At 36.6% G+C, this 144179-nt stretch overlaps 1 protein-coding gene across 7 annotated transcripts; it reads right to left on the bottom strand.

Moving 5' to 3' along the window:
* Positions 1–45709: 45709 nt before the first annotated feature.
* IL15 (interleukin 15) lies at positions 45710–133844 on the bottom strand. Of its 7 annotated transcripts, none has more exons than XM_015139230.3 (9): positions 133510–133844; positions 112436–112557; positions 58627–58737; positions 57510–57607; positions 56899–57017; positions 56066–56150; positions 51636–51680; positions 49660–49797; positions 45710–46923 (listed from the first exon to the last, which is right to left on the bottom strand). In XM_015139230.3, exons 5-9 carry the CDS (start codon positions 56925–56927, stop codon positions 46813–46815), a joined length of 408 nt encoding a protein of 135 aa, XP_014994716.1. In that variant the 5' UTR covers positions 56928–57017; positions 57510–57607; positions 58627–58737; positions 112436–112557; positions 133510–133844; the 3' UTR covers positions 45710–46812.
* Between the last annotated feature and the right edge of the window lie 10335 nt (positions 133845–144179).

The following is a 144179-nucleotide window of genomic DNA, read 5'->3' as shown; positions in this document are numbered from 1 at the left end:
AATAATGTTGATAATAACAATTAAAATGTTCCCAGTTTAACTACCAGTTTCTTGTGTCAGAGCTTCAAGATATTAAATATTATAGAAGTTAAAGGCCCATACAAAAATGTTTCCTGTGTTTTTCATATGGGTTGGCTCTGTCCCCACTCAAATCTCATCTTGAGTTGTAGTTCTTATAATCTCTGTATGTCCCGGGCAGGACAGAGTGGGAGGTAATTTAATCATGGGGGCAGTTACCCTCATGCTGTTCTCTTGAGAGTGAGTGAGTTCTCATGAGATCTGATGGCTTATAAAAGACTTTCCCCGCTTTTGCTGAGCACTTCTCCTTGCTGCTGCCATGTGAAAAAGGACATATTTGCTTCCCCTTCTGCCATGACTGTAAATTTCCTGAGGCCTCTCCAGCCATGCAGAACTGTGACTCAATTAAACCTGTTTCCTTTATAAATTATGCAGTCTTGGGTATGTCTTTATTAGCAGCAGGAGAACAGACTAATACAGTAAATTGGTACCAAGAGTGGGATGCTGTTGTTAAGATACCCAAAAATGTGGAAGTGACTTTGGAACTGGGTAACAGGCAGAGGTTGAAACAGTTTAGAGGGCTCAGAAGAAGATAGGAAAGTGTGGGAAAGTTTGGAACTTCCTAGAGACTTGGTAGGCTCAGAAAACAGGAGGATGTGGGAAAACTTGGAACTTCCCTGAGATTTGCTGAATGGCTTTGACCAAAATGCTGATAGTGATATGGACAATAAAGTCCAGGCTGAGGTGGTCTCAGATGGAGATGAGGAACTTGTTGGTAACCGGAATAAAGGTGACTCTTGCTATGCTTTAGAAAAAAAGGCTGGTGGCATTTTGCTCTTTCTCTAGAGATCTGTTAAACTTTGAACTTGAGAGAGATGATTTAGGGTATCTGGCAGAAGAAATTTCTAAGTGACAAAACATTCAAGAAGAGGCAGAGCATAAAAGTTTGAAAAATTTGCAGCCTGACAATGAAATAGAAAAGAAAATCACATTTTCTGGGGAGAAATTCAAGCCAATTGCAGAAATATGCACAAGTAATGAGGAGCTGAATGTTAACCACCAAGACAATGGGGAAAATATCTCCAGGGCATGTCAGGGAGCTTCATGGCAGCCCATCCTATCACAGGCCCAGATGCCTAGGAGGAAAAAATGGTTTCCTGGGTTGGGCCCAGGACCCTACCTGCTATGCACCCTGGGTACATGGTGCCCTGAGTTCAAGCCGCTTCAACTCTGGTTGTGGTTAAAATGGGCTGCCATTTTGCCAAGCTGATTTTTAAATTTTAAGTTTTTTTGTAGAGACAGGGTCTCTCTATGTTGCCCAGGCTGGTCTCGACCTCCTAGCAGTCCTCTCACCTCAGCCTGCCAAAGTGCTGGGATTATGGACATGAGCCACTATGTCAGGCCATGTTTTATTTTTAAACAATTTATTTTTTTTTAATTTGGAAATACATAGTTTAATACATAATTTTAAATAATAGTTTAAAATAAATGTACTTTATTTTAAACCAGTTATTTTAAGCAATTACCACATTAATAAAATAATAATTAAGTGATCATTTTTCTTTCACACCATCTTCCTAAGCTTTCTTTACTTCCTTTCTGAAGTGCTTCTCAGTCAGGCTTTCTACTCACCAGGCCTATGGAGATAAACTCAAGCTGGTGTCCTGCCATTGTTTGGTGGCTTTATACTCCTTGTGGACAGGGTAAAAGAGCTTAGAGTCAGTGACAGTTAACTTCCTTCTTCTACAGGAAATCTACAAGCATTATATTTATTGAAATCTCTGGTTGGCAAAATGCTTAATGTTTTTTCCTCAGAAAATAATAGTGTAGTTTTTCAACGTTTCAACCAATGGAAAGGATATAGTCTGCTTATTCAAAATTTTCATTTTCCATCCAATGACTGTGTTTTCAGTCTAATCTTTGTTAATTATTACTGGTTACTACTTATATCTGTTTGTTTGTTTGTTTGTTTGTTTGAGTCAGAGTCTCACTCTGTTCCCCAGGCTGGAGGCTGGAATACAGTGGTTTGATCATGGTTCACTACAGCCTCAACCTCCTGGGCTCAAGCAATCCTCCCTCCTCAGCCTCCCAAGTAGCTGGGACCACAGACATGTACTACCACACCCAGCTAATGTTTATATTTTTTTGTAAAGAAATGGAGTTAGATATGGGGTTTCACCATTGTGCCCTGGCTGGTCTCAAACTCCTGAGCTCAAACAATCTGCCCATCTCAGACTACCAAAGTGCTATGATTATAGACTTGGGCCACCGCACTTGGCCTCAGATTTTAAGGCCATATCTTTATATTTTCTTTTAAGGTATTTTCTTTAATCAAGGAAAGCATGCAAATGCTCTTCGACTAAACTAGATATTCATTTTGCAATTTGTGGAAAATTACTAAGAATACAGTCTCCTTTTAGAATTTTTTTTAAAAATGTGAGTTTTATCTCTAAAATCTACTTCTGTAAGTCTAGGGTGTATATCTGTTCTGAGTGAAATCATATAGTGACTATAATTTAAATTAATTCCAGTAAACAAGAAAAAAGATTACTATATATTGAAATCAGCAAATCTAGCTGTCTCCTACAGCCACTCCCTCCAGAATAGCTCACTTTTCAGCATTATAATTCTGGGTGTGGTGTTCTAATTTCACTATTACCTCTTATAGCATTGGGCTCCAGGGATGCAGAAAAACGTTTTCCCAAATGATTTTCAAACTCAATCCATCCTTCAGTAATTACATTTGTAGATAATGGAAAAGAAACCATTAATGCAGAGTGCTTTTAAATCATAATTAATTGCACATGCTAATGCACTGCTAAATTTGGATGCTCAATTAGACAGTTAATTACATTGAAAATGAAAGTGTGCCCTTAAATTGACGGCCATGGGCCCTGGCCCACCTGTGTGCATCCTCTCACTTAAACAAGCAATATTCTCATTTCTTGATGCAATTGTAAGTAAGGAAAGATAAAGAAGTACCACCTGCAGAGAGTGGGAGATGTGGCCAATCATAACTGTCACACAATTTACATCTCTAATACGGATGGTCTATTTTAAACAAGATGCTCTGAAAATGAGGCACCCTGGGGATTCCAGGAGTTTTAGCTCCTTGTAAAAGCACTTTACTTATGGAAGAAATGCTGTGTTTATGCAATTGTTCATTTTTTTGAATACTGTATTAGTCTGTTCTCTTGCTTCTAATAAAGACATACCCAAGACTGGGTAATTTATAAAGGAAACAGGTTTAATTGACTCACAGTCCTACATGGCTGGGGTGGCCTGAGGAAACTTACAATCATGCCAGAAGGGGAAGCAAACATGTCCTTCTTCACATGGTGACTGCAAGGAGAAGTACCAAAAGGGGAAAAAGACCCTTATAAAACCATTAGGTCTCGTTAGAACTCACTCACTATCACAAGATCAGCTTGAGGTTAACCACCCCTATAGTTAAATTATTTTTCACCTGGTCCCTCCCACGACATGTGAGGATTATGGGAACTATAATTCAAGATGAGATTTGGGTGGGGACACAACCAAACCATATCATTCTGCCTCTGGCCCCTCCCAAATCTTATGTCCTCACAATTTAAAACACAATCATGCTCTTTCAACAGTAACCCAAAGTCTTAACTCACTCATTAAAGCACTAATTCAAAACTCCAAGTCCAAAGTCTCATCTGAGACAAGGCAGGTTTCTTCCACCTATGAGCCTGTAAAACCAAAAGCAAGTTTGTTACTTCCTAGATAGAATGCGGGTACAGGCCTTGGGTAAATACACCCATTCCAAATGGGAGAAATTGGCTAAAACGAGGGGTTATAAGCCCCATGCAAATCTGAAATCCAATAGGGCAGTCATTAAACCTTACAGTTCCAAAATGATCTCCTTTGACTCCATGGCTCACATCCAGGTCACGCTAATGCAAAAGGTAGGCTCTCAGAGCCTTGGGCAGCTCCATCCCTGTGACTTTATGGCCACTTCTGGCTGCTTTCATGGGCTGGTGTTGGGTGTCTGCAGCTTTTCCAGGTGCATGGTGCAAGCTGTTTGTTCTGAGGTCTGGAGGACAATGGCCCTCTTCTCATAGCTCCACTAGACAGTGCCCCGGTGGGGACTCTGGGTGGGGACTCTGACCCCACATTTCCCTTCTGCACTGCCCTAGCAGAGGTTCTCCATGAGGGCTCTGCCCCTGCAGCAGACTTTTGCTTGCACATACAGGCATTTCCATACATCCTCTGAAATCTAGACAGAGGTTCCCAAACCTCAACTCTTGACTTCTGCCCACCAGCAGGCCCAGCACCACATGGAAGCCGCCGAGGCTTGGGGCTTGCACCTTTTGAAGCAATGGCCTGAGCTGTACCTTGTGGATCTGCAATCACAGCTACTTGAGAGGCTGAGGGAGGAAGATAAATAGAGCCCAGGAGTCTGAGGCTGCATGAGCTATGCTTCCACCACTGAACTCTAGCCTGGGTGACAGAGCAAGACCCTGTCTCTAAAAAGAGTATAAAATAAATCTTATGTGTGGGGGGTGTGTGTGTGTGTGTGTGTGTGTGTGTGTATGCTCAATATATACATTTTTAAAAGAATGAAAACCAAATAGAGCAATGTAAAACCATAGGTGAAAGTTTTCTCTCCCCCTCAGACTCCTGGTTCTTCTCTCCAAAGTTGATTACAGTTAGCATCTTTCACGTATTTATGTAGACAAAAAATACATATGCTATAGCTTAAAATCATAGACAAATTTTTGTATCATATTACAACCAGTCTCTATTTTGAGCCTCAATTTTTTTCTAACAGTAAAATAGCTTGGGGTTTCCTGTATATCAAGACATCCAGGTCTACCTCACTCTTTCTGAATGGTTGCTCAGAATACTATTGAACAGATATATTTGAGTATTCTCTTACTGAGGAACATCTGGATTTTTCTAGTTTTCTATTTTATATGCAATAATGTTAATAACATTTATATAATTAAATTGCATACTTTGGTGTAAATATATAGAGAATAAAATTTTAAACATGAAGTTGCTAGGTCAGTCGCAGTGACTCACGCCAGTAATTCCAGCACTTTTAGAGGCTGAGGCATGTGGAACACTTGAGGCCAAGAGATGGAGACCAGCCTGGCCAACATGGTGAAAACCCATCTCTACTAAAAATACAAAAATCAGCTGGGCAAGATGCCGGGTGCCTGTCATCAGTTACTGAGTCAGACTATATGTGCATATATCCATTTTAAATTTTAATAAGCGGTACCAAATGCACTTAAGAACACACCAGGCCAGGCGCAGTGTCTCACGCCTGTAATCCTAGCACTTTGGGAGGCCAAGGTGGGTGAATCACAAGGTCAGGAGTTCGAGACCAGCCTGGCCAGCATGGTGAAACCTTGTCTCTACTAAAAATACAAAAAATTATCTGGACATGGTGGCATATGCCTGCAGTTCCATCTACTTGGGAGGCTGAGGCAGGAGAATTGCTTGAACCCAGCAGGCGGAGGTTGCAGTGAGCCGAGGTCGTGCGCCACTGCACTCCAGCCTGGGCAACAGAGCCACTCTGTCTCAAAAAAAAAAAGGAAAGAACACACCAATATTCATCATCACCAACATGTATGAGAATGATAAATTTTTCCAACACTTTTAAAAATCTATTACCAATATTTTAAAACTTTCCCCAAGCTAATGAAAATATATATTGTGTTTTAATTTTCATAATTACTCTGGATGTTGCATATTTTTTACCTGCTTATTTTGGCGGTTTGGCATCCTTTGTTGTGATTGGCTCATTTGTATTCTTTTTTTATTTTTCTTCCTTTAAAAAAAAACTTAAGCAATTGATTCATAATTACTTATATTCTGGAATTTAATCTGTTATCAGTTCTATAAGCAACAAATATTTTCCATTCTCTTTTTTTCCCCAGTGCTTCTTGCTGATGTCTTGTGCTCTGGGTGCTGAGATATCCTCACTTTGTGCTACTCATTGCACTTAAAAATTATTTGGAAAAATTATTTGAGGTCTAGGGAAAGGAGACTTTATACAAAGAGGATTTACATATGTGTTACAATGTGATCCAAAGGTGCTACTAGCACAAGACAATCTCAAACCAAGTTCAAGGCTTAAGTTTCCCATACCCCACAGAACGTGACCATTGGCTACTGTTGCTGTGTGTGTGTGTGTGTGTGTGTGTGTGTGTGTGTGTGTGTGTGTTTTGAGTAAGAATTTATGGTGGAGAAAGTCTCCACTAGCATGTACATTACACCTCTTATCTTGTTCAAACCTTGGGTTTTGTCATTTGTTTCACCTTTCTTATCTTTCACAGATCTGAAAACAAAGTTCCTCTTTCTGGAATGTCAAAAGTTCTTAAGGCTAAATGACATCTCAGTCTACTTCTTTCTCTGGAATCCCTGCTTTGTTTTTCCTTCCACTGTCCTGGTAATGGCTTACTAGGTTGTCAAGTGCTTGATACTTTTCAAGAAGATTGTTAAAATAATGTATTCAGCATTTTTAAAATTGTAAGCAGTGTTAAGATTTGCTTGAACAACTTAATTTTTTATGACCTTACCTGAAAGTCCTCTGCTTTTATCTTTATTAGGCCTACTCTTCTATTCAGAAGAATATGGTGATTTTTCTGCTCTTTTTCAAGTTTCCTAAAATTAAAATAAAATAAAATTATTCTCAGTTTTGTGTTTTTTTCCTAGTGAATGTTTAATGTGTATGATTTTTTTTTCTCTGAAAACTACTTTGGCTACATCCACTGGTTTTGATATGCAGTTAATTTTAAATAGCAATTTAGTAATAGTAATTTCTTTTTAACCTAAGAATTATTAAATAGATTTCGTTTTTAAGATGTCATTGCTTACCTTTATGGCCACTTCCATCTTACTAATTTTTTATTTATATTATTTTGTGTTACTAATTATAAACTAAGTGATTTATGTTTTTTGGAAGTATAAATATTTACTTTTTGGCCTAATACTTAATTTTTGTAACTGACACTTAAAAGGATTGTGTATATTTAAAAAGTTTCCTTTTTCCAGGGTTGGAGGTGAGTTTGTATTTCTCTGTATTTGTTTATTATGTAAATATTTATTTAGTGCTATTATATGCTAAGCTCTGCCCTGGACTGTAAGGAAAGAATAATCTATAAAACTGATAATACATCTGCCCTCAATATAATTGACATTCTAATGGAGGAGACTACCAATAAATAAATAAATAAAATGTATTTTTAGTAATAATGTCTATGAAGAAAAACAAGGCAGTGTGAGGAAACGGAGACTGACAGTGGTGCTAGTCTTAGTAGGGTAGCTAGGAAAAGTGTCCTTCACGTCAGATGTTGACAAGAGCCCTGAAGGCATTTAGAGAAGGTGCCTGTGGAAATCAGAGAAGAACATTCTGGAATGAAGGAACAGCAAGTTATTAGATACAGCTCATTAGTTATGTTATTCCAATCTTCTATTTCTTTACTCATTTTTTTTTTACTGTTTTCAGTTTCCCAGGAAGAGATTTTGAAGATGTTCTTAAGATGGCTATTCTAACCAGATTTTGTTAATATCACATATGTTTCAAAACAAAAATAAATTGAAAATCTAGCTATAAAATAATTGTATAAATAGTCTGCTGGTCCTCAAAGTGTTTACCTCAAATAAATGGGCCTGAGTGGATGTCGACTTCTGGTATTAATGAAATTCTCTTCAGCATAAAGCTCTTCTAATTCTAGTCAACAGTTAAATCATTTTCCAAGTACCCCAAAGTGAAGTCAACTAGTTGACAAGACCAGACACACAGTCTCCCAAGGATGCTTCTCATTTAAGGGAAAGACAAAATAAAGGAATTACACCACCCAAACAACAGGGAAAAAAGCCCCAAATAGCTACCCCCAAAATAGAATTAGCCCACAATTCTTGAGTATAATAGGATAACCAAGCATAACCAGGCATATAAGGAAAACAGTGTCATAAATCAGAAGACCAAGATATACAAAGAGAAGAAACAAGCCTTAAGTAATACAGGAAAGGCAAAAGAATTTAAATCCTCTAATTATTATCCTCAGAGAAATCTGTGGAGATATAACAAAGTACATAAAAGTAAAAAATACAATTACTGGCTGGGTGTGGTGGCTTATTCCTGTAATCCCAGCACTTTAGGAGGCTGAGGCAGGCAGATTACTTGAGGTCGGGAGTTTGAGACCAGCCTGATCAGCATGGTGAAACTCCGTCTCTATTAAAAATACAAAAATTAGCTGGCTTGGTGGTGCACGCCTGTAATCCCAGCTACTCGGGTGCTGATACATGAGAATAACGTGAATGCAGGAGTCAGAGATTGCAGTGAGCCGAGATCTTGCCACTGCACTCCAGCCTGGGCAACAGAGGAGGCTCTGTCTCAAAAAAATGTAACTGTTAAAATTCAAATGTTAATAGAAGAGCTAGGAAACACTAGATTAGCTAGAAAAAGTCAGACATTCTGGAGAAATAGAGGGAAAAGTTCAATACACAATATTATATGTATGAAAAAGAACTTTAGAGACAGAGAACATGTTTTACCAATATCCAACTAATAAATATTCCAGAAGAAAAAACAGCAAAAAATAGAGGAAATAAATATATCAAACTGAAGAAAATTTCCTTAGATAAACACATTTATCTAATTATGTTATAGAGCCTCATATACTATGCTAAAGAATTTGGAATTAATTATATAGAATTATAGAAATTAGAGTCTATAGGCTATAATATATATAACCAAGGAAAAGTTTTAAGCATGTGGCATAATATTTCTTAGCAAAAGATTTCTTATTGGCAATGTGGATTATTGACAGGTTTTAAAAAGTAGGTAAATGTTTTGGGAGTTTTTTTTTTTTTTTAACCGTGTTCCTTCATATATATTCTCTTCTTACAACAATTATGTAGAGCATAGTAACAATAATGTATTATTTCCATTTGACAGTTTAGATCTGGAGAGATGCTGTAGCCCATACATTGCAGATCTGAAACTAAATCTCCGTTTTTCTGATTCCAGTATCGTGTTCTCTTCCCTCTCAAGTATTCTTTGTCCTTGTTGACATTTCATGTCTATATGGCACCATTTCTGTAATAATACTTCATCTTAAGTCAAGTAGAAAATTTATCTTCGCTAAATCTAAGGATATGTCAGAGACTCGCTTGCTGTTCAATTAACCTGTTTTCTGTTATTCCTGGGAACACAGATAGATGACATTTTCTAGATCCCTTGCAGTTAAATGTTGCTATGAAATGATTTCTAGCCAAGAGAATGTGAAAGGAAATTGTATACACCTCTTCCAAGCTTGGCACCTAAAAACCTCTTGTGCTCCTTCCCCTTCTGCCATCTTGAAGCATCCGGGGAACACCTTGGAAGCCAAATGCTAAAGATAGTAAAGCAGTAAGACAGAAGGAGCCTGACTGAGTCATCCCTAGGAGGCCATCTCAAAATTCAACTACCTCTTATGGGTTTCACATGAGAAATAACTCTCATTTGGGGGAAGTTATAATTATGCTTATTATAAATATATACATAAATGTCAACTAAAACAAAAAGAAATCTGGAATCCATATGTCAATATATTTAATCCTTCCATTGTTGAACAAGTGCCTAGAGTAAAAAAGTCCAATATTTTCCAAAATCTATAGTGAATGACAAATATATCTCTATTAGTTCACTGTAGTTCATTATCTTATCTTGCCTAAATTGATGAAAACTTTAATTTTCTAAAACAAATGAAGTATAAACCTGCAAATTGAAAAAAATCCATACCTTAATAAAGTACATTTCATTTGGATGTTCTTTCATTTCCCATTTACTCCTCAGGGCCTCTTAGAGTATTGCCAAGTTGGAATCCTTAATTGTAAGTAGCCATTTGGAATTGCTTAATCAATGCTGACTTACAACCAAATGCATAGAAAAACCTCATTATCACAGCTACTTTCTAAATGAATTCCTAAGTATGTACATCTCAATGTATCATGTAATTTTTTATTTCTCTAGATAATGTCAATTAAACTGATTAGAAATAGATCTAAGTATGCAAAGTATACAGACACATTTTCTTTTCAGGAGTAGAGGATTTATTTCTAATGAAATATTTACCCTACATGTGTCCAAGCTCTTCACAATCTCTTTAGAGCTTCATCTAGCCCTGGAAGTGAAGGCTGCAAGAGTACAAATGTGCCAGTATCATAGTGTTACGATTTTAAGCAACTACATATACTTTTTAAAAACTTAAACGAATTTGGTAATGAAATGATCTAGAAAATTTTCTACCCAAGCAACAGTGGAGAAAATGTAAGTGTGGTTTCATCATGGCTTCTATGTATTGCCAGGTTATTGCCTCTACACAGAGTTATGTGTAGATGTTCAACAGCACTGTCTTAGCTGGGTGAGGCTCCCCTAGGAATGTTTACCTGATTAGAAAATAATACTGCATTTTATTTCACTCAGTAAGGATTTCCTTTACAAAAATAAAAACATATATTTAGTACTGTTTAAATTAGGACAAACAAGATTATTAGGATGTGCTTATTTGACAATTAGAGAGCTCATTTATTTAACTTATACCCCTGTACTTGAGAAAAACCACACCCCCTATATCTTTTAGTGTGTTATCAAAAGTTTTAAAAGCATATGTATCGTTACACATTTCTTGGTTACTTCAGAGCAGTCCCATAATTACAGTCCTTTCAGGTACTGTCTTCATAATTTTTCATTGAATTACATTGATCAGTGACACAAATATCTACTCTGTAGATATTAATAGTTGTTTAAAACGGCAGTGTGCATGACCCAAACAAAGGTTAAAGGCTGTATTCAGCTGATAAGCATCCGGGAGTCCCTGAAGACAGATACTTCTCTGAATGGAGGCAGGTTGGAGTTTTAGAAGGTGAGGAGAGTTTTGGCTCAAGTGGCAGTTTTTATCTTTGACTGCTGTGAAACTCACAGTTGAAGGCGTTTTCTGTTTTTGTTGTTGTTGTTGTTGTTGTTTGTGCCTCTCACTCAGGATTGTTTGTGCAATTCTGCCCCCATTCCTGTCAAAACAGTACTTACCAAGAATGGTTCTTGCAAACCCTGTGGTTTGTTGGTTAAACAAAATGTGTGTGTCTGTGTCTGGAGGTGGGGGGAGGGGGCGTGTATGAAGGTAGCAAATAAACAAAACAAAACATAAAAACAAGAAAAAAAAAAGAGAAAATTAAAAACAAAAGGAGACAAGGGGAAAATTGAAGATATCCTATTGTATCTATTTCAGTCCTTTTAGATAGTGTGCAAAAGAACTATGCCTCCTATTCCATATGCTTTTTCATTCATACTTTCCCTTCTGTTTTGATGCACAGCATCAGGAGAAAAACATCCTCACCATGTAACATGTCTACGTTTTTACAGGTGAAAAACCACGGTGACTTCCTATTTAGAGTAGCACAATTTTCTATTTTATTTTTACTGTAAACAAACCACCTTTTGTTTGCTTTTTAAGTTTCTTTTCTGCCTCATAGGTGGAGTTACTGCTCTAGTTTGCATTTCATGCTTGTTTACCCATTCACTTCTTCCCTTACCAACATTGCTAGTACCTTGAAACATTTTCATAATCTCCCTTTTGACCCACAAGACTTTCTTAAAGATTCTCGAATTAGAAAATCTTGGTAATATTTAGAGCATGACTTTAAAATGCTCATTTAAAGACGCATACATTTTTAAACAGAAAACATTGCATTCCCTATACATAGTAATAACTGAAAAATCTACATTGGTAATAATAGGGCTATTAGTGTTAGAGTAGTAGTCCTTTCAAGTTTTTAGCCATGATTGGGCCCTCTATATTTGGAATTTAATTTTTTTTAACATAACATACTTTGCCTAAAAATGAAACAGTCACAGCCTTATAGGAGTTCAAATATATAAATGCTATCTTGAAACTACTGGTTAGTTTATATCTCTCCTTATTTCATTGCCCTTCCCAGAAAAATATGACTTACATACATGGAATAAAATATGAATGAAACTCAGTAAGTCTAAGTATTAGTCCTCTTCTTAGAATTTACAATTTATTGGAATTTTCTGCACTTTTTAAAAGCAAAAATTTCTGACAAAAGATGCTCTGGTAATTTTTAAGTTTCTTATAGCAACTTAATAACTTAATAACCTTAATAACTTGAGATGCACATGTTATTAAACGTTGATTCATGATTAGTTTATAGTACAAACTATTAAAGTATCTTATCATAGTATTAATTTAGACATAAGGCATTTTATTCTACACTCCAGAACAGGCATGTCTGACCATCAAGCAGATGGACTAACACTTTGCTAAAATCCAGTAACTATTAGATCAATCTGTTTGCTCTCTTGATGGCTTAACCTGCCCAGGAAAGCTGTGCAATATATATTAGGTTGAAGTAGAAGTAAATGTGGTTTTTGGCAAAAACCACAATTGCTTTTGCACCAAGCTAATGTATTTTATTTCCTTAAGGTCATTCACAAGAGACTAACCATTTATATGTCCTACATCAAGAGGGTGCCGTGGCATTTACCTGCCTGAAGTTAAGAGAGAAGCGTACTTTTGGTAACTGGATAGTCACCTCAGTAGCATAAAATAAAACTATTTGTTAGGTCAGCAATATGCATCAGACTCAGGCCAGGAAAGTCTATTATCTGCAGAGTTTTTTTTTTTTTTTCTCTCTCTCTCTCTCTCTCTTTCTTCCATTATTTATGGCATGAACTTCTCGTGCTGCCATCCGTTGAATTTTCATAAACAGAACTGAACCACGCTGTTATTCCATCAAGGACTGGTGTGGATAACCTGAAAAATGCAAGTGGTTGATGCGTGTGTAGAATGGAGGGTATATGTTCTCAGGGAAAATAAAACTGTCTGCTTTTAGTTCATTCCTAAGTACTCATGATAATTAAATAGTGTTTTGTGACCATTTCAGTTTTAGCCAATGTTTTCCACTCTCCAACTTAGATTTGCACCTTCTTTCTACTTAAATATGTTCCTGAGCCCCAGTTATTTGGGGTCCTGTTATTTTGAATTATGATACTGAACAGTGAATAAAGAAGAATTTTCTATTTCATTAGAGGGCACTGGTTATATGACAACTGACATAAAAATAAACTACTTCTCAATACTTCAGAACTAGAACATAGTAAATAATGCCATCAATGTGATTTATGTCTAGACTTTCAAAGATGGGGATTTCTACTAGAAGCCTTAAAGGGTTGAGGTTTATCTTGGTTTTAGCGAGAAACTGAATTTTTGGATTATTAGCTTGAAATTGTTCTAAAGGCCTCAATGATTTGCTGAGCATCATCAAGTGAAAGAAGGACACCTTAATGTTCTCTAACCACTCAGGAAGGAAGCACAGACAGAAGGACTAATAGACAAAAGGAAAGGAGGGAGGGAGGGAGGGAAGGAGGAAGAAAGGAAAGAAGGAAGGAAGAGAGGGAAGGAGAGGGGAGGGACGGAGGGAGGGAAAGAAAAAGGGAGAGAGGACAGGTGGAAAGCAGAGGAAGGAGGGTATACATGGTTAAGACAGCTCCATTCTCTAACCCATGATTTTAATATGGAACTTGCATAAATTCTTAGAGAATAAGCTTCTATAAGTTTACATCTTAAAGGACAAAACTTTTTTCTCTCCCCTCTGCTTTCTCAAGTTGGAATAGGGTAGGTCATCCTGAAACTGCTCAAATCCAGTCCCAAGGAATATGAAGACACTCCTTTTAGTTGTCCCTAAGGCAAAGACAGAACTTCTGGAATCTAAAAACCATCCCAGTTCCAAAGAACTTATTCTCTGTTCTTGTACTTCTTCCCTTATTCTTCATGTTAGTTTAGTGATTGAGAGAGCCAAAAAGACCTCATCCACATCAGATTGACTCCTATAAGATTCAGATGGGAAGATGAGATCAATTCATTCCATTCATTTTCATGAAACTTAATTCATTTTGAATTTCTTTGGGGGATGGGAGATGGCTAAAATATGGAAGTAAACAAGATGATCATTCAGGGAAAGAAAATGTGTACTGAACATAATTGGTAAGAGTGATCAAAGGAAACTCAATATTAACCTGCGGAGCTCATGTGGGCTTTTGGGGGTCAATGAGGAGTGGAGTTTATTGAAAATTTTTGTGAAATAAAATTGCCCTTCCAAAATTTCATTATATTTGAAAGTTAACAACCTAAAACTGTTGCACATTTCAAGCTGTTTGGTGAGTCTGGAAGCTTTGTGATTCAGATTAATCCCGTGGTGGCTGCCTACACCCCCATTGTTTTCTTTATTAGGAAGCAAAGATTCCCATATGTTTCTGTGTAAGACAGAATGACTCAGCCATTTTATATTTAATGCACCCTTGGATAGCTGCTTTAGATTTTATATGCCGGTACAAGAGCACAGCAATCGACTGTGACACTGTCTGTTGAAAAAAAAGAGAATGGCCTTGGAAACAAGAGAGCTTTATGTTCTGGTTGAAAAAATGCAGAAAATATGAATTCGTTCAATGCTATTATTTGCCAATATCTCTAAAATGGACTCTTGGTTCCAGAATTAAGTTTAATTGTATAATAAAAGTGTTGAGATTGCCTTGATCAATATGGAGGTCACGTGCAAGGTGCTTATCCCCTAATACTCCTCAGCAACCAGTAGTATATTTACAAGAATTCATGGTGGGTACTGAAAGAAAGAACTATGTGAGAGGACTTCCATTTATCTCAAGATGAGGTCTGCCAACATTACTTACTACTACATTCTTTTCCTTGCTTGAGGTATGTAGTTTGTAGGGATCTTCAAACATCAACCCAGAAAGTTGGAATAAGAAAAATATGCTTACCTCTGTTTCATTCAATAATTTTTTATTCACTTTATCAGGAGATTTACCACAATTCATTCAGTCAAAAGGCTTGATCCTTGCCAAAAACCTAAATAACACTCTACAATCTTATTTTTAAAAATCCGTGGTCACCAAGTCCCATAGATTCTACCTTCTTGATATTTCTTAGTTCTGCCTCTTCCTACACGAAGTTCTTAATTTATTCCCAATAGCTGTGCCCGCATTATAGCAATAGATTCATAATTAATCATCTGCACCCAGTGCCCCTCCCTCTTACTTATAAAACCATTGTCCAAAAGGTTGTCATTGTAAAAAATTACACTGGACAAAGCAAAATATGCTTTAATAAATTCTATTTATTGAAGACTGTTTAAGAGTAATCAGATTATCATTTATTCAAGACAATTGCAAGAGGGAAAAGAGACTAAACTCAAATCCACGGAAACAAAAGGTCAGAAAGTTTTTAAGAGCTGGAGTGGGGGGAATTGTATGTCATCTGTGTTTGCTAATTGGCCTAACCCAAAGAGAAAGTAAGCTTTCTCCTATCTTCAGGGCAGGTGGTAGTTTTACAACTTGGAGCAAGGAGCCACTGACATTAAGTTTCTACCTTACCATGGAGGCTGAGAAAAAGGGGTGCTATTTTCTTGGATGATTACACTTCAAAGAAATGACTCCAAGGTCCTTAAGGAAGACATGCCCTGGGTTGTAAACCTAGCGATAGGCTTTTAAGGAGATTTACATTCATTCCAAAGTGGCAGAGAAAGAATGTGTCATTAATAGTTTTCTAAAGTAAATGCTATAAGAGAAGAAAGCTCGGGGTCCTATAGTCAGAAAGAAATCTATGGGAGTGAGCAGAAGTTGCATATTTTTCACATTATCTTCCTGCACCCATCATACTGTTACTTTGAAAGTTCTCCTTTAATATTTTTCAACTAAATTAAAGATGTAGTTGTTTGAAAAATATAAGGGCTTACAAATGGAGTTCTTAAATTTCTCAGTGGTAGTAAATCATCAACTTTTGGGTTAATTTTAAAAATAATGTAATTTGGAAGTATTTCTGAATAAAGAATAAACCAATACTTTAAAAACCTGTAAAAATTATTCTTTCATTTAAAGTTTAAAATTAGCTCTGAAAGTTTTATGCAAAAAGCATATCACTTAAGTAAAAGCCTAGTTCTAAGAACTTTCAAGGTCAATGCTCATTTATATAAAAGACATTGAATATGTATGTTAACAAATTAGTCTCAATATTCTAGGGTGTTTGGAAAGCACCTCTGAGTAGGGTTATGTCTCTGTGAGTTCATAATAATTATATATTGACTAAATATTTTGGAATATTCTCATTGTTTAAGGCACCATAACAAAACAGAGTTTAAGTCCCCTGACTTAACCAGTTTAACACATTCACAGTACTGTAAAATCATGCTCCACTGTGATAATGAATCTATTAGTCAGGCTTCTTGTAATGTTCAGACACTTCCCTGCTAAACAGCTGCTTTACTGCTTTACACCTGCTAGTGAATGAACTGCATTCACTGAGTTTGCTTAGTTCAATTTAAATTTAGGGATCATAACTGAAAACATGAATTATTTAAATCTCCCAAGTCTTTGGTGGAAAAAAAGAGATTCTTTAAAAATTCTTTCAAAGATAACTGAAATCTGGCTACATTAAGCTAATGCCATGGAGGGGGAAACATGTCAGGTCATGACTATTTGATAAAAAATAAAACTAGAAAACTTTAAAACATATTTTTGTCGAATATAATTTACATACTGTGAAATACGGAAATCTAAAGTGTATATGCCAAAAATTTTAACAAATACATACATTAGTATAATCTTGATCTCTATCATTTTTCAGAATTTTTTTTTTTTTTTTTTTTCGAGACAGAGTTTCACTCTGTGGCCCAGGCTGGAGTGCAGTGGTGCAATCTCTGTTCACTGCAACCTCCACCTCTCAGGTTCAAGCAACTCTCCTGCCTCAGCCTCCCTAGTAGCTGGGATTATAGGCGCCCACCACCATGCCCAGTTAATTTTTGTACTTTTAGTAGAGACGGGGTTTCACCATGTTGGCCAGGTTGGTGTTGAACTCCTGACCTCAAGTGATCTGCCCACTTCAGCCTCCCAAAGTGCTTGGATTACAGGCGTGAGCCACTGCACCCGGGCCAGAATATTTCTATCACCACAGAAATTTTCCTCATACCCTTTCTCAGTTAAAAGTCCACCTAAAGCAAACATCCTAGATGTGTTATGCTTATTCTAGAAATTCGTAGAAATGGAATATTATATAAGTAGTTCGTTGGTTCTATTTACTTTCACTTAGCATAGTGGTTTTGGTGCGTTTTCTAATAGGAAATTTCAAATTCACCCACTTTTATGTTTTTCTTTTTATTACTGATGAGTATTTAATTGTATGACTATATCACATTTTGTTAGTCTGTTCTCTTGTCGGTGAACACCTGAGATGTCACTAATTTGGGGTTATTGTAAATAAAGTTGCCATAAAAAATCATTGTTTCTGTATGCCCAGTAATGGGAATGCTGGGTCAAATGGTAGTTCTGTTTTTAACTCTTGGAGGAACCGCCACACTACTTTCCACAATGTTGAACTAATTTACATAGTTTATATGTATAAGCATTCCCTTTCCTTCTCAACCTTGCCAGCATCTGCTGTTTTTCTGACTTTTTGGCAATAGTCATTCAGACTGGTGTGAGATGGCATCTTATTGTGGTTTTGATCTAATAATCAGTGATATTGAACTTTTCTTTAAATTGTTCTTCCATAAAGACACATGCATGTGTATGTTCATTGCAGCACTACTCACAATATGAGAAACATGAAATTAACTAAATGCCCATTAATCATAGACTAGATAAAGAAAATGTGGTGCATATATGCCATGGAATACTATGCAGCCATAAAAAAGAATGAGATAATATCCTTTGTAAGAACATGGATGAAGCTGGAGACCATCATCCTTAGCAAACTAGCACAGGAACAAGAAACCAAATACTGCACGTTCCCACTTATAAGTGGGAACTAAATGATGAGGATATATGGACACAAAGATGAGAACAACAGACATTGGGGCCTATTTGAGGATGAAGAGCAGGAGGAGGGAGAGGATCAGAAAAAACAAGGTACTAAGCTTAGTACCTGGGTGATGAAATAATCTGTACAACAAAGCCCCGTGACACGAGTTTACCTATATTACAAACCTATGCATGTGCTCCTGAACCTAAAAGTTAAAAAAAAAGAATAAAATAAATCTTAAAAGTCATTGTATCTAAAATGAAAATTGCTGAGTTGTATGGTAAGTATATGCTTAACTTCACAAGAAATTGCCAAAATCTTTCCCAAAGTTGTTCTACTATTTGATGCACCCCAAATCAATGAATAAAAATTCTAATTGCTCCATATATCTTCCAACACTTGGTGTTATAAATCTTTGTCATTGTAACCATTCTAGATGGTGTACAGTAGGTTCTTGCAATGGTTTTGATTTGCATTTTTCTGATGGATAATGATGTTCAGCACCTTTTAATATGTGAATTGGCCATTTGTGTATCTTCTCAATACCTGTCAAGTCTTTACCCACTGGGTTGTTTGTCTTTTTATTACTGAGTTGTAATAGTCAGATATTAATGATATTTTCTCCAGTTGCAGCCTTGCCTATTTCCTTTCTTAATGGTGAAATTTTGTGAGTGGAAGTTTTAGTTTTGATGAAGTTCAGTTTATCAATGATTTTCTTTTCTGGTTAATGTCATGTGACTCTACTCTAAGAAATCTTTGCCTAAACCAACGTAGTGAAGATTCTCCTATGTTATCTTCCAGAAAAGGGGTCCCCAACTTGCTCTGGTACTAGACCGGGGCCTGTTAGGAACCAGACCACAGAGCAGGAGGTGAGCAGTTGGAGAGCAAGCAAAGCTTCATGGTTTGTTTGTTTGTTTGTTTTTTTGAGACAGAGTTTCACTCCTTGTTGCCCAGGCTGGAGTGCAGTGGTGAGATCCTGGCTCACTGCAGCCTCTGCCATCCCAGCTCAAGCGATTCTCCTGCCTCAGTCTCCCAAGTAGCTGGAATTACAGGCACTTACTACCACAGCCGGCTCATTTTTTTGTATTTATAGTAGAGACGGGTTTTCGCCATGTTGGCCAGACTGGTCTTGAACTCCTGGCCTCAGGTGACCTGCCCACCTTGGCCTCGGTGGCTGAAGCCTGTTATCCCAGCTTCATGTGTATTTACAGCCACTCCCCATCACTTGGATTAGTGCCTGAGCTCCACCTTCTGTCAGATAAGCCTCAGCATTAGATTCTCAAAGGTCATGAACCCTATTGTGAACTGTGTATGCAAGGGATCTAGGTTACGTGCACCACCCATTCCCTGCCACCTGGCCCCAACATCTGTGGAAAAATAGTCTTCCACAAAACCACTCCCTAGTGGCAAAAAGGTTGAGGACAGTTGTTCTAGAAGTTTTACAGTTTTAGCTTTAATTCTAAGTCTATAATCCATCTCTTTTCATGTGGATTCAAAAGTAATCCACATTACTTTTCATTTATGATGTATTTTTTTTTCCTATTTGAATATACAATTCTCTAAGCACTATCTGTTGAAAAGATTTTGATTTCTCCACTGAATTGCTTTGGTATCCTTGTTTAAAGCCATTCAGTTTTATATGTTACAGTCCATTTCTGTACTCTTCAGGTGGTAGAAAGCTATTGCCTGGTCTGCAGTGTCAGCCTGGTTGCCTGTAAGGGATTCCCTCAGTATTTTTTTCCTTATCTCAGTACCTCTGCACCTATGTGGGCAGTTTCTCTCAGTTCTTCTGGTCCTCTTTTGATGGCTGACTCCTATCACTGAGGATCAAGGTAAAGCTTGTAGTTCCTGTGAAGTTCTTCTCAGTTCTCCTTCCTGCCATCATACTTAGGCAGGCCCCATATGCGTATGCCTCAGAAGGGTCCTGCCTCATCCCCAGTCATAGAGTGCTGCTGTCTGATATTCAGCATAAGGCCTGGAATATGGGAGGGGTTCTCCTTTTTTTTTTTTTTTCTTGAGATGGAATCTCGCTGTCACCCAGGTTGGAGTGCAGTGGCATGATCTCGGCTCATTGCAATCCCTGCCTCCCGGGTTCAAGTGGTTCTCCTGCTTCAGCCTCCCTAGTAGCTGGGACTACAGGAACCCGCCACCTCCCAGCTAATTTTTGTATTTTTAGTAGAGATGGGGTTTCACCATGTTGGCGGGGATGGTCTTGATCTCTTGACCTCGTGATCCACCTGCCTCGGCCTCCCAAAGTGCTGGGATTACAGGTGTGAGCAACTGCACCCGGCCAGGAGGGTTTCTCTTAGTTCTTTGCTCTGCCCTCAGACTACAGCAGACTGGTGGCACTTGCACGTTGGAAGGGTCTCGGTTCTCCTTCCTTGCCAGCTGTCTTTCCGGTGACAGTTCAATGAAGGCCTGTGTTAAAAAGTTGGCAGGCAGCATAGGTTCTGCTTGTCTACAGGACCCTCAAGGTCTCTAAACTCTTATACCAGCCTGTACTCAGCCTGTAAAAATCCTTAAAAGTTCACCTGTTTTCTTCCTGCTGTGTCTATGGAAATTTCCTCTTCTCCCTGCTACTCTACCAAAGATGAAAACATCCATAGCCTCCATATCTCCTAAGAGGACTGGGCATTTCTCATGCTTTAATTCATTATGTTACTTTAAGACTTCAAGTATTTGATGGGTTTTGAATATTTTCTTTTAGGTTATCTAGCTTGTCTTTACTTTGTGAGTGGCTGATTTCATCAAAATTAAAACTGATACAGGGATGGTCTTTTCCATCAACAAATGTTTTAATGTCGGAGGAGATGTCTTCTGCACTTATTTTCCCAAAATATTTAAGATAGTAGAGGTTGTAGCATTTCTTGCAGTCACTAAATCAGCAACTTCTTGCTCTAAAGAAAGGCATTTTATAGTATTTTCAGCAGTTTTGTAATGTACATATATATATTGCTAAGGCTTTCTTTTACCTGTAAAATCACTTATCCTTGATGACTTCAAAATATTAACATATCATGCAAAATGTCATATAACATAATATGACTTCCGAGTTGTACTGATCATTCCACTGTTACTGATGTTATTTGAGGTAATTCCTATTAAAACAAAAAACAACAACATGGTCTTTAGCAGAATAAATTGCACAATTGGCTTGGCAGTAGACAGAATTTACTTAGTCACAATAATTAAATGTTGAGTATCAATGTTTATTTTGATATATTGACATGAGGCAAAGTGTATGGTGGGAACCAGGGTAAATGAAAGTGTAAAATTCTCATCTGCCAGAGAAGAGAGTCTGTAGGTAATGCCTAGAGCTGAAAAATCAAGAAATAAGAGGATAAACTTAGCAAAGTAAAAACTTGAGAAAAGTATTTGAGAGAAGTCAAGTGCTCATTGAGCCATCACTTTAAACTAGATTGTTTCAAGAAGAAAAGGAACAGATTTGCAATAAATTTCCTTTTTTCTCACTTCCTCCCACTTGATGGGTGGAGAACTGCTAAGCAATTAAATCCACTTGTTGGGTTTTCAAGATTTGGAAAACAAATTAAACAGAATTTTCCACATATCGACTCCAATTTTTCTTTGTCTGAGTGGTCCACTCATTTTTACTTAAATGTGGGGCACTCTTGTGGTTGCTGCAATGCCTATGGTCATAATCACATAAGTTTTCTTGGAATTTCTTTCTAAGAGAGGTTAATACATTTCTAACAAGTATGCTTTCTTAGAGATAAATAATAAATATATATAAGCTTATACCTTAAATCTTCTTTAAAATAATTTGGCATTATTAAATTCAGGTCCTAGATATCCTGTCCTTTTCACCTTTAAAATGCAAAAAAAAAAAAAAAAAAGTGAAAATTCTAATCTACAGATGTGTAGAGAAATTGTGCTTTTAGGTATCTAAATTGTTTGGTTCACTTGAGACAAAAGCTGATGTCTGATTCTTACATAAATGCTGTTAGCTGTGCTCAGAGAAAAACTATGCTAGAATTATTGTGCTGCTTCTGTATGCATAGACACAAATCTCAGTGACACCAGCATAAACAGGCTGACAGGAGGATACAGTTTAAGAATTTACAAGATTTCTAACTGCCAATAGGCCAGGCATCCTCAGGCAACTATCTTCTCTCCCTGTAGGTAAGGTAAGTAAGAAGCCAGCTTTTATTTGGCGATTTAATTGTTGAGGAGCAAATCAGAGCAAAGGGAGCAAGTAAAATTCAAATGGTTCATCAAGTTCAGGCTCTGAGAGGCTGGTGTATGTGTCTCTATGAGAGGAATATAGCCATTCTTGGCAATGAGCAGTCAAATCTTCCACCAAGGGACCCTTTTCCGGAGAAGCAAATGCATGAGCTTTCCTGAAGTTTGCTTGCTTCTCCAACTCTCCTTTATCTTTTCGTTAGTTATATTAAACTCTTCCAAAAAACTTTGCAAAACCCTAATTCACCATTTTATGCAGAATAATATTTTCCCTTAAATTTTTGTCCCAATCTAATATTTAATATTATTTTTCCACATATTTACTTGTTAGTATTGCTAATAACAGCAGAATGCTCTTGATCTGCTCAAATAATAAGAATAATAAGCAGATCAAAAAACCAAAAAAGGATTGAGAGAGTCCAGGAAGGTATCTAAGTATATATGTGGAAAAATAATCACATAATAAAATACAATTTATTAACCTTTGGGGGAGAAAATTAACTGAGATTCCCTGTTTCATACCTCAAACCAAAGTAATGAGTCAAATTATTTCAAAACCCAAAATGAAACCAAAAACCTACCTGGAGGAAAAATACATGGATTTAAATTTAAATTTAGGCTGAGAAAAACCTTTCCAAGTAAGATGTCAGGGCTGGAACCATAAATAAAACATTTGATAGATTTGACCACCACTACTGCATGGACATTAAAACATTTCCTATCAAAATATGACAAATGCACTTGATAATATCCTGTGAGTCATTTTCATGTTCACAGCCCTTTTTGAAGGAAGTAGCTGTGTGTGTGTACATGCACACACACACACACGTAAAATTCATCCATCCTCTAGGTTTCACGAACTGGTAAGAGAGGATGCACAAAAGATATGATGAAAAAGTAAAAATAAAGTGCTGGTCTGTTTAATATTGGCCAGTGCTTAATATTCTTCCTGCTTCCATCGTCCTATGTAAACACTGACACACTGGAACCAGGCTGAGAATAGGCCAGGAGTCTTAGGTAAGACTTCTTATCTCCTATTCTCTAATCTTTGAATGTGAGTTGGCTTACCCACCCAACCACAAGAACTTGGAGCCAAGAAACAGATTTGTGCTTTCAACTTACCCATGTACTCAGTCACAGCCAGAACAAAGAATGCTAGGAGTATGGCTAGTCTGGAGAAAGCTAGATGGAAGGCTATCTTTCAAGTCAGGTCAGACTGAAATACAGAACCCTGAATGTGTAAGACAAGGCAGGAGGCCAGGATGCACGTAGATCCAACTTTTAAATTAAAGACCTTAACTACTAATGAACAGAAGCCCTGCTAATGTGCTCTGTGGCCACTTCAATCAGCCACTCTCTCCTAGAATAGGATAGAGAATGGGATCTAGAAAATTCAGATGTATCTGCCCCAACACTTCCCTAAATGTAGAAGCTTGGGGTGTGTTTAGTCTTTCCTGTGGGTGAAGCAGAAATGTGAAAGGAGATAAAAGACCTACTCAACAATAATGTGTCCTTAAAAATATCCATATCCTTTAATTTAGAGGCATCTATCTTACAGGATCAATTGGACATAAACAAAATGATTTATCTTGAGGATACTCATTGAAGAGAGTTTATAACAATGGAAGTGTAAAATGACTGAGGTGCAACAATAGAAAAAAAGACTTAGAAACTATATTATATTAATATGATAGACTGCTATATGGCCATTAAAATGAGGTTCATGATAAGTTAGGTAAAAATTTATAAAATAGTATATACAATAGAAACTCTTTTTATGTATAAAAATGCACATGCAAAAGAATGGAAGGTTATTAAAAAGAGTTCACAGTGGTTACCGCTAAGTGGTAGCACTCTATGTGATTTTAATTATTTTATTATTAAAATATGAATTATCCAATTTTTCTATAAAAACACGTAAGGTTTATACAAGTTGAGCAAAAACATTAATGAAAGAAAACAATTGATTTGGTCAATTGTGATGAGAGGCACATCTCTGTCAGAAGCCAGGGAACAATACCGGTACCTGGATTGTGCAGGAACTACTTCCCTGCAACTCAATAACTGGCTCAGTAGGCTTATTTGAGGCTGCCTCTTATTAGGAATTATTATGGTCTTTCAAAAATGGGTTTCTTCTAAAGTAAATGTTCTCTGGCTTTACTTTTCCCTTTTTGACCCTACATTATTCGCTATCACCTTCAAACGATCTGCTTTTGGAGATCCGTAGATTCATTCATCTATTCATCTAGTCACAAACATTTGCAAGTGGAATGAATATATGATTTACTAGTGCCCTGGGAAGGCAAAAAAGAAAACAGATTTCTCCTGAGACAAATTTGCTGCAAACTTGATGCCTATTTTGGGAAACAAATCATCCCTACTTGAAATAACTTGATCACACTTGCAAGATAATATTCTAGCATGGCATCATGCATAGATTTTTGCTGAGGACTGGAAAGAGTGGAACAGATTTGAATGTCCTAGAGAGCCATGGTAAAAAGGTTTTTGGAGAAGGTGTGGCTTACCCCTAGCCTTGCTGGGGAAAATGGCATTTGGCTTTGCAAAAAAGATATGACTAGCATAGCTGATGAGGTTAGGAGAGGAGAAACTTTTAGTAAAATAGAGAGACATGACGCTGGAAATTGAAGTGTGGTCATTTGATGAAAAGTTTCAGAACCCCGATTGAGGAAGTGATTATTTGATTTCAAAGACAATAAGAATTTTTTTTTGAACTTGTTTTCATTATCCAAGTCTTTTTATTTCTTCCATGATTTTTTTTCTATGGAACTCATTGTTGGGGGCTAAGGGGGGTCAAGAGTGCTTCTTTTACAATTTTACCATTTCCAAGTAATATCATCCCCAAACAAGACCCCCTCCAGGACCACTGATTAGAGCTGTGCAAGTTGGACTCGAAACATCTGCCCCCAGCCTCACAGAAACACCCTGTAACCCCCAAGATGCACCACGGTTAGGCTCAAAGATGTTCTGTTGGATCCTTATGCTAAAAAGGACTAATAGGTTCATGTAATGGGGAAGGAATTAGAGGTCTGAGTCAGTGTGTGTGTGTGTGTGTGTGTGTGTGTGTGTGTGTGTTGTCACGGGTGGGATTGACTCTCCTTTTCTCTTGGGGCTTTCCTCTTCTCCTGGAGTTGGTAATACAAGCAACCCTAGGAATGCTTGGGCGGGGTAGTGAAGTAAAATTTTCTCTATCTAAGGATTAAGGAAATGTTCCATTCTTTGTTTTTCCCCACTAATGTGTTTTCTTATCCTGTTGGCCTTGGAGCTGAGCATTGAGATTCAAAGAATATGCTTACAGCATAAAAGACAAGAGGAACCATAGTGCTATCATCCAGTATAGCTCACAAGAATTCCCTACTGAGGCATGGAGGAGCCAAAACCCAAGCCAGTGATAGCTATTTACGTTTATGCAAGTACCTCTGTCTATTTCTTCTTTTGTACGTATATCTTTCTCAGAAACTGCACTGGAAGAAGTGGCAATTGCAGCTAGGTTTTGGCCTTTCAGCAGTTGTGCAATAAAATGGTTGCAGGGACCAGCGAGTTACACAAATGTGAAAACCAAGCTGGTGTGGTGAAGCCTGTGACAACAGAAGGCCTGTCCCATTGATAAAAACACTGGGCTAAGATGAGTATTTTATAGAACCATAAAGTGACATCAGAAAGTCATCAGGATCTCTCAGAAATATCTGAAAATGTCACAAACACAAAAGATTCCAAGTCACCTTTAAAGACTACCAGAAAAGCTAGGGGTTATTCATCTTGATAATTCTTCCCAGGGTATAGCAGCCTCCAGGTGAAGTGAAGCAGCAGAATTCCCTGGCAGATTGTTCAAAACTAGTCTCTTTGTGGACTCTGCCTTCTTTTTCAAATACCAATCATCCTTTCTGTTTGATTAATTTCCCAGTGTGTGATTGCTAAGACATTAAAGCAAAATCATCTGAAGTAACAATTTTGTTCTTAAGTTATTTAGGGAAACAGCTGTACGGAAAAGATCAAATTATTAGTCCTTGAGAAAAGTGATGATGGGAAGAAAATGAAAAATAATTTTGCCCTTGCTTTAACAGAACAATCTGTGCAGCACTTAGGGTAAAATAAATAAATAAATAAAAATCTTTACTCCAATCTGAGTCCAGAATGGGAGATTTATGCACTGAACAAGGTGTTTGACTTCTACCACTGTTCTGAAAGAGGGAGGATGATTGAGACAGTCACAGGGGCAGAGAGACAGCACCCAAGAGGTGAAAGTAATGAGAACAAAGTGGCAACAGCAAAAAATTCAGAGGTCAGAGTAAAGGTATTGGAGTATTCTTTTCCATGTACTTTTTTGGGTAAACTTTTACTCATCCTTTAACTTTTTGGTTTCACCTTCTCACCTCCTTCAAGAAACGTTCTTTAACCTCTATCAGGCTGCTTTCAAGAGTCAGCTCCTATAACACTCCCAAGAATAGATCTAATGGTGCACTTCCATTCAGTGCTCTATTGAATTAGAGAGAGACATTAGTTCAAATTCTTAACCTGCCACTTAATACATATGACCTTGGAGAGATTGGAGTTTTGTTCTCTTGAAATGGAAGCTCTAATTGGGCAAGGAGTAAAAATATTGAGCAGGGCAGATATGACAACAAAGTAATGAGTGTTCAAAAGGAAAGTGTTCCAGAGGAGACAGAATAGTAATTCTTGGTAGCAGTATCAACATCATTTTATTAGAAATGCAAATTACTGTTCCTTTCCCTACTTCAGACACTCTAAAGCAGAATTTCTGGGCTTGTGATCCAGGAATCTGTGTTCTAATCATCCCTCCAACTGAAATGAATGCATGCTAAAGTTTGAGAACCACTGCAATACACAAAAGGAATCATATAAAGGAGGTAGCCAAGATAGGGTATGATGCCTAAAGGGAGTAGAAAAAAATGGAGCAGGGCCCATTACAAGCCTGCCTACTGTTGGAGTCCTCAGACCCTTTATCAGGTGGGCCCTTGAAGTGTGACTCTGCCTCCTTTACCCCCAACCCTGTCCTCCCCTGAGCTCTGACCAATTTAGACTTGAAAAGTGGAAAATTCCATCATACTAAAAGGCTGCTGTAGTTGTGCATTTTGCAAAGTGTTCTCAATGGCAGGTTACCTATAGACAGTAAATTTGTTGTAGAAATTTGCTGGCCACCCAGCAAATCCACTTAGTCATCCCAACAATGGTTTCCATAAATCTCAGTTACTTACTTCTAAAATTAAAGGTTATTCCACAGTCCCAATTTATGGCAAATTAAAAATCATCAGGTTCATTCTTGTCATTGAATGGCATAGTCAACCTTTATATTCTTGCTTTATCAAAGCAATAATTGAGTTACTAAAAATGGTATAATTTTTCTATAAGAAGTTACATTCCTAGATATTTGTTCTTCAAAAGGTCGTTTTGAAGTCCTATCAATGATTTTAATTCTGTTGTACTTTCTTCTCTGTAGCTGCCAATAGCCAAATACATCAGGTCCAGTGTAATGCAGATTTCTTCAATTATCACTGAGTAGTTAAGCATTTGGGGAGCTCTTCTCATGGGGATACGCTACTCCAGAAGTCAGCCATAGGCCTCGTCAGACATCAGAACACCCTGTAGGCAGAACTAAAACTTAGAGGTTGAGTAGATAAGTCTAATCCTTCCTTTTCAGACAGAGACACTATAGCGCCAGAAACCAGAAACATTTTATTTCCTGGATCAGCACCCAGAACTCCCTTCAGAAAGGGAAAGGGGAACACTCTAATTGATGTCTCCGAAAAAAAAGTCACCTTCCTCTTAGATGATATCCACCAAGTAATGGCTATGGCTTCCAGAGAGAGTTCAGAGGCCACATACATTGTCCCTGATGCACTTACTAACTCAAGGGACCCTGTAGAAAGGGTATTCATTTTGTCGCTAATGTAAATTACAGCACCTGTCTGTATTTCAGTGATTTCAAGTGACATTCTATTAAAGTTATTCCTGACATAAACAAGATGAGGAGATAATGGGAGAGTTAAACAAGAATTATGCTTGGCTGGTGTCCTTGAGCCTCCTAGTCTTCAAGTATAACACAACAGTCTTCTCTCCATTTTTATTCTGGGATCTATTCATACCAGTGGCAACTTCAAGAACTGAAAAATTATCAATTAGTACCTTTGTTTTCCACCACATTTGTTTACTACCATCTGCTTTGAGTCTTTCTCTATGATGAGACTCTGATAGTCGGTCACATTAATATAAGTTCCATGTTAATCATGACCTTGGTACTTTTCTAATAAAATAAAGTAGTGATCAAATTGTTCTGCCTTTGTAGCTTAATGAGAACATTAAATTATTCATTAGCAACAGCAGTGACCTAGACTACAAGAAGGAATAACTGTGACATGTTCCAAAGCATTTAGGCCCCCAGCTCCATGTGACACTTCAGTGTTGTGATGCAATTCAAACCTATACATATTTGATTCTTGAAAATCTGAGAAGGGCAAAGTGAGAAGATGAGTAACCAAGGTCATATATCATATCAATAATTAATATAAATAATTTAAGCAGTTACATTCAGCAGTGGTAATTAGATAAGCATTGAAGTTTTGTTGTAGTGAGGTAAGTGAAATCTGGCAGACAGAATTGCTTGAAAATTAAGTTGGGGATAGAAAATAGAAATATGGGAATATTGCAGTATTCACTATAGAAGATGACAACCAATGTAACTGGTACAAATAAGTGTTGAAGTTGGAATAAGAGTGAGAGAATGCAGTGGTCATATTGGCTTAAAGGCAGCATTCCCCAAAACAGTGAGCAGTTAAACCAAAAAGAGCAGTAAACAGCCAACTTGTATTGGCAGACTACTGGTGAAAGTTGATGGGTAGAAAAGGCTGGAACTCGAATTCTGCTTGGAAGCAGGAGTTATTAAGTGGCAACTTTCCTAAGGAAACCCTTGGCATATGTCATACTTTACTCATTTTAAACCTGGGACCATTCTCAGTTATGCTGATTGTAATTCCTAAGTAATCACCTCATTAGAGGCAAAGAAAATCAGAAAGTGCTTCAGAGAATGAAATTGGGAAAAAAGTTTAGTAGTTACTCTGTACCAAGAAATGCAGTTGACATCTAACTTGTAACAATCCTGCTAGTCAATAATATAATTACTGCCTTTTTAGACTCAAGAAAATAAGCTTAGAGTGACTTGCCCATGATCAGATAACTAAGACCACATCTAGTCCCATGTCTCTCTGGATGGTATCCTTCCAGTAATCGTTGTGGCTTACTGGAACAGTTTACAGGCAAAAGCTCTCTAACGTCAAACTTTAAAAGTTTTGCACCTATGATGCTCAAAGTGTGAGCCCTGGATCAACAGCATCATGTCTCCTGGGAGCTACTGAGTCAGAATCTGCATTTAACAAGACCCTAAGATGCACCATCAAGTACATATACATAATTTACAAGATCCAACACTCCTTAACCCCTTGACTTAACAGGAAAAGTGAAGATTATTAAAGAGGCATTCTTAAACCTTTTTTGGTTCATGGAACACTCTTAAAATCTGATTAAAACTATGAACCTTCTCCTGAATAAAGTAAGCACATTATTACACAAACTTTTATTTATTTTCTGAGGGTTATAAACTCCCTGAGACCTATGTATGGACAAACTAGTTATCTGTAGACTCCAGGTTAAAAGTGCCTTTGGGAGGTGATTATGGTAGTGGAGAAATACAAAATCTGTATAAAAAGTTTGGAAAGTGTAAAACCTTAGTGAAAGAAAAAAAGTGAACTCTTTCCATTAGCAGCACCATAGAGTCATGCATCACGTAACATTACCGTCAAAGATGAACCACATACATGGTGGTGGCTCCATGAGATTATAACGGAGCTGCCCTTTAAAAGTGTACCATTTTTAAATCCTGTAGGCCATAGTTTTACTATGTCTTTTCTATTTTTAGATAGATACACAAATCCTTACCATTGTGTTACATTTGCCTACAGTGTTCCGTATAGTAACACGCTGTACAAGTTTCTAGCCTCGGAGCGATAGGCTATATAATGTAAGCACAAGGACAAAATTGTCTAAGGATGCATTTCTTAGAAAGTATCCCCATAGTTGGAAAGGATTATCTATTTAATAAATGGTGCTGGGAAAACTGGCTAGCCATATGTAGGAAGCTGAAACTGGATCCCTTCCTTACACCTTATACAAAAATTAACTTAAGATGGATTAAAGACTTAAATTTAAGACCTAAAACCATAAAAACCCTAGAAGAAAACCTAGACAATACCATTCAGGACATAGGCATGGGCAAAGACTTCATGTCTAAAACACCAAAAGCAACGGCAGCAAAAGCCAAAATTGACAAATGGGATCTCATTAAACTAAAGAGCTCTGCACAGCAAAAGAAACTACCATCAGAGTGAACAGGCAACCTACAGAATGGGAGAAAATTTTTGTAATCTACTCATCTGACAAAGGGCTAATATCCAGAACCTACAAAGAACTCAAACAAATTTACAAGAAAAAAACAAACAGCCCCATCAAAAAGTGGGCAAAGGATATGAACAGACATTTCTCAAAAGAAGACATTCATACAGCCAACAGACACATGAAAAAATGCTCATCATCACTGGCCATCAGAGAAATGCAAATCAAAACCACAATGAGATACCATCTCACACCAGTTAGAATGGCGATCATGAAAAAGTCAGGAAACAACAGGTGCTGGAGAGGATGTGGAGAAATAGGAACACTTTTACACTGTTGGTAGGATTGTAAACTAGTTCAACCATTATGGAAAACAGTATGGCGATTCCTCAAGTATCTAGAACTAGATGTACCATATGACCCAGCCATCCCATTACTGGGTATATACCCAAAGGATTATAAATCATGCTGCTATAAAGACACATGCACACGTATGTTTATTGCAGCACTATTCACAATAGCAAAGACTTGGAATCAACCCAAATGTCCATCAGTGACAGACTGGATTAAGCAAATGTGGCACATATACACCACAGAATAGTATGCAGCCATAAAAAGGATGAGTTTATGTCCTTTGCAGGGACACATGGCTGAAACTGGAAACCATCATTCTCAGCAAGCTATCACAAGGACAGAAAACCAAACCTCATGTTCTCACTCATAAGTGGGAGTTGAACAATGAGAACACATGGACACAGGGAGATAAACATCACACACTGGACCTGTTGGGGGGTCGGGGGCTGGGGGAAGGATAGCATTAGGAGAAACACCTAGTGTAAATGATGAGTTGATGGGTGCAGCAAACCAACATGGCACATGTATACCTATGTAACAAACCTGCATGTTATGCACATGTACCCCAGAACTTAAAGTATAATAATAATAAAAAAAGAAAATATCCCCATCGTTAAGCAAACGTGACTATAATTATACAAGCTCAGCCACATATGCATCCTTAGAAAATAGCAGAACATTTTTTTATGTGGATACACTATATGGACTTATGTGGATATAATACATTTCCCTAGAAATTTTCTCTCTTTTTATTTCTCTACTTATTACTTCTCCATGGACTTTATCGATAGTTATTTGGAGTTTCGGTCCCAATTCCAATATTTTCCTCACTGATAAATATTTTTTTCTAAAATAATGTTTGGATACCTCATTTTTAGGGACATTGAGATATATTTTCAACTATGTTTTCAAAGACTATTTCAATAACTATAACTATTCAGCTAGTTGTAAAGCTGTGCATTTCAATTTTTACCTTATGAACTGTAAAGTCTGAAGCAAAAGGAAAATTAAAAAAAATGGATTTTGAATAAAATACCCACGTTCTCAACCCTTTTCACCATTCAGTAAAATTTTTAACATTGTAACATCATCAATACTGACTGCTTCCTTTGCCCCCTTTTCCCTCTCCTTGGATTTTGAAGGAAGGTCTATCTTTATTGAGAAGAGATTCATTTTTTTCCTAATTAGATTAATTCCCAAGTTACCTGGAAGCAGTTGTGGACAATTAGTGATAGAAAAATTGATTAAATTATCACTCGTCTACTCTTCTTTAATAAAGTCTTGGTCTTGCCCAAGTCTATTAGCGCTTTGGTCTAATCTTACTTGGTCTTTAGTAGTGTCTTTCTCTTTTCCATTATTTAAAAATATTGTTGATATATTTTTTTAGTTTATTTTTATTTCTATAATTTTTTTAAATTTTAAAAATCTTTAATTATAGGTTCAGGGGTACATGTGAAGTTTGTTAATTAGGTAAATGTATGACTCAGGGGTCTGGTGTACAGATTACTTTGTCACCCGTGTACTAAGACTAGAACCCAACAGTTTTTTGCTTTTTGTTTGTTTGTTTTTTTCCTGAACCTCTCCCTTCTCCCATCCTCCACCCTCAAGTAGGCCTCCGTGTCTGTTGTTCCCTTCTTACTGTCCATGTGTTCTCATTATTTAGCTTACTTATCAGTAAGAACATGCAGTATTTGGCTTTTTGTTCCTGCTTTAGTTTGCTAATGAAGATGGCCTCCAGTTCCATCCATGTTCCTGCAAATGACATGACCTTATTCTTTTTTATGGCTGCATATTACATGGTGTATATGTACCAAATTTTCTTTAACCAGTATACTGTTGATGGGCATTTAGGTTGCCCATCGCATGTCTTTGATATTGTGACTAGTTCTGCGATGAACATATGTGTGCATGTATCTTTATGGTAGAATGATTTATATTCCTCTAGGTATATAGAGGGTTAGAAACTCCCTGAGGGTCAGTAGTAGAATTGCTGAGTTGAAGGGTAGTTCTGCTTTTAGCTCTTTGAGGATTCATCATACTGCTTTCTACAATGTTGAACTCTCACCAACAGTGTATAAAGTGTTCCCTTTTCTCTACAACTTTGCCAACATGTGTTATTTTTTGACTTTTTAATCATAGCCATTCTGACTGGTATGAAACAGTATCTCATTGTGCTTTTGATTTGCATTTCTCTAAGATTACTGATGTTGATATGCTTGTTGGCAGCATGTATGTCTTCTTTTGAAAAGTGTCTCTTCATGTGCTTTGCTCACTTTTTAATGGAATTGTTTTTTGTTTTTTTGTTTGTTTGTTTTTTCTTATAAACTTGTTTAAGTTCCTTGTAGATTCTGGATATTAGATATTTGTCTGATGTATAGTTTCCAAATATTTCCTCTCATTCTGTAGGTTTCCCATTTATTGATAGGGTTGTTTGTTGTTGTTGTTCATTTGTTTGTTTGTTTTTTTCTCTGCAGAAGCTCTTTAGTTTAATTAAATTCCATTAGTCCAATTTTTTGCCTTTGTGGCAATTGCTTTTGGCATTTTCATCATGAAATTGTTGCCAGTTCCTATGTCCAAATGGTATTAATATTTCCTAGGTTACCTTCGAGGGCTTTTATAGTTTTAGATTTTATATTTAAGTCTTTAATCCATCTTGAGTTAAATTTTGTATATGGTATAAGGAAGGGGTCCAGTTTCAATCTTCTGCATATAGCTAGTCAGTTATCCCAGCACCATTTATTGAATAGAGAATCCTTTCTCCATTCTTACTTTTGTCAGCTTTGTCAAAGATCAGATGATGGTAGGTGTGTAGCTTTATTTGTGGGCTCTCTATTCAGTTCTATTTGTCTACTTGTCTGCTTTTGAACCAGTACCAGGCTATTTTGGTTACTGTAGCCTTGTACTACAGTTTGAAGTCAGGCAATGTGATTACTCCAGCTTCATTCTTTTTGCTTAGGATTGCCTAGGCTATTCAGGCTCTTATTTGGTTCTGTATGAATTATAGAATAGTTTTTTTTCCAGCTCTGTGAAGAATGTCATTGGTAGTTTGACAAGAATAGCATTGAGTCTCTAAATTGCTTTGGGCACTATGGTCATTTTAATGATATTTCTTCTTCCTATTCGTGAGCATAGAATGTTCTTTCATTTGTTTATGTCATCTCTGATTTCTCTAAGCAATGTTTTGTAATTCGTATTGTAGAGATGTTTCACCTCCTGGCTAGTATTCCTAAATATTTTATTCTTTTCATGGCAACTGTGAATGGGACTGCATTGCTGATTTGGCTCTTGGCTTGGGTGCTATTAGCATGTAGGAATGCTACAGATGTTTGTACATTAATTTTGTATCCTGACACTTTGTTGAAGTTGCTTACCATTTCCAGGAGCTTTTGGGCAGAGACGATGGGATTTTCTAGATACAGAATCATGTCATCTGCAAACAGGGATACTTTTACTTTCTCTCTTCCTATTTGGATTCCTTTTATTTCTTTCCCTTGCATGTCTGCTCTGGCCAAGACTTCCAATACTATGTTGAATAAGAGTGATGAGAGTGGATATCCTTGTCTTGTTCCACTTTTACCTTTTGCCCGTTCAGTGTGATGTTGGCTGTGGGTTTGTCATAGATGGCTCTTATTATTTTGAAGTATGTTCCTTCAATGCCTAGTTTATTGAGGGTTTTTAACATGAAGGGATGTTGAATTTTACCTAAAACTTTTTCTGCATCTACTGAGATAATCACGTGGTTTTGTCTTTAGTTCTGTTTATGTGATGAATCATATTTATTGATTTGCTTATGTTGAACCAATCTTGCATCCCAGGGATAAAGCCTACTTGATCGTGGTGGACTAGCTTTTAGATGTGCTGCTAGATTTGTCTTGCTAGTATTTTGTTGAGGATTTTTGCACCCATGTTCATTAAGGATACTGGCCTGAAGTTTTCTTTTTCTTTTTCTCTTTTTTTTTTTTTTTTTTTTTTTTTTTTTTTTTTTGCTGTGTCTCTGTCAGGTTTTGGCATCAGGATGATGCTAGCCTCATAGAATGATTTGGGGAGGAATCCATCAGTTTTTTGTAATAGCTTCAGTAGGAATGGTATCAGCTCCTTTTTGGTTCTACCAGATTTGTACATCTGGAAGAATTCAGCTGTGAATTGGTCTGGTCCTGGGCTTTTTTGGTTGGTAGGCTATTAATTACTGATTCAATTTTGGATCTTTGTTATTGGTCTGTTAAGGGATTCAATTTCTTCCTGGTTCAGTCTTGGGAGGATGTATGTATCCAAGAATTTATGATTCTTAATTTTGCTAACACCTCCCTCTTCCCTTATCTTTTCCTCACCATCAATATAGCTGCATGTTGATATGGATTCCGCATGTAAATTTCTTTACAAAATTCAGAATAATTATGAATCAGTTGTACTATTTAGTTTTACAAAACTAGTACAAAAATTGTGAGTTCTTACAAGTTTATGGAGGACAGAAAGCACAACTTTTTAAATTATTTATATCACCATAACAGTTTAGACTTTTATCCTTTAGTAGCAATCTGATAAAATAACATTTCATGTAAATAACTTACCAGTAACTAGTAAATAAATTTAGTAACACTAAAACATCTGCAAAAGATGCAATTTAGATAACTAATAAACTGTACCACTGATGTAACATTTTATATTCTTTCTTTTTAATTTTAAAGCAAGCAACAATTTAAAAAGAACAAATTTCAAAGTCGAAGATACTAATTATATTCAATAAACTATTTTGGGGGTAAAATAAAGTTTGAGCATGCTAAACCATTGCACATCAAAGTTTAGCAAAAATACACAAATTGGATGACATGAGCTAAAAAAAAAAAAAAAAAAAAATCACCAGAGTAAAGAAGAAATATTTGCAAACCACATATATCATAAGGAAGTAATATGAAAAATATGTAAAAACTCGGACAACTCAATAGCAAGTAAACAAATAGTTTGATTATACAATGGGCAAATACCTGCATAGATATCTTTAAAAGGAAAACATAAATGTACAACAGATATATGAGAAAATGTCCAACATCACTAATAGTCAGAGAGATGCAAATTAAACCATAAAGAAAGAGAAAAGATAACAAGAATTGGAGAGGATGCAGAGAAAAAGGAATATGCATTGTTGGTAGGAATGTAAATTAGTATATCCATTATGGAAAACTTTTTGGAGGTTCCTGCCAAAAATAAATAAATGAATAAATAAAACTACCACATGATCCAGCCATCCCATTTGAGGATATATAGTCAAAGGAAATGAACTCAGTATGTCAAAGAAATATTTGCACCCCTATGTTTATTGCAGTATTATTCACAACAGCCAAGATATAGAATCAACCTAACAGTCCATCAACAGAGAAATGGATAAGGCAAATATGGTATATCTACACAATGGAACATTATTCAGCCATAAAAAAGGAAGATCTTGTCATCTGCAACAACATGGGTGAACTTGGAAGACATTATGTTATGTGAAATAAGTCAGGCATGTAAAAACAAATACTTCATGATCTCATTCATATATGTAATGTAAAAAAGTTGATCTTAAAAGTAGAAAGTAAAACGGTGATCATGAGATAAGGTAGTGGTTGGGGAGCAGATTGGGGAGATGTTGGTCAAAGTTTGCAAAATTTCAATTAATAGTAAAAACAAATTCAAGGGATAGATCGTAAAACATGGAGACCATAATGCTGTGTTTTATTCTTGAAAAATAATAAGAGAGTATATTTTATGTGTTCTCACAACAACTGCGTGAGGAAATGTAATGTTGGTTGGTTTGGTTTCGTCATTCTGATAGATGTGTTTTGGAATGTTATGTTGTGCATGATAAATATATATAATTTTATTTGTCAATTAAAAAAGCAAAACAAAAACAAAAAACTTATCACTGAAAAGTAATCTAGAAAGTCCTTTTTTCAAGAAGCCATCCCTATGTTAAGGTTTTGACGACAGATAAATTCTGTCAGTCTTCAGAATTCAATGCTGGATTTATTTATTTTTAAATATTTATTCAAATTGATGTATTAAATTTTATGTATTTATTGTGTACAATATGATGTTTTGAAATACATATACATTGTGGAATGGATAAATCTAGGTAATTAACAAATACACTACCTTACTTGGGTGTCATTTCTGTGATGGGAACACCTAATATCCATTCTCTTAGCATTTGCCAAGAGTACAATATATTGCCATTAACCATAGTCACCATACGGTACAATAAATGTCTTGAAATCATTCCTCTCACCTAACTATAAATACATATCGTTTGACCAACATCTCTCTAACCTTCCCTCCCTGCATAAATGCCCCAGCCTCTGGTAACCACTACTGTATTCACTACTTCCTGCGATCAACTTATTAATATCCCACATATGAGTGAAATCATGCAGTATTTGCCTTTATGTGACTGGCTTATTTCACTTAACTTAATGTCTTCCAGGTTCATCCATGTTGTAGTGAATGACAAGAAATTCTTTATTATGGCTAAATAATGTTGTATTTTGTATATACACCACATTTCTTTATCTGTTCATCTGCTGATGGACTGATTCCGTATCTTGGCTATCGTGAATAATGCTGTGATAGATATCAGAGTGCAGACATTTCTTTCACTGATTTTATTTCCTTTGGGTATATATTCAAAGCAATGGGATTGTTATATCAAAAGGTAATTCTACTTTTAATTTTCTGAGAAACCTCCATAAAGTTTTACATAATGGTTATAACTAATTTACATTCTCACCTACAGAGTGGCAGGGTTCCCCTTTCTTTACATCTTTGCAACTTTTGTTAACTTTTAAAAAAATAATACTCATTCTAACAGATGTGAGAGTATAACTCGTTGAGATTTTGATTAGTGATGTTGAGCATTTTTTTTCATATATCTCTTGGTCATTTGTATATCTTCCTTTAAGAAACAGACCTCTGGCCGGGCACGGTGGCTCACGCCTGTAATCCCAGCACTTTCAGAGGCCAAAGTGGGCGGATCAGCTGAGGTCAGGAACCAGAGACCAGCCTGACCAACATAGAGGAACCCCATCCCTACTAAAAATACAAAAATTAGTTGGGCATGGTGGTGCATGCCTGTAATCATAGCTACTCAGGAGGCTGAAGCAGGAGAATCGCTGGAACCCAGGAGGCGGAGGTTGCCATGAGCTGAGATCACGCCATTGCACTCCAGCCTTGGCAACAAGAATGAAACTCTGTCTACAAAAAAAAAAAAAAAAAAAAAAAAGAAAGAAAGAAAGGAAAGAAAAGAAAGAAATAGATCTCTGTTCAGGTCTTTTGTTCATTTATTAATTGGGTTACTTGATTTCTTGTGATTGAATTGAGTTTCCTATATATTTTGGATATTATTCCCTTATCAGACATATAGTTTGTAAATAATTTCTACTATTATGTAGGAGTTCTCAAACTCTGTTGATTGTTTTGCTGAACAGCTTTTAAATCCCATTTGTCTACTTTTTATTTTGTTGCCTGTCCTTTTTGAGATCATATCCAGAAAATAAAATAATTTCCCAGACCAAATGTCATGGAGTTTTCACTCTGTGTTTTCTTTTGGCAGTTTCATAGTTTTGATTCTCACATTTAAGTCTGTAGTCTGTAATCCATTTTCAGTTGATTTTTTGATGTGATGTGGGATAAAAGTCTATTTTTTTGCGTGTGGGTATTCATTTTCTCAACACCATTTTTTACAGAAATCATCCTTTCCCATTGTGTGTTTGTGGCACTATTGATCTTGATTCTTCTGTTCCATTAATTTCTGTGTCTGTTTTTTTTTTTAATTATACCATGCTGTTTTGGTACTGTCAGAAAGCTGTACTGTTATTGGTTATTGTATTTGGTACTATTATAGCTTTTTAGTGAATTTTGAAGACAGGTAGAGTAGTGCCTCCAGCTTTGTTCTTTTTGCACAAGACTTCTTTGGCTATTCAAGGTCTTTTGGCATTCCTTATGAATTTGGAATTCTGTTTCTGTAAAGAATAACATTTCTATTTCACTGGACATTGCATTAAATCTGTAGATCACTTTGGATAGTATAGACATTTAACTATATCAATTCTTTCACTCCGTGAACCTGGGATATCTTTCCATTTATTTTTGTCTTTTTCAATTTCTTTCATCAATGTTTTCTATCATTTAGTGTAGCACTTTCATTTCTTTGGTTAAGGTATTTCTAAGCATTTCATTTTTACTTTTGAGCTATTATAAATGAGACTGCTTGATTTCTTTTTCAGATAGTTTGCTTTCATGTATAAAAATGTTAATTGTTTTTGCATGTTGATTTTGTATTGTGCGATTCTACTGAATTTGTTTATTAGTCGTAATAGTGTTTTGGTGGAGTCTTTAGGATTCTCTACATATAAAATTACACCTTCTACAAGAATAGAGAATTTAACTTCTTCCTTTTCAATTTGGATGCCTTTTATCCCTTTTATCTCTTTCTCTGGCCTAACTGCTCTGGCTAGAATTTCCAGTATTATGTTGAATGGAAGAGGCAGGTTGGAGGTCCTTTTCTTGTTTCTAACCTTAGAGAAAAACATTTCAACTTCCCCCTTTTAGTGTAATATTAGATGTAGATTTTTCACATATGGTGTTTATTGTGTTGTGGTACATTCCTTTAATACCTAACTTTTTGAGATTTTTTTTAAGTGAAGGAATGTTGAATTTTGTCAAATGTTTTTTTCTACATCAATGGAAATCATATGGTTTTTGTCCTTATTTCCATTAATGTGATGTACCATGTCTTTCAATTTGCTTAAGTTGAACCATCCTTTCATCCTTAGAATGAATCCCACTTGATCATGATGAATAATCTTTTTAATGTGCTGGTGTTTTGTTGAGGATTTTGCATCTATATTCATCAGAGATATTGACCTATGGTTTGTTGTTGTTGTTGTTGTTCTGTTTTTGTCTGGTTTTAGAATCAAGGTAATGTTTACCTTATAAAATGAGTTTGGAAGGATTCTCTCTTCTTCAGTTTTTTTGAAGAGTTTGGGAAGGATTGGTGTTAGTTATTGTTTTAATGTTTGGCAGAATTCAGCAGTGAAGAGTGGACTTTTCTGTTATGGGAGGCTTTTTACAGGTGTTTCAATCTCCTTACTCATTATTGATCTGTTGAGATTTTCTTTCTTCATAACATAGTCTTGCTAGGTGGTATATGTGCAAGAATTTATCCATTTCTTCTAGATTACCCAATCTGTTGGTAATTGTTCACAATAATGTCCTATGATCCTTTTTATTTCTGTGGTATCAGTTGTAATGTCTCCTTTTTCATCTCTGATTCTGAGCGTTCTCTCTTTTTTCCTTTGGTCTAGTGAAAGGCTTGTTGAATTTGCTTATCCTTTTAAAAAATCAACTCTTTACTTTATTCATCTTTTCTACTGTTTTTTTTTCTAGTTTCCATTATTTTTAATTTCTCCTCTGTCTTTATTATTTCCTTCCTTTGAGTAATTTTGAGTTAGTTCTTGTTTCTCTAGTTTCTTAAGTTGCAACATAGTTTATTTGAAATCTTTCTCTTTTTTGATATTGATATTTATTGATAAAAAACTTTTTATCAATAAAAAGTGTCTCATAAGTTTTTGCTGTGTCTCATAAGTTTCCATTTATATTTGTCTTCAGAAATTTTTAATTTTTTTATTGACTCATCGGTTGTTCAAGAACATGTTGTTTAATTTCTGTGAATTTGTAAATTTTGCCAATTTCTCATTATTGATTTCTTGTTGTATACTGTTGTGATCAGAAAAGATACTTGATATTATATAAACCTTGTTAAATTTGACAAGACTTGTTTTATGGCCTAACATATTATCTAATCTATTTTGGAGAATGTTCTATGTTCCGTTGAGAAGAAGGTGTATTCTACAACTGTTGGGTAGGATGTTCTTTTTTATGTCTGATAGGTCCAGTTGGTCTAGAGTGTAGTCTAAATCCAATGTTTCCTTTTGGATTTTCTGTCTGGATGCTCCATCCACACTGAAAGTGAAGTGTTGAAGTTCCTTATTATTGTTGTATTGTAGTCTATCTCTTCCTTCAAAGCTATTAATATTTGCTTTATATATTTAGCTGCTCTGATGTTGGGTACATATATATTTACAATTGTTGTATCTTCTTGTTGAATCCTTTATCATTATATAGTGACTTTCTTGGCACGTTTTACAGTTTTTGTCTTAATGTCTATTTTATCTGATGTAAGTATAATAACTTTTACTTTCTTTTAGTTTCCATTTGTGAAGAATATTTTTTAAGATCTCTTCACTGTGTGTCCTTATAAGTGAAGTGAATGTCTTTTAGGTAGCATATAATTGGGTTTTGGTTTTGTATCATTTATCCATTCTGTGTCTTTTGATTGTAGAATTTAATCAATTCACATTCAAGGTAATTATTGAGTTAGGACTTATCATTAGGACTAATTATTGGGTTAGGACTTATTATTTCCATTTTGTTAATTGCCTTTCTTTTTGTATATCTTTTTTTCCTCTCTTACTATCTTTCTTTGTGATTAAGTGATTTTTTTTTGCTAGTAGTATGTTCTGATTCCTTTAATTCTATTTTTAATTTCTCTATTATGGGTTTTTGTCTTGTGGTTCCCAAAAGGTTGACCAAAAATCTTATGAAGGTTATTTTAAGCTAACAACTTACCTTTGATCACAAACACACAGACACAAAACTCTACACTTTCACTCCATCCCCTTTGATTTTGAATTTTTGATGTTACAGTTTACATCTTTTTATATTCCATATCCCTTAGTTAATATTGTAGCTGTTATTTTTACTACTTTTATCTTTTAACCTTCATACTATAGATATAAATTATTTGCACACCACCATTATAGTATTAGAGTATGCTAAATTTGACTGCGTACTTACTTTTACCAGTAAGTTTTATACTTTCAGATATTTTTGTGTTACTCATTAATATCCTTTTCTTTCAGCTTGATGAACTCATTTTATCATTTCTTATAAGACAGGTCTGGTGGTGATGAACTCATTCGTTTTTCTTTGGTTGGGAGTTTTTATATTGTCTTCATTTCCGAAGGGCAGCTTTTCTGGATACAATATTCTTGGTTAATAATATTTTTTCTTTCAGTATTTTGAATCATTCCACTTCTCCCTGACCTGTAAGTTTTATGCTGAGAAGTCTGCTGCTAGGTGTACTGAAACTTCTTTACATGTTATTTGTTCCTTTTCTCTTGATTTCAGGATCCTCTCTTTGTCTTTGCTCTTTAACAGTTTGATTATAGTATGTATTGGGATAGTCTTGTTTGGATTGACTCTGATGTTAGGTATCAGTGAAAAATTATATGCTCATTTATTTCTCTTTCTCACAAGCAGATGGTATCTCCCTGTGCTATGTGCCTAGGGTTGGTGAGGGTGTGTGGGTAATGCAAATAATATAAAATCATTCTTTCTACTCTCTTTGATGCATCTTTTCTTATTATTATGCTATAATCAGGCACTGTAATCTCTCACCTTGTTTCCTTAGCCATTTTGAAGGTACTTTCATGCATGGATAGTTGTTCAAATTGATCTTTCTGTGGACAGAGGCAATCCCTGAAGAGAGCTATTCCATCATCTTCCTCAGCTCTCCTCCCCAATTATGGATTCATATGTTAATTGTCCTGACTTCAGCCTCTCAAATTATATACACTACTAAAAGGCTTGTTGTTTTAGACAGTGAGCAGGTAATTACTTGCTGAAGTTTATACCCATTAAGTTGAAAATAATTCATTAAATGAGTGCGATGATGAGGCCCATGTAAGACGTTGTTATTAGAAATTGTTTTACTAACTTGGAATTTAGTGGTAAGGGAATTTTGACTTCACCTCTTTTCTTGACAGTAGAATAATACATTCTGTATGTTTTATGCATGTCAGAGTAAGTCTCATTTCTTTTGTTCAGACAGCAAATTCTTACTAAAGTCTAACCAGTTGATACTTTTATCAGCTTCCTCTTTTAGTTCTTTCATTTAGCCTTGCTGTACTGTCATTCCTTCCACTCTATGAAAATGCCATGATCCTTCCTGACTGAAGGTTTTGGTAGGCTGTTTTGCTGATGGACTCTTCCCACTTCACCCCAGATAAGTCCTAATCATAATTCATAGTTGACCTCAGATATCACTTTCTCAAAGAAATTCTGATTCCTTTAATGAATCAGATCCTCCCATTATATGTTCTTCTGGTGGTGTTCATTAGAAATGATGGTAAGTGAATAAGTTCTCAAGTTATTAGTTTAATAATATGGCTCTTCTGCTGAAATACAATCTCTATGAGGGCTGAGACTATGGCTTTCTATTCACGGCTAGAACTGTAGCATCTAACATAATGTTCACATACAGTAGGTTTTCAATAAAGATGCTTTCAATATGATTAAAGGAGAGAATTTGTTAATTAAAAAAAAGTGATGATGACAATGAAGACAAATAACCTGTTGGGTGACCCTGGATTCTCTGATGACAATATTCTGAAAGTGTTGACACATTTGTATAAATTACATGTAGAATTTTCAATTCTACTGTCTAACAATTTCCTCTTCAGTTCCTCTAATTGTCATTTTGAAGTACAGGATTGAAGAAGTAAAATATAGAATAAAATAATTAGCCTTTATTAATAATTCTTTAATTTTTCTTCTGTGTGTCATCTGATAGATTATACAATCACCATTAGGATACTGTTTAATTAAGCTAAAGTTTACCTTGCATACTCAATTTCTTACTAAGGACACAATTCAGTCATCAGACATATTCAGAAACATTGAACCAAACCTCTATGAAAATGAGATATTCTCTGTGCAAAATATTTATATATGGCATGCATACATTAACCATGGCTCACAAGGAATGCAAAGAGCTTAAGCTAAGCCTGACATAACAAGATGAAGGAACTAAAATGCATTCTCTAGTATTTTTGTGCTAAGTTGGGGGAGAAGGGAGGGAACAACCACACTACTTGATTTTCATATTGTATATGTTGGTTGACGTTATGAGTTATTGAATTTGATGGCCATAAACAGTAGCACATCAAAACACGTGATCCCCTCTCACAACAACAGTAGCAAAAGAAGAAAAGTAATTCTGTGACTTACTCTTCCAAGATAAAAAAAATGAGAGTATATAATACTAGCTTTGTGATTAGGTTTTAAAATTCTCTGGGCTCAACAATTATTTTATTTTATTTTATTTTATTTCATTTCATTTCATTTCATTTCATTTCATTTTGAGATGGAGTCTGGAGCTGTCCCCCAGGCTGGAGTGCAGTGGCACAATCTCGGCTTACTGCAAGCTCCACCTTCCGGGTTCATGCCATTCTCCTGCCTCAGCATCCCCAGTAGCTGGGACTACAGGCCCCCGCCACCACGACTGGCTAGTTTTTTGTACTTTTAGTAGAGACGAGGTTTCACCATGTTAGCCAGGATGGTCTTGACCTCCTGACCTCGTGATCCACCCCTCTCGGCCTCCCAAAGTGCTGGGATTACAGGTGTGAGCCACCGTGCCTGGCCTGGGATCAACAATTATATATTGGTTCTGTTTACATTTCCAAGTCCTCTGCCTTCTAGCCCTTTTGTTCATTGTCAGGGAGAATGTGGAGATAATATTCTTTCATATGTCTTTTTCTTTCCCGAAATTAAGAAAAGATAAAAACAAAATTCATCAATATAACTTTGGACTGTATGTCATATTGTTATGCTTATCTTTACTATTTGAGTTTCTAAGTATATGTTTCTGTGCTTTCTTTATTATATGTTCCATATGGAAGATATTTTCAGCATTTAAGGCAGTAAATGAGACATAAACACAGTATCCTATAGGCACATGACATTGGGTTGGTTAATTAAGGAAGATAGTTCAAACAGGCAGATTTTGAATCCAAAGGAAAGACTGATTTTGTAAAGAATATAAACATGAAAAATAAAATTTAGATTGTTTTACACTATTATTTTGTTTCTTCAGTTAACTAATAGTATTTTAAAGTAGTTGCAGATCTATGCTTTGAGTTTTCTAAGATCAACTGAAGTGATCCATATCGAGTAACTAATGTAAGAATTTTAATTTTGAGCCCTGGTGAATTCCAAGTTTTAAGCCCACTTGTATGCCTATGTAACCAAAATGAACTATTGATCACTATAAAATATTATTTGTAACATGACTGACATTATGATTTTCCTTCCCCCATCTCAGGAAGACTAACATTCCCCTAAAGACTGAACTGGAAACTTAGAGATGAAAATGGTACACTTTTCCTCCTCTCCCTCCTTCTTTCCTCCTCTTTTTCTATGTAATAGAAAAAGAAACATAAAGCAAAACAGAAATACAGGTATATTAAAAATACTATCTCAATTGAAATAAAAAAATAAATAAACTTCCACAATCCAAGACTTTTAAGAATGGCTGCCAAATACTATTTTTTCTACACTGAGATTAGGTAAGAAGCTGAGAGCCAATACATGATTATTGAAAGTCAAATAGGATACAGATTTCTTCTAAAGTTTCTCACAAGATATTTATAAGCACCATTGACTAGAGCAATAAGACCCATGTACATGGATAGGGCACTGGGGTGATAGAAGAATGTTTCAACAGAGAACCAGTTTTTACTGTGGAATGGAGAGAAATCGAATTCTTAAGAGATAATTTACCTGATGTAAATGACGAGTTGATGGGTGCTGACGAGTTGATGGGTGCAGCACACCAACATGGCACAAGTATACATATGTAACAAACCTGCACGTTATGCACATGTACCCTAGAACTTGAAGTATAATAATAATAAATAAATTTAAAAAAAAAAATTTCCCACCCCACAGTCACTCAGTATTACCAGAATTGAATTAAGATGAAATAAATGTATAATAAAACAAAAATATTCCATCTTTATTATAGTTCCATTAGAAGAGAGCTTGCTAATTTTAGACAGTGTAGTCCAAAAAATATAAACAATTATTTTCTGTCAGATAACAATGGCTCCAACAAATCAACAGGGCTTTTTAAAAATTATACAAACATGGCAAAAAGAATGTGAAAATAAAATACCTGTATTTGGGAAAGCATGAAATATAAACACTGTCACTATTAGTTTTCTATATCAGGCGCATCCAATCTTTTGATTTCCCTGGGCCACAATGGAATAAGAAGAATTGTCTTGGGCTACACTTTAAATACACTACCACTAATGACAGCTGATGAGCTAAAAATGAAATTTATGAATTTGTGTTGGGCCACATTCAAAGTTGTCCTGGGCCGCATATGGCCTGCAATCCATGGGTTGGACAAGCTTGCACACCATTCTGCCTATCAGTAGAAGTTTATTATTGCCACCACCACCAAGATTTACTGATGGACATTATATGCCGGTTATTGCAATTTCTTTATTTCATAACAGTTGCTTTATAGATCAATAACTAAATTACAGTGTAAAGAAGAGGATTCACGTATAGTTCTTCTTTTTCTTATTGAGAACAAATTCTTCCTCTGTTTGCAATGCTTAGTAAGAAGTCAATAAGAGTTAGTAGTCAGTGGTTCCACACTGGCAGGAATATACCAACATAGCTGTTGACCTGCAGCATTGGTACCCATCCCCGCCACTACATAATTTGACCCTTAAATGCTATTTTGCGATAATAGGTAAAATATCAGTGCGACTTCAAATAACAACATTTGCACACGTTTTTATTCAACATTTTACATTATTCCACAAATATGTACAATTTCCATAATAAATTAAAAACAAATGAGTAAAGTAAGTCTGAGAGAAGTTCATAGTCACTATATTACTCAATGACATTTTTCTGCCTTCATTTCTAAGAGTTCATCTGATCCAAATACTGATCATCTTCTTGACAGAAAAACTTGTTTTGACAGCACATTTGAAATGCCGAGTGTTTTGTTATGTCTAAGCAGCAGAGTGATGTTCGTTAGTAACAGAAACACTTTATAAAGAATCAGTTGCAATCAAGAAGTGTTGATGAACATTTGGACAATATGTACAAAACTCTGCAAAAATTCTTTAATATTTTTTTCCTCTAGTTCCTCACATTCTTTGCATCCAGATTCTGTTATATTCTGCAAAATATAAAGAAAGATTAAATTGGCAATTTATAATTAAATTAAATATACATTCATGGGAATGGGAATATCATATCATTTGAACCATATGGTGAGGTCTTGAGATATGAAAACTTTAGCAAATAAATAGCATACTAGGAAGAATTATGAGAAAAGAGAACTGGGAGATTTGATATATGTTTATTTTTCCACTAATGGGTTAAGGACATTGAGAAAAATAAGCTGTGTCTGTCAGACCATGGAGTTCCTGCTTTGAGCCCTTCAATGGTTTCCTATCATCTGCTTCTAGCATAAAGACCATGCCTCCCTGCATAGCACACAGGCTCTTCATGAGCTGTTCCTTACCTATTTATCTCACATATACCCTGTGCCTCAATGTTATGCTCTAGGAACACTGAGTGAGCATCTGGCTTTCCTTGCCATGCACAGCTTACTATTAGATGCCTCTCTGCCTTTGCTTTTCTCTCTGTTACATTCTTTCCTATTTTAGCTGCTGCTAGTCACACTTAAGATTATTCATGTACTCTTTTAGGGAGGCTTCTCTGAACCCCTGGGTTCCCAGGGCTGGACTCAATGTCCCATCTTTTCATCTCAGAACCTCTTATTTAGACCTCTCTCACAACATCTCATGTATTCTATTCATATTATGAAGTTTTACTCTTTTTATACTATAATACTATTCTCTAAGCTCTCTACCAGAAGGGCAAAGCCAGTACGTTTGTTTACCTAGCATTCAGCACAGGGCCTGATGCACCGTAATCACCCACTGGTTGAATTGAGCCATTTAGGTGAATACCACAAATTGTTGTAATTCAAACACAGTTTTATGGATAACTAGAATGTTCCAAATGTAGCAATTAAGAATAAACTTTGTAGAGACCATCTGAACCATGAAGGCTGTGCCAGCAAAAATAAAAATTAGATTTTATATCCATTAACTATTTGGAATTCAGCATCACTAACATTTATCAAGCACATCCTCTATGCCAAGCACTGTCATGTTTCATATAATGCTGTCCGATTTGATCCTGAAAATAATCATGTCAGCTAGGAAGACAGAGATATTGACTCATCTCAACTGACATAATCAACTGAAATTCTTCACATCCAGGTCTTCTGACTGCGCAGTCCTGTCCATGCATTCCAGCATGTATATCACACTCTGCCATGATGAGGGTGACTATCAACATTCACATTAAAGAGCTCATCATTTATTTCGCCATGAGTTATCTGTTGCATGGCTCACTCCACCAATAAGATGGAGATAACATCATAAGAGTATTATAAACCTTAATAAATTCATTTCATACATATATAAAGTATTTAATATATGAGAGACACTGTTCTGGGAATTTGGATATAGTACTAACAAAAAACAAAAACACTTGTCCCTTTTAAGCTGACATTCTTATAGGGAAAAACAGACAATACCCATTACATAAAATATATCGTATTCCAGATATGGGACCTGCAGACAAGGGGACAGGGAGTGCTCAAATAAGGAAGGGATTGCAATTGTAAACAGGTAAATCACTGAGAAGGTGACACTGAAGCAAAGACATAAAGCAGCATTGCATTTTTAGAGAAAAGTCAAGGTGTCTACCCACACAAGTTCAGGGTCTTTGCACTTTCAGTTGTGTCTGCCTGAACATATGTCCCTAGATACCCTTAAGGCTCATTCCCTCACATCTTTGCCAAATGGCAGCTTATTAGTTCAGCCTACCCTAACTGGAGCCCCAGTCCCCCTTCCCTGCCTCCTTTTTCACCACTGGACTTCATAACTAACTAACTTATTACTCATTTGCTGAGTGGTTGGTTTATTTCTGTTTCCTCCCTCTTTAACAGCAGGGATTATGGGTATTTTTTCATACTGTCTCCTGAGGGCTAAAAAGTCTTTATGAAATGAACTAATTTGATTATGCCTCTTTGTCACAAAACTGCTTTCTCTCTACCTTGCTTTGGCCACTGGTGTTTTGCCATGAAAGTCATAATTATTTGCACTTCAGGGCCTTTGCACAGCTGATGCCCCAGCCTATCAAATGAGTACCTAGAATTTGCTCTCCTGGAACCCTCTACTGCTCAAGTTGCCTGGAATGTCCCAGATTATACTCAAATTATTAATATTTTCATTGTTATCCTTTTAAAGCATTTATCTTCTCATGAGATAACAGACTCTGCAGACAGACTGCTCAGGTAAGAATTGTGGCTCCTCATTTTACTGGAGCAAGTGATCCAAGCTCTCAGTGCTACAATTTCTTCATCATTCAAATAGAAATAAAGATAACTATCGCACAGATTTGTCATGAGGATTAAATGAATTAACAATTTAAAGCTCAAAGAACAGTGTCTGCCACACTGTAATAACTCAATAAATGTGAGTTACTATTATTGATGTTAGACACTTGAGTATGTAATTAGATTAATGTCTATCCACTGCACCTGACAATAAACACCTTGAGGTCAGTGACCTGTCTGTCTGGTTTGCAACTATAATTCTAGCACTGAAGCACACTACCTGGCATGATTCTGTAAATGTTTGTCTACTGAATAAATCATTGAACAGTTTAGCATTGTGTGCATGCTGGAGTTGGTGTCACTTTTGGATGCCATTCCACTGGAAAAGGACTCCTCCTCCTAAGTGCCCCTTAGGAGGATCTGCTTGTCCATGAACGACTTCTTCAAATCAGGCCCAAAACACAAGATGCAACTCTCAGCAACTGTTGGAAAACTCACCCCATTAGAAGACAAGATGTTGTTTGCTAGGATGATAAGATTTTCTACTGTATCATGAATATCTGTATCTCCGGACTCATGTGAAATAACTTGCAACTCCAAGAGAAAGCACTTCATTGCTGTTACCTTGCAACTGGGCTAAAAATAAAAGTTATAAAGAACAATTAATTTTTTGTGATTATTAATTTTCATACTGATGTAATTTTGATTTTCAAAAAGTTAATCCAAATATTTTATAAAGATACACAATATCCTTAAGAAATTTTACATAGGAGGCAGTTTAATTTTTTTTTCTTTTCGCTTTAAAATAAAAACCAAAACAAACCAATAAAACACAATCAAGAAGGATGGCAATATTGTACAGAACATGAAACTAGAAAATGTAGAAATAGTGGCCAGTTTTTCTCACTGAGCACATTTCCCCTGTGGAAAGGGTAATAATACTGGCCTTAGACTCTGAAAATATCAATATAGACAGTGCATTTGTAAGAAGTTTTAGGATCAAATTGTGTTGTTAATATTTTAAATAGTGGTAGCTGCTAATTATACTATTCTTTCAATTTCCAAAGTTCCAGAGGGAGAGAAGCAATTCCAAGAAATTTATTAGAAAAATCAAAGCAGGACTAATGTCCACTCACAGGCTGGCCAAATCAGAAAAGGCTCTTAGGTGCCACAAAAATATGTTTTCCACAACATTTACTTTACCAAGAACTTAAAGAAAGGAAACAAGGAATATCTAGGGATTTGACCATTATTTGACTTTGTGTTCTCAATACCTTGCACAGTGCCTGGGAGCCTGCAGGCACTTCACAAATGCTTACTGAATGGATGAAAAAATGAAGAAATACACCCATGTGCCCAGCACTGGTAATATTCCTTAACCCCGACAGTCACTGCTTAGGATTGAAAGACAAATACTGTCACCGTATCAGCAATAATAAAACTGAGCTTCAGAAATGTTTAGTAATTTCCAAGGTAACACAAGTAAAAAGTGGTGGAGTCAGTTTTAAAATCTAAACTTCAGTCTAAGGTTGTTTCTATAACCCATGGGTTGCAAAGTTATCTTATTGCAAAAAAGCAATCTCAGGATGCTGAATTTGATGGTTAATTGACTACTTTCCATTTTACAAAAAATGCAGAGCAAAACAATACATGATGAAGCCAGAGGAGGGAGAAAATTTCTTTGTGCAGCAGCATGACCCAATTGGTTGGTGAATATCTCTTTTTTCTAGTTTCTGGCTATGGTTTCTTTCCAATGCTTAGAAAGTCATCTATATAAGAGAAGTTCCAATTGAAGAATAATGGAGAGGGACATAGAGTTTGTTTTCCCTGAGGTGAAGTTGGGGATTCATTTCTTGGTTTTAGTAACAATCCCGAAGGGAAGGATCACCACCAAAATGACAAATCCTACATGCCTTAGTAAATGTCAATGTATTAATGAAACAAGTTCAAAATCACTTTTCAATTCTAATACATTTCATGGGTTATGTTTCTTTTCTCACATAAAGAATAATTGGTCAGAACCTTTTTCTGACAAATGTAGAGAACCATGTAAAATGCAGAACATGGACGACTTTAAGCAATTTATGGAAAATATTGCAGATGGTGATACATTACAGCGTTGGAAATAACTGATATGTTGGCTACTCTTAAATTGAATAAGTTAATCTGATTTTTGCATCTAATTGCATCATGATGCAACTGCATCACAAAAACGTATAATGTATCTTGTTTGACATTGAGGGAAAAGACTTTTTTAATATTTTGATTTGGCACCATTACAAAAATAGCGTTTATGGAGCTATCTGCCCCCAAGTCCCATCTCAACAATCACTAGTAAAACTCATTGATCATATATTATAGAAACACACCAAAAGTTAGATTTTAAAACTACACATATTTTAGTTGTTACAAAAATATACTTTTAAAAACTTTGATAACGAGACAAATAGCAATTTTGAAAAAAGTATACTCACGTGAACATCACTTTCTGTATATAAAGTAGCATCAATATGCATAGACTGGAAGGAAACAAATTTAGACAATATTGAAAACTATGCCCTGCTTTAAATATTATGAGCACAACCTACTGAAAACATTAAATTGTTTTTAATTCATTTATTTATTTTGAGATAATTTAAAATTCATATGAAACTGTAAGAGTAAATACAGAGAGATCTTGTGTACTCTTCAACAAGCTTCCCCCAGTGGTAATATCTTCTATAACCACAGTACAGAATTACAATCAGAAAATTGACATTAATACAATGCAGTCACCTTGTTCAGATTTCACAAGTTTTATGTGTCACAGCATGTGTGCATGCATATGTGTGAAGTTTTATTCAATTTTATCACTTGCATAGATTCACATCACCACCACCACAGTTAAGACACAAAATAGTTCCATCACCACAAGGATTATACTGCTATTCTTTCATAACCAAAGTCACCTTTCTCCCTATACATACCTCATCATCACCCAATCTCTCTAAATTCTGGGAAGCACTTCTCTGCTCTCCATTCCTATAATTTTGTCATTTCAAGAATGTTACGTAAAGGGACTCATATAGTATATAACCTTCTGAAATTAGCTTTTAAAAGAATTGATAGACATTTTTATGAGTCATTTAGGTTTACAGAAAAACTAGCAGAAAGTACAAAGACTTATACACCCCTTTGTCCTCCACCCCAATTTCCCTATTGTTAATATCTTGCATTAGTGTGGTGTGTTTGTTATAATCGGTGAGTCACTATTATGATCTTAGCTATATAGAATATTAGGGCTCATTATTTGTGTTGTATGTTCTACAGGTTGTGACAAATGTATAATGCCACCCATCATCATATATTAACATTTTCACTGCTTTAAAAGTAGCCTGTGCTCTGCCTAGCCATTTCTCCCTCCCTCCGAACCCCTGGCAACCACTGATCTTTTTATTGTCTCCATAGCTTTGCCTTTTTCAAAATGTCATAGTTGGGATCATATAGTGTGAAGCCTTTTCAGATTGGCATCCCCATCTTTCACTTAACAATATGGCTTTGAAGGTTTCTCCATTTATTTTCAAGGCCTGATAGCTTATTTCTTTTTATCAATGGATAATATTCTGTTTTATAAATGTACCCCAGTTTCTTTATGAAGATTGGCTTTTTTCACTCATCATAATACCCTGGAGATCCACCCACCTTGTGGGTATCACTAGTTTGTTCCTTTTTATTACTCTGTAGTATTCCCTGACATAATATGCCACAGTTTTTACAACTAAAGCACATTTGTTTCCAGTTTTTGGCAGTCATGAAAAAATCTCTATGAACATTCATGTACATATTTTTGTGTGCATATAAGTTTTCATTTATTAAGGATGAATGTCTAAGAGTACAATTGTTGGACTGTAAGGCAAATGCATGTTTTGTTTGTAGTTGTCTTTTTTAGTAATGTCTCTATTTGGTTTTAGCATCAGAGCAATACTGCCCTCCTAAAATCAACTGGAAAATGCTCCTTCCTCTTCTATTTTCTAGAAGAAACTGTACAATTGTTGTTAGTGCTTCTCTAAATATTTGATAGAATGTTTCAGTGTAACAAGCAGACTTGGAGATCCCTTTTTGGGAGCTTGTGTATGATGAATTCAATGTATATAGTGATTACAGGAGTGCTTGGATTGTCCATTTCATCTTCACATGTTTTGATAGTTTGTGGTTTCTGAAGAATTGGTCCGTTTCCTCTAAGTTGTCAGATCTGTGAGCATAAAACTGTTCATAGTTTTTCTTATTATCCTTCTAATGACTGCAGATTCTGTAGTGACAGCCTCACATTTCATTCCTGAGATCTGTGTCTTCTCTCTTTTTATTTCTGTCAGTCTTATTAAAGATTAATTGTATTGATTTTCCAAATAACCAGTTTTATGTTTCATTACTTTTTTCTATTGTTTTCTTAATTTCAATTTCATTAATTTTGGCTCTTACATTTAAATATTTTCTTTGTTCTGCTTGTATTGAATTTGTTTTGCTCTGCTTCTTCTAGTTTCTTGAAGTGGTAACATAGATTTTTGATTTGATAATTCTCCTTTTTTTCTCATGTATTCATTTGATTTTAAAAAATATCCCTGTCAGTATTGCTTTAGCTGCATTGCATATACCTTGATATGCTGTATTTCATTTTTTTCATTGTATGTATTATGAATATCCTTTGAGATTTACTCTTTGACCCATGTATTATACAGAGGTATAGTATTTAATTTCCAAGCATTTGGAGATTTGCCCATTGTATTTAATTTCCTGATTTCTGGTTTGATTCCACTGTGGTTTGAGAACAAATTCTGCATGATTTAAGTTCTGAAAAAATTTTTAAAGTTTCTTTTATGGCTCAGTATATATTCAGTCTTGATAAAAGAAAGTATATTCTGCTGTTGTTGGGTGTAGTGGTCTATGTGTTAAATTAGATCCTGTTGGTTGGTTATGCTGTATTTTTATGCCCTTGCTGATTTTCTGTCTAGTACTTCCATTAGTTACAGAGGAGGAGGTGGTGAAATTCTCAAGAATAATTGTGGATTTGTCTGTTTCTCTTTTAGCCCTATTATTTTTTGCTTCACAAAGTTTGAGGCTTTGTTGTTTGATGTGTATACATTTAAGAACATTATGTTTTCCTCATGGATTTGTTTTTTATCATTATGTAGTGTCCCTTTGGATTCTAGTAACCTTATTTTCTGTGAAGTCTACTTTATTTGATGTTAATCTAGCCACTTCTGCTTTTTATAATTAATGTATGCATGTGTATCAGTCTAGAGCTGCTGTAATAAACTACCACAAGGTGGGTGGTTTAAAACAACAGAAATTTATTCATTTACAGTTCTGGAGACTGGAAGTCCAAAGTCAAGATGTTGGTAGGGCCATGTTCCTTCTGAGGGGTCTAGAGAAAAATCCTTTCTTGATTTTCCCAAGGTTCTGGTGGATCCTGGCAATCCCTGGCCTTCCTTGGCTTATAGGGGCATCACTCTGATCTCTTCCTCTATGTCTTCACATGGCTTTCTTCCCAGTGAGTTCCTCTGTGTCCTTTCCTTTTCCAATAAAGACACTAGTCACTGGATTTAGGGCCCACCCCACTCTAGTATGATCTCATCTTAATTTCATTAATTATATTTGCAAAGACATTATTTTGAAATAAGATCACATTTTAAGGTTCCAAGTAGATGTGAAATTTGGGGGGACACTATTCAACCCATTATAGTATGGTATATCTTTTTCTGTCTTTTAAAATTTCAACCAATGTATGTCATTGTACCAGAACTGAACTGCTTATAGATAGTATAGATGGGTGGTGTTTTGTTATCAACTCAGCCAATCTCTTTCTTTTACTTGGTGTATTCTCATACTCTCCTATGATACTAACCACAGGAATGCTGGATCTTTTGTCACTGTTCTCAAGATCAGTGATGTTTTTTCTTTTTTTTAAGTCAATTGTCTTTGTAGTATTCTGTTGTCAAATTAACTATCATTCCTCTGTTATTCATTCTGCTAATGAGCCTTTACAGTTTGCTTTATATTTCAGTTGTATTTTCAGTTCTATAATTTCTATATGGTTCCTTTCATATCTTCTATTTCTTTGTTAAGGCATTTAGTTTTTCATTTGCTTCAAGGGCATTTGTAATTGGTTTTTGAAGCACTTTATATAATGTCTGCTTTCAAGTCCATGTCAGAGAATTCCAACATCTGATCCCCTTCAATTTTGTAGTCTGTTGACTATATTTTCTCATTCAAGTTGTAACTTTCCTATTTCTTGGTACAATGGGTGATTTTCAATTGTATCTTGGCTTCATGTCTATTATGTTAGGACACTCTGGTCCTATTTAAATCTTCTATTTTAGCATGCAGTCAGCCTGTTTGGATTTAGCATGCAAGTTCTAACCTACTTTTTAATGCTGTGAATCCAATGACAATTTAGTTTTCAGAACTTTGTGGTGCTATTTTGGTATGCTTGGTGCCATTGAGACTTCCACTGAAGCTGATATTACCTTCTATGGCAGGAAGCACTTCCTTAGGTCAGGCAATCTATTTTCTCAAGGTGGGAGAAGAGGGCCTTTAGTCCACAAACAACAACAGCTCTTCTCTGGGTCAAGCCATTCTCCCTGCAGGTGCCACCAAGATATCTGGCTTCTCTAGATACAGGAAGATAATACCTCACCTGTGCAGACTAGAACTCATCAGGCTGGGCCACTTATAAATTAAGATTTAAAGATAATTAGATTATAAAACAGTAAGGAAAAGATTTCTTTTTGAGCTTTATAAGATCATAAATTTCTACAAAAATCTTATTGTTTCAAGTGTGGTTTCTTTAAGACAGATAGAAAAACACAGAGAGAAACAAACTCCATAGCAGTTCTACCAGGCATTATATGGAAAAATGAGTACTCACTTGAATAAGATCTTCAATTTTTTTCAAATCACTTATTACATTCACCCAGTTGGCTTCTGTTTTAGGGAGCCCTGCACTGAAACAGCTGAAAGAAAAACCATGAGCAAAGCATTTTGAAGGAGCCTATTCATCTTGATGAATACTATAAGCAAAAGAGCAATCAATAATTTTTTTATTCTGACCAGTGAAAAAAATCAGTGTTATCCTTGCCTCTGTGCATTCAACAGCCTTGTAGCTGATCATAAACATTGAGCATATAGTACAACTTTGACATTTTATGATAACTTGAGGCTTCACCAACCTGATTAGAGAAAAGCCTAATTGTAGGCATACTTTATAAATAAACTGGCTCAATTTATCACAATGAAATAGAAACAGTGCCAGATGTGTGGCGAGGCTCAGTAAATGATTTTGAATGAATTACTAGTTTCCTTTACGTAGAGATTTACTGAGACTTTGAAGTCTAATAAATAGGTAAAATTCTTAAAATAAGTAATAATTATTTTCATGTAATGATTTTGACAGTAAATGTTTTTTTACAAAACATTAAACACGCCCCTTTCATGTTGCTCATGCGCTTACTATGCTTGCAGCAGCTTTCTCCATAAACATTACAGACTTCATCCCAGTGTAGGCTGAATGACCATATACTTACTCACTTTCATAAATTTCATAAAAATTAAAATTTAATATCCAGACAAAATACACTTATACTGACCAAGTAACATTGGAATGATTCTTACAGCTTGAGGAAAAATAATCCCTCACTTCCTGATGGATCTTACACAGAAGCATGATAGTCAACACTAATCTGTCTTACGATGAAGAATTACCTGCACAAATCTATGGTTCCCAATACCATGAAGGCATTAGTAGAGTAAAACTGAACTGAGAGTCAGATTATATAACTATAGGTTAGGTGCTTTGGGCCAACTGGGTATATTAGCTGCATCTAAGAGAGAAGAAAAAAGTTAATAGTCATGGAAACATAAGAATTTTATTAGAAGGAAACAACAAAAGGCTTAAATAAAGAAAGAAATGTTTTCAACTGAACTAGGATACCGATGAAGGGATAGGAGAAGTCAGTGTCAGGGACAGATAAGAAGTAACATAAGCAAACTCTAAATATCTACTTTTAATTGCCGTGAAAAATATGTAGTCTATCAATAAGTGGTACATTTCCAAGCTCAGTTAAATATCAAAAGGCCCAATTTATTTGAGGGCTATAATGCTCATTTGTACTATTACCACAATGTAGAAAAACGCTCAGTTAGGTGTTTACCCAACCTCCTCTGAATCTCTATAGTCTGCCTTCTATCCCCCAGATACTGAGTACCTAGAGATATAAGCAAACTGAACATAAACTAACTTAATGGAAAAGATATCCGAGGACAGTCATCATGACCATGAACATAATATTATTTATGCCTAAAGATAAAATTACCCCAAAATGAAGACATGAATGCCAGCTTCAGTTAGAAAATGACTGTTTAGAAGTAAACACAAGTAGCACTGGATGGAAACACTTCTCAAATGTGGTTTCTGAAAAATATAATCATAGACAAATGGTTACATTTTTTTAGTTAAAAAGTGAGGTTTAAAATAACATGTCAACATATTTTTAGGTCTAAAGATGTAATTTTTTCATATTTTCATAATTAATGCTCCTTATCAAAAAACAATAAAACTATAATTTATTTTTTTTGCTTTCTCTCCTACCTCCAACTCTGTCTCTTATGCACAAAATTCCTTAACAGATATTTCTGCAGATGCATGTCAGAGATAATTTAACAAAGTTGACATATTTGTTAATTTACATACATACCAATGTCACCACTTAATGTTTTTATATTATCTTTGACCTCCTCCTCATCCTTCTCTCTGTTTTAGCAGGCCAAAATAATTTATAAAGCACAGGTTAATAACATGCATTAATAACAGAGATGCACTAGTTATATTAACTTCACGTAAAATATTGATACAATGAATTATATCAATATTATTTGGTGAAAAATTGGATAAAATGGAACCAACTACAGATACTATATTCCATCTCGAGAGTGACTATCTAATAATTTTTCTTGATGATTTAGGAAAATCATTTATCCTAGAACTTACCAGAGTTTTGATACTTTCACCTGCCTCTTTTATGTTGTCAAAGCTTTTATAGTTTCAGAAAGCAGTGTTACCTGCCACCTTAACCACTGATTGTTCATGCTTCCTTCTGTTTACACTGAAAAGATGAATGATAACCACACCCTGCCCTCTAAGACTACACAATTTAGTGTGTACAAAGACATTTAGAGAACACAAAAGAGTGGGGTAAGTGAAATAACACATTTATAATGACAAGAAGAGCCTTAAGATGGTCAATAGAGTTTTTAAAAACCTATTTAATTTATTTTCAAAATAAGAACAATCCAAATGTGAACATACATCTATGACATCCCAAGATCTTTAGAGAATAACCATGTAACTTATTGCAAAGACTCTGAGATTCAAACGACCTTTTAGGGAAATTCCATATGCTATTTTCATCTTTTTTTTTTTTTTTTTCTTACCGAAATTCTCATTACTCAAAGCCACGGTAAATCCTTAAGTATTGAAGAAGAGTTGGCTATGGCAGGGGGTTTCCAGCAGCCATCCATCCACGATGCTTCCTACAATACAATCTAGGGTAAAGTATGATCCATTAAAAACACAAGTGGACTAGTGAGAAAAAGAAAGGGAGGGAATTAATACTTATTGAACACCTACCTTTTAATAAGCACTCTATTAGTTACTTAACAGATGCATCACCTTTAATCTTTATAATAATCCTATGGAGGAAGGTTAGTAGCATTTGGGTAAGCTGCTCTAGGTCCACAGCAAGTACATGACAGCCAGCATTTGAGACCAGGTCTGTCTAATTACAAAGCCTTTGCAAAACTTATCTATTATATTATGTCCCTGAATTGAAAAATTCCAGAGTCATACTAGTAAAAAGAAAAAACAAATACTTAGATTTATAGAAGTACTGATTGTTAATCAGTTTACAACAGCAGTAGTCATTTCTACAGTCACTGAATATGTATCTTCAGTCTTTTAAATAAACCACTGTTAATCATTTGAGAATTTTGTAACCAAGAAAATTTTATTTTTCTCACTCAAATCAAGTGAAGAATGTGAAGATTAAACATTCCTAAATTCAACTCTATGTCATTAAAAGCAGTTTATAACCAAAATATACAAAAATACAAACATTTTCTGCCCTTTAAAATAGTATATATGTGGTGACCTCTTCCACAAAAAATCAAAATCTTCCACAACCCATGACACAAATATTCACTGAATTAAGTTCTATAAACTCAAATAATTAAATTATTATACTTTTCAGATGTTTCTGAAATATAAAAATGGCTGCTTTAAAATATATTATGTATAACTCACAGAAAGAAAAAGCTAACACTTATTTAAGTATTAAGCAAGATATAAAGGTGTATCCAATAGAAATACCTTTTTGTCCACAAGAACGTATCAAATCTAATCTTCCTGTTACACATGATCTAAATCACTCATTGATTGGTTTATTTAAAGCAAACCTTCCTTATCACTCTCATTTTATAATTATTCCCTTTGTCTATATTATCTCAGTGCTTCAAATTTTTTATAGAACTTTACAGTTATCTTCATCATTTCATCCAAAGTCTCTTACATTCCCTACCTCCCTTTTAGTTGTGGTATCCTCAAATCCACATTTTTCAAACAGCAATAATATTGACTTGGGACTGAGCAATGCCGTGGGTGATATAATTTTTAATTAGGGCTTACTAAGCTACTTTTGTAAACAATTTCATTCCTGGCCTCTTATAGCAGTGAGGCTTTTCAATATCACAATGGATTTTCACTACCCTGCTCAACTACATCCTGCTGGCATAAGTAAAAAAAACCTAAGTGTTTAGCCAGAATACTCCACAATAGAGTGTGATTGCCAAACATGGAGGAATGCAATAGAAAATGTCCTCAAAGGTATCTAATCAAATAATGATATTGGAAGCCAGTGTAGATGAAAAGAAGTATTGGCCGGGCGCGGTGGCTCATGACTGTAATCCCAGCACTTTGGGAAGCCAAAGCAGGCGGATCGCCTAACGTCTGGAGTTCGAGATCAGCCTGACCAGCATGGAGAAACCCCATTTCTACTAAAAAAATATGAAACTAGCCAGGTGTGATGGTGCATTCCTGTAGTCCCAGCTACTCGGGAGGCTGAGGCCAGAGAATTGCTTGAACCCAGGAAGCGGAGGTTGTGGTGAGGCGAGATCATGCCATTGCACTACAGCCTGGGCAACAAAAGTGAAACTCCATCTCAAAAAAAAAAAAAAAAAAAAAAAAAAAAAAAAAGTATTTTATAGCTCTGCTTGCTGCCTGAATCCATTTTCTGCTGCTAGAAGAGAACACCACAGACTTAATTCATAAGGGATACAAGCTCATTTGGCTCACAGTTCTGCAGGATGGGAAGTACATGAGCATGGCACTGACATCTGCTAAAGGTCATCCTGTGGCGGAAGGGTACAAGGTGAAAGCAAGCACACAAGACAGAGAGGAAACTGAGCCAAAATCACCCTTTAATAAGGAGCCCACTCATGCAATAACAAACTCACTCCCTCCATAACTGCATTAATCCATTTGTGAGGGCCCTGTCTAGTGAAAGTGCCTAAAGAGGTACCTAATTACCTGTTAAAGATCCCACTTCTTAACACTGTCACAATCACAGTTAAATGTCAACATGAGTTTTGGTGGAGGCATTCAAACCATAGCATTCTGCCCCTACCCTCCCCTCTCTGCTAAATTCACGCCCTTCATAAAACGCAAAGTATATTCATTCCATCTTAGTAGGCTCAAAATCACTCCAGTATTAATTCTAAAGTTAATACTGTTACTTAATACTTATCTAAATCTAGTTAATCTAGTTATCTAGTTAATCTAGTCATCTAGCTAATACTTATCTAAATCAAATATGGGTGAGATTTCATCCTGAAGGCAAATGTTCTGTAACCACGAGCCTGTGAAATTAAGTTATCTGCTTCCAAAATACAACGTGCGAAGGTATAGAATAGACATTCCCATTCTAAAATAGGGAAATAAGCAAGAAAAGAGGGATAACTCATCTGAAACAAGTCCAAAACCCAACAAGGAGAACAATATTAAATCTTAAAGTTGGAGAATAATTTCCTTTCACTTCATACTCTGCATCCTGGGCACTGAGCGGGGGTTGGACGCCTAAAGCCTCAGGCAGGTCAGATCCCACGGCTTTCCTAGGCTCAGCCTGTGCTTCAGTTGTCATGGGTTGGAGTCTCGTGCCTGAAACTTTTCCAGACTACAACTCTACATTGTTAACCATAGTTCTGGTATTTTGGTGGCAACCCCATTTTCTTGGCTCCGCGAGGCACTGCCCTGTCGGGGGTTCTCTGTGGTGGTTCTGCCCCTGTGCAAAGTCTCTGTCTGTGTCCCAAAGAAGTCAGCATCATCTTTTGAAGTCAAGGTGGAGGAAGCCATGCCCCCTGAGTTCTTGTATTCTGTGAGACTACAGACTTAACACCACATGAATTTCACCAAGGCTTAACACCTGTATCTCATGAAGCAGTGGGTCAAGCTGTAGCTGGGGCCACTTAAGCCATAGTTGGAGTGGCCGAAGAGTGTTGCACCAGAAAGTAGGGAGCCAAGTCCCAAGGCAGACCTGGGCAGTAAGCCCACGGAGAGCAACCAGGTGGGGCCTGGCACTGGAAACCATTCTGCCATCCTAGAACTCTGGGCCTGTGAAATAAAAGAGACTAAATCCCAGCCCTGTCCTCAAGGAGCTCACAGGGTAGGAACTGTTTGGAATCTTGTGACTAGGTCTCACTGCAGGGTGACTGGTGACTCACGGCAACACTGAAATCGCAGCAGGATGGTATTGCCCAGGGAAAGTACATCGTGAGGTGAGCAAGTTCACACAGCCAGGCATCTCTGTAGTGTTCATTCTGAAGTGAAAACTGTCCCTTAGACTCGTAGTCACACAGTTGCCTCTGCTCTAGTTTTTCCTTCTGCTTCAAATATTCTTCACTCAGATACTGTTGGGGCTCACGCCGTTGCTATTTCCCAAGCAAATAAATGCTTGTGAAAATAACTGTAAACATCTTACATTCTATACCAATATTATAGTTCTTCCCAGTGAGGAAAGATGATCCGACATACTTGATGTTTTGTTTTATTCTGCTTATTAACTTGTCTAATCACACATTTAAAATTAATTAAACATACAAGAATGAAAGATTTACAAGTATTGGTTTATTGAGTTAAATACATCATCCATTCATTCAAACCACTAGAAAAGACACGACAAGACTGAATAGAATATAGAGATTATAAGACAGCATCACTTTCCTTGATTCATCTAGTAACTATTCACTGAACATTTACTACAGGCTAGGCATTTTTTATGACCTTGGAGTACATCAATGATGGCAGAACACAATTTTGATTTCAGAAAGAAAGATGGACTATATAGAAAATGCACAAATAAATTATTATAATTTTGTATTTTATTAGAGAGTGAAAAATTATCTAGGAAAAAGGAAAAAAAGGAAAGAAGGGTGAGGTTGAAATTTTGGGTGGTCAGGGTGAAGATAGCAAGGGTGTGAACCCCGGTAGTATCTCTGTGAAGATTATTTGAAGCGGAGGGAATAGATAGGGCAGAGGCAACTGTGTGGCTATGAGTCTAACGGACAGAAAAGAAGCCAGTGGAGTGAGCAAGGGCAAGAGTAGTCTGAGATGAGGTCAGAAAGGTGGAGGAGAGGAGGACCTGAATCTGCTTTGGGTGGCAGTGGAGGTAGAGACATGTGGTTAGAGTCTGGAAACATTTTTTACGACAGGACTAGTAGAATTTCCTGACAGATTGTAGGGTACAGGAGGAAACAAGGGAATGAGAATGACTCTGAGTCTTTTCCTCTGAACACTGGAGATGATGGAGCTGCCATCAACTGAAACAAGCAAGCCTTGGACAGAGCTGATGCCTTGAGGAGAGGGGACAGGTCAGGAGTTTCAGTTCTGGACATGCTGAGTTTGAAAGGCTCATTAGATATGCACAAGGAAATGTCAAATACGCCATGGGATACGTAAATCTGGAGTTCAGGAATGTTACTGAACTGGAAATAGATATGCGACTCATGAGAGTGCTCATGAGGGAGTGGTGTAGGTAAAGAAAAGGACCAAAACCTAAGCATGGGATACTTCAGTATTAATTAGGTTAGGGATTATAAAAGAAGGACCAGGAAAGAAAAATCAAAAGGAATGACTACTGAAGAAGGGGAAAACGCAGTCAAGGGAAGTATATCCCACAAAAAAGAATGATGGACACATCCAATGCACTGACAGGCCAAGCAAGACACAGTTTCAGCACTGACCAGTGGGCTTGGCAACCCAGAGGTCATGTCAGATGACTCTGACAATAGCATGTTTAGGGGTATGATGGAGGGGGAAGCCTGCCTGGGATGGTTGACAAGAAAGTGGCAAGAAAAGATTTTGTAAATGCTAGTGCAGGAAATGTTGTTAAGAATCCTGCTCCAAAAGGGTGGAAGGAAAGGGGGTTGTAGCAGGTGGTAGAAAGTGGTGGAAATAACAACACGTTTGCATGCTAATGGGAATGACTTATTAGAGAGGGGGAGTTAAGGATGTTGGTGGGGGTAGGAAGTGCCAGAGCAATGTTCTCTAACAAGCAAGTGAGGATGAGGATGTTAGCTCACCTCCGAGAGGGGGTGAGGGCTGAGTCATCTACTGTCACAGGAAGGAATGCTGAGTTATAAAGGGGGTGGGGCTGGTAGCTAGGTGTAAGTTTTCTACTATTGCTTCCATTTTCTCAGCGAATTAAGATAAAATGTCATGAGCAGAAAGTGAAGATTGGAGGAGGATGGGGAAAGGAGGAGGATGACAGGGAAGAGGACACACAAAATAGCCATTTAGGTAACTGGGAGAATAGTATGAGAGCCTGGCCTATTGAAGGATCAATGTTGTGAATGGCTGTAGAGTGAGATTAGTCATTAAGGTTGTATGTGTTTTCTCCAGCCACACTAAACTGAAAGGGAAAGAAAGCCTGGAATAGGTAAGATTACTGGATTTAAACCTGTTGTGTGTATACCAAGATAGTACAAGGAAAAGAGGGGCAAGGGATTTCAGATTATATGTAAGGGAGTGATTGGGAGATTTGTCCAGGAAATTTTACTTCATATCTTTGTTACAGGACTTCATAAAGGTAGTGTTACTTGAATCATACCATGAAGGTCGGATATATTCTAGCCATGAGTGAAAGGAGAAAAACAGCATTGAGGCAGAGGCAGAACCCAAGCCAGGCCATATGCAAACAAGTATAGCGTGTTTGCAGATGACTGTGAGCCATTTTCCTAACAGTGTGAAAATAGTGGTCGGCAGGACTCCACAAAACTGTCACCATTGTTTAATGCAGCAACTGTTAACACTTTGTGTAGAGGGACGGATAATGTTTCATGCTTTGCAAGTCTTGCAGACTTTGTCGCCAGTGATTAACTCATCCACTCTAGTGTAAGAGCAGCTATAGACAACACATAAACAAATGGGTATGGCTGTGTTCCAATACAACTTTATTTATAAAAACAGGTGGTTGATGGATTTGAATCACCAACCACCTGCTTTGACAAATAAGTAGTTGGTTTTGATAAATAAACAGTTGGTTTGCCAGCTCTTGACCGCTACAGCTCTCTTAATCAGTCCTAATTTAAGCACAGCTGAGAAAGTGATATCTTTAAACATTTCCAGTCTTCCTATCATTAATTGCATTAAGACATTTTCAGTAATTGCTTTCAAGCTGTTTTAAATTGACACCAATGTGAGATTTTCAAATAAGAAATTTCCTCAAACTTAATCTGTGTTCAATATCAAGGCTAAATAAACCCCAATACAAACTATAGTAACTTGGATTACTATAATGATTTTTAAAAATTCATTCATACAAATGTAAGACCTGAGGTTGGTATTAATTCTCCTATAAGACTACCAAACATGTTTATAAGGCCTATAAATTTCAGTTTATCAAAACCAAAAAAAAAGATTAGGTAACTACTTCATACAAAGGTATACAAATATATGTATCTTTTTAAATGAAATACCTTTAAGTCCTTTGGAATGCTTAAAATAAGACAAATTTGTTAATTATATTGAAATGTTTCCAAAGCAAACAATAATCTATATAAATATTCTTTGAACTGCCACGGACAGAGGTAGCAGTAAGATTTGGACATCTTAGTTTTAATCACTCTCAAAAAGCATTAATTAAACAAATAGTGGGTAAATATAGAAACACTATATTTAAACAATATATTTATATATAGAAATATATATTTAAACAATATTTAATATATATTTAAAAAATATATTTATTTATAGAAATATATAAAATAAATACAGGAACACCTCAGGTAGTTTATCATTTAAGGTAAACAAGGGATATTCATTTATGTGGCTGGAGGGGATATATGATAGATTCTCTTACCACTCTCTGATCATAGTTTTCTGTAGCACTATGTTCATGGGCTATTGTCATTTGGTGCAAATGTTTTGGAAAATGTTTGGTATAAATGTTTTTGAAAAATCCCAGCTCGTATAATTCTCTAGGGCAGGAACAATGGACAGCTTCCTCGGGGCAGCAAAGATCTATTTAATGTACTCTCCAGAAACAATCAATGATATATGTTCCTCTGGTCAGTTTCCCAAAGCACTTCATTCAAACACTTGCTAAAGTGAAGAAATTATCCCAAGCCATAGTACAAAAGAATAAAAAGTTGGAAATTATGAGATAGATAGGTCTAGAAATTCCAACATAGTATCCAAAAGGAGTTCCATAAACAGATAGCAAAGAGACAACAGACAGAATGAAATAATCAAAACAGTCATAAAATAAAAGTTTACAGAGCTGAAGTAGAACACAAGCTTTCACACTGACGGGGCATAAAAGGGATAATTGAAAAACACAGCAATTTGAATTGAATTTCCTGATTCCAGGATAACGAAATATATGCTAATAGAAAGCTATTTAAGGACAAAAATCAGAATGAATCTGATCATGGTACTTACAAGACAAGAGAATTCATCTTCAAGGTTCTAAGTGAGTATGAGTTTGAACCTAGAAAGCTATTAGTATTTGAAAAAGAGGGCAAACACATTCCTTCATAGCACGTCTTAGAAAATATAAGACCCACAGAATGTCCATCAAATAATTACGTAAAAAATGCATTCCAGAAAAATTAAAAAGTTATCCAGAAAAGATGTGGGATATAAGAAAGAATGCAGAATTAGTAACATTTATATTTGAGTCTAAATCACTAATGGCAATTCATTAAAGTACATTTTTGACATCATTCATTTTGCAAAAATGTGAAATTCTTGTGGTCAGAAACCTTGTGTATCTTACTAATTACTGTACCTGCAGTACCTACAACACCTATAAGCATGCTAAGCATATAATAAACACATATGACGTATTTACTGGATTTGATTTTTGATTTGTTTATATTATAAATAGATTGTCCTTATTCTCACAACTATCAGCATCTTAGCTGCACTAGCTTCCCTAACCAGAAGGTGGCCCAGCCAGTCACTGTAATAAATACTATCCTAAATAGCACACTAACTTTACCCCATATTTCATCTCTTTCTACTACATCCATCTCACCAATTTCAAGTTCCAAAGTGCTAAGTATTTCTGGAAAAACCATGCCAGTATAATTTCATGAGATGTAACTTGCAATGGGCTTTCTCCACATCCTGCTAATTCTTTCCTACTCTCTCTGACATTCTGTACCATACTTTTAAATAAACTTTATTGAGATACAGTTTTAAGATAATAAAATATACACTTTTTTTAAGCATACAGTTTGCAGTTTTGATGACAGTATACACTCATGAAGTCACTACCACAACCATGATATAGAAAATATTTGTAATTATAAAAAATTATCTCATCCTCCTTTTCGGTCACTGTATCATCAGTCCCAATGCTAGGCAACTACTGATTTAGCCATGTACTTTTCCAAGTAGCAATGTGCCAAGAAAATCATGGATAATTTCCCTGGGGGAAATGGTGTAGGAAAAGGAAGAAGAGGAAGTAAACTCATACTGTGATGATTATTTTATTTGTGGAATCTGAAATACACTTATGCTGATTAATTGCAAAAAATCAAGAGAAAATTTAACTACGAAAAAAAAAACCCCAAGCCAGACATGTATAATTTCCAAACCAAAACAAAATAAAATGAACAAACAAAATTCAAAGAATCTAACAGAAGGTTGTAATAGCAGTAGAGGTAGTGGGGACAGGCAGAAAGAAAGAAGAAAAAAAGCAAGTGCAGTAAAAATATACAGAAAAAGCAATGTGGCACTAGTAGGTCTAAACATACCAGTAATCATTCACTCACGCAAGCAAAGATGTAAATAAACTATATTTGACTACTAAGAGATGGATACTAACATTAGTTAAAAAGTAAACACAGATAAATTTTAAAATATGAGTTTATAAGAAATGAAACAAAAATAAAATGATACGAAATGCTTAAAAATTACAAAAAAAAAGGATATGCCAAGTAAATGTGACTGTAGTAACAAGAATAGAGAAAAAGTAGAATTCAAGTGAGAAGTACTAAACAATATAATGGATAATGCACATGGATAAAAGTTAAAACTCTCTGAGAATGTTCATTAACACTGGCTCTTGAACACCTCCCACTCCTAAGACCTAAGATGATACAGCTCAATGTTTTCTTGATATCAGACCCACTAATAGAGGGTATCCTGCCCCAGAGGCCAATAACTGTCTCCATCGCTGAGGCCCTGCTGTCATTCCACATTAACAGTGGACTGAATTTTTTAAAATGTGGTACATATACACCTTGGAATACTATGCAGTTATAAAAAGAAGGAAATCACATCCTTTGCAGCAGCATGGATGCAGCTGGAAGCCATTATCATAGGCAAAATAATGATTTTTAATGATTTTCTGTTGAAAATCAAATACTGCATCTTCTCACTTATAAGTGGGGTAAATAGAAACTGGGCACTGAGTTAGTGTGGGGGGAGGGTGGGAGGAGAACAAGGGTTGAAATACTACTCATTGATTACTGTGCTCACTACCTGGGTGATGGCATCATTCATACACCAAACTGCAGCAACACACAATTCACCCATGTAACTAACCTGCACATATACGCCCTGAACCTAAAATAAAAGTTGAGAAAATAAATAAACAAAACCCTCTGAGAAGATATAATAGTTATGCATGTTTATGTGCCTAATAGTATAGCTTCAAATTATACAGAGAAAAATGAATAGGAAAAATAAGTTAAAAATATTTTAACCTAGTTTTTTAGAAATTTAAACATATACAGAAATCAGTGAAGCTAGCATTGATATGCCAATAAACGAGCTCTCAAAAAAAAATCGTTACTTTGTAGCATTTGCCAATTTTTGTTGTATAAAAACCTCACTATACTGACTTTGGGAGGTTGAGGCAGGTGGATCACCTGAGGTCAGGAGCTTGAGACCAGCCTGGCCAACATGGTGACACCCTATCTCTATTAAAAATGCAAAAATTAGCCAGGCATGTTGGTGGGTGCTTGTAATCCCAGTAACTCAGGAGACTGAGGCAAGAGAATCGCCCGAACCTGGGAGGTGGGGATTGCAGTGAACCAAGAACGCACCATTGCACCTCAACCTGGATGACAAGGGGGAAACTCCATCTCAAAATAAATAAATAATTCTCATAGAGTATATAAAACAATAACACAATAAAAGCAAAGTATCTAGGAAACAACTAACATGATGAATAGAACACTACTTCACATCTCAATATTAATGTTGAATGTAAATGGCCTAAATGCTCCACCTAAAAGATACAGAATAGCAGAATGGATAAAAGAGCCAATAACCAAATATCTGCTGTCTTCAAGAGATGCAGCTAACACATAAGGACTCAAATAAACTTAAGGGAAAGAGGTAGAAAAAGATATTCCATGCAAGTGGAAACACAAAACAAGAGTAGTTATTTTTACATCAGACAAAACAGACTTTAAAGCAACAACAGTAAAACAAGACAAAGAAGGACATTATATAATGATAAAAGATTGGTCCAACAGAAAGATATTACAATTCTAAATTTATATGCACCTAACACTAGAGCTCCCAAATTTATAAAACAATAGCTACTAGACCTCAGAAATGAGTTATACAGCAACATAATAATAGTGGGGCACTTTAATACTCCTCTGACAGCACCAGATAGATCATGAAGGTAGAAAGTCAACAAAGTATAATAGACTTAAACTATACCATAGAACAAATAGACTTAACAGATATTTACAGAAAATTCTTCCTAACAACTATAGAACATACATTCTTCTCATCAGCACATGGAGCATTCTACAAGATAGACCATATGATAAACCACAAAACAATTCTCATTAAATTTAAGAAAATCAAAATCATATCAAATATCTTCTCAAACCACAGTAGAATAAAACTGGAAATCAACTCCAAAAGGAACCCTCGAGACTTTATAAATACATGGAAATTAAATAATCTGCTCTTGAATGATTTTTGGCTTAACAATGAAATCAAGATGGAAATTTTAAAATCCTTTGAAAAGAATTATAATAGTGGCACAACTTATCAAAACCTCTGGGATACAGCAAAAGCAGTGTTAAGAAGAAAGTTAATAGCATTAAATGCCTACACGAAAAAGTGAAAAAGCACAAATAAACAACCTAATATCACACCTCAAGGAATTTAAGAGACAGGAACAAACTAAACCCAAACATAGCAGAAGAAAAAAAAAATAACAAAGATCAGAGCAGAACTAAATGAAAATGAAACAACAACAACAACAACAAATACAAAAGATAAATGAAACAAAAAGCTGGTTCTTTGAAAAAATAAACAGAATGGATAGACCATTGGTATGATTAAGCAAGAAGAGAGAAGATCAAATTAAGCTCAATTAGAAATGAAACAAGATATTTTACAACCCAAACCACAGAAATACAAAAGATCATTCAGGGCCACTATCAACGACTTTATGCATACAAACAAGAAAACCTACAGGAAATAGATAAATTCCTGAAAATATACAACCCTCCTAGATTAAATCAGGGTGAAATAGAAACCCTGAGCAGACCAATAACAAGCAGCCAGGTTGAATCACTAATAAAAAAGTTGCCAACAAAAAAAAAGTCTGGGACCAGGTGGATTCACAGCTGAATTTTATCAGACATTCAAAGAAGAATTGGTACCAATCCTACTAAAACTATTCCAAAAGATAAAGAGAGAATCCTCCTTCAATCATTCTATAAAGCCAGTATCACCCTAATACCAAAACCAGAAAGAACAAAACAAAAAAAGAAAACTGCAGGTCAATATCCCTGATGAACACAGATGCAAAAATCCTTAATAAAATACTAGCTAACCAAATTGAACAGCCTATCAAAAAGATAATACATCATGATCGAGTGAGTTTCATACCAGGGTTGCAGGGACAGTTTAACACATGCAAGTCAATAAATATGATACATCATATAAACATAATTGAAAACAAAAACCATATGATCATCTCAATAGACACAGAAAAAGCATTTGATATAATCCAGCATCCTTTTATAATTAAAACCCTCAACAAAATAGGCATAAAAGGAACTTACTTCAAAGTAATAAAAGCCATATATGACAAACCCACAGGCAATATAGTACTGAAATGGGCAAGAGTTGAGAGCATTCCCCCTGAGAATTGGAACAAGACAAGGATGCTCACTTGCTCACTTTCACCATTTCTATTCAACATAGTACTGGAAGTCCTGACCAGAGCAATCAGACAAGAGAAAGAAATAAAGGGCGTCCATATCGGTAAAGTAGAAATTGATTGAACTGTCATTCAATCCCTTTTTATAATAGCTGAAAAAAAAGAAATAAAGGAATATACCTAACTAAGGAGGCGAAAGACCTCTCTACAAGAAAAACTACAAAACACTGCTGAAAGAAATCATAGATGATACAAACAAATGGAAACAGGTCCCATTCTCATGGATGGGTAGAATCAATATTGTGAAAGTGACCGTATTGCCAAAAGCAATCTGGTCATTCAATGCAATTCCCATCAAAATACCATCATCATTCTTCACAGAACTAGAAAAAACAATCCTAAAATTCATATGGAACCAAAAAGGAACCCACATAGCGAAAGCAAGACTAAGCAAAAAGAACAAATCTGGAGGCATCACATTATCTGACTTCAAATTACACTTCAAGGATATAGTTACCAAAACAGCATAGTACTGGTATGAAAATAGGCATGTAGATCAATGGAACAGAATAGAGAACCCAGAAATAAAGCCAGATAGTTAAAGCAATCTGATCTTTGTCAAAGTATACAAAAACATAAACTGGGGAAAGAGCATCCTACTCAATAAATAGTGCTGGGAAAACTGGCAAACTACATATAGAAGGATGAAACTGGATCCTCGTCTCTCACCTTATACAAAAATCAACTCAAGATGGATCAAAGAGTTAAATCTAAGAGCTGAAACCATAAAAATTCTAGAAGATAACATTGGGAAAACTCCTCTAGACATTGGCTTAGGCAAAGAATTTATGACTAAGACCCCAAAAGCAAATGCAACAGAAACAAAAATAAATAAATGGAACCTCATTAAAAAGTTTCTACAGCAAGAGAAATAATCAGCAGAGTAAATGCACACCTCACAAATTGAGAGAAAATATTTGCAAACTGTGTACTGACAAAAGACTAATATCCATAATGTACAAGGACCTCAAATAAATCAGCAAGAAAAAAACAAATAATCACATCAAAAAGTGGGCAAAGGACATAAATAAATAATTCTCAAAAGAAGATATACAAATGGCCAACAAACATGAAAAAAATCTCAATATCACTAATCGTCAGGGAAATGTAAATTAAAACCACAATGAGATACCACCTTACTCCTGCAAGAATGGCCATAATTAAAAGGTCAAAAAACAATAGATGCTGGTGTGGATGTGGTGAAAAGGAACACTTTTACATTGCTGGTGGGAATGTAAGCTAGTACAACCACTATGGAAAGCAGGTACAGTGACTCCTTAAAGAACTAAAAGTAGAACTGCCCAAAGGAAAATAAGTCATTATATTTAAAAAACACATGTACACGCATGTTTATAGCAACACAATTCACAGTTGCAAAGATATGGCACCAACCTAAATACCCATCAATCGAGTGGATTAAAAAAAATCTCATATATATACAGCATGGAATACTACTCAACCATAAAAAGAAATGAAATAATGTATTTTGCAACAACTTGGATGGAGCTGGAGGCCATTATTGTAAGTGACCTAACTCAAGAATGGAAAACCAAATGTTATATATTCTCACTTGTAAATGAGAGCGAAGCTATGAGGACATAAAAGCATAAAAATTATATAATCAACTTTGGGGACTCAGGGAGAAAGGTTGGGAGGAGAGTGAGGAATAAAAGACCACATATTGGGTACAGTGTATGCTACTCGAGTAATGGGTACAATAAAATCTCAGAAATCACCACTAATGAACTTATCATTGTAACCAAAAACCACAGTTACCTAAACTCTATTTAAATAAAAATGAAAAGTAATAAAATTCCATACACTAAGAACTATAAACCTTTTCTGAATGAATGTGAAGACGTTGAAAAAAATGGAAAGCTATCCAGTGTTCATGAAGTAGAATAACTCATATTGTTAAAATGACCACACTACCCACAGCAATCTACAGATTTAATGGAATACCTATCAAAATACTAATGACGTTTTTCACATAAATATAAAAGAAATCCTAAAATTCATGTGGAACTACTAAACACCCCAAATAGCCAAAAAATTCAGAGCAAAAAGAATAATGTAGGAGGCATCATATTACCTGAAATATGCTACAAAGTTCTAGTCACCAAAACAGCATGATACTGGCATAAAAAACAGACACATAGACCAGTTGAACAGCAAAGAAAACCCAGAAATAAGTTCACACACCTACAGTGGACATTCAACAAGTGTGCCAAGAATATATATTGGGTAAAAGACAGTCTTTAGATAAATTTTGCTGGAATATTGCATCATCACATGCAGAAAATTAGACTATATGCAAAAGTCAAATCAAAATGAATTAAATACTTAAATGTAAAGCCTAAAATGGCAAAGCTACTAGAAGAAAATATAGGGGAAATGTTTCATGACATTTGGCTTGGCAAAGATAATTTTTAAATAACTTCAAAATCATAAGCAGCAAAAATAGAAAAATGAGATTATATCAAATTAAAAAGTTTTTGAACAGCAAAGGAAACTATTAACAGAGTGAAGAGATAACATACAGAATAGGAGAAAATATTAATATTTGCAAACTATCCATCTGAATATATAGTGTATATATCCTGAATATACAGTGAATTTAAACAACTCAACTTTGAAGAAACAATAGAACTTGAAAAATGGACAAAAATCTCGAATTATCAAAAATACAAAACAAGTGTTAGTGAGGATGTGAAGAGAGGCCACAGCTTATGCATTGTTGGTTAGATTGTTAACTAGCACAACCATTACAGAAAACAGTATAGAGGTTCCTCAAACAATTGAAAACAGAACTACCATTGGATCCAGCAATCCAACTAATGGGTATACATGCAAAGAAAAAGAAATAAATATATCAAAGAGATATCTGAAGTCCCATGTTTATTGCAGCACTATTTCCAAAACCCAAAATGTGGAAACAACCTTAAGTATCCAACAACAAATGAATGGATAAATATAATGTGGTATATATTCACAATGGAATACTATTCAGTCATAAAAAGAATGAAGTGTTGTCTTTTATGAGAACATGTGAACTTGTAGGACATCGTGTTAAGTGAAATAAGCCACACACAGAAAGACAAGTACTACATAATCTCACTCATATGTGGAATCTTAAAAAAAAAAAAAAAAAAGGTATCATAGAAGCAGAGCAGAAGAGAGACTAGGGATGAGAAGAGGCTTAGAAGGATTGGGAGAAGTTGGGCAAAGAGTATAAAGTTAAAATTAGCTAGGGGTGGCAGGAGGTATGCCATCAGGTAAGAAGCTGGGATTTAATTGGGAAACCAATTTGAAGCATGTTGAGTGTGGGGAGAATGTAGATTGTGTTAAATTTTAAAAGGCACACCAGGGCTACCATATTGAGGAAGTTTTTGTGTGGACAAGCATGGGCACAGGGAGACAAATGGGAAGGTGCTACAGTAATCCAAAATAAATAGCAATGGACACGGAGAGAGGTGTATATTCTGATGGTATAGGATTTGCTGATGAATTGGACATCACATTTGAAATGGAAGCCTCAAGGATGGCTCCAAAGGTTTTGGCTTGAGATACCAATAGAGCAGGGCTGCCATCTATTAAGATGGGTGAAACCGTGGAAGTACCAGGTCTGTGGGAAAAGTCTAGAGTTTTTTGAAAGTTTCATGCCTCTTAGATGACCAATTTTTTCAAGATGTTGAGAAGAGGGCTGTGTTTCAGGATAGAGGTCCAGGCTGGAGATATAAATTTGGAATAGACCTGCTTATTGATGATTTGCAGGGCCTCAAGGCTGGATGAGATCATCTAGCAAAGGAAGGAGGATGAAGAGGGTCTGAGAATTGAGCCCTGGGCTTCCCCAATTCTTTCTGTTGCAGGCCTTCCATGATCTTAAATATAAGCATGTACCACCTCCATTGCAAACAGATTCAACAACACTGCCTCTTTTTTCCTTCATTGAAATTACTTGATAAAGTATCTGACCTGGTTTAGTTCACCTCTCTGCCTACTGTGACCTCACCCCTACATCAGACTGTGCCTAGAGAAATACCATATATTGAATGGTGAAGCTCACTTTCAATTTGTGATCTCTAACCTCAAGAGAACCCACCCTTAATAATGCCCGGCTATTGTATTACATTTAATAGTCTAGTAATTTTCTCAGGTGACTGTTGCTCTGCTTCTCTTTTTTCCTTAAACCAGTACTCTCCATGTTCACAGGTAGATGATCACTTGCTTATTTCACCTAGAAAACAGGACTCACCAGAGGACTTCCACATCTTCCATCTCCTTGTATCTGTGTCCATCTGCTCTGTTTTCCCTTTACAACTATAGATAAACTGTGCCACTACCTAAGATAAAACCATCCATTGGTGCAGTAAATACTTGACTTTTTAAACTTTCTCAACACCATTGTTCCATTAATTGAACCCACTGTCTCCCACATCACCAGTTTTTCTGACACTGCTGGATCATTTATATCAGGCATACCTATATATAATTATTTCTCTCATATAGAAAGACTCTTGACCTCACCAATTCCTCCAACTACTGCCTAAGCTTTCTGTCTTCAGTACAATAAAAAAAACTCTTAAAAATAATCTATATGTGCTACCTCCTTCCTCTCTTCCCAGAATTTTCTTCCTTCCAGAATAGTGCCTGGAACACAGTATGTGCTCACTAATTTTTTTGTTTCAAATGACTAATGAAATTGTCTTATTTATCCAATACATGTGTATCTAAATCATTTAATACTAATTTATTCTTGTTTTCCCACTATCTAGAAGTATCTTTCACATGATTGCCACTCAATAAATATTTACTGTATAAATAAATCATAAATGCATTAATTTTTAAAGAAACAATCATGGAAAAATTGATAATATACCAAATAAGAAATAAGTCAGTAAGTGCAAAGAGATCTAGGGACCTATTACTGTTAACTATTCAGATCTGTTCAGCAGACATTTACTGAGTATCCCTTATGTGTCAGGCACTATGGTTACAAAAGTGAATGAGCATGGTTCCTGTCCTTTAGGAATTTATAGAAAATCAACACATACTTTTGTTATAGTATTTGATATGATTTGGCTCTGCGTTCCCACCCAATCTCATCTTGAACTGTAATCCCTGTGTGTCGAGGGAGGGATCCAGTAGGTGGTGATTGGACCATGAAGGCAATTTTCCCCATGCTATTCTCAGGATACTGAGTGAGCTGTCACAAGATTTGATGGTTTAAAAGTGGCAGTTTCTCCTGCATTGTCTCTATTGCCACCTTGTGAAGAAGTTGCCTGCTTCCCCTTCGCCTTCTGCCATGATTGTAAGTTTCCTGAGGCCTCTCCAGCCATGTAGAACCGTGAGTCAGTTAAACCTCTTGTTTATAAACTACCCAGTCTCAGGTAGTATCTTTCTTTTTTTTTTTTTTTTTTGGCGGCAGGGGGAGGGTGTTGGAGTCTTGCTCTGTTGCCCTGGCTGAGGCTGGAGTGCAGTGGTGCTCAAGTAGTATCTTTACAGAAGTGTGAAAATGGACTAATACAGAGAATTGGCAGAGTGGGGTACTGATACAAAGATAATCTGAAAATGTGGAAGTGACTTTTGAACTGGTAACGGGCAGACGTTGGAACAGTTTGGAGGCTCAGAAGACAGGCAGATGTGGAAAAGTTTGGAACTTCTTAGAGACTTGTATAATTTTGACCAAAATACTGATAGTGATATGGACAACGAAGTCCAGGCTGAGGTGGTCTTAGATGGAGGTGAGGAACTTGTTGGAAACTGGAGTAAAGGTCACTTTTGCTATGCTTTAGCAAAGAAGCTGGTGGCATTTTTCCCCTGACCTAAAGATCTGTGGAACTCTGAACTTGAGAGTTGATTAAGGGTATCTGGCAGAAGAAATTTCTAAACAGCAAAGCATTCAAAAGGTGACCTGGCTTTTCCTGTACGTGTTTTTATGTGCTCTCAAAGAGATAGTTTGAATTGAACTTATGTTTAAAGGGGAAACAAAGCATAAAAGTTTGGAAAATCTGCAGCCTGACCATTTGGTAGAGAAGAAAAACCTACTTTCTGTGGAGAAATTCAAGCCTGCAGAAATTTGCCTAAGTAACAAAGATCCAAAAGTTAATTGCCAAGACAACGGGGAAAATGTCTCCAGGGCATTTCAGAGATCTTCAAGGCAGCTGCTCCCATTAAGTCCTGGAGGCCTAGGAAAATAAAACAGTTTTGTGGGCCAGGCCCAGGGCCCAGCTCCTTTGCACAGCCTCAGGACATGGCACCCTGTGTTCCAGCCACTCCAGCTCCAGCTGGGGCTAAAAGGGACCAAGTCACAGCTTGGGCCATGCTTTAAAGGGTGCAAGCCCCAAGCCTTGATGGTTTCCATGTGGTGTTGAGCCTGCAGGTGCACAGAAGATGAGAGTTGAGCTTTGGGAGCATCTGCCTAGATTTTAGAGGATGTATGGAAATGCCTAGATATCCAGGAAGAAGTCTGCTGCAGGGGCAAAGCCCCTGGATAACCTCTGCTGGAGCAGTGTGGAAGGGAATTGTGGAGTTGGAGCCCCCACACAGAGTCCCCACTGAGGCACTGCCTAGTGAAGCTATGTGAAGACAGCCACTGACATCCAGACCCCAGAAAGATAGATCCACTGACAGCTTGCAACATGATCCTGGAAAACCCACAGGCGCTGAATGCCAGCCCATGAAAGCAACTAAAGGGACCGTATGCTGCAGAGCCACAGGGGTAGGGATGCCCAAGGCCTTGGGAGCCCACCCTTTGCATTAGCCTGCCAGGGATATGAGACATGGAGTCAAAGGAGATCATTTTGCAGCTTTAAGAGTTAATGATTGCCCTGTTGGATTTTAGACTTGCATGGAGCCTGTGGCCCCTTTGTTTTGTCCAGTTTCTCCCATTTGGAATGGGAATATTTACCCAAGGCCTGAACCCCCATTTTATCTTGGAAATAACTTATTTGTTTTTGATTTTACAGGCTCATAGGCAGAACGGACTTATCTTGTCTCAGATGAGACTTTGGACTTGGACTTTTGGGCTAATGCCAGAATGAGTTCAGACATTGGGGGACTGTTGGGAAGGTGTGATTGGTTTCAAAATGGAAAAGGACATGAGATTTGGGCAGTGCCAGGGGAAGAATGATAATGTTTGGCTCTGTGTCCCCACCCAAATCTCGTCTTGAATTGTAAGTCCCACATGTTGAGGGAGGAACCTGGTATGAGGTGATTGGATCATAGGGGCCATTTCCCCCATGCTGTTCTCATGATAGTGATGGAATTCTCATGAGATCTGATGGTTTAAAATTGGCAGTTTCTCCTGCATGCTCTCTCTCTCCTGCCACTTTGTGAAGAAGGTGTCTGCTTCCCCTTCACCTTCCACAATAATTGTAAGTTTCCTGAGGCCTCTCCAGTCACACAGAACTGCAAGTCAATTAAACCTCTTAAGTTTATAAATTACCCAGTCTCAGGTAGTATCTTTATAGCAGTAAGAAAATGGATTAATACAGTATTACAGGATTTTTAGATGCAAGAAACATCCTAGAGATGATAAAAATAAATCATCTTAAAGAATGATTAAAGGTAGTTAATCTAATAAAGAAGAAAAGTGCCTTCCTAGAAGAGTGGAAATAACGGGCAATGGCACAGAGGCATGAAATACGAAGCACACCAGTAGACTCCAAGCAGTTCAATTTTACTAGCACATGAAGTTGGACAAAGGGAGTGGTGGTACTATGGAAAATGAAAAAAAATAGGAGTATGTCATAGAGAAACTTTCTTGACAGGAGAAGTTGCTGTTCATTGTGTTCATGAATGTAATGGCATGATCAAATTTGTATTTGATGTAGAGCATCTGGACCACTATGCAGAGGGCTTAAAGGAAGCCAGGCTTAGGGTAGGAAAACAAGTCAATTATTATTGTAGTAGTCCTCATAGGAACCTAAACCGAGAAAGTAGCAATAGGAATTGCAAAGAGGAAGCTGATTGGAATAATACTTCATAGGAAAATTAGCAGGTCTTGTTGACTGTCTGGATACGCAGGATAAGGGAGAAGAAAGAATCTAGGATGATTAATAGGTTTTATTATTTGAAATATCAGGGTAGTGGGGCCACTAATTGAAACTGTAAACAAGACAGGACTGATCTGAGGGAAAGTTAACTCAATGTTGGACATGTTAAGTTGGGGAGGCTGGTGGGATATCAACAAAAGGGCTCTGGCAGACAGATGAATATGTAAATCGGAAGCTCAAGAGATGGCAGAACTAGAGATGTACTGCAATGGTCAAAAACCATGAGTTCAAAAGAGATCAAGCCAAGAGAGCATATAAAGAGAAAACTGCAGTGGGAAAAGGAAAGAACAACAATCTTTAACCTTTCTATAGAAAATGACTTCAGTGAAAGGCTTCTCATTGATTCAGGTTATTGGTCACAGCTAACATACAGCAAACAATTATAGCACGCCTGTATACTCTGATAGCACACTTTCTTGAATGTAAGAAGATTTTTTTCAACTTGAACGTTTCTGGAATTGGATCACATTTTTAAAGTGATCTCCACCCTTGTCCCCAGAGAAGCTATTATTTAACACATTATGCCTCTTAAAAATTGTGAAAATGCTTCAGGTAGCAGTTTCTAAGAATGAGACTCTGAGAATAATTTACGTACACAAGGTATACTGGAAAATATTTTCAGGGTCACTACGTGTCAGGGAAGAGAGGATAGGTAAATCGGTCAGAGGGAGGAGAAGTAAAGTCACTATTCTGTCACTAGCCAGACCTTGTGGAGCTCTGAAGCTAGGATGATCCTTCAGAATTATACCAAGTTGGGTGAACTAGACCAGGGCCTTTGTAAACAACCCTACCCTACTCCTGTCAAAGAAACACTGGGTGTTAGCTGCTCTTAGGGAGTGATTGTGATCTTGCACAAAAAGAGTTTGTCCCGGAGAGAACTGTCATCTTAACAAGTAGCAAGCAGCACTCCCAACAACTGGGATAACAAATTCTTCATCTCTGAAAGGATCTATGGACACAGAACGGTGTCCATTACAAATGATACTTAAGAATGAAATGAATACGGCATTTTTTTTCTCAATATGATTAGATCTTAACATGATCATGAGGTATTAAACAAATTTGCTCTATCACAACTCATTTCAAATTCACTTTAGTAAAAGGCTGGGTTATTTAGAATTCTGTCCTGTTTGGAATAAAGTGGAGAAACACAATTAATGCTAAGTTTTTTAAAAAATAAAATAGAATTAAAAAAGGCATTCATTGCAAAATTCCTAGGGTTTCAATGAAAAATAATTTACCAATGAAACAGTAAAATAATTTGGGTAAGTGCTAATTTACTGAGCACTTAAGAGTCAGAAGAAGATTTACTAGGGAATTAATAGAGTTGAGGCTTCAGAGCTCCTCACCTGCATTTTCTATAGTGAGGAAGTAATAGCCTCAGGCCTGTAGTGGAGGTGTGGGGAGAGTGGTCCTAGCGTGGTCCTCGCCTTCTACTTCCTAAAAATCATCCTGGGTTTGCAGCAGATGCTATCAGGAGGCAGGCTGCCAGCATTTCCTTCAATCTATCTACACTTCAATGACAACCTAACCCCAATGGACTTCAGGGAGATTTTGGACCTTACCTTAGTGACTCTAATAATGTAAATGCAAAGCTTTGTGACCACTGTCTCCCAGGCTCTTGGCTACTTCCTACTTCCTCCCCTCATCTCTCACAGAAAGACCTGCCCTGCTCACAAGGATGAAGATGGGGAGTCAAGAGAAGGCTGCCAGGATGGAGCCGCTGCCAAGGCACTGGCCTGTCTGAGACCATGCCAAGTGAGACCCATAACCTGAACTTCTCTGAGGCTTCCTTCCAAACAAGAACTTACTGGCCAAAAAGCCATGGAGGAAGTCAGAATGTGGCATTTCCAGTAATACATTATGAATTAAGTAAATGAATACTTCCTAAACCAGTAACAATAAAAAATAAATAAATAACAATCCATTTTGCTAAAGAATGAATTTTCTTTCTATTCTCTTTATAGAAATTATTTAAAATAATTATTTGAAAAAGGAAATCTGAGTGTATGCATCTGAAAATGTATAGGAAATAAAGTATTATAATGAGTCAGGAAATTACTAGTAACAATAATACTTGATGATAACTGGGGTATTTTTCAGACCTTTGCTGCCTATAATTTCCCACTCCAAAGAAATACCTTTAAAATATTCTAATTAACTAATTTTGAATTCATAGATTGAAATTCATTTTCTTAAAGAGAGCTCAGACACTGTAAAAGCTTAAGGCCCTACAAACCTGGATTCTCTCTTGCCTATGATGTGTTAGGCACTTTGCCAAGTGCTAAAGTTGATGCTCACAATGACCCTATGAGGTAGGCACTGTCATTACTGCACTTCACAGACAAGAAAGCTGAGTGACAAATTTAAGGAACGTGTCAAAGTTGACTCACAGAGGACCAGGCAGTGTCAGGATTTGAACATGTGGTCTCACTCCTGGGCTCATGCTCTTTAAATTCTGGGCGATAATGAAATAGGAAATTTATTATTTTGATGCACCTTGATATGCAGCCTTTCATTTATGATTAAATATTTACTGTGCCCCTCCCCCACCTTTTATTTATTTTTTAATTTTTATTTTTTTGAGATGAACTCTTGCTCTGTTGCCCAGGCTGGAGTGCAATGGCACGATCTCAGCTCACTGCCACTGCTGCCTACTGGGTTCAAGCGATTCTCCTGCCTCAGTCTCCTGAGTAGCTGGGATTACAGGTGCCCACCACCATGCCTGGCTAATTTTTGTATTTTTAGTAGAGACAGGGTTTTGCCATGTTGACCAGACGGGTCTCAAACTCCTGATCTCGTGATCTGCCCACCTCGACCTCCCAGAGTGCTGGGATTACAGGCACAGCCTACTGTGTCCCTTTTTGATTAGGGGGATGTGCTAGGTTCTAAATAATATCGAACAGGTCTAAGAGAGTTCCTGGCCCTCCAAATCATAAAGACTAATGAGGAGACCCCAATGGCTGTAACAGTAAGAATAACAAAATACAAAGTTTTTTTAATGTTATGAAGAAATGAAGGAGAAATAATGAATTAAACATTCTGATCTGCCAAGTGGAAGATTGTGATTAATGGTATATAAACATCTGATAAATCTATTCATTCATGGAACATTAGGAAGCTAATGCAATAATATTCTAAAATTTCAACTCAACATAATAGATATATTTGGGGCTATAAATTTTTAAAGTTTAATTTCAGATTTACCAAGTAACAGATGTTTTTCGAGTGCCTATGATGTCACTGGCATTCTGAAGAGCATTTGGTGATTGAATCAAGAAATAAATTTATATCTGGGAAAAATAGCAGAGATTTTATAATCTATCCTTTTTTTCCGTGAGGGAGCTTAGGTCAAAAAATGCACTGCATTTATTCCAAAAGTCATCTCTTTCAAGAAGTTTTTCCTTAAATGACCATAGTCAGATATCAGTTTACCTTTCTCTAAACGCGGCTTAGGCTTTGTTGCTCTTTTATGACTCTTGTTCTTTAGTTGTGCACTTATTTCATACATACTGAGATCATGAGCTCTTCAACCTTTTAAAAAAAATTATCAATTACGTCTTTTTTTTTTTTTTTTTTGAGACGGAGTCTCGCTCTGTCGCCCAGGCTGGAGTGCAGTGGCCAGATCTCAGCTCACTGCAAGCTCCGCCTCCCGGGTTTACGCCATTCTCCTGCCTCAGCCTCACGAGTAGCTGGGACTACAGGCGCCCGCCACCTCGCCCGGCTAGTTTTTTGTATTTTTTAGTAGAGATGGGGTTTCAGCATGTTAGCCAGGATGGTCTCGATCTCCTGACCTTGTGATCTGCCCGTCTCGGCCTCCCAAAGTGCTGGGATTACAGGCTTGAGCCACTGCGCCCGGCCTATCAATTACATCTTTAACATCTAAAAACTATGTGCCCGCTCCTCAGAAAAATGAATATAAGCACATATCCAAACTTTAGATAAAATCCTCTGAAGTTAAAACATAGAATTCTCTATGGGGGTCTTAGGACCTCAAATACAGGCTCTCTCTTTTGGAATACTGACTCTATTAAGTGATTGTCTGTATATCTCCTATAATGTATAACATTGCAATGTGCATTATAGAAGTTTAATAAATGTCCATTGATTTGAATTATCCAATGACTAAGTAGTAGCCAAGAGGAAATACAAATCAGCCTTATAATTCACTACTTGGTTTTGTCTTACACTATTTCATGACCTCTTTGTTAAAGAAAAGAAAAAGACATAATGACTGCCACTGTAGGCTCAGTTTTATAGAGGAGATACAATAAATATTAAACCACAAACTCAGTATACTACTTGTTTATGACTCTACATGAAATAAAAATTCATGTTTAGGTGAGGACAGCATCTGTAACATAGAAGTCACTCAATAAATATTTGTTGAGTTATTGTGAATATATGAAAAAATGAATAATAATACTGAATATTACAAATATTCTACAAATGGAGAAGGTCTTGGAATGGGTGGTAGTTGAGGTCAGTTTTGAAGAGTGGATAAAGTTTGAATAGAAAGAAGGAGGATATTCCAAGCTAATATAGGCCTAGCATAGATAATAATAGCAAGTATGAGAAAACCTAACAGGTGCCACTGAAGGAAAAGTATTGAAGGAAGTCAAAGGAAATACATGTGGACAGGCAGCTTGAAGCCAGATTGCATGCGTCCTTCAAAGCCAGTCTGAGGTATCTGAGATTATTTGCTCGGCAATGGGATATCACTTTAGATTCTTAGACAGTGATGCTGCCTAATAATTATACTTGACAGGGATTAGTCGGTAATTAAATGCATAACTGAAGAGAAAAAAAAATTTACACATTACTTTTTAACATCAGCTAGTATGAAAACTCAGACCAGTCATTTATCTGTTAGATAAACTAAGAGCCTAATCTGATAAATAGCCCTTCTACTTGAATAAATCCGTTTACAATTCCTGGTCATCAGTGGTGATTCCTTTAACAGAAAAAAAAGACTATTGAGTACTGAAGAGTGAGAATTTGTAGTTGATTACATGCTAAACTTCTGTGTTAATTTTTAGCTGTCTGGGTACAGGCTGGGTCATAATTAGTTGAGGTCATAGCATGACATCTCCCAGCTTCTCCAACACATATCCCCAACAGGGGCTTTCACCTGCACTGTAGCACTCTTTCTTACTGTTGCTTCCATAAGTGTATTTTTGGGAAAGAAAACCCTGCTATGTATCAAGTATTCATATTGTGTCTACATTTCAGTCTGTCTACTAACGCTAGTCATTAATCTCTCTACAAATCCATTTGCAGTATGTTTGGGTTATAAATCCCTTTAGAATCCTTGCTATAGATAACAGTAGATGTGAGCAATGCTGTTTTCCCCCAGAACATCTGTACTGCTCTCTCTCCAACCTAAAGCTCTTTTCTGTATCTTTAACATCATCTTCTCCATCTTCAAATAACTGTTATTCTAATAATAATGTGAAATTACACTTGAGAATGTTTTCCTAGTATATGGACAAGATAAAAGTGAGCTAAAAGTTCTTAAATGACTTGTTCCAGGTTCCCACAGTGCAGTTACTAGAACAACCAAGAGGAGACACTGTCCACTATTGGTTTTTTTTTTTCTTTCTTTCTTTCTTTTTTCTTTCTTTCTTTTTTTTTTTTTTTTTTCCAGAGACAGAATCTCACTCTGTCACTCAGGCTGGAGTGCAGTGGCCTGATCTTGGCTCACTGCAACCTCTGCCTCCAGGGGTCAAGCTATTCTCCTGCCTCAGCCTTCCAAGTAGCTGGGACTACAGGCACACGCTGCCATGCCAGGCTGATTTTTTGTATTTTAGTAGAGATAGGGTTTCACCGTGTTGCCCAGGCTGGTCTCGAACTCCTGAACTCAGGCAATCCACCCACCTTGCCCTCTCAAAGTGCTAGGATTACAGCATGAGCCACCACACTTGGTCTGTTGTTTTTTGTTTGTTTGCTTTTGTTTTTGAGATGGAGTCTCACTCTGTCACCAGGCTGGAGTGCAGTGGCATGATCTCGGCTCACTGCAACTGCCGCCTCCTGGGTTCAAGCGATTCTCCTGCCTCAGCCTCCTGAGTAGCTGGGAATACAAGCACACGCCACCACGCCAGGCTAATTTTTGTATTTTTAGTAGAAACAGGGTTTCACCACGTTGGCCATGATGGTCTCGATCTCTTGACCTCGTGATCTGCCTGCCTCAGCCTCCCAAAGTGTTGGGATTACAGGTGTGAGCCACCACACCCAGTCCGTATTGTTTTTATTATACCACATTGTCTCTCATCGTTCCCCAACTCCCCAGAGAAGGTTCCAATGTTGGCTTTCCATTGTGTGTGTATGTGTACACATGTATGTACACGTGTGCATGTGCCACTGAAAGAACAAAAGAGAAAAAAAGTCTCCGTTCTTATAGAGTTGACACATTTTTAAATATGACTGTATATGTTACTTATGTGTGTTATGGACATGCAGAGGTAAGTTGTAGTGACTTTCTGACAGATATATTCTAGCTAGTACTTTATTTTTTAAATTGGTCAAAAGGTTCATGTAACTCTAGGTAAAGTTATTTATGAGATTCAACTATCACTATTTCCCACTCAGCAAATAAAATTCACAGTTAGACATAATTAAGTAAAATTTTCCTAGTATTCAAATTTTCTTTCAACAATTACAAATTTTAATTTAAGGAGAGGGAGATATTTATGCAGAGAACAAAGCTGAATATTCATGTATTAATCATTTATATGTGAATTTAATGGTGATACTTATCTTGTTGTTAACTCTAAACAAATGTTTAGAAAAAAGATCACAGTTTAGAATAAACAATTTTTGAAGGGAGACAGGTACACTACAAAAACAAAAGCTTACATTAATGATCTCTATAGTAGAGTATACTAGTTCAAAAGTTGCATCTAATGTTTACTTCTAATCAAAAATATTAAACAATTGTTTAGAAACATCACTTCTCAGCAGAAATTACTTCAACCTGAGCTATAAGTTTGTGAATTAAAAGTCCACAGTATACTGCCAAAAGAAAATAATGATTCTTTGCCTTAGGAACAACAAAGCGGGTCATTTAATGTCTATGAGTTATATACAACCAACGGAGAGAATAAACTTTCTGCACCAGCAACCACTTAGTCAAGCCAATTAACGACTTGACTTGAGTATCTGAAGAGATACTGTGGGTTATTAATGGAAAAGAAAGACAGTCTTATAATAGGGTAAAAAGGCCTTGCAAAATAATTGCCTTTGGGAAAAAAGGTTTTCTCAGTTTTTCAGTAGAAATATATGAAACATAAATTATATGGGAATGAAAATTTGTTAACAATCCTGTTATTTCACTTTAAATTCCCTCAGGTACCCATTATCATGCTAGAACTGAATATTTACATCACGCAAACAACATTATCAGAAAGGAAGATGAAAGAAATTGTTTTCCCACTCATAGCATTCTAGCACCTGTGCTACCATGAGGCATCAAGACACAGTGAAGCAGCCTGTCTGGACTGCCACTTACCCTCTTATTTATTTATTTTTAAATTAATAATGCATGTGAAGAAATACATGTATAGTTTAGAATCCCTTTGGACACCGAGAAAGCTGTTTTCAGGCAAAGCAAAAGATTACTATGACTTCTATTACCCTTTAAGAAAAAAGTCATCTCTTTTCTTTCTTTCTTTTTTTTTTTTTACACAGGTTAATTAAACATACCAACTCATAAGAAAAGAAAAAAGAAGGAAAGAAATTGTGTTTCATAGTGCATCTCATATAAGAGATCAGAGCAAGAATCAAAAGATGTTCTGTGAGAAGAAAAATGTACAATAATGGAAGACAGGCACTCTCTCAGACTGTACTCAATTAAGGTAAAAGAGGACCATTAACAAGTCTCAGAACTACAGAGAGAATATAAATGCATACTGGCTGGGCTGAATATATAGACGTCAGCAGGTAAGGATACAAAGCCAGGATGACATGGCCACAAAATATAAGTGGAGAACAAGAAGTTTTAATAAGGAAGAACTGGCACTGAAGCATGTTCATTGCAATACAAACCTCTCAAAAGTGTATAATTAATATTTATTGAGGACTCCTTGGTGTGAAGTACTTCTTAGGAGCTATACCTAGGGTAATGAAAGAGATGAATTGTTGAGCATAAAGAACATTTTGACCTTGATGTTGCAAATATCCTAGGAAAACACCCAAAGAACTTGGTTCTAGTGTACAGTAAAGATGGGTTGAACAAGACTAGTGAGCCCCAAAAGGGAGGCTTGTGGGAGAGATGTTCTGTAGGAAGAAAGTGATAAAATGAAGGAAAGTGTTTGTTTTAACTCAGAGCTGCACTTGCCAAATACAAAAGGCAAGCGCAGCTCTGAGTGAAAACTAACACCCAGGTTCTGAGCTTTTAATAGCACACAGGATGGCAACCCATAAAGACGATTTCTGATCAAATTTTATGGAACTTTATAGCCAAATCATAAAGCCATCTCCATGAAGGAAGCTTTACAACAGGGCTTTCCATCAAGAGTTCGACAGAAACAGAACCATTGGAAAAGTCTCTGATACTCAAACAAAAAAATGAAAACAGTGATACAATATTCATTCAGTAGAATGAAGCGCATAAAACACAGGGGATAGCTCACTTCTGGACATGGTATTGGTGGCATTTGCCTTCCTGCCTCTCACAAACAGAGTCACACTTTCCCTCCAGCTATAATAAAATACTGCTATCAAGCTAGATAATCAGCGCATTGGCTTCCAAAGCACATGGAATCCGTAGTTTCCCTATCAGAATCCTACAGCTTTATGAAGCCGCGTACTGACAGGATGGCAATGTAAAAAGAAAATAAAACCAAAAGAAAAACAGATAAACAGCTGTTTTCCCCTGCATTAAAGCATCATTGCAAATATAGAGTAGTATAGGTTCTTGTGTAGTGGAAACTCTTTTTGTTCTCTGTGTACTGAACGACGACGTGAATAGTTTTGTTGTTTTGATTGCTGTTTTCCAAACTTTATTATCAGAAAAATCATACCCTATGTGCATGTTGCTCATAATGTCCTCCCTTCTAGGAAGAGAAGTTATAGCTCATCCTCCATTTCTAATTTAACTGTTCATTTAATTTTCTTTAACACTTTAAAATATGTGAATGCTTTGACTTGTAAAAACCAGACCATCAATTTGGGGGAGAATCCATCAAAATGATAACATCAGTGTTTCATGCAATGTATTTCACAAAGAAAGGCAAAACTAACTTTTCTAAGACATTGTGTAGCCATATTGGCCATAGTCTGCAATCATCATGTCTGTTTTTTAATATTTTGGTCATGTAACCTAGACAGCAGAAATAATCATATCTCATTAAAAGTAAGCACAATCATGCATGAATTATGACAAAATAACATTCAAAATAAAAGATATTTCTGGTTAAATAAAAGAAAGAAAATAAAAGGAACACCTTTGAGAACACAAGCATATACAAAAAATTGAAACCAAAGAAAGAATTTTATTGTGTAAAGAAGGAAAGACAATCTTATAACTTGATTAAGTATGAGAAGCCCCATGTATATTCAAATTAATTTTACTATAATATTTACACATATTGACTTGTAAAATGTTTCCATGTCTTTATGAGATCCAGAGAACAAGTTTTTTAGCGGTCAAACTAAAATAAATTAAATATTTCCAGCCTCTTGGATACTAAGCAAAGTATATCACAGCAGATGTCATTTAAAATAACAGAATTGTGGAACTGTTTGCTTATTTTTATAATGGAGAATAATGAGGTCCAGCTGTATCTAATGACTTGTCCCAAATTACTTAGTCATTGAGTAAATAAAAGTTGGACTTTGTTTCATACACAATCCATACTGCTCCTCATACCACTGAGCTAGTTATAATCTGGGAGGCTGTCTCTGGCCTGGTGAGTCATGAGGAAAAAGAAGACTGTGTCATTTTCTGAAGGGAGGCAAGCAAACAAGATTCAAAAGCTGTTAACAAAGAAATTAATAGTTATCTCAAAATATGTTACACTTAACAGCCTAAGAAATATACGGCATATATTTGTTTATGTTATTTAAAATCACTGAAGCCAGGCGCGGTGGCTCACACCTGTAATCCCAACACTTTGGGAGGCCAAGGCGGGTGGATCACAAGGTCAAAAGATCGAGGCCATTCTGGCCAATATGGAGAAACCCCATCTCTACTAAAAAGACAAATATTAACTGGGCGTGGTGGCGGGCACCTGTAGTCCCAGCTACTCAGGAGGCTGAGGCAGGAGAATCGCCTGAACTCAGGAGGCAGAGGTTGCAGTGAGCCGAGATCATGACATTGCACTCCAGCCTGGTGACAGAGTGAGACTCTGTCTAAAAAAAAAGAAAAAAAACCAACAAAATCACACATTTGCTTTTTTTTTTTTTCTATTGTGTGCACCAGATCAAATATTCCACTTCATAAAACTCCATGGGGTCCCTAGTTAAATGATAGCTTTGTATGATCAAGTAAGGGATTTCTCTTGATTGGTTTTGTATCTTTTGCAGTTCCCTTAGCACATTATGGTCACTCAACTCAATCACCTCTGGAAAGGATTTAACTAAACAGAAAAAAAAAAAAAAAAAAAAAACATGACTACAAATTTCCAAAAGAAACTGCAATGAACCTGACTCTTAGTTAACCAAGTTTTTAAAGTATGTTCATAAGGTAAGCAGAAGGGAGAAAGGGTAGAAAGTAGAAATCAAAGCTTGTAATAAAATAGCGCAGACTAAACAAACACACACAAGTGCAAATCACAGAAATATAAGGTGTATAACAAAACCTAATGTATGCATTTCTGACCATCTGGATCTCCTATTTTACAGGACCAGTGTGTACGTAAAACTGTGCTGGAGACCTCTGAGGCAATACATTTACAGCACTATATGGAACCAACATAGCCTGGCTATATAGGACTAAGACTGGTTTCCATATCACCACAGATAAAATTAGGCCCTCTGATGAATGTGGTATAGAAAAAAAGCTCTGAAGTTCAACCAAACCCAGGCTTGACCTCTAACTCTGCCAATTTCTGTTTTGAGCAATATGATATGATAAGCAGAATTATGCCCCTTCTCCCCCAGAATATCTCACACTAACTGTGCATGTGACAACGTATCACTCCTGTGACTGTTTCATGTTACAAGGCATAGTTAACCTTAACATAGAGAGATTTTACGTAGAAGGGGTGACTAATGTAATCACACAAGCCCTTAAAAGCAGAGAACTTTATCTGGCTGGTAGGAGAAGGGAAACCCAGAAAGACTCAAATCATAAGAAGGTTTCAACATGCCATTGCTGGTTTGAAACGAGTGAGCCACACGAGCAGACGCACAGGTAGCTTCCCAGAGTGGTGAGCAGCCCCTGTTGACAGCCAGCAAGAAAACTGGCACCTCACTCCTACAACTGCAAGTACAGCTGATCCTTGAACAACTCAGGTTGGGGCACTGATCCCTGGCAAAGTCAAAAATCTACCTATAAATTTTGACTCCCCCAAAACTAATAGCCTCCTGTCGACCAGAAGCCTTATTGATAACACAGCCAATTAACACATATTTTGAATGTATTTCATATGTAGTAGATACTGTATTCTTACAATAAAGCAAGGTGTAGAAAAAAATTACTATTAAGAAAGTCGTAAGAGAAAACATAATTACTATTCATGAAGTAGAAGTGGATCATCATAAAGGTCTTCATCCTCATTGTCTTCAAACTGAGTAAGCTGAGGAGGAAAAGGAGAGGTTGATCTTGCTGTCTCAGGTGGCAGAGGCAGAGGAAGTGGAGGAGGTGGAAGGGGAGAAAGGAGAGGCAGGCACACTTGGTGTAACTTCGAGGAAACTCATTGTAACTTCTGAGTCTTTTGCTTTTTCATTTCTTTAAAAATATTTCTATGTGGTAGCATCTTTCTTCCACTGTTCGCTTTAGTTTCAGTGCCTGTATCATAGAAGGGTCCATGTCATGAAAGAAGTTGAAAGCAGTCTTGAATAACAATAACCCTTCTGCCAGATTGTCTAATGTCAATTTGTTTTCTGGCACTGCTTCATTTATAATATGTCTTCTTCCTCATAGTGTGGCACTGGTACAAAAGCATTCATCTCCATTAAGTTGTCTTTTGCTAATTCCTCTCGTGTGGTTTCTATTAGCTCTTGAATTTTCCCAAGATCCATATCCTGAAATCCTTTACCCCATCTTTTTTTTTTTTTTTTTTTTCCATACCTACAATCTCATCCATAACTTCCTTGATTGGCCCCATCATAAATCCTGTGAAGTCATGCACAACATATGGACAGTTTTCTCCAGTAGGAATTTATTGCTTTGGGCTAGTGGCCTTCACGGCTTTTTCAATAACAATGACATTTTCAATGGTGTAATCCTTCCAGACTTTCATGGTGTCCTTTCTATCAGGGCTGTCTTTCATGTCACTGACAATCACTTCCATGAAGTACCATGTGTAATGCGTTTAAAGTCCTTGTGACCTCTTGATCTAGAGAATGAATTAGAGAAGTTGTGTTTGGGATCACGTAGACAACTTAGACACCTTCGATCTTGAATTCATGGAGTTCTGGGTGGCCAAGGGAATTGCCCAAAATCAAAAGAATTTTACTTGCAAGGTACCTCCTGACTTTAGAGACAAAGCGCTGATAAAACAAATGCAGAATAAGGCTTCTCATTGTCCAGGTCTTCTTGTAAAAGCAAAAGGCTGGCAACTGGTGTTTATCTTTTCCCTTCAAGGCTCTTGGATTAGCAGCTTTATAGATGAGGGCGGTGTTGATCATAAACCTGACTACATTTGTACAAAACAGTACAGTTAGCCTATCCCTTGCTGCCTTAATTCCTGGTGCTGGCTTCTATTTTTTACTAACAAATGTCTTCTGTGGCTTTTTTTCCCAGAGTAGACACTTTTGTCTGTATTAAAAACCTGTTAAGGCAGATATCGTTTCTATTTAATTATTGTTTAATGGTGTCTAGGAAACTAGTATGCTGTCTCTTGGTCTATAGCTATGACTTTCTCATAGCAATCCTGTACCCACATAAAAGCTACATTTTCGATATGAAATGCAAAGGTATTTCACAAAATGTGCAAGGTTTTTGCACCTGCTGTTGTAGCTGCAGCTACAGCTTCAGGAATTTCCTTTTCCTAGGATGGATTCATGTATCTTGAAATGATGGGCAATCAAAGTGGCAGTCCTCGTTTTATGGTACATATCAAGCAATCCAACTTTTTCTTGTAATGTCATGACTTTTCTGTTTCTTGGAAGCACTTCCAGCATCACTAGTGACACTTCCTATGGGTGTTATTCAAGGTTTATGGTAGTACACTAAACACTATGACAAATACTCGAAAACTGCAAGAGGTAACTTTTTACTTCAGTATGCAATTTACTGGAAATAAACTGCTCACACAGGTTGATTAGCATCACAGAGCATTTTATGCAGAGACTCACAGCACTGGAGTTCACCTCAATACCAACAGGAGGGGGTTACAAAATGATTACAGTAGCTTAGTATGTCCCACAATTAATTTTATGCCTCCTTATATTTGTTTACATTTCTGTCAACTCTAAGTGCTTATATGTGTAAGTTCTGATACATTTTAACTTTTAATAATAGATTTGTGTATTTTTTTGGTAGTTAATGATAAAATAGACTAGTATCTCCAGACTAGTTAGTGTCACACTTAACTTTTTCCAAATTTTTTCAGCATTTCTAGCCTACACTGTTCATCTTTTATTTTTTTCAAATTGTCTCAAATATCCAAAAGAATTCCAATATAATTATTTTAAAAATATGGGTATAAGTGAGCCTGTGTAGCTGAAACCCATGTTGTTCGAGGTTCAGTTATAATTTAATTCTGCCACCAACCTGAATGAGCTTGATAATGAATTCTTTCCAGCTGTCGACTAAGAGCCCAGCACGGCTGACACCTTGATTTCTACCTTCAGAGACCCTAAGTAGAACATCCAGTCCAGCTTGCTTGGCCTTCTGATCTAGTGAACCACGATATAAGTCATGGTGTTATTTTAATTCTCTAAGTTTGTGGTGATTTGTTACATAGCAGTAGAAAACTAATACATGGGGCAATTTATTTAACTTCCAGAGCTGCTGAAAAACAGAGATAATAATACAAATCATAAACACATTTTAGGAGGCACATTGCGTACATACTGCATACATAATCTTGTATGTAATGTGCCTAGCACACTATTTAGCATACAGTAATAAATTAATATGCTGTTACTGTACCTTTAAATTATTTATTTTATGAAACTTCAGAGATTTTTTATTTCATATTTATTTTTTTGAGACTAAGTCTTCTCTGTCACCCAGGCTGGAGTGCAGTGGCGTGATCTTGGCTCACTGCAACTTCCACCTCCCGGGTTCAAGCAATGCTCCTGCTTCAACCTCCTGAGTAGCTGGGATTACAGGCAGGTGCCACCACACCTGGCTAATTTTTGTATTGACACATTTTATATTTCTGATATTCTCTGCAAAATTGTTAGGGTATTACTTCTACCTGGGTTTCCCTGTACCTTGAACAGACTTACAGGTTTGTTTAAATTAAAATTAAGTCTCATGTGAGATACCACACAAATAATCAAATGACCCCACAAAGCACACAGAAAGTTCAGTCTGGTTGGTCTGTATTTGCATCCTATACATGCTACACTTCAGTTGAGAATGAACCAAAAGTCAAATCCCCACTTCCCAAAATTTCCTTAAATATCCTTAAAATATCCTTAGATATCCTTAAAAATTATGGAATCCTAGTAAGCATACAAAAGCACAAGGGCTCTAGGCTGTGGTTCATTATTTCAATAAAGATCAACTGAAGAGTTACGTGAAATTCCTGCAAATTTAACACTTTAATATCAACTTTGGCTGAACTTTCTAAATATCAAGACCCAGACAAAATAGATCAAATGCTATGAATGATCAAATGCTGTGAATGTTCAATTTGCTTACATTGTTTAGCTGGCCCAAATAATTCATAGTTATCAAAGTACAAATATGCGTTGAGTGAAAAGAGCAGATCATTAATTATGCTGGAATATTAGAAATGGTATAAAAAACTAGAATGTTTGTTTTTAGAGGAAGCAAACCATATAATGAAATTAAAAAGAGAATGAAATCTATGTTACTGCTGTCAGAATGAATAAAGTAGTTTATATGTATGATATAAATGGACAAAAATTAAGGAAAGGTGGCAACTACAGAAGGTGAGTTGAAATATATTGTCAGATAGTATAAATACATTATTTCATGTGTGTTCCAAGAGGCAGATACAGTCAAATAACTTGTATCTAATAGCCGAGCCCTCTGAGAACAGTGGGGCAATGAGGTCATTATTGTTTCAGAGGGTGAAAGGAAGCTGTAGAAAATTTTAAGAAGCAGAAAGATACAGGCAAAGTAGGTAGGATAGTGATGAGTAAGATACCAAAGGCATAATTGAGGTATTTGATTTGGGTGACCTTAATTCCCATAGTAATTTGCTAGGGAACCACAAAATAAAAGTAACAAGAAAAATCATATTTTTGATTATATAAAGAACCATTTAATGAGAGACTATGTAGACACTTACAAAGCGTAATGTTTGATTTGTTGTACACAATGAAATGATAGATCATTGTATGCTTTTTCTATTTCAGTGCCAAACAACTATGAGTCCTGATTCAAAAAAGAGATTTTCTGTTGTATTTTTATCTGAATGAAAATGCACAAAGTGGGAGATTTTATTACGGTCTACCCCAAATTCATTCATTTAACAAATATCAATTGCCCACTACAATGTTCTAACTGCTGTGCTAAGAAGTGAAGGTATAAACATGTTCAAGGTCAGCATCATGACTGTCCTCATTGAGCTCATAGTCTAGTGGGAAGAAAGAAAAGTCCACAGCGCTAGATGATAATGGGAGGCATTAGAGGAGGGTGCTATGCAAACATGCAAGAGAGGTGCCTGGCCAGAAGACTGGAGGAAGTGACATGGAAACTGGGACTTACAGGGTAGGGAGACACTCATCAAAAGAATAGTAGGGTGTGTTTCAACCTGAGAGGGCAACATATCTATAAGTTAAAAGATAAGAAATTGTCTTGTATTTTCAAGAAAATGAAAGGCATTCCTATAGCTAGAGTCTATGATCAACATACATCATTGGCTATAAACTGGTATATTTTTCTTTGTTATAACTGCTTTTATGTATTTAAAGTCTACAGTTCATCTGGAGACTGAATATTTTTCAAAGTAGGATTTTTGCAACTGTCAAAAGTTTGGAATACCCTTATTTCACCAAAATGGACAAGTTTGTGTTTTCTGCTTTAGCACACATACCCTCAAAATAGAGTGGGATGTAAATCATAAATTCACTGAGACTTCAAAACAACAAAAATAAATCAATGCAGCAATGTAATAGTTTGTGGTGAGACATTGGAAAAGTAAGGCTATCTAGTTAGAAATGATATTGAAACTACTAGATTAAAATAAAAAGAAAACACAGTCACACTTCACCCCAACTCCATGCTCTGTAACCATTCGTTATATACTTAGACAAGAGGAAAACTGACTTAAAATATTTATCTTCTTGTTATGGAGGAATAAAAGTGACAGATATTAAGCAGTAAAGTAAAAATGTACCTCTTATTGCTAAAAAATGGACGATAGTGTAATAATAAAGTAGCAAGAATTAAGAACCTTCAAACTACTAGATTTTTTCACAGACAGACAAATCCTTCACTCATAACATATTGGTTAGAAGTTGCTGCAATTTCTTTAATTATGAACAACAATGACGGAATGAACTATATAGGAGAACTCAAACTGTGCCTTTTCATACTATTATTTCCTTGCTAGCAATAATGATTGAAATACAAAAAAAAAAAAATAAGTACAACTGTTAGCCACTGTACACAGAAAAATAGATTACTTACACTTTACCAAATGGGAAATAAAAACCTGTCATGTGTATTTGTGGTACATAGTTGCAAAGATGGCCACAACAGCCTCTTCCATCCCATGTGCCCTTCTGCAATGTGAATTTGCCACTTCTTCCATTGAAAGGTGGAGTCTATCTTCCCTCCCCTTAAATCTGGGCTGGCTATGATTTATGTCCTAGCTATGATTTATGTCCTATGTCTTTATAACTAGCTATGACCAACAGGATATGGCAAAAATAATGTGTGACTTCCAACTCTAGGTCCCAAGAGGCCTTGCCATTCTGTTTGTTACATCTTTGACTGTTTCTGCTGTCATGTAAGAAAATCCAGCTGGACTACCTAATGAATAAACTGCATGATGAAAGCAGCTCACACAACAGCCATCACCAAGGCACCAGGCAGGTGAGTGAGGAGATCTCAAATGAGCCCATAAAAGACAGGGAGAAAATCATTCAGTTAACCAGTAAAATAATGAGAAATAATAAAGTGTTGTGATTTTAAGACACTAAATTTTACATGGTTTATCACACCACACGTAACTGATTTACTATAAAATATTAAATCAAGAAATTCAGAAAACATGAGTTAGTAATCTCTTATCCAGAAATCCTTCAGTCAATAATGTCATCTAACATTCTATAGCATTTTGTACTACTTTTCACAATTTCATTTTCCCCCATAGATAATCCTCTGAGTTATGCATTATTATTATTATTATCTGGACTTATAGAGGAGGAAAAGAAAGCTAATGGTTTACCTAACTAATAAGTGTTCCCATAAAATATGAGCTTCCTCATTAGTCTATGAGCTTCTTTAGGTAAGGGTTATATTACTCATCTTTCTGTCTCTAGTATATACAATAAGATTAGCATATAGAAGGCTATTTCTATATGAAATGATGGGTGAATGGTTAGACGGATGAGTGGATAGATAAATGAGTCTGCTCCTTCTTCTGCCATTTTAAATGTTTAAGACAACTGTGATATACACCCCATTGTGCAATGCATACATGAGGTCAGACCCTCCAAGGTCCTTCTTCTCCATACTAGTTGTTTTAGCTATTTTTCACTTGAATTAGTACTTAGATATGTTACATTCCTGGTTATGTCTTTCCACATAAGCTCCAATTTGCCCATGTTTCTCTCAAACACTTCAGGTATAAAGGTACTACTGGAACTTGGACATAATGTTGAATCTAAAACTAACTTCTGTATTCTACACTCTGCATTTAATATATGAAAGTCATACTCTATAGATTTCAAAAATTTATCTGAAACATTGTATCATCTTAAATGAAAGAAGTAAAATAATTTCTAGGTTGTACTAGTAAAAATGTTGAATCTTTCTATAAATCTGTTGCAAAAAGCAAAACATGTTGGTTAAACTTACAATCAATAAAATTCCATTAGGAAAATAGACTTAAACTCTAGTGATCTACTTGAATTAAGGGAATAAATGAACTCATTAATTATGACTAGTTTAAAAGACTTCTTCAATTTGTGCCATTCATTTGGTTAATTTGGACAGAAGTAAAGAACTCGTGTTGTTTTTATTTAATCCTACCTATAATGCATTTATTTCAGTCAATTTTGAAAGGATATAACCCCCTTTAATCCCACAGTTAAAGCATAAATATTATAATTCCTTGATGGCAACACAGCTGGCTACAATTCTTACAGCCTGTCTTATTCTATCATGTATCATGATATTCTCATAAACCAAAGATTACTTTTAGCCTCTGTGACATCCAGTAAGCTTAATGTTATTTTGCATTAATTTCCACAGAATTATGAAATTAGAAATTTTCTGAAACTATTTTTCTTAAATCCTAATCAAATTTGAAAAATTTTATTAATTTTATTGAATCTATTTTTATATCTGGTTGATGGAAGTCCTTAGTAACTTTACGTGGCTCAAAAAAATAAGACATGATTTTATAAAATCTATTTCTGGGCAAAACACTTTCAATGTAAATACTTATATAATTTACAATAATAATCTATCTTAATTAGAATATTGTACATCTATGCTTACTCATGAGTTTTCAAATTATCCACATGCTGAATATTAATCTAGATTTCTAGACCCAATATCTCAGTCAAGGCTCTGTCATGAGACAAGCTACATTGCAGCTTTTTGTTGTTGTCCTACATTTTTGTATTTTAAATATACATTAAAAGAATGGTAAAAAAAAAAAAATACAAAGAATAAGATGTGACAGAGATCACATCCGGTCCACAAAGACTGAAATATTTACCATCTGGCCTTTTACAGAAAAAGTTTGCCAATCCCTGTCCCCTGGGATACTTCCACTTGAATAGCCTATTATTGCCTCAAACTTAATAAATCTAAAATCAAAATTTTTCTACGCAGACAACATTCTCTTCTTTTAACTCTCTATTTCTGCTAAATTCAACATGATGCAGCCATTAACCTTGGCTCAGAAACACCCTGGGCAGCTCATCTGAGCGTCTTCTCTGGAAGAAATCCAGAAGTTTCTGTCAAAACCCACAGGGAACATGGAAGATAGCTGAGGGGAGAGTCAGAGGCTTGCATGAAGAGGCAGTGGCCAAGTGGCATAAAGGAAGCTGAACCCACCACATCAGAGACAGCTTAAAGGCCTGGCCCAGGGAGGTAGGTTGAGGCACAGGAGAGCTGCAGTGTCTCTCTCAAAAGGCCTTCCATCCTAAAGAAAATACCTCTCAACAAGGATGTGCATGTATTTCCCACCATATGTGGCACTAGGTATGATCTCTATCTCAAAATCAATCATTTGATACATTTCAATAAAATTATACAGTGATTTAACCACAACTGTAAAATATGTGTTAATAAAAGGTAATTGTATATACACATTTTTAATGCACAAATTAAATTTCTGTAAAGTGAGCTTTACTAACTGTGACAGTAGTCAAAGTGTAATGTCCCATGAAAAGGCTAACAATGTCAGGTTAGTTTTCACAGAATATTAACATAACCTATTGTACCAGAAAATTAAAATAAGAGAAAGAATTAAATAAATAAGCTCACTAATGGTAGATGCTGACAGTGAGGTTCATGCTTATTTATCTATGTATATATGTCTAATCCCTAGAGGGTTCTGACAACTTTCTAAGTATTATATACATTAGGATACCAAGAAAAACATAAATACACCCCACATTACCTCACATTATAAGAGAACTAAAAAACAAAAGATGCTTTAAGAATTAGTATTTGATTCAACTCTACCCTTCCTTCCTATAACTGAAAAAAACAGAGCTCCAAAAAGCAGAAGACAAACTTATTTCTTAGTCTTGCTTGCTAGACAAGACACTCACATTTTTATTTTTTTAAAGTAAGTGGCATACAGAGTGAAAAAAGAAGGTATGAATTAAACTATAGGTGCTGAGTGGGAAAAACAGTTTTTCTCTACTCTCATACCACAACAGTCAACACGGAAAATTTCTGTGACCAAGTGTGTGGGGATTTCTCCCAACCAACAAGCAAGCAGTCAGTTCTGCAGTGGACACCCAACTCTCTACCTGGAAATAGCCTCCTGACACTATCTACCTGGAGACAGCATCAGATCACACAGGTTGGAGGCTCAGTCCCTACAAGTCCCAGGTTATTTTGCCTGGGTTTCTAACCAACCAGTTATAAATGAGAGTTCCCATAGCCTGGTCCTTGGGTTTCATTAATTTGTTAGATTGGCTCACATAATTCAGAGAAACACATTTACAACTTGATTATAAAGGATATTTTTTAAAATGAAAATAAACAGTCAGATGAAGAGATACATAGGGTGAGGTCTAAAGGGTCCTGAGCACAAGTGCTTCCATTCCTGTGGGAGTGGGATGTGCCACCCACCCGCACGTGGATGAGTTCTTCTTCACCTTTCTGCAAGCTTCCACAAGTTCAGCTATTCAGAGGCTCCCCCCATTCTATCTTTCTGGGCCTCTTATGGAAAATTCACTGGATAGGAATGATTGAAGCATGGACAACCATGTAAAAATATGACTGGACAACGAAAGTATGGCCTAATATGAATAGACTGAGTGGGGCAACCCAGCAAGGACTGTTGAGATTTTTCTTGGCCTCTCTGTGCAGCATTCCTTCTTCCGGGGTATGGTGCAGGAGGACCCCTTCAGAAATGGGAATCTTATGACTTACAATCAGACAACTTCTCTATGGCCAGCTCCAAGACACAAAAGGAGGGAAGATGAGAGTATATTTTTAGTTCCTATAGCTTTCCTTGGGGAGAAAAAGGAGAAAGTTTTAAAAAAGTGGCGGGGGAGGCAGGAAGGCCAGGTGGGGTGGGTCACGCCTGTAATCCCAGCACTTTGGGAGGCTGAGATGGATAGATAGCTTAAGACCAGCATAGGTAACATGGTGAAACCAAATCTCTACAAAAAAACACAAAAAATTAGCCAGGCAGCGTGGTGTGCACTTGTAGCTCCAGCTACTCAAGAGGTTGAGATGGGAGGATCACCTGAACCCCGGAGGTCAAGGCTGCAATGGGCCAAGATTGTGCCACTGCACTCCAGGCTGGCTGATAGAGTGAGACCCTGTCTTATAAAATTAAAAATTTTAAGTTAAAAGGAGGGGAGCAATCTCCTGACCTTGTGATCCACCCGCCTCAGCTTCCCAAAGTGCTGGGATTACAGGCGTGAGCCACCACGCCCGGGGATGTAGTGGTAGGTGCCTGTAGTCCCAGCTACTCGAGAGGCTGAGGCAGGAGAAAGGTGTGAACCCAGGAGGCGGAGTTTGCAGTGAGCCGAGATCATGCCACTGCACTCCAGCCTGGGTGACAGAGCAAGACTCCGTCACAAAAAAAAAAAAAAAAAATGGAGAGGAGTGTCAGGAAAAGTTTAGAGAGAGATTCAGTTCTCTGAGTCCTGCTTCTGAGCCCTAAACAGCCCCAACATTATGACAAAAGGCTGTCTTTCACCTTTATTACTTTAAAGCTGTTTAGAAGCTGCTTCAGAAATCAAGAACAAAAGACTAAATACTTTAACAAAAGACATACCTATTGTTTTAGTCAACTAGGAAAAACAAGATCTATGGGAATTATGAGACAGAAACCATTGACAGAAACCAAAATATATACCTCATAATATCAACAACTCTTATATTTATCATTCCATGTCTCAGCGGTATGTAGGGGAAATTACCTAACCCACACTAGCAACAAAATTATACAATAGTTAGGAATGAATATGGTAATGTATGGAAATATATAAAGAAATCAGTAAAACTAGATTGAAAGGCAGAAAGAACAATTAAGTAATTTGAGAAGCATACTTTATTCCTAGATGGAAACTATATATTACAGAAATATCATTTTTCCAAATTATTTCATAAGAAATAAATTCAGAAGTGAAATTGACATATAAGAATTGACATAAGAAGCGAACTTGACACTATGATCCGTAAGTTCATCCAAAAACATCTACTGGTGAAAATAATTTTTAAATAGAAAAGGAATAAAGAGGAACTAGACCTAGTAGACGTTAAAATTTATCACAAAATAAAAACAAGTTTGTTCTATCAATACTAACATATTGACAGTTGACTCAATGAAGCACTGTCTGAATCTTGAAGCAGCAGGTAAGGGACAAGTTATTACTTAACAAGGATTTTGTGAAGCATTCGTCTAGGTCTTTAAGAGATTTATATTCTCATCTCACTTCCTATGACAAATTCTAGTTTAAAAAAAGACATTCTAGAAAAAAAGTAAATATTTATGTAATTTCTAGATGAGCTCTAATATTTCTGGAACTTCTCAGTGACAGCAGAAGCCCATCTTAACTACAGTGGCAAAGAGATCAACTGGTATCATTCAAGACTCACATACCTGCCCAACCTGCTGTGCCAAGTCTCTGTGAGTCCATCCTTGGGCAAGGATGAATCATTTGAGGCAATGTCTTGAGTTCCATTCATTCATTTTTCCATTGTTTATTAAGAAGAGGAAGTGTCATAGATATATTAAGGAGATTCTTAGGAGGATTTGGGGTATGTATTAATTGCCTCTTTCTGAAGACTTATATCGTTAGATCCCAGCCTCCATGAGGACAGGAAGCCCAAACTATCCCAAAGGAATGAGCCTACATGGAGTGGTCTACATGAAGAACAACTGAGACCTCCACTTGACACTTCTCATCAACCTGACATGCAAACAAATTATCCTTCAGGTACCTCAGGGAGCCAAACCCAACCAGTTGCCTGTTTTTGAAAATAAAGGTTATTGGAACCCATGTTCATTAATTTATATATTATCAATGGTGTCTTCTATCCTGAAACAGCAGAAATACATAGTAATGACAGGGACTGTACTTAAATCCTGCAAAGCCAAGAATACTTACTCTCTGGCTCTTTAGAGAAAAATGACCTGCTTCCTGCCTCCCAGCCTTCAAGTCTTCCATTGAAGCCCCATGCATCTGGAGCAGAAACAACCATACCTGTTGTGCCCTGTCTACATTCCTGATCTGCAGAATTTATGAGCATAATAAATGGTGTCTTTATTACATGAAGTCTGAGTATAATTTGTTATGCAATCTGAGCACCTGGAACACAGGTAAATATAGTGCTTGGAAAATTTCAAACTTTTGTTTGTTAAAATCTTGGATGATCTAAACCCATTTTATTTCTTCCCTGTTCCTCCATCTCCCAACACACATACATTCAGATCTTTGTGGTCTTTAAATTCTACCTAAGATTAAGAAACATGCCCACCTATCTCCCCTTTAGTGTTTGCAACCTAATATACTTTCCTTCAAGAAAGCAAATAGTAGTTACAGATGTCCTAATTAGCCTTAAAAATAAAAATGTTTTATTCATGTGGGAGAACTTCAGTTTCACCTGATGTTTCCAGATCTCCCAAACCATGAAGTCTCATTTCACAGTTAGTCTTTGTTTCCTAATTACTGTAAGAATCTCTAATGAACAAGCAACACCCTCCAGTCTCATAGCACTGGTAACTGTGGTTCATAGTTCATGCAAAGAGATGTCATTAAAGTACCCAGAATCATTTTCTGTATTTTCTCCTTTTGTCATTCATCAAAATGAAGGTTTCATGAAGAAGATTAAAGGTCATGAAGTAAAATATACCGTCATGATTCCTTTGAAATGTTTTATGCATTTATTAAAACTAGGGCAGTTTGAAGTGAAAGGTCAGCCAGTGATAATCAGTTTCCTTAAAATTGATATGATTCTCATTAAACATTTAGCATTTGGTTGTCATCTCAAAAATAAAATAAAGTAATGTTTCTTAAAAAGTCAACACAGGAATATTGACAGATCTGACAAAATAAGAATTACTAATTTCTCTAAGTTAATGTATAATAAACAAAATAATAGGATAACCAGACTTTTAAAAGGTGAGATAAAAATGTTAAAATGTACTTGTTCCTAAATATATTAAGGAATTATAAAGTTTGTTTAAAAAAACTACAAAGCAAAAATATCTCTAAAGAACTTGAACAGATAATTTTAAGAAATAAAAATACAAATAGCACATGAATGCTTTAAATAACTCAACTTACACAGTAATCGAAAGAGGTGAAATTTTTCACCTTACATAAAGGAATTGCAAATTTGTATTTTTATATTTTTTTCTATAAAAGTAATATGTTCACATGGCTAAAAAACAAAACAATATGAGAAAGTGTTTACGTAAGAATTAGGCTTCGATTCCAGTCCCATTCACCCTATTTGTTGTCCCTCCACTCTGGTCTCTGTAGACAACCATTTCTATTAATTCTTATGCTTCCTTGAAAGTTTCTTTATAAAACGCAAGCAAATTTAGAAATATATACTTATATTCTCTCATTTCTTAAATAAAATCAAATAAAAACTAGCGTCTTATGTGGAGTTGAACACCTTTGTTCTGAGTTGAAATGCTATTTGCAATTCTTTTTATATAAACCGTTCATTTACATTCTTTGCCAACAGCTCTACAGTTTATATTTCCCCACATGCCCCAGTTTCTAAAAGCTCTTAATATATTAGAGGGGAAGTGCTTGGTGATTGGAGAAGTAAATATTTTTCTCAGTTTATCATTCTTTTGAATTTCCCCAGAGGGTGTTTTTGTTGTTGGTTTTTTGTGTGTGGGTTTTTTTTTTTTTTTCCAACCAAAGGATTTTTTTAATGAGTCAGATGTATCTCTGTTTTTCCTATTTTAGATGCTGGAATTGAGTAATGGTTAGAAATTTTCACAGGTTATTTGGGGGTTTTCTAAATATTAAGTCACAAAAACATAAAGGTTTTACTTCCACCTACTTAGGTCTTAGAGCTTAAGACTTAACTTGTCTCTTGCATCTGCTTTGTTGGCTAAAATCTCTGGTACAGTATCAGTAGTAGGGTTGAGAATTGTGCATCCTTATCTGATTTATACTTTTAACTGAATAAGCAGAAATGCCTCTAGTGTTTTGTTTTTTTTTTTTTCGTTACAATAATGGCTTTGAGACAAGATGGTGTATTTGTGTGCATGTGTGTTTTTGTTTGTTTGTGTGCATTCTTAGGGCTCAAAAAATAATATTTCAAAATGAAGTCCTCAGAAGCAGCCTCAGAAGCAAGTTTCTCTCTGATCTTCTATTCTCGTGTCTCTCAGCCTCATTCTTCCCCACGGAGAGCTATAGAAACTAGAAGCCCTCTTCCTCAACGCAGGTCATAGGAGCCAGAACCCCTTTTCACCAAAGCCAGGAATAAAACCTAAAAATATTACTCTAAACTTCCCTGACCTTTCCATGTAACCGTTGGCCAAAAAGAAATTAAGACTCTCATTCCAGAGGGGCCATATCCCATACCTGGGAGGAAGGAAAGTTGCATAGATAGGTCAAGAAGAATCCGAACAGGCTTTGTTGAGATTTCCCCACCAGGTCTATTAACATTAGATCATGCCATTTTTGTCCAAGTACAGTTCTACATTAGCTGTTTATGCTTCAATCATGCCTAGCTAATGAAGTCTCCATAAACGTTCCAAAAAGACGAGTATGAAAATGGATAGTTCACCCTGAGTCTTTGGGTCTTCATTTTTGAAGGCTTCTGTGTCACATGAAACTATGATCAACTAAGTGTGTTATGCATTTCTCTTGTTAATTTGTCTTTTGTTAGAAGGGTGTAGGCTGTGACCTTTACAATGGGGAAGAAAGGGATCACCCCATTTCTGCCCCTACAGCGTAAATAGTTTGTCAGTTCGCCATGTTCATAAAATGTTTTAACTCTTATTTTATTGAGTTGTCTTTTTAAAAGATATCCACAGTGGCTGTTGAATTTTGTCGAATAAATATTCAGCATCTATAGAAATTAACATATGATTTTTAGACCAATTAATATGATAAATTATTTTAATAGAGTTCATAATATTTCATTCCTAGAATGAACCCTGCCTGCTTGGTCATGATATTACTTTTTTAATGAGTTACTTTTTTAATGATTACTATTTTAATGAGTTGCTGGATTTTTTTTCTGCCAATAATACAAAGAGTTTTGCACTGATATTCATAAATAAAATTGGGAAAATAGTTTTCTTGTGAAATTTTTATCAAGCTTAGATATCAGTGGCATTCTCACTTCATGGAAACAATTTGGAGTTTGTATTCTTCTCTAAGGGTTTAAATCAAACTGCAATTTTCTCTTCTTAAAACAAATCATTAAATAGAATGTAATATGCAAAGGATGCATGTTGTAATAGCTAAGTAATAAAAACAAAGGAAGAAAAAGCTACATAAAAGCTGAGTCAAACAGAAAAAAAATAGGTTGATGAATACAAACACAAATTATATTAAATAAAAATGAACTAAATACTCTGTAAAAGACTAAGATTGTCAGGCTGAATTCAAAACAATAACATAAAACACAGCTACCTGCTGTTTACAAGAGATGCACGTGTATAACATAGAGAAAAAAAACAGGCTGAAAGCAAGTGGATGAGAAAATCTATATCATGCAATATTAAATGAAATAAGCTGAGGTAGCTACATTAATAACAAAGCAGACTTTAAGGCAGGTAGCCTTATTACAAAGATGATGGTGTGCATTTCTTAACTATGAAAAGGTCAAACTACCAGGAAGGTCTCACATTCCAAAATCTATAGTCTTCTAAAATCACAGCTTTAAATCTTATAGGCAAATTCACCGTCATTGTGGGTAATGTAAAAACATCTCCTTCAAAAGCTGATAAAACACACAGTAAAAGAAAAAGTCAACAAGGACAGAGTAGATGTGGACAAAACAATAAATTTGACCTACCTGTTCTCTAAGGTGCATTGCACTCAATGGCAAAACTTACTTTTGTTAGGTCCTCTTGGAACATTTGCCAAAATTAACCATATGTTGGGCCTAAAGCAAGTCATGACAAAACTAAAAGGACTAAAAGTACTCAATGTTTTATTCTCTAAAAGAAACCTGGCTGTGAAATCTAAAAATGAAAAAGACAACTAGGGAATCTTCAATTGCTTGAAAATTAAGCAATACATTTTTAAATAATCCATGGAATAGAAAAGAAATCCCAATAGAAATCAGAAAAACAATAAAGGTATGACGGGTATGACATCATCATTAGACACAGAAAAAAGTATTTTATTGAGGGGTATGATTCCAGGAAAGCAGAAAGAAGTGAAAATAAGGAGAAAAAATAATAACCACAACAACAATAACAAAACAGAAACGAAGGATGGAGGGAGCCAATATAAGGGTGTGCAGCAGAGTTCATCATTTCTAAGTGCACAGCAGTACACAAACTGTACTTTTAAGAGGACACACCCAGGCAGAGAAAAGGGGAAGAATGTGTTGCTAACTTCTGTATCCCATTGGTCAAAGATGAGCCACACAGGCTATTAACTTGTCCACATCTCCATACAAGGAGAAAAGTCCCAGGCACTAAGTGCACAATGCAGGCAGGAATCCAACTCTGCCTGTCAGGATGCACCTTGTGAAGTCCATTGGATCTTACGAGGAATGACACAGGCACCAGCTCTGAGCTCCTCCAGCTTCCTCACTAGAAGCTGCCGCCAAGGCATACAACCCCTTCCTTCCAATGCATTTCTCTCCTTTTTAAAAGATGTGCTTTCTGAGATCTGCCTTTTATGGGGACAAAAACATCTTTCTCCAATTCTCCCAGGAATGACTCCCTATTTGAGTTTAGCTCCCACTCGAAACAGGGCTCTTTCCTTCTTACCTGCTGACAGTCAGCAACATCTGCTATCACCGTGGCCCCTCCACACTCTCATTCCTCCTGGCAGTGCTTCCTGCACAAATTCTGCTAATTTCAGTTGCTTTTGCCTATCTACAGTAACATGTTCTGGATTTTATGGTTACTCACTGTCTCTGGGTCTTGCTAGACCTAGTTTGTGGGACTCCCTTCAATCCCATTCTCATAATTTTCTCTGTGGTTTCCAAGATAAGAATTACATTTGGCATAAACTGCTGCCCCTATTCTTCATAGAACCAGAAAGAATTGTGAAACATCAGCAATGGTGAGGATGCAATATCACCAAGACTCACATAGAGATGATGAAGGTGTAGGGATGACAAAAGTGTCAATCTGTACATCATTTTTGGGATAAGATCTGAGCACCATTAAAATATTTATTACTTTAGACATCTTAGTTCCCTTCCTAGGAAATGTACCTAATGAAATTATCAGAAATATGGACAAAATTTATTCAAAAATACATTCACTGAAGTATTACTTATAATAATCAAAAATTAGAGAAAGGAATGATGGGTTGGATCCTGTTTTGAATTAGAGTATTATATACACATTAAAATAACGTTTACTTATGTAATGTCACAGAGAAATGTCACAATTTCCTGTTAAACAAGCAAAACCACAATGCAACTTTTCAATCTTTTTTATAGCAATCACGTAAACAAAATAACCTGTTAACAGTCATGCATTTAGCTGCCTTCTAGTAAGTACGGCAACTGGTGATATTTTTTCCACTTTAAACTTTTCTGTAGTTTTCACTCTTCTATAATGAGCACATATTACCCTGATAATCAAAGAGATAAGAAGAAATAAAATTAAAAACTTTAACTAAATTGAGTTAAAAGTGGTGACTCAAGGCCACCCAAGCTTGTAAGCTGCATCCCTAGCTAAAATAAAAGAGGAGGGGCCTTGAGTGAAAACATGCACTGGTGAGGTTTTTAGTAACTTAGTTGATACCCCAATTCTGCTTTATAAATGTGTTTATTTTCAGAATGTAAAAATTATAGCAAAGAAATCATGATAAAGACTACAAGTGAGATTCGGTTGGCAGAAAAATTTCAAATGTTTCTTTAGCATTGAGCCCATTACACTCCCCAGGTGACTATCCAAAATAAAAGCTACCTTCAAGGGATTAACTGATACAAATAGTGCCTTTCTGGGTTCTTGTTACAGTAAGAGCAGAGTTCACCCAGGAACAAATTACACTTACTTACCTGTTTTACTATGCAAATTGGAAGAGATACTTGAGGTCTTTAATACCATCTAACCTAAATCCTGATATGAATAACTATTATTGGCCACCAAAAAGTAACCAATCAAAGTGCCCCTGTTTTTAAGTATCCTGACAAAGGAGGCTGAACCTAAAAATGTAAGAGTCAAAGAGAATTCATAAAAGGAAAAGAGAAGGCACACGACACTCTTCTTATGACTTTGAAACACTTATTTACTACTCACATACTAGGGGAGATCTCTGTTTAAATCTCTTGCATATTTCAAGCGTAATTTCGTTTAAGCAAAATTCCCCTGCCATAGCTAATTTGCCACAGAACTGAGCAGAATAATTTTATTAAAAAAAGAATGTTTATTCATTCCATCAATATCTCAGTGACAAGACACTTTACAACTACATTGCTATTACTAAAAATGTCTTAAATATTATCACTCAATACCCAAAATTTCCCCCTGCTTCTTTTTTAACCCCTCAATGGTAGCAATACCTAATTTGTGTGGATCAGTAAGACACCAGCCAGGCACAGTGACTCACGCCTGTAGTCCCAGCACTTTGAGAGGCCAAGGTGGGCAAATCACGAGGTCAGGAGTTTGAGACCAACCTGACCAACGTGGTGAAACTCCGTCTCTACTAAAAACTCAAAAATTATCTGAGCATGGTGGCATGTGTCTGTAATCACAACTACTCAGAAGGCTGAGGCAGGAGAATCACTTGAACCTCAGGGGTGGAGGTTGCAGTGAGCCAAGATCATGCCATTGCATGCCAGCCTGGGCAAACAACCAAGACTCCGTCTCACAAAAAAAAAAAAAAAAAAAAAAAAAAACCCACCAGTAAATTTGTTCTTGAGTTTGGGGAATTCTTAATGAAAATTCCAAGAAACAGTAATTTCTAGGAAGTTCATGAAGTTAAGGGGTAAGTTTCAGTTTATAAATAATTACTGTCAAAGAACATGATTTCCGTGTTTTTTCTTTGAATTTATAGTTATTTTATTTTTTCATACTAAAAATGATGGAAAAATAAAGAAACTACCTTTTTCCTCTTAGAGTTCTTATAAAATGTTTCGATTTCCTTAAACTCTTTTACTTATTTTACTGTTTATCTTGATCTAGTATACATGCTACAGAATTCTATCTGAGGATGTTAATTAGAAATTATAACTGGAAGTGAAAATAAAATGTATAGATTCACTTTACCAGTAAGAAGCCAGATGCTTAGATTTATTTCTGTGCTTTAATGCCACACACGCCCCATAATGAAGTTTCAGTCAATGATAGACTGCATATACAATGAGGTGGTCCCATAAGATTATAATGGAGCTGAAAAATTCCTAGCACCTGGTGACAAAGATATCTGTATTAGTCCATTCTCACATTGCTATAAAAAACTACCTGAGACTGGGCAATTTATAAAGAAAAAACAATGTTTAATTGACTCACAGTTCTACAGGCTATAAAGGAAGCATGACTGGGGAGGCCTCAGGAAACAAAATCACGGCAGAAGGTGAAGGGGAAGCAGGCATGTCTTACATGGTCAGAGCAGGAAGAAGAGAGAGCAGGGGGAGGTGCTACACACTTTTAGACAACCAAATCTCATGAGAAGTCACTATCATGAGAACAGCAAGGAGGAAGTTTCTCCCCGTGATCCAATTACCTCCCACCAGCCCCCTCCTCCAACAATGGAGACACAAATCCAAACCACAATGACATCATAACGTCATAACACAGCGCATTGCTCAATTTATGGTGATGCTAGTGGAAACACACTTACTGTGCTGCCAGTCAAATAAAAGTATAACATAAAATTATATACAGTACATAACACGATTATAACTATGTTGCTGGTTTATGTATTTATTATACTATACTTTTTTAATCATTATGTGTGGTATACTCCTTTTACTTATATTTTCTTAAAAGTTAAGTTTTACACTGTTGGTGGGACTGTAAACTAGTTCAACTATTGTGGAAGACAGTGTGGCGATTCCTCAAGGATCTAGAACTAGAAATACCATTTGACCCAGCCATCCCATTACTGGGTATATACCCAAAGGATTATAAGTCATACTGCTATAAAGACACATGCACACGTATGTTTATTGTGGCACTACTCACAATAGCAAAGACTTGGAACCAACCCGAATGTCCATCAGTGATAGACTGGATTAAGAAAATGTGGCACATATACACCATGGAATACTATGCAGCCATAAAAAAGAATGAGTTCATGTCCTTTGTAGGGACATGGATGAAGCTGGAAACCATCATTCTCATCAAACTATCACAAGGACAATAAAAACAAACACCGCATGTTTTCACTTATAGGTGGGAATTGAACAATGAGAGCACTTGGACACAGGAAGGGGAACATCACACACAGGGGCCTGTCATGGGGTGGGGGGAGGGAGGAGGCATAGCATTAGGCGGTATACCTAATGTAAATGATGAGTTAATGGCTGCAGCACAACGACATGGCACATGTATACATATGTAACAAACCTGCATGCTGTGCACATGTACCCTAGAACTTAAAGTATAATAAAAAAAATTATATAAAAAAAAAGTTAACTGTAAAACAGCCTCAGGAAGTTCCTTCCAGAGATATTCCAGGAAGAGGGCATTGACATTATAGGAGATAACATCTCCATGTGTGTTACTGACCCTGGAGACCTTCCAGTGAGATAAGATGTGGAGGAGAAAGACAGTGATGTTGATGATACTGACTCTGTGTAGACCTAGGCTAGGGTTTATGTCTTAGTTTTTAACAAAAAAAAATTAAAAAGTAAAAATTTTAAAATTTTAAAAACAGGAAAAAGCTTACAGAATAAGGATATAAAGAAAAACATTTTTGTACAGCTGTATAATATGTTTGTGTTTTAAGTTGTGTTATTACAAAAGTCAAAAAGTTAAAGAAAATGTTTGTTTCTTAACTTTAAAAAGTTATAATCTAAAGTGAATTTATTATTAAAAGAAGAAAAATATTTTAATAAATTTTGCATGACCTACGTGTACAGTGTTTATAAAGTCTACAGTAGTGTCAAGTAATGTCCTAGGCCTTCACATTCACCCACCACTCACTCACTGAATCAACCAGAGCAACTTCCAGTATTGTAAACTTTATTTATCCTAAGTGTCCTATGCAGGTATATATTTTTTTATCTTTTATACCGTATTTTTACTGTATCTTTTCTATGTTTAGATACACAAATACCATTGTGTTACAATTGCCTACAGTATTCAGTATAGTAACATGCTGTACAGGTTTGTAGCTTAGGACCAATTAGCTATACCATATAGACTGGACATGTATAGGCTATACCATCTTGGTTTGTGTCAGTACAGCCAAGGATGTTCCCACAACAGAATTGTACAACGATACATTTCTTAGAACATATCTCCATCATCAAGTTATACCTTACTATATTTTGTTAGTTATCGAGACTGAACTTGACCTTACATTTCTGTAAAATACTCCTCAAAAGTCTCAATTAGTCTTTTAAAAAATCTAATCTACATTACCTTCTAATATCCTTACATTAGTAAACTCATTCAAAAATTAGATGTTTGATTACATTTATTATTTAATTTTAAGCACCCAAGTTCTTTCAAAATTAATCCAGTAATATACAGAAAGTGATATGCACAGTTCTGTCATTTTATATGCCTAGAATTGACAAACTATGACCCAGAGGCCAACCCTCATCTGCTGCCTGTTTTTGTAAATAGTTCCGGTGGGACACAGCCATGCCCATACACGATGATGGCTGCTTTCAAGCAATAGGGCAGAGTTGACTCGTTGTGACAGTGATCATTTGATTCACAAAGCATAGCATATTTACTAAGTGGTTCTTTTCAGAAAAAAAATTATGTGCAATATTCTGTGCCCTCAAATATATACTGTAAGCATGCAATAACAAACGGTATATTTTTTAAACCAAGATGCTCATTTTAAAAGTTCTGGGTATATATAACTTCACCTGTTTTGCCACATCTTCCTTATTATTAGTTATGCTATTACATAAAAGTATCTATATTGCCATGATACAATTTTTAAAACTTTACTTACTCGATTTTATATGGGCTGGTTATCTGCTAACATTGATTTCTATGCTCCGTATGATGTCACCATCGTGGAACATGATGGAACACTGCTCCAAAGAGCCACATGGCCATATATTGGAATGGATTCTGTAAGAGTCAAAGGTAGGGATAAAAGGATTAATAATTATGTATTGAGTAATCCTCCCTTCCTCAGATTTATGGTTACCTACATACCTGATCATGCTATAAAAAAACAGGAAGACTCATATGGAGAAAACTATATAAGTCAAGACTGAACTTCTTAGAGAAATCTTTTCTATAATCCTCAGAGTTCTCCATAATTTAACTCATGTCCTTGCTGACTAGAACTACATCATTTTGGAGAAAAAAATATCGTATATCATTTTGGAGAAAAAAATATCATATATCATTTTGTAAAACCTATAATGCTTCATATAGCTCTTTAGTAAAATGTTTTTCTCTTTATCACAAAATATCACAAAGCACATGTGATGTCAAATGTATTTGTTTGATATCAAGTTACTGACCAAGTCTAAAGAAGGTGTTGAAAATAAGTTGTAAACGTTTATTCTAAAAGTCAAGTGGCAAAGTCTCCACTCAAATATGAAGTAGTAAACCACAACATCACAATATAGTATAATATTTTAAGGTATATGTGATCTGAGGGTGGTATAAGCATGTCAACAGACTATATGATTGGAAAACCTAAAAATAGTATAACTTCTGTTTTTATAAGGGTAATCCAACTTATTATGCCATTTTAAAAAGTAAAGTAGTATAACTTTTATTTTATAAAATAAATTAAGAAACATCTTAACCAAATTTCAGTATGATCCAAGAATCTTTATGAAGCTTTGTGTTGAAGAAAAAGATTAAGGTTTTTTAGAAAAACTTACATTCAATTTAAAAGTTGATCCTACACCCATACAGCCACCAATCTTAAAATTGCTTCTTCTTTTTTTTTTCCTTTTTGTTTGCTTCTGTGCATCATATTTGTATAATACCCACTGCTTTAAATTTGATTTCACTTCCCATTTCCTTATCCAAAAAGAACATTTTCTTTTTCTTGGATATATTTTCCATTCTCTTTATGAACCTTCATCAACTCTACTAGGCACACTTAAGAGAGGCCCATTCCCTGAGCCCTTTTCCCTCTCCTGCCAGGAAACAAGCTTCCATCAATAACAACCACTATTGATGAATCCTGCAGGAGCATGAGAATGAAATTCGCAAGTACCATAAAAGACATAGGATGCGCATTTAGACCCATCTGATTCCCAAACGGATGGTCCTTGAGAAATTGCTATCGCTGTTTATCTACACCTGTTTGCTTCCTGAGCTTCTAAAAGGAGAATAAATAAGAGCTTCTAAGAATGTGCTTTAAAGTTAGTTATGCTCCTCTCTCCTTTACACCTCATGCCAGTATATTCCTTCAATTTTATCAATATGGGCCAATGTTCCTAGGAAGATAGCAGGCTAGCTTCTTCAGCAAACACCTAACAAGAGGTAACCAAAATATTTTTAAAATAAAAAGCTCTAATTCAACTCTCTTATTCAATTTTGCCCCAAGAGTCTGCCCCAAGATTCTGCCCCAAGTTAAGGAACATATACTTGAAAGTATAACAATGCACGTTTTTTCCATAACTGCACAGCAGAAATATTAAAAAATTAGGGCCTATCTATCCACTTTATTGGCCTCTATATAGCCAAGTATGTCTTTGGGAAAACTTATGTCTGACCTTAGAATTTAATTCGCACATACTGAAATGGAAATGGATGCAAAGAATGTTATAAACTCTAAAGAACTTTCAGTTCAGTATACATATTTCATACAGCAAGAAACTGAGTCCCGGGATACCGAATGACTTGCTGTGACCAGCAAGATATTCTAAGAACTGATAAGCATCTCCTTTAAAAATTTGAAGATTCTATACAGAGTTGTAGTGAACAATGAAATTCATTGTTCCAGTTGATAGCTCACAGCTGAGCCCCTCCTGAGAAATGCTTCCAATGGAAGAAAGCTGTCAGGGAGTGGCTCTCCCTTCCAGGAATCTGGCCTGCTTCCCTTCCAGAGTTGGAACATCTCCAAAGGGACATCCTGCCTCTAGAAGGCTCCCCATGGGATCCTGTGAGGCCACTGTTGCAACTGCATCACAGTCCAACTTCTCCCTCTGCCCACCCTGTTTTGATCTGCCCTCACTTCCATCAGGTGTTGTTCTTTAGAACATGCCCCAGTAAGCCTCTCACATGAACATTTCTATCTCAGTCTGCTTCCCAGGAACCTGACCCAAAACAATAGTGTATGCTGTTCCTTGAGAAAATGTGAGGTTGGGAAACACTTGGATTACATCGAAGCAGATTATTGCAAGATTTCTTTTAATTTGACAGTGTACACTACGAAACATCAACAAATACCCAGAGTTAACTGAAGTTATTTAACTATAGAACCCTTTTGGATATTGAACATCTCATGAGACTTGTGTTCTGTGGAATACGGTCTGGGAAACAGGAATACAGTCACTCTAGCTCACTTTAGAATATAAGTATTGAAATTACTCATGTGAATATTTTCTATAATAGCAAAGAATGGAAAAAACCTAAATGTCCATCAGTAGGGGACTGTTTAAGTAAATTATAATACATGCATGCAATGTAATATAATGCATCCATAGAAAAGAATGGGAAGTTTTTTTAATACTAGCATGAAAATATATCCAAGGTGTATTTTTTAAGTAAAAAGAACAAGGTAACTCAACAGTGTTTATTTGGTTTCAGAAAGGGGAATGGTTAAATACATATGTGCATTTTTGTGTGTCTGCACAAAACATTACACTAGAAAATGACAGCACTGGTTGCACCTATAGAAGGGAATTGGAAGGCGCTTTGAACCGTTTGAAGTTTAAACCATGGGAATGTATTATCTATTCATAAAATTAAAATCAAAATACCACAAAATATTATATAGCACAGATTTAAATACTTTGTCTAATCATTTATGAAGAAAATTTGGGAAAAGAACTATGACATTCTCCATAAAGCTACTTAGACGATGAACTCTTGGAAGACAAAATTCATTTAGAATGCCCAAAGCATGACACAGTTTCTGAACCAAAGGAGACTGTAAATAATTTTTTTAATTGAATTCTGTTACCTCCAATGCAGCAGCAATTTAAGATAGTACCCCTGCTGTTGTTGTTGTTTTTTGGTTTTGGTTTTGGTTTTTTTACAATGTCTGAGAAACTCAAGCAATGGAGAAAAACTAGACCTTACATGAATATACTTTCCTGGACTGGGTTTCCTGTGATTAGCCTGTAGTTAGCAACATTTTAAAGTCTCCGGACCTGTGTTGTTGATCACAGTAGCCATTAACCACATGTGGCTATTTAAATTTATCTGTAAATTAACTAAAATAAAACTAGAAATTCACTTTCTCACTTGAGCCAGACACACTGCAAGTATTCAAAAACCACATGTGGTAAATGGCTACGATTTTGAAAACAGAAGACAGAACATTTTCACTGCAGAAAGCTCTGTGGGACAGAATAGATCCAGGTATAGACTTTGGTTTCAGACAAATCTGGGTTTGAAATCTGAATTAGCCCCTTACTAAGTGTAAGGTTTGGGACCAATTAATTTCTCAGGATCTCACTATTTTTTTTTTTTTTTTTTTTGAGATGGAACCTTGCTCCATTACCCACGCTGGAGTGCAATGGCACAATCTTTGCTCACTACAACATCCACCTCCCAGGTTCAAGCGATTCTTGTGCCTCAGCCTCCCAAACAGCTGGGATTACAGGTGTGTGCCACCACACCTGGCAAATTTTTGTATTTTTAGCAGAGATGGGGTTTCACCATGTTGGCCAGGCTGGTCTCAAACTCCTGACCTCAAGTGATCTGTCCACCTTGGCCTCCCAAAGTGCTGGGATTACAGGTGTGAGCCACCGTGCCTGGCCTCAAGAACCACACTTTTTTCATCTGTAGAATGGGGAAAATGGCAATTGTGAGGTGTAAGTGAGCTCATTCATAAAAGCTGCATAGAACAGGCCTTGACACACAGTGAACACTCAAAACTGTCACCTCTTATTAGCAGTTATCCAACACTGTGAATGTCACAGCTCACCACCAACCAGTCACCTCATCTATCACAATTATCCTACTCACCCTTCTCACAGGAAGATTAAAAAGTATCCACTAACATCCCTATAGTCTAGTTCATTAAAGTGCCAGTTTGCAATTAATAAAGCTTGCCCTAATTTCTTTTTCAGGAAAGTCTTGCTATGAGAAAAAAAAGTCACGTGAACTAAACCTGTGTTAGTGATGTGGCTAGTTTATATTCTGGTACAAGCTCTTTATCAGGCCAAATACTAGCAACAAACATTTTTATATTTGGATGGTAGTGGTCTTACTGGAAAGACATACTCCTTGATATGATTTGAACATTTTCACAAAAAGGAAGGCTGTCATATTTTGCCATGAAAAGGGCAAAGCCTAGTACAGAAGCATTGAAGGGGCAGAGACAAACTGAGGTAGTCAAGGTGAGGTTTCTACAGCTGGTAAATTTGAGCGAAGTTTTGAAAACATAAAAACCATGATGGGGAAAGAAAGGTAAGTAAAGAAGAATGATAAAGAAATAATACCAAGACAAAGGAAAGGGTAAGAAGGAAAAGAAGCCTTATAGCTTTAACCCTTCAAGAATAATGAAATATTTTCCTTTCATTCCATAGGCCAAGGCATTCTCTTTTAGTTGTAGCTTCCCACAACAGAATTTGTTAGGCCTGAATTTAGTAGTGGTCAATTTTGGCCTCTCAAGTACCATTATTATATAGTAGAAATTATATTTTATTTATATTATATATATTAATTACATATGACTATATATGTATGTCATACTTTTAAACTCTAAAAATAGATATAGAAAGCTATTTTGATGGTTTTCTGAACAGTTCCAGCATTTGCAGTTAAAGATAAATAAGTCCAGACAACAGAAAGTTCCCAGAAATGCTTTTAAAATTAATGTCCTTCTTTTGAATTCTTCAGGTATTTATATAAAAAGATTTGCATTAGAATTATCCTTCATCATAAAAATCAGCCAATTATTACTAAACAATTTTCCAGTGGTGCCTCTTTAGATAATTGTTTAACTATTAAAACGTACCATGTAATTTATAACAGCCATTTTGACACCAGTCTCTATGTGTTCACTCAGCGCTGCCACAGAAGACATACCTTGTCTATTTTCGAACAAAATACCACCTGAGAATCTGTAATGATGCACATTTCTTATTACCTGCTGATAATAACCTATTCGGTGAAAAGGACACCTAATGATAGAGCACATCTCCCACTCACAAAAAGCTGGACTCAAACATTGCTATTGCATCTCACCAGCCCCTTACAGAAGCAAAGAGATGCGATGACCATAATCCTCAGGAATAACACTTAAATTTAAAAATCTAGGAACAGCTTATCTTTTATTAAGCACAAATGCACATTAGACTGCAAATCCTCCAGTACTCTTTCTCCAGACAGTTTCGCTAGACTTGGCTGTCATTCTTCTGTTTATTATTCTTGCTGATTAGACCTCTAGCATCTCTTGTTCCAAATACTTAGCTTCGTATGAAATGTATCAAGTGATTTAGTCTGAACATTAGATCCCTGTGGCAGTCCCAAACGTCTTGTTTCTAAAACATTGCTTTCCAGTCTACTTTCTGACAAGTAAACTAACCTTCTCAAGTCTATATGAAAAAGCAATAGTGTTTATAAAACTGCTAAGGGGGAAGTTGTCTCTCTTAATGAAGTTTATTTGGCAACTAGCAGTGTTTGGACTCCTGAGCTCTAATGTGGTCAGTGTGGTTGCTTTTTTCTCCCTAGATTGGACAGAAGAACTTATCTTTTATAGCACTGCTGGTTCTTTCTTCTCCGCTTGGGCTGTACAAATTATGAGACAGAGCTAACAGAGATCCTGTCCTCACGATAGGAAAATGGTCAGTTTTAGTACTGTATCTCCTCTTTCACTGGCCTCATGAACTATTCTTATCAAAACCATTATTATAAGTAGATTGCCATTCTTGTCTTTATAATTTTTGCTTTTCATTTTTCTCTGCTTTATATCACTTCTATGCCTTTCAGCTTTTGTCTAAGGAAAATGGGTTTTGTAGACGTCATCCAACACTTGGCATGCATCATCCCTTCTGTGGGATTACAGATATGTCACAATCTTTAAGATTTTGACCCTTTCTACTGGGTGTACTTGTTGCAGGTTTCCCAAGATGGCTGCATTTTTTGTAGTCTAAGAGGTCAGATTTATTTGGAGGGCTTTTTTTGGCAGTGGCGGAGTGAAAAGTGAAGCTGTATAGAAGGCAGAAGTGAGTAACTTTTTTCTTGCACCAGAGCAATCCCTGAGTAACTAAGCCTGCACTATTAATTTACATGACCAAATTACTAATAATTTTTTTTGACAAATACAGAGTGAGAACAAAGAAAATTGAAAAATCTTACAGAATATATACATCATCTAGGTTAGAATACAGTATAGAAAATTATCTCCATTCAGTTATAAAACATACTTCTAGGCAAGTAACATTAAATGTGGCCATGTGGTGGGACCACAAACATTCATTAAAAAATATACATTTAAGGAGTACAAAGGTAGTGCTGTTACATGGCTATATTGCATAGAGGTAAAGTCTGGGCTTTTAGTGTAACCATCACCGGAATAATGTACATTGTACACATTAAGTAATCTCTCATCCCTCAACCTCTTTCCATCCTCCAAACCTTTGGGATTCTCCAATGACTATTATTCCACATTCCATGTCCATGTGTACACATCACTTAGCCACCACTTCTAAGTGACAATATACCACATTTCACTTTCTGTTTCAATTTGTTTCACTTGAGATAATGGCCTCCAATTGCATCCGTGTTGCTGCAAAAGACATGATTTTATTATTTTTTATTGCTGAATAGTATTTCATTGTGTATGTGTATATATATATGTGTGTGTTTTTATATATATATATAGATGGTGTGTGTGTATATGTATATATGGTGTGTATATATACACACGCACACCATAGAATCTCTCTCTTTGGATGTGTTGTGTAAATAATGGTGGAAATGTTCACCATCTATTGTTTTCTTATACTCCATACAGACTACCATCATTCCCATCTATTCATCATTAACATATTACAATTTCCAAAACTATAGTTCATGTAAAATTCAGATTGAGAACTTCTTAATGAAATTTGGAGCTTTCCTAATCTTATCAGAACCATGGAATGGACTGAGGTCTAGAGACTTGGACCCAAGGCTTGATTCTGTCATTAAACAGCTATGTGACGCTAGCACGGTACTTTATGTCTTTAAGTGTCAGTTACCTTGTCTTTAAAGTAAGGAGATTAGATTGGAGGTGTCTAAAGTCCTTTCCAGTGCCTAAGTAACATCTATAAAGATCACAGGTTGAAAACCTCAGCATATGATAGAATCCATCCATGTTATGTTGGCTCCCCGAACCACCAGATTCAACAGCAAAGGGAATTTCTCTGGTCTAATCATCTTAATTTTCAAGAAGAGAATAATAAGTGCAGAGAAATTAAATGTATTATTCAATTTTACATAAAGAGGTTAAATTGAGATTTAACAATGTGTTTTGGATCCCCACTTTAATTCTTCACCAGAAGTTCATTCAGCTAACATAGCAAAAGGCATATGCTATGCATTGTGCTGCTTCTCCATATTAATTTCAAAAGGGCTCTGCTTCAACCACAAAAATCCATGATTACAGTATGTTTGGTACTTGCACCTCCATATGTATTGACTATATCTAAAGTGCAGTTATTAGTAGATATTGAGGGATTTTTTCATTTCACAGCTTAGATCTAACTATCCTACACCATCACCAGTACCACCCAAATTTTACTACATTGTGATTTGCTCCAGTCCGTTATGTCCAAACAGCTACATTCTGAGTCAGAACGATAAACTGAACATCCTACCTACAATTGCTCTGCAACAACTCCTTTTCATCCTGGCTCACTTTAGTTCAATTATCACCTCTACCTTCGAGGAGTAGGAAGATGGGAGTTTCACCATCTCCTTGCACCAATGGGAATCCACCACACTTTTGCTTTTATACTGCTTGGCACATAGGTAAATACTCAATAAAAATGAATGGTCATTATTATTTTTGTCTTCGTTACTTTACTGAATAGCTGTGCCAACACTGGCATTCTCATCATCTCCCAAAATTTAAAACAAAAAAAAAGTTTTTCTGAGCCCTGTATTAAATTTGATGTTTACTATAGATTTTTCATAGATATACTTTAGTCAGTTTTGGAAAATTCCATCTATTCTTATTCTTCTCAGAACTTGACATTAACTTTTCCTGTATCGTCAAGATTTTTTTGATAGATGTTCTGATGTTGAGCCATCCAGACAATCCTCAAATAAACCATATTTAATTGCAGCAAGCAGTCTTCTGCTGGGGAAGGTTGTGTTGCTGGTTTGTTTTACTGTTATGTTAGCTAATGCTTTATTTAGTATTGAAAAATGTTATTGAGTTTTAAAAAATCTTGGTCTGGCAACTTTGCTGAACTCATTTGTTTTAGTAGCTTGTTAATTTGTATGGCTTTCATCTATAATGAAAATTTTACCTCCTCTCTTTTAAACTTTATAATTCTTATTAATTGCACCAGCAAGGTAGCACCCTCTATAGGAAGTGTGCATGCTTGGGAGAGAAACCTGAGTTCAAGCTTCAGTTCCACCACTTCCTACTGGTAGTCCCTGCACCAGTCACCACCCTTTCTGGTGCTTCAGTTTACTTATCTGAGAAGTGCAAAGGAAAGTATCTCATGAGTTTGAGAAGGCTACATATGTTAACGTACTTGGAACTATGGATGAAAATAAAGATTAACTATCGAAATATTCATGGTATGAAGTTAAGAATCAAAGACACCTAACCCAACTCCGGACATTTAGGACAATATTCCCAGAGAAGCCATTATCAGACTGAGACTTCTGGACGAGGTAAGTGAGGAGAAGGGGGCAAGGAAGAGACAGACACTGGATGAAGTAGTGCATTTCCAATAAGAGGAACGTGTCCAGATGTTTGGCTATGAAAGAAAGTGTGTTGTGTTCAGGGGCTGACAGTAGTTCAGTACCCTGGACACTCAGCTCTTTACTTGCAAACAATAATTGTTGCACTAGATAATAAGTTTCTAAAGATAATCATGTGTGTTGCGTCTTTTTATCCTTCACAGCACTTGGCAGGGAGTCATGTACAGAGAAAGTGATCAGTAAGTATCCACTATTGTTTAGAACTTTTGGTGTGCTGTTAGCTTCTTCGGATTAAACACCTTAGCCTGGAAGCCATGTTTTATAAATTGCAGTGGCTCAGAGTAATATGGCTTGACTTAAGAAAGGTCAAGGTTTAGAAGATGAATGCCTCAATATCAAGTCAAATAAGCCATCAGCATAATCACATCTTTCCAGTTTTAGAGGTTCATTACAAGGATCTTGCTTTTCAGGGGTAGAATCGAAAGATACCAAATACAGATTTTAATCTGATATTTGAGGTAACTACAAATTTTTTAACAGCATAACAAGAGAAGAAACTATATTTCTTCTCTTAAACCCTCAAGAGAAGAGATACTAAATAAATTAAATTTCAGCAATACCATTATTTTCACACAATTTCTCATCTCTTTTTTGTCCTACTGAAATAACTTCTCAAAATATTCAGCAAATAAAATTAAGAAAATGAAAGGATTTCTGTTTGAAGGAATTTAGAGAATAGGGTGTGACTTGTTTCAATTTCCTTTCATTTACTGAAGCATTTACTTTGCAAATTTATAAAATTATCCCCCCATATTAAAACTGGCACAAAATACTAAACAAACCTATTTGTTTTCAGGTCTCTAAAGTTCATACTCCTAATAAGGAAGGTAAAGATCCTATTTGTTACCTGGCCAAAGTACACCCTCAGAAAATTCTATTTCCCTTTCTGACCCTGACAATAAGAAATATGCTGTGAATAGTTTCCCAAAAGCCATGTGATCACCAGTAATATACTATGAGTCAAATATAGTCAAACTCATTTTCTCAGAACCTTATCTAACTTGACCCCTCGGGAATATATGTTGGATCATTGACAACAAGAATAACGTTATAATAGGTCTACTCTGTGCCAGGCAAGGTGTTAGACACATAAGGATTCAGTGTTTCTCAAACTTCAGCCCTTCCAACTCCACCATCACAATTCTTGTCATCTATGACCTTTAGCATACACCTGTGGAAGAGGCAATATGAACACAGGTAAATACAGTGAAACACTGCAGATACTATGAGAGAAATATCTATCAGGTGAAGAACTCACAAAGAAAAGGTGTGAGGCAAGACAGGAGGTAAAGATGGCATCTGGCCAGGAAAATGTCACAGAGAAAGTGAGTCTTTAAAGATGAATATGTAAGAACAAGCATATAAGGGATTAAAATCCCTCTAGATAGCAGCAGGCAGAGCAAGTATGACAGGCAGGCAAGGGATAGGAGGTGTGGCCTTCTCTTTTGAAGACCTGGGAGCTGGCCAATCCCTCCTCGAAGGCCTTCCCGAACATCTCCTCTTTCAGGGTGCTTAGCTCAGTGACAGTCCTTCTGATTGTCTTATGTGATCCTAAACCATCTATATATACATTTGCCTCCTGGGGAAAAAGCCTGACCACTTGTTTTAACCAATAATTTTTACTTAACTCACAAACTCAAATCTCTTGTACAAATAGTTCATCCAATCTTCAATCTAGCACTTCTAATCACTTACAGGACATTTTAAGTAGTTTGTTCCACTTCTAGCTCTATTGTGATATTTCTAAAATCAAGTTCATCCATTCCCCTACCGTGCCCCATGTGTTAGCTGTAATATATATCGGTTCCTAACATGTTTATCTTTCCTAACTCTCGTGGTTAAAATCTTGGGCATCCTCTGACTCTTCCCTGTGCTCTGCTCCCCCCACTCAATCCAGACCAGTCAAGTATTTAGGTAGGTGCCCAACCCATATTAGGCACTCAAAATTATTAACTGCTGAATTGCCAAAATCAATTCAATGAATAAATAGAACACTGGTAAATCAAATCTTCCTTGAAATTAGCTTGTCTTTCTATTCTCCATTCTATTTGCAGTACCCTACTACTTAGCATCCATTAATCCATTCATTCCCTCATTCATTTTTGCTTTAAATATTGCTTTAAACACTCAAGCAAATATTTGTTGAGAGACTACCATATGCCTGGCACTAATAGGTGATGGGGATATAACAATGAATAAAATAACAAAACTGCATAAATTGGACTTTCATATTCATATTCTAATGAAGGAGATGTTAATAATCAAATAATTCAATAACACATATAAGTCCATAGTTCCTTATATGAAAATATTAAATCAAAACAACTCTAAAAACTGAAAGTTTCTCCTTAATTCACTGGTTAACAAAACACACACTGAACTAACATTAGACTATGTGTAAGCTGTATTTATTCCCTTTTGAGGAAGTACCTGAATAAGCTTGGTCGTTACATGATATATAGTAAACACACTATATTACTTTCCAAAATCTGAAAAATAATTTGAATTCCCAAACAGGATTGGGACAGGGAGTGCTGGGGAGGCTGCAATTTGAAGTACATCAGTCAAGGATTACTTCATTGCAACAGGGATATTTGAGCCAAACCCCAAAGCAGGTATGGGGAAGAGGGTGATATCTGAGAGAAAAGCATTCTAGGAAGAAGGAACAGCAAGGTAAAAGACTCTTAGACAAGAGCATAGTAGTATGGTTGATGAATAGAAAAGGTGCCAGTGTAACTGACTCAGTGAGCTAAGGAAAGAGTAGTAGATGGCAGACATCAGGGGTACAAATCACTTAGAGACTTAACATCCACTGTAACAGAATTTGGCTTTTATTAGAGTGAGATAAAAAAACCATGGGGGGTTTGGAATAGAGGAACGGCATAACCTGATTAATATTTTAACAGGATTATCCTTTGTGGTGGATAATCTCCAAAGACAGTTACCATCAATCAATGTCTTCCTCCCATGAAAATGCATGACACTCTACTCATCAAGAGGTGGAATCTTTGTCCTCTCCCCTTCAATCTGGGTGGTCTTCTGACTTGCTTTTCCCAAAAGAATAAAACAAATGTTACAGTCTGGAAATTACATATCCAAGCCTTAAGTGATTACAGCTCCAACTTCCTCTCTTATAGAAGTTGGTCAAGTTGTGAAGAGTCTGACAACCCTGAAACTATCATGCTGTGAGAAAGTCCAGTTTAGCCATGTGGAAAGACTAAGAGGAGGAGAGCCAAGGGGCCCATACAACAGCCAGAACTGAGGCTCTCTATCTGTGACTTAATGTCTGAGCCATCTCAGACATCCCTTGACCATTGAGTCATACCAGCTGAGGCCATATACATTGCAGTGTAGATACAAGTCATTCTCTTTGTAACTTGTCCTAATTCTTAGGTTTGAGAAAATAAAATGGTTCTTATTTTACACCACTAAGTTTTGGAGTAGTTTATTATATGGAAATTAGTAATTGACATTGAAACTACTGTGAGACTGAGTGGTGGGAAGACACCTGGAGAGAGGCAAGGACACTGTCAGTGAAGGCCAGAAACACAGTGATGAAATAGTTCAACCTAAGACTTGCTAGATTGGAAAATAACAACTGTTCTCATTCTTGCCTTTCCAGGCAGCAAAAGATTCTCCAAGAAATAAGTAGTTTCAGGGCAAAGATCAAATTCAGGGTGTACTATTACATGTGCTCTCAGGTTGAAGATCAAATCAGTTGTATGGCAGGGAGGTCCTTCATTAAGAACTCTGAAAGATTTAAAGTGGTGCCTCATAGACCTTTCTAACTAGGCAAAGGGCTTCTAAAAGTGCTAAGGGTTTCTATGGCATCTCGACTTCCCAACAAATTAAAGTGGAACTTGTCTCAAGGATTTGAGACAAGTCGTCTTTTATCTAACGAAGTGAATGAACCTCAATAAAATTCATAGGAAGCCCCCCAAATTTTAAATATCATTGAACTTAAAAACAAAAAGCAGTTAAACAAAAGTGAGTATACAAAAGGTCTCTAAATTATTAACGCTCTAACATCAGGAAGCAGGCTACACCAATGCAAAGAATAGCAAAAATTATTTCTCATAGAAAAGAAAGAAAGAATGAAAAAAGGAGCCCACAGTACAAAAGGTAAAGTTAAAAGCCACAGAGAACGATTCCTAGGGAACAAATTTAAACCTTAATCAGGAAGATGTATTGCTTCCAGAGCAAGAAATTAGGACATATGCCGGCTCTATTTAGACTTGCTATGGACTAGCGACTGTTATATGCCTTCTATTGTCTTGTTTTGAAATTGTATTGTTTAAAGCAATTGTCCTATTTTTGTTCTACTGTTGTATGTTGGGACAAGGGGAAGGTCACAGATAACCTATCTTTTTAGTTACAGGTTTCTACACTCAAGAAACTACATCAGAGAAATATCATCCTCATCTGGAGATCCAGTTTAGAGACTTAAAGTCTGAGTTTGATACCATAACAAGATAAGCTATAGGGGATCCTGAAAGTCAATAATTAGTTCAATGGTACAACTATTTGAGACCAACATGATGTAAAGTCCAAGTTAGCCATGTATAGAGGTCACATAAAGAGAGATGGATGCCTGGCCAGCATGAGCTTTCCAGCTATCCAAGCCGATGTTCTAGACATGTGAAGGAAGACGCCTTCTTGAATATCTCATCTCCAGCAGCCTAGGAGGAGTCAAGCAGCCGAAAGTAGCCCAGATTACAAGATCATGATAAATAACAACTTATTGTTATTCAAGTCACTAAGTTCTGGGGGTGTTGTTTTGTTTTGTTCTTGTTTTATTGTTATTGATCCTTTTGATGCAGGGACAGGTAACTGAAACACTGTGGCTGCCATGTTGAGAACAGGCTGTAGTGGAGATGAGGGGACAAGCAGCAGGCACTTTTGCAATAATACTGTGAGACATGACAGCAACTTGAACCCAGGTGACAGCAGTGAAAAAAAGGGTGAGAAGAGACAGGATGTGGCGTATATTTTGAAGGCCTAGCCAAATAATTTGGTGGCAGATTCAACGTGGAATATGACATAAAGAGACGTTAAGGACAAATCCAAGACAGACTGATTGATTATCTATGGAACTAAGAGAATGAAACTGCCATCAAGCCAGATGAGGAAGAAGGTGGAGTAAGCAGATATGGCAGTAAAGGCAGGAATCCAGTAAGTATTAGGCATCCAATCAGAGATGGGTGAATAACAGATAAATAGACAGCTAAATGAGTCTGGAGTTCAGGGGAGAGGTTATGGCTAGATTCACATGTACATTTGTGAATCATCAATGTAAGAAGGGATTAAAAACCATGACACTAGATGAGATCACCAAGACAGAGAGTACAGATAGAGAACAGGCCTAAGGACTGAGCCCCCAGACTGCTGTATTTACATGTTAGGGAAATTAGGAACCAGCCAGAGACTGAAATTGTTGCTGGTAAAGTAAAAGGAGACTGAAATTGGTGCTGTTAAGGTAAAAGGAAAATAAGGAGAAGGAGAGTGGCTTGGAAGCCACATGAAGATCTCTCAGGTCCTGCTGAAAGGATACATAGGAAGGGACCCAAGAACTAACCACTGGATTTAATAAAAGGGATGTTCTTGGTACCCTCGACAAGTGTATTTCTAGTGGAGCAGTGGACATGACAGCCTGCCTGGTTCAAGAGAGAATGGACAGAGGAAAACTGGAAACAGAGAATATAGTTAATGTTGTAAGTTTTCCTGTAAAATGTGGGCAGAAAAAACAGATATAGAAGTGAGGAGAAGCATGAGGAGAAAAACATGAGTATTTTTTAAAAATGGTAGAAATTATAGTATGGCTACATGGTATTGGGAAAGACCCATCAGAGACAGAGAAAAAAAAAATGGTGATGGGGAGAAAGAATGAATTATCAGAGTTATGTCCTTGAGCAGATAATGAGAATGAAACTACACTCCTAAATTAGCTGTGACAGATTTTTAGCTGGTTTCCTTATTTCTAATTGTCTTTTCTTCAATAAATTCTACCTCAAACTAATTTCCCTAAAATGCTATCTTTATTACAGTATTCCAACATTATTTTGCTATATTACTTATGTTTCCTACCTCTTTTACAGTTGTCTGCTTAGCTGTCAAACACCTGAATGATGACTGACTCTTACTGAAGTCAATCCTAATAGACTATGACCAACCCTCTGCTAAGCACATGGAGCACATTGTCCTTACTCAAAATATAAGTGTACAGGCAGACACATAAAAATGAGTTTACAGACATTCAATTTGTTATGAGGGAATGCAGACTGCACCAGAAGAATTCATGTAAGGGAGAAAATAATTCTGCCTGGGCAGTAGATGGGGACAGAAAATGTTATAGAGGGTTAACATTTTGAACAGGACCCAGGAAGGCTGACAAAGAATGGCAAGTGTGTCTGGAACACTGAGGCAGGATGACCGTAGCTGAAGAGGAGACTTCACTGCAGAGGCTACCCAAGCCCTTTTAGAGCTTATTTCCCACTAGTCCCCAGTGGGAAACCTCTACAGAAGTTAGCCCAGGCTCTTTACTGCTCCCCATCCCACTCCCTGTGCTTTGCTTTAAGCACAGTAACCCATGGTAATCCAGAAGCCAAAGGGAGGCTGTGGGAAAGAAGGCTGAACTATATATCCCAACTGAACAACACACACCTCTGGCGTACCCTACAACTTTCCCAGGGGTTTGTGGGCATAGAGGGATCTAAACGAACCAATTTCAAGATCCATTACTTGCACAGGAGCCTCTTTTACCAGAGATATGCCCGATATGTGCCCAAAGCAGGCAGATTTCTGGCAAGTTCTCCTTCCTCACTTCCTCTTTCATAATTACCCTTTAGGAAAAAAATGCCTGTCTCTCCCTATCCAGAATCTTAACATGTGTCTTGCCTCACCAGGATGCCAAATAAAGGGGCGATTTGAAAAGTTGATATGAGACATCTTTAATCAAAGCATTGACATATCTACTTGTATGATATGTATTTCCAATGTTGTTTTAGTTTTATGCTTAATAATCACTTACCAAAAATTAATGGTTCCTTTGATTAATTTTGTAATGATAGTATTTTAAATAACGTAAGCAAGAATAATTTTCACAATAAAAATCCTTCAAATAAAAGATCAAGTTGTACGTACTTATTTTTGTTGCAGACGAGTCAGGAGAGCAAATAACCTAAAAATATAACATCTTTATCAAATGTTCAATTAAGAAATAATTATTTGATAATTTTAGAGGTCAGTGCTAACAGTGTGCAAGGACTACTTTGTCAAATTTCTATTAGGAGGAACATGAGCAAAATACCCGGGAAGGAGAAGTAGCATTCAGTGGTATAAAGGACCACAGACCCTCTCTGGGCTCCTTTTGTGTGTCACAATGGCAAGCAGAGCTCACCCCCACCGCCACCCCTCCCCATCAACCTTACAACCATCATATTTTCCTGTTCTAGAACCATTTGCAGTTTCAATTCCCTCATTTCACAAAATAATTTGTCACTTTCCTCATCTTGTCTGCATCCCGTCAGCACTTGGAGGAACCATTAGCATTTAGAGAAGAAACAACTGTGTATTACACTCAGACTTTTAAGAAATCCAATTTTATATGGTCTATATAGAGTCTTCTGCCCCTACAGTGGGCTGAAACACTATGAAATAAGTGCATACAAATACTCTGGCTCTGGATGTGAAATGTGGACAAATAATATCATTGAACTAAACTGAGATCAAAGAGCCTCTTTTTCTTCTCTTTCTGACTCCAGCACTAAACAACTTTTTTTATTTAAAAAAGGGCAATATTCTGCCCAGGCGCGGTGGCTCAAGCCTGTAATCCTGGCACTTTGGGAGGCCGAGGTGGGTGGATCACAATTTCAGGAGATTGAGACCATCCTGGCTAACATGGTGAAACCCTGTATCTACTAAAAATACAAAAAAAATTAGCCAGGCCTGGTGGCAGGCATCTGTAGTCCCAGCTACTCAGGAGGCTGAGGTGGGAGAATGGCGTGAATCCGGGAGGCGGAGGTTGCAGTGAGTGGAGATTGCGCCACTGCACTCCAGCCTGGGAGACAGAGCAAGACTGTGTCAAAAATAAATAAATAAATAAATAAATAAATAAAGCTATATTCTTTTACATAGGCAAATTAATAAATAGCATTAAATCACCCCAAATGGTGACCAGGGTCTATTTCAAGGTAAGGATAGCAGCATTTTAGTTTTCAGTACACTGAACACCTGAGTTTTCTTAGAAGAGAATACATATGATATCCAAAAAGGAGCATTAACATTAGAATCAAGATAAATCTCAGTGGAGTGTCTGTCTTACCCAGTTGTGTCCTAACGCAAGTGAAACTCTGCATGCCTTTTTTTTGTTTGTAAATTCAGGATAAAAATGCAATGGTTATTCAAATTCAGTGAGGACATACAGATGAAGGGCCAGTATGGTGCCTGAAACATAGCACAGGCTTCCTCTTTGTAACTTTCAAATTCACATGAGGTTCCTGCTGGAATGGCACTGTTAATAACAATAATTTCTGTTTCAGGCTTTCTGTCAAGATGTCTTAGCTACTTATGCTTACCTAGTCAATACAGTCTGGAAGCTGAGTAAAAAGTAGCCCTTGTCTGCCCACAGCTGTTAACAAATAGTACAGTACAAAATATACATACACACACATATATACACATATACAGTATATATACACATATATAGGCATATATGCACACATATAGACATATACTTGATAGTATTTAATTAGTGAAATACACCATCAAGTAGGTGTTAGTTAATGCATTCCAGTACTCACTAAAAAACAATTTTTCCTTCAACTCCTCTGTGGAATGTTTCCATCCAACCCGTTCCTATAGGACAGCAGCAAGTATTTAAGCGATGTTTAGTGTCAGTAGTCTCATGCAGTTACTGTAATCACTGGGTAAGTGAATCAAAGAGCTAATATTGAGTAAAAGAATTGGCTTCTTGCCAACCCTTCTACCATAACGCCTTCTGAAAAGAGGACGTCCCAAATGGTTAACCATATATCATCATCGGTTGTGATATTATGGAAACCTCTTCTCTGACCTCTCCATGAACCCCAGCCTTCTAGTTGTGTGGATGAATGGATACATAGATAGGCAGAGACAGATACCTAGATCAATCCACATTTGCCTACTATTTGTCAAGCTCTCTCAGCAAAAAGTGATGCAAATTAGACAAATGTTTTCATTCGGGGACCATAAAGGAAATTTCTCCAACGAACCAAACACATATTGATACTCAAATGAATATTATTTGATTAGAAAAATAATCTTTAAATACATAATAATGTCAATTGCACGAGTGCCATACAAACATTACTTTACAACCAACATTCTACCATTACAACGCTGCCTGAAAATAAATAGGGATTGATTATCACTGTCAAATTGTAGGAAATATTTTTATGCAGATAATACCATCCTCCATAAATATCAACAATCTTAAACTTGTCTGAGTTGGAATTTCAGCTCTACCACTTTCTAGCTCTGTGACCTTGAGAATTTCCTCAGCTGTAAAATATATTGCCTACCACATACGTTTATTGTGATGTTTTTAAAAAATACATCCTTAGAACAATGTCTGATATATAGTAAAAACTCAACAATGTTAGCTATTATTCATACTGTTTCTCATAACTTAAGTTATGGGTCTGAAGACAGAACTCTGTATTATCATTAGCTAACCCTCAGAAAAATAGTTAACACAATGAGCAGAACTCAACATTAAACTCCAGGACAGATGGGGAGAAAAGGACAGTAGTCTATATTTCTAAAAGATTTAAAACTGTTTTGGGTCAGAGACCTATTTAAAAAGTTGATCAAAGTTGCGGATATTTTCTGAGAAAAATCCACATGTACCCAGCATTTCAGGGCTCCTTTTCTAGCTATCCTGAAATCCATTAGAGGCACCAAATCTGAGATGAGTATCCCGTAGGCTTTAGAACCTTCCATTTCCAAAAGCTATTTCAATAAACTTTAAGGCACTGTTTTTCTCCATCCCCCAAGGAAATTTATAAACAAATATTTCATTGACAAACATTGGGCCTTGCAATATAGCTGTTGATATTTGCTACATTAATTTCAAGGATTAAAACAAAAGAGCATCATTTTAATCACCAGTAGTCTGCAGGAAAATTCCAACCAGAAGTATAGCTTCCCATCAAGTTCTGGAGTTGCCACTACAAATCAAGCAGGGAACGGTGAAACCAAAAGTATGGGAATACCCTGCCTATCAGAAGTTCCAGACCAATGGCCAACTGACCCTTTTCTGTCACTGTTGCAAAGCAGATGATACTGCAGGAGAGGCTCTTCTGACTGACTAAAATTCTGTGAGAAAACAGAAACGCAAGGATACGAAACTAAGACAATCATAACGAACCTTAAGATCCCTACGATACTTGTTAACTTTAAGTAAAACTAGCTTTTTCTTCACTTTTTAAATCTAAATGGCTTTCGCTGTGTTTTCATTTCTTCTCTTTATATATCTTTATGTTCCTTCCCTTGGATCTTGTATCTCCTTTCTCTGTTGACCACATTATTTAACATGAAAACAAGAGGAGTTTAAATTTTTAACCTGTATTATATCTTATTTATTTATTTATTTATTTGACAGGCTGGGGTGCAGTGGCAGATCATAGCTCACTGTAACCTGAAACTCCTGGTCCCAAGCTATCTTCTCGCCTCAGCCTTTCAAAAGTGTATTGTATCTTGATACTTTCAGTAGAGTGGTTCACCTTGCCTCCTCTACATGGCAGGATGCATAATCACCAGTTTATTCTGTAATACCACAGTAAGAATTCAGTCTAGCTAATATGGCCTCTTTCACCACACTGACAAGATAAGGATGACGACCACTTAGTTGGCCACCACCAGTATCATAATATTAGAAAGTAGTTTAAAAATATGTAATGGAAACTAGCTGGTGACCACCACTTCACTTCCAGTTTTGAAATTGCTGACTCATCCTATTTAAGAATCTGTTGTAAGGGTCATTTAATAATTAGTTTGGTTTACACATACTTTGAAGTTAACATAGTTTTTAATGCATGGAATTACATAAAGTCAAATGAACTGTATACCCTAGTAACATGCGGTCTTAATAACACTTGAAAAAATTGGCTGGATTTTCATTTAAAAGCCACCGTGAATAATGATTTTATTTCAGTGAAATTCGCTCGTATTTTTTCCAAGTTCCTTTGGCATTCTAGATACACTATTGCTTCTCCAATAGATAACTGGCTGGCTCAGAGTTGGAACCAATACAGACCCAGGCCTGACTGCCAAGCACTAACCATTCCTGCAAATTTCTCTCCCAGAAGACGTGTGCAAGCAAAGAAGAGGGCGATAATTTGATTTTGCAAAGATAGACGCGCACGCACAAACATCTGCACCGGCCCACAGGGAGTTTGGGGCGGGAGCAGTTAGGAAGCGGGGAGCTGCGGTACCTTTCCTTGGCCTTCCTGAGCTTGACGGGGTGCAGAACTCAGCCCTCAGGGCTGCGGGACAGCGTCTTCTCAGAAACCGGCAGCTTGGCTGGGGCCACCAGACGCGCGTCCCTCACCCTCCCAGCGGAGCGCAGGGTGCCCGGCCCGCCTTGCGCTAGCCAGCAGGCTGGAACGCCGTAAGAGCGCAGCGCAGTAGGGAGTCGCACGCCAGGGGCAAAGGGATCTGCGATCTGCACTCCTCCGGAAGCGGGAGGATGGCGAGGAGAGCCTCGGAAGTGTCATTAAAGTGTCATTAGGGGAAAAACCAAAAACTGAAGTTGCCACTAAGTTTTCCCCAGGAGAGGGCGGGGCAACCAGGCCAGTTGGGTAGACCAGAGGGTAGCGCTGGAGCTGGGAGGGGCCCCGGGCGTAGGCTTTCGGGGAAAATACCATCGCCCTTTCAACCACCACCACTCCCCTCCCAAAGCAGAGAAGCCGAGCTCTGTACCTCCATTGAGTCCTGGCTGCAGGGTAGGGGGCGACAGCCACCGCAACCGGGAGGGTGCGGCCACCCAGTTCCCTCCCGGGGGACGCAGGACTTCGAAGGCAGTGAGCGAGTCAGCTGGGATTCCCCCGGGCGCCTTCCACCCGGAGTCCCAACCCCTGGCGAAAAGAAAAGTGAAAGAGAAAGAGCCGGGAGCAGAGGCGAAGACAAACACCTCCTGCAGAGACTGGGGGTGGGGCGGGTGGCGGCGGCTCCTGGATGACTGACTGCCCCAGGTGTCACTACTTCCCGGCCTGTTTCCGTCCTTGCCGGGTCCTGGGGCGCAGAACCTGCAGGGCGAGCGCAAGGACATCGAGGAGCCCCAGCCCCGCCTTGCAGGAACACTAGCCACCGGCCTCCTCCTCTACCTGCCGGGACACCTGCAGAGAAGACACAAGGACACTGGAGGGAGCCCACCAGCCGCGTCCCAAGCGACGGGCACCATGTGGGAAGCTTCCGCAGCAGAACCTGGAGACCTGGGCTGGGCTGGCACATATCCAAGTCTCCCAGAGGAAAGGGAAAAGGGTGTCGGAGCCTGATGCTGGGCGGCTACTCTAGACAGGCCTCTTGGTCCCCTCATAGGCTGGAAGAAGGAAACTTTGAGGTCCAACTAGAGGAAAAGTTGGAAGAAGACACCAGGGTGGCAGCTTTGTGCAAGACAGTTCCTACATGGAGTGAACTTACAGCAATGAGCCTCTCTGCGGATCACTTTTCCAGTCTGTTGTGTAGTCCAGTGTAAAATATCACACATGGTCCCATTTGATGGAACCGTGAGATGTTGTTCTTGTAGGATTTTTTACATTGGAGGAAGGAACTGAGTTGAGGCTGAGTGATTTGCATGCCATAAAGCCAGTAGCAAAGACCTCATGCTCAGTTTTGAAAGTACTTTGCAGAATCTTGCAAATCACTGAAATCCCTGAATCACTGAAAATCCCTATTGTATGGTGCTTTCCAAATTTTCAGAGTCATGGCTCAGAGAAAATGATAAGTCTTCCTGGAGCTCAGTTTAATTTAGCTTAAAATTTAATTATGTTTTTTAATTACATAAATATAAATATCAAATAGAAAAATAATAGAAATTATTCAATTTCCATGTACATAAAGTTCCATATAATATCATTTCATATTTTTATGAAAAATTTGAGTTTATTTTCATTAACTCAATTTTTCGATATCAGTTTTATATTTAAAATAATTACTGATGGACTTTTTGATGAGAATTCCAACTCTAGTCTCCATCAACAAAATAAGTGAGGTATAAACATGCAAAAACAGTTTTTACAATCATTCAAAATTTCACCATAGTTGGAAATTATATGTAAGAATATGAAGCAATCATCCATTTCTGTTCATGACAATGTCATGTTGAATTTTCTTGTGATGGTGTCAATGGATTTCAAGACCAGACAGAATTTTTCGTAGCAATACATTGAAGCTCCGATTTGCAGAATGAGCATGCACTGGGAGAGCAAGACTGCAGCTGGATTGGATCCCATCACAAGGATATTGCAGCCACAGAAGGACTGATACCCATATGTGTGAAAATAGAGAATAGGGATGAACAAGTGTATTATGTGCCCCAACCTCATTTTGGACTGCTGTAGAGCTTCTTGGACTCCTGCCATGTAAACTCCTCTAGCACCTCCTTCAGCTCTTTTAATGGATACTGTGTTCTCTGCAGCCGGTGAATGAAGCAGGTGTCCCAGACAATAAGACACCTCAGAGGCCACACTCAGCACCACCTAGCAGAGCTCGATATCAGATATTGCTGCTGCCAGAGGACATATCATCACATCTCAGATCCTGTCTCTCTTGGGCTGCTCACGAAATCTATAGAAAGTTGCTCTCAGCTGGTGCTCACTAGCCTGTGGACTTCAGCTTTGTTAGCTATCCGCAGGACTGAGGGATATCAGTATCTGACTGCATGCTTTTAATACATTGAGACCACCAAGAATGTTCTGAGCTACTAGAGAGTTTTCACAACACTATGAAATTGATGGAAAGTTTACTTGTAGGGTGAATTTCCAGGCATAATCTGAGTATATAGCAGTAAGAAAATTGGTCTACAACTATTTATTGGGCTTCCAATACAGTAGATTCTAGAACAAGATGGACTGAATGATATATAAAGCATTTTGTCAGAGTAGGGAGATAAAAAACATAAATAAAAATAAAGTACAACTAAAAATTATTATAATCATAAGATATGCTTTGCTCTACTATTTGCCTCCCAAATATGTTGATCAAATTTGTTTTCATAAATGCAGATATTTTAAAAGTATTTTTAATTAGTTATGAGTGCCCGCAGTTCAATAAAGTTGGGTTTGCACGTAATTTGTTTTTGTTGCATTGCACTCAAACAGAAAAGTCTAATGTATGCAACTTGTGCTTTCAGTTGCCACAGGCTGTTTGGCAAAATATTGAAAATTACTCAGACCAATGAACAAGTAAATTCCACTACATAAATTAAAAGCAAAGTTGAAGATTGATGAAATAATTTGAAACTGCTTTACAGTGACTAATAAAATTACAACATAGAAAGAAGTGAAAATTAACTAAACCTCACAGAAGTGACCATAATAATCTTCTTGAATTCAAATAATTAACAATAAAATTATAGTTTAATAAATTTTTAATATCTTTTTTTCAAAGACAATGTCAATTGGGTAATCTTCTTTAAAATAAATTACTAATAAATGTTTTCTAACTTTTGTGATTACATGGAAGAAGTTACAAGTTATTTCATCTGATTTAGTGTTCAAAGTCCATGACTGTGGCCTTATTTATGGTTTTCCTAAGATTTAAACCACCCATCAAGAACAAGTTGATCCCCTGCTCTTTGGAAAACATGGCCTGCCTGGGTCCTCTACGTTTCCATTCGGGGTAAAGCATGCTGAAATGCAGCATTACCTTGAAGTTGCTTCTCACATGTTTTTCTGGTGATCCTGACAGTAGATGGATACTCTTGGCCTTAAATGCTATTTAGGTTTTCAAGAGCTCCTCAAGTTGCTGCTTTTTCAGAACCACAGCAATATTAGTTAGGACTTCTGTAGTTCCTCCAATCTGCTATTTCTCCAGTGCTGTGCTAAACACAAATGTTAACTTATTAAATCCTCACAGCAAACCTATGAGATATAAATTATTGTTATCTCCATTTTACAAATGGGAAAACCAAGGCCCAAAAGATTATACAACTTGCCTAAGATCACATGGAAATTAGCTAACCCAGCAAGGATTTGAACTCAAACAGTGTGGCTTGAATACACATTCCTATTCTCTGGTGCCTCTAAATTGGCAACCATTCTCCACTGTTTCTCAAACAGAGTTCATAAGGAAAGAAGCCATGGGCCCTCAGACAGTATGTCTTGGTCCAATTTTGTTTGCTTCAGGGTAAATTTAGTCACCACCAGGGAGGAAACTCATCAGTTTTCCTTGAATTTCTGCTTTCTCATCTTATGTTTCTGTAATGAAACTGCAATAGGTATTGCATACCTGCTACTAACATAAGTTATTTGAATAAAGTGACTGACAAAAGGCTGGCAGAACATTGCTGCAGGTCTGAAACAGAGGAACTAGGAGTTGGCAGATTCTAATAGACAAGGGTGACTTTGAACTGAAATGTCAGAGTGTACCCATGACAAAGAAGGAGAAAAGACGCCTAGTTTCAAGCTGGAGATTAAGAACAATAATAACTGTATTAGTCAGGGTTCTCTATGGGGATAGAACTAATAAAATATACGTGTATATGAAAGGAAGTTTATTAAGGAGAATTGACTCATGATCGCAAGGTAATGTTCCATGACAGGCTGTCTGCAAACTGAAGAGCAAGGAAGCCAGTGGTGGATCAGTCCAAATCCCAAAAGCTCAGAAGTAGGGGAGACAACAGTGCAGGCTTCAGCCTGTGACCAAAACCCTGAGAGCCTCTGGCAAACCACTGGTGTAAATCCAAGAGTCCAAAAACTGAAAAACTTGGAGTCTGATGTTTGAGGGCAAGAGGCGTCCAGCATGGGAGAAAGATGAAGGCTGGAAAACTGAGCAAATATAATCCTTGCTTGTTTTTCTGCCTGCTGTATTCTAGCTGTGCTGGCAGTTGTTTAGATGGTGCCGACACATTAAGGGTGGATCTGCCTTTCTCAGTTCACTGACTCAAATGTTAATCTCCTTTGTCAACACCCTCACAGACACACAGAAGGATAATATTTTGCTTCTTTCAATTCAATCAAGTTGACACTCAATATTAACCATCACAATAACATACTTAATTTTTGATATATTTAAAAGTACATGTTATCTTAAATGCATTGGTACTTAATGTGGGGGAAAGGAGCTTACGTAGAAAGAAGTGACAAGTTCATATGCTAACAATACTATTCTGAACAGTCATTTAATGTTGATCTTAAGTTACAAAACATTAATAAACCTATTTAGATTTATAATCTGAGAGTTTATTATAAATGTATACAATGGATCTTGTCAGCATTTATTTCAATGACAAATTATAAAAAGGAATTTTACTTCTCTTCACATACATTGGCTAAAACATGGCAAATACACCTTCCTTGAATTTGTTCTATGATTAAAATTCATACATTTTTTTACCACACATAATAACCTTTACAAAAAGTGTAAATCAAGTCAATACCAATAATATGTTTATGTCAACAAAGTTAAACTGGCATTGGTTTTGACTCTATGCCTGACAAATAGTTGGCCTTCAATAAATATTTGTTATATTAATCTTGGTTAAAAAAAATCACCTCTTGTCTCATAGTTTAAATACTTGCTAGAATCAAAATCTAGGAACTTATAGGTATGTGTGTATGTATGTATGTATATATATATGTATGTAAAAAAGCTCTTTCCTTTATCATGAAATAATTTGATAATTTATATATTTATATAACTTCATTCTGTGGTTAACATGTGTGTTTAGTCCTACAATCACTTTTTATTAAATTTTCAACTAAAATTTCTTCATAATATATATTAAAATTAGTTCTAATCACTGGTAAAATATCAATATAACTTTCTGATCACTGGTTAAAATATTGATTTTGTTATTATGGTTGTGTGTGAAATTACCTTGATGAAATGGTAGCCTCCAGTTGCTACTCTACAAGTCTCAGAATAGAAAAACTTACAGACCAAATTAAGATGCCCAAATAACATGATATATTAAATGAATCTAAAGCACACAATGAGATGTAAAAGAAATGGGGCACCAGGTTAACACAAAGTGTAGGGTACAAGTGTGTGAAAGGATCACACTACCCAAATCCTGAATTATATAATTTTCACATAAACACAGCTATCTCCCTCCCTATGTTTCTCAGTCTCTGCCATGCCAACCTTCTCTGCTGATGCTGTGGTGATGGGGACCAAGGCTGAAGTTTGAATAAGAATGGAATGCATGGACAGAAGTTACCTGGGGCCAAAACACATACTCTACCAGAGAGTGTGTTAGTCTGTTTTCATCTCCATAAAGGAATACCTAAGACTGGGTAATTTATAAAGAAAATAAGTTTAATTGACTCATAGTTCTGCAGGCTGTACAGGAAGCATGGCAAAGGCCTCTACTCAGCTCTTGGAGAGACCTCAGGAAGCTTTTACTCACTGCAGAAGGTGAAGTGGGAGCAGGAATGTCACATGGTGAGAGCAGGAGCAAGAGAGAGGAAAGAGGAAGTGCCTGGCCCTTTAAACAACCAGATCTCATATGAACTCTAGAGAACTCACTTATTACCATGGGGAGGGCACCAAGCCATTCATAAGGTGTTGCAGGAAATCAGGGACTCCAAATGGAAGGACCAGCTGAAGCTGCAGCAGAAGAACATAAATTGTGAAGATTTCATGGACATTTATTAGTTCCCCAAATTAATACTTCTATAATTTCTTACACCTGTCTTTACTGTAATCTCTGAACATAAATTATGAAGATTTCATGGACACTTATCACTTCCCCAAAGAATATTCTTGTGATTTCCTATGCCTGTCTTTAATCTCTTAATCCTGTCATCTTCTTTGTAAGCTGAGGAGGATGAATGTCACCTCAGGACCCTGTGATTGTGTCAACTGCACAAATTGTTTGTAGACCATGTGTGTTTGAACAATATGAAATCTGGACATCTTAAAAAAAGAACAGGATAACAGCAATGTTCAGGGAACAAGAGAGGTAACTTTGAACTGGCCGCTGGTGAGCCGGACGGAACAGAGCTATATTTCTTCTCTTTCATAAGCAAATAGGAGAAATATCGCTGAATTCTTTTTCTCAGCAGGAACATCCCTGAGAAAGAGAATGCGCCCTGAAGGTTGGCCTATAGACAGCCCCTTTTATGGTGGAAGCCAAAGGGATGAAATAAGCCCCGGTCTCTTATAGTGCTCTCAGGCTTATCAGGTGGAGGAAAATTCCCACCTAATAAATTGTGGTCAGACAGGTTATCTGCTCTCAAACCCTGTTTCCTGATAAGAGTAATCAATGACAATGCCACCAAAACTTCATTAGCAATTTTAATTTCTCCTCTTCTGGTGGTCCTGTGATCTCACCCTGCCTCCACTTGCTTTGTGATATTTTATTACCTTGTGAAGTAGGTGATCTCTGTGACCCACACGCTATTCGTGCACTTCCTACCCTTTTGAAAATTGCTAGTAAAAACTTGCTGGTTTTACAGCTTGGGGAACATCAGGAATCCTGCCGACGTGTGATGTCTCCCCTGGACACCCAGCTTTAAATTTCTCTCTCTTGTGCTCTTTCCCTTTATTTCTCAACCCAGCTGAGACACTTAGGAAATAGAAAAGAACCCACGTTAAACATCGGGAGCGGGTTCTCCTGATAATAAGGGATCCGGCCTCATGATCCAAAGGTTTCCCTTTGACTTTCATGACTTCCCACCAGGACCCATCTCCAACACTGGGGATTACATTTCAACATGAGATTCAAAGGGAACAAAAATCCAAACCATATCAGAGAGACATAGGAGCAAAATTTGAAGCAAAATTCTATTTCAATTAGCCTCCTAAACAACTATGGGTCTTATCTATACCTCATAGACACAAAACATGTGAATGGGTTAGAATGGGACCATGTTGGATGTCACTGATAATGGCCAACTTAAAGATTATATATAAAAATGCCTGCCTGAAAAGGGCATGATCATAACTACAACTTACTATCCTTTTCTATTATACGTAATATTCTTGTTCATTCTAGTATATATTTCATTTATTCTACCTTTAACATGTCTTTCAGGCTACAAACTTACCATCTATTTTTAACACATCTAATGAATTTTGCCATACCACATAAGCTACTCACTTTTGCATTGTTTATATTTAACATACATCCTATAATTTTTTGCTAAATATTCTCTAATTATATAGCAGAGTCATATTATGGAAGTTCTTTGTGATTACTTATTTTATTTATTTGAGACTTGTGTGCTTTTTGACTTTGTTGCATTTGTAAGTTTTTGTTACGCATCAAGCTTGATGTCCTCAACCCAAGGCTCTCCTGACCTGTAGCATCATGTCTGCTCTGATACTGAAACTTTCTCTTCACATTTATGCCACTCCCTCCAATGTGATACCATCTTGGATCTCAATAAATCTCTGAAATGAAATCAAATCTGCTATAACCTGTGGGGGAATATAGATCGTGTGTATACGTAGATTCAATCCTGAGTCTATTCTCTACTCATACTTTATATTCTAAACATGCCCTATACTCTAAATGTAAGCAAGAACAGTGCTTAACATTTCCTAAGGTATATTCTGATAAGTTTCCAAGATAAACAACAAGTCTTTATCTAAATAAACAACGGACCAAAGAAGATATCACAGAAGAAACTGTAAAATACTTTGAACTGAATGTTAATGAAAACAAAACATACCAATATTTGAGGGATGCAGCTAACAGCTCTTAGAAATTTATAGTTATAAATACCTTACAAAAAGATCAAAATCAATAGAATAAGCTTCTACCTTTAGAAAAAGAAAAATACACACAAAGCAAATTACAGGAAACAAGAGCTGAAATGGAAGAAGAAAAGGAAAGTAAACAAGTTACTTATTTGAAAAGATCAATACAATTAGAAAATCTTTAGCTAAATTGTTTTTAGCTAATTGATTAATGAAAAAGAGAGAAAATATAAATTACCAGCATGAGCATTGAAGGAGTAGTCATTGCCAATATACTGTACACATGAAAGAATAATAAGGAATATTAAAAAGAGCCTTATGGCAATAAATTTGACAACCTGATAAAAAAGGGCAAACTTGAAAGCCACAATTTATGAAAGCTCACATAAAAAAAGTTTAAATTGATCTATATCTATTTTAGAAATTAAATTTATAATTAAAGTCCTTCCCACAAAGGAAACTCCAGGCCCAGATGGTTTCAATGGCAAATTCTATTAAACAGTTAAGGAAAAAATATTAATAACATACCAATTATATACAAACTCTTTAAGGGAACAGAAGAAAAACACTTTCTAACTTACTGTAGAAGTCCAGAGTTATTCTGCCAAAACCGAAGATATTACATGAAAATAAATCTACAGATACAGTTACATCTTTTCTGAACATTGCACAAAACTTCTTAGCAAAGTATCAGCAAATCTAATCCAAAAATGTATCATAAGGAATAAGAGCAGCTAGAGATCTTCCATGCAATATGTAGCTGATTTAACATTTGAAAGTCAGTCAATGTAATTTTCCATATTATTTGAATAAAGAAGAAAACCATCTGAAAAAATTTAGTGTTCAGCCATGATAGAACATTTCAGCAAACTAGAAATAGAAGCTCCCTCAACCTGATAAAAGGCCTCCACATAAAGTCACAGCTAACACCTTATTTTATAGAAAACGATTAATGCCTTCTCCAAAGTTAGCTGTAAGCAACGACGTCTCTTCTCATCACTCCTATTCAGCTGGAACTGGCTATCTTAGACAACGCAGTGTAACGAAAATAAATGAATATTTAAATAAATGACTAATATTGGGAGAAACTAGGTAAACTGTCTTTATTTGCAGACAACAAATTTATGAGGAACCTACCAAAAAGTTCTGGAATGATAAGTGAATTTAGTAGTGTCCCAGGATACAAGATAAGTATGTAAAGATCAATGATAATTTCTTATTCAAGCCATTAATAATAAGAGATTAATATTTAAAAACTATGATTTACAAAAGCATCCAATATAGAATTCTTAAGTGCAAAGTTAACATCATGTACACTGAAACTACAAAATGCAGAAGTCCTCTGCCTTACTGGTGGTTTTGCTTTCCAGGTTTCTGTTACTCGAGGTGAACCACAGTTTAAAATAGGTGAGTAGAGTATAAGAAGATATTTTGAGAGAGAACACGTTCACATAACTTTTATTGCAGCATATTGTTGTAATTTTGCTATTTTATTATTAGGTATTATTGTTAAGCTCTTACTATGCCTAATTTGTAAATTAAGCTTTAATCATGGATAGGTATATATAGGAAGAAACATAGTATATACAGGGTTTGGTACTATCTGCAGTTTGTGGCATCCACCAGAGGTCTTGGAATGTATGCTCCACAGGTAAGGAGGGACTACTATAGTATTGGTGAGAGAAACTGAAGATGACATAAATTAGAGATTGGTAAACTATGGCCTGCTGTTAATGCTCTGCTTTTGTTTTTAGAAGACATCTATACTCATTTGTTTACATATGGCTATGGCTACTTTTGCAGTTGAGAAGTTGCAAGAGAGACCAAATAATTTAGCAAAACTTAAAATATTTATTGCTTTGCTCTTTATAGAAAATGTTTGCCAACCCCTCATAAATGCTTGGAGAGATATACCATGTTCATGAATTAGAAAATTTAACGCTGTAAGATGTCAGTTCTTCCCAAAGATATCCGTAGATTCAGTGCAATCTCAGCAGGCTTTCTTGTACAACTTGATGGAGGGATACTAAAAGTAAAATGCAAATGAGAAACCTAGCAGAGGCAAACACATTTGAAAAAGAACAAAGTTGTAAGACCTGTACTGTAGCAGGATGAGCCACAGACAAAACTCCTCAGACACCAAGTTAAAGAAGGAAGGGGTTTATCTGGCCGGGGGCATTAGCAAGACTTCTGTCTCAAGAGCCAACCTCCCCGAGTGGGCAATTCCTGTCCCTTTTAAATGCTCACAACTCTAAGGGGGTGCATGTGAGAGAGTCGTGATTGATTGAGCAAGCAGGGGGTACGTGACTGGGGGCTGCATGCACCGGTAATTAGATCAGAACAAAACAAGATACGGATTTTCACAGTGCATTTCTATACAATGTCTGTAGTCGATAGATAACAGAACCAATTAGGTCAGGGGTGGATCTTTAACTACCAGGCCCAGGGTGCGGCGCCGGGCTGTCTGCCTGTGGATTTCATTTCTGCCTTTTAGTTTTTACTTCTTGTTTCTTTGGAGGCAGAAATTGGGCATAAGATGATATGAGGGGTGGTCTCCTCCCTTAGTACTACCAGATATCAAGACTTAATATGAAGCTTTAATAATCAAAGTAGTATATTCATGGCATAAAGATAGACAAATCAATAGAACGGACTAGAGAGTCCAGAAATAAACCCACACATATATGGCCAGTTGATTTTGACAATTGTGCCTGCGTAAGAGA

The sequence above is a fragment of the Macaca mulatta genome, chromosome 5, assembly GCF_049350105.2.
Source record: "Macaca mulatta isolate MMU2019108-1 chromosome 5, T2T-MMU8v2.0, whole genome shotgun sequence".
NCBI lineage: Eukaryota > Metazoa > Chordata > Mammalia > Primates > Cercopithecidae > Macaca > Macaca mulatta.
Note: the sequence above shows the minus strand (reverse complement) of the source record. Positions and strands in the feature narration are given on the sequence as shown.

Excerpts from the sequence above, each read along its gene's own strand:
- IL15 (XM_015139229.3), bottom strand. Across the intron at positions 51,681-56,065 it reads AAATTGAAGATCTTATTCAA|TCTATGCATATTGATGCTAC; the intron begins GTGAGTACTCAT and ends GTTTCCTTCCAG. Across the intron at positions 46,924-49,659 it reads ACATCTTGTCTTCTAATGGG|AATATAACAGAATCTGGATG; the intron begins GTGAGTTTTCCA and ends TATATTTTGCAG.